Source organism: Martes martes (genome assembly GCF_963455335.1).
Source record: "Martes martes genome assembly, chromosome: 13".
Taxonomy (NCBI): domain Eukaryota; kingdom Metazoa; phylum Chordata; class Mammalia; order Carnivora; family Mustelidae; genus Martes; species Martes martes.
This window is the reverse complement of record NC_137901.1, coordinates 68,286,601-68,430,779: the sequence shown is the minus strand read 5'-3', so window position 1 is coordinate 68,430,779 and position 144,179 is coordinate 68,286,601. Positions and strand designations below refer to the sequence as shown.

General features: G+C 39.5%; 2 protein-coding genes across 2 annotated transcripts; one reads left to right on the top strand and one right to left on the bottom strand.

Moving 5' to 3' along the window:
- Positions 1 to 30,320: 30,320 nt before the first annotated feature.
- SLC5A1 (solute carrier family 5 member 1) lies at positions 30,321 to 71,835 on the top strand (the record flags this gene model as incomplete). Its single annotated transcript, XM_080821977.1, has 13 exons — positions 30,321 to 30,425; positions 31,041 to 31,100; positions 32,246 to 32,350; positions 43,107 to 43,212; positions 44,348 to 44,428; positions 45,666 to 45,886; positions 46,128 to 46,263; positions 47,705 to 47,812; positions 52,488 to 52,638; positions 55,840 to 56,008; positions 60,182 to 60,397; positions 62,340 to 62,445; positions 71,618 to 71,835. Exons 1-13 carry the CDS (start codon positions 30,405 to 30,407, stop codon positions 71,833 to 71,835), a joined length of 1,698 nt encoding a protein of 565 aa, XP_080678103.1. The 5' UTR covers positions 30,321 to 30,404.
- A 17,594-nt stretch (positions 71,836 to 89,429) lies between these two features.
- Positions 89,430 to 134,203, bottom strand: LOC308354475 (solute carrier family 5 member 4; the record flags this gene model as incomplete). Its single annotated transcript, XM_080821945.1, has 15 exons — positions 89,430 to 89,644; positions 94,838 to 94,940; positions 98,121 to 98,336; positions 99,085 to 99,253; positions 102,377 to 102,527; positions 104,878 to 104,985; positions 106,832 to 106,967; positions 109,733 to 109,953; positions 112,328 to 112,408; positions 123,560 to 123,665; positions 127,677 to 127,781; positions 129,662 to 129,721; positions 131,504 to 131,608; positions 133,275 to 133,346; positions 134,069 to 134,203. The coding sequence occupies 15 exons, from the start codon at positions 134,201 to 134,203 to the stop codon at positions 89,430 to 89,432; spliced, it is 1,983 nt and encodes a 660-aa protein (XP_080678071.1).
- Between the last annotated feature and the right edge of the window lie 9,976 nt (positions 134,204 to 144,179).

The window sequence follows — 144,179 nt, the reverse complement described above, 5'->3', positions numbered from 1 at the left end:
AGATACCAGCTTAGGGGGCTGGGGAGGAAGGGCAGGCAGCCTGGGGCCACCTCACTGATTCCCTCTCCTGCTCACTTATCCTCACTTCCTCTTTGCCTGACAGCTTTTTGGCTTTTACAGTTCTGGACCTTGACTTATCCCCTCCAGCAGTGCCCTCCTCCTCACTCCACCCTTCCGAAAGCATCTCCAATCCTACTTCCTTCATCAAATCCTTCTACATTCATACTCTACATTCATACTGATTGCAGTAACTGAATAATGGCCATCCAAATATACCAGATCCTACATGATGGAACATGTAAATGCTACCTTATTTAGAAGAAGGGTCTTTGCACATATGATTAAGTTAAGGATCTTGAAATGAAGATAGATGATCCTGAATTATTGGTGGGCCCTGAACACCGTCACAAATGTCCTTAGTGACTGAGGGAGATTTGACAGATGAGGAAGAGAAGACAATGTGAAGATAGAGTAGATGGTATGATTCTTCTTGTATAAAGGCACCTAGAATAGTCAGATTCATAGAGACAGAAAGATGAATGGTGGTTTCCAGGAGAAGGTGAGAAGTTAGTGTTTAATTGATAATGTTTCTGTTTGGGATGATGAAAAGGTCGTGGGGTATGGGTAGTAGTGATGGTAGCACAACATTGTGAATATATTAATGCCACTGGATTATGCACTTACAAAGGGTTAAGATGGGCAATCTTATGCTATGTGTATTTTACACACACACACACACACACACACACACACACACACACACACACACAGATGGAGACAGAGATTGAAGAGATGTGACCATAAGCCAAGGAATGCTGGCAGCTACCAGAAGCTGGAAGAAGCAAGGAAGGATCTTCCCCTAAAACCTGAACAATACAGCCCTGTTGACACCTCCGTTTCACTCAGTGAAATCAGTTTTGGACTTCTGTCTTCTAGAACCCCAAGAGGATACATTTCTATTGTTTTGAGCTGCCACATTTGTGGTAAATTTTTAACAGCAGCCACAGGAAGGTAAAACACTGATCAAACAGTCTGCTTCCCACAACTGAGCTTGCAACAAGGAAAAGGAAAAAGGAGAGAAAATCATAGCAGCCCTCTCAGTTCCTCATCTTTGCCTTTTTGTTGTCAATGAGGCCTCTTTGCATCTTCATCTCATTTGGACTTCATAGGTACAGAAAATAGTCTTTGTCTATGACATTTTACAAATGTTCAAATGGAGGATCATAGGTGTCAAATGAGCTATCCATGGTCTGCTGCTGGTTGATGGCTGAGCTAAGATTCAAACCAGCCATGTGGTTTCCCCTCTCCAGATAACTTCCCAAACTAATAGCCTCTGCACGTAGGCTGTTCATTTCACAGTGTGGCAAGAGTTCAGAGGCTGGCTATCACACCATGGGATTTCTTGCCACGGAGTACAGTTTGGTCAGTGAGAGGTGGACACTGAACATTTGAGGCCTGCTGGGGAAGAGCTCCTGGGCTGATAAAAGCAGGTAGGGACTCCTGTGGGACCTGGACAGATGAGTAGTGTGGAAGGGAGGCCAAGAAGAGGAAAGAGGAGAATTTCCACTCAGTGATGAGTCACTACGCTCCACATCCGGGTTTCTCCATTGTCATCTGTAGATGTTACCTTAGTAACCTCAGAGTCATTTGAATAATCTTCTTCCAACAGTCAGGTTTAGTTTTTTTTTTTTTAAGATTTTATTTATTTGACAGAGAGAGACACAGTGAGAGAGGGAACACAAGCAGGGAGAGTGGGAGAGGGAGAAGCAGGCTTCCTGCTGAGCAGGGAGCCTGATGCGGGACTGGATCCCAGAACCCTGGGATCATGATCTGAGCCGAAGGCAGACACCCAATGACTGATCCACAGGTTTAGTTTTTAATCTGTAGGCACCTGGTGTTTCAAGCTTAGGACTCCAATCTGACCTAAGTTTGTGAACCTGTGTGGACTCAGATGAGGTCAGCATCTTGCTCTTAAGTCTGTCTTTCCTCATCACCCTCATCTTCCCCACAGTCTGGCTGTTTGGCCAGCTTTTCTCTTTCCCTTGGGATTCTGGTAGTAATGTCCCTTTTTGTGACCAGATCCTGATTTGGGTTGGTACCAGTGAGGAGAGGAGAGAGGCCAAAATGATCTTTACTAATTAGCAGTGGCCCAGCAGCTCTGGGCAGCTATAGGGGGCATGTAGAACATCATATTGTATTCCCCTGGAAGCATCTGTGTAGGAGAAATAATTCTTTTCTTTAAAAATGAGGCTGTACAGCATGGTTTTTTAAAAGGTGTACAATGTGATGATTTAATATATGCACAATACATGCATCCAGCAGCTCACATAGTTACCATTTTGTGTGCTTGTGTGTGTGCATGTGTATTCATGGTGAGAACACTTAAAATCTCCCTTAGCAACTTTCAAGTATACAATACGGTATCATTTACTATAGTCATCATACTGTACATTAGATCCCAGAACTTATTCATCTTATAACTGTAAGTTTGTAACCTTTGCCCAACTTCTCCCCATTTCTCCCACCCTCTAGCCCCTGGTAACCATCATTCTACTGGTTCTATGAGTTTGACTTTTTTTAGATTGCACATATCTGTGTAGCTCATTTTATTTAGCATAATGTCCTCCAGGTTTATCCGTAGTGATGTAAAGGGCGTGATTTCCTTTTTTTCTTTTTTTTAAGATTTCATTTACTTATTTGACAGTCGGAGATCACAAGCAAGCAGAGAAGTGGGCAGAGAGAGGAGAGGAAGCAGTCTCCCCGCTGAGCAGAGAGCCTGATGCGGGGCTCGATCTCAGGACTCTGGGATCATGACCCGAGCTGAAGGCAGAGGCTTTAACCCACTGAGCCACCCAGGTGCCCCTTATTTTTTTATATAACTTATTTTTTATAACTGAATAATATTCCACCACCCACACACATACACGTATGTGATACATATACATACCACATTTCCTTTATCCATTCATCTGTTGATGGACACTTGAAGTTGTTTCCAATTTGGCTATTGTGAATAATACTTCAATGAACATGGGAGTGCTGATATCTCTTTGAGATACTGATTTCATTTCCTTTGGATATATACCCAGAAGTAGGATTCCTGGATCACATGGTAATTCTATTTTTAATTTTTTTGCAGAATCTCTGTGCTGTTTCCTTTCTTTTTTCTTTTTTTCTTTGTGCTCTTTTCTTGAATTAAATTGTCCTTTTAGAGGAGACCAGTGAGGAAGAGAAGCTGCAGAGGGACCTCAGGCATTCTGGAGATCTCCTGCCCCTGTCCTCCCCATGCACCAAGTGGGCAGGTTACTTGCTGGTGACATACTTATTTATTTATTTATTTAATTGGAGGGAGAGGGAGGGACAGAGGGAGTGGGAGACAGAGAATCTTATGCAAGCTCCACGGCCATTGTGGAGCCTGACATGGGGCTCAATTGCATAGCCCAGAGATCATAACCTGAGCCAAAATTAAGAGTTGGGTGCTTAACCAACTGAGTCACTCAGGTGCCCCTATTTATTTTTTATTTTTGCCCCCAGCTTGTCCTTTCCTGGTATATCCCTCCTTCCCACCTTACCTGGCTCACTCCTCTTTCATGACCAGAACCTTCCAGGCTTTCTCCCAACTCCACCTCATTCCCAGGTCAAAATCCTTGCTACACATTTGGAACATTAGTATGTCTCTTTCAAAGCACATATCACAATACTAAGTTTATAGGTATTTGTCTCATTTTTGATGATGGTCTGTCTCCTCCACTAGACTAGAAGACTAGTGAGGGTGAAAACCCCATGAATTTTGTGCACAGTTGTATCCCAAGCATTGGCACAAATGACCTGGTAACATAGAAGGTATTTTTCTGTTGCAGGGATGAGTGAATGAAGGAATGAAATGAATTACATTTTATGGTCTCTTCCAAGGTGCCCTTTCTTTCCTTTTTTGGCCATGTTCTCCTGTCTGAAAAAGATTAGGTGACAGCTCTCTCTCTCCTTTGAAGTCTTTTAGTACAGGTCCTTCCTCCTGCTCACTTTTCAGATTTGCTCATTGCCAGACTTCATTTTTGGAAATTAGCACAGGCTGGCTGCCTACAGCTGGGGGATCAGGGCTGGACTTTTGCTGTGGATGAGCTCACTTCCAGACCAGACTAGATGTTCCCTGAGGGCAGGGGCTCTGCTTGGTCAGAGCCATGTGAAAATGCTCTGCCAAATTTGGAAACAGATGCACGTGGATGAAAGGCAAGTTGCTCTAAACTGCGGCTGATGGCTAAGCTCAGAGTTTTGGAAGGCATCCATGTTGAAGAGTCTCTGCTTCCAGGTTCTCCAGAAGAGGAATTCCTGTATCCTGTGGCTAAGCAGTATGATGGGCCCTGGCCAATGGGTGGGGGGAAATGGGGAAGACCTACATGGATGCTGCATAAATAATGATTCTCTGACTGCAACCTCAATAGGAAGAACAAGTGCTGATGGGGGAGAAGGGAAGTGGACCTCAGATTCAGTGAGGTACAAAGGAATGAGTTGCTGGTGTTTGGGCATTGGATGGTTGTCTAGTGGTGGGCAGGGAGGGCTTGAGGCAGGACAAAGTCCTGGCAGGGCTTATGTGGTCACATATCACACCAGCACGGTTCCCCTCTCCAAAGTGACTGCTCTTTGACCTCCAGCGCCAGCTCCTGAGAGCATCTCCAACCCTTCTCTGAACTAGGCCTGCCATGGCCTAGACTGCAAGACCAGCGCTGTCACTGGCTTACTGTGTGACCTTGGGTGAGTCATGCCTCCTCTCTCAGCCATCTCTGTGTTGAGCCCTGACTTTCAGCTTAGACATGTGTCTCCAGATGGGCAGGTTGAGTTCCCCAAAAGGGTCAGCGTTTGATGAGTTCCATGGAAAGGATTCTCTAGTATCTTCCCTCCAACCTGGCTCATAAGGGCCCCAAATCACATTGCTGGGTGAGGCACAGGGCAAGGAAATAGCTCCCAGCGGGATCCCCTTTCTTCATCCTTACTAGGGGTGGGGGCGGGGTGGATAACATTGCCTCTGGGGGCTGCAGGGGAGTCAGAAAGGTGGGTAGGGGGGTGGCTGTCCCTGTGGTCAAGAGACTGCAATTGTTCTGAATGTCTTTCCAGCAATATTTGACAACTGATCTTCCCCAGAATTTTCTCCATAGAGACCAATAACTTGGCTGATTCCTAGGAACAGTCCTGCACCCATTTTACACATGGAGAAGCCTGTCCACCGAGGGCTTGGTACTGATCCAGTGACAGGTGACCTGAAGCCTTTAAGGCCCTGGCCTCAGGCAGCCTGGTTCCTCAATGAAGCCGCACCCTCTCTGCCCCCTGGCAGAGCAGGTGAAGCTGCCGGGCCAGGTGCCCGCTGCCGGAGCACAGCAGGCCTTTGTGCTAGGCGGGCACCGCCCCCTGGCCGGCCCCTCCCCACTCACCGAACAGCCCTTACCTGCCCGCCTGCCACCTTTTTGCCAACAGCTCCGTCTGCTCCTCCTTCAGCGTGGTTTGCGTCCAAGGCTGCTTCCCGACGGCGCGGTGCAGGAGCTCCAGGGCAGGGACGGGACTTCGAGGGTGCCTTCTCCCCGCCTAGCAGGGGCTGATCATTAACCCGGAGGCAGTATAAGGAGCAAGGGACCTGGGCTGGAGGAACGCATCGCTGCCGCCGCCGCCGCCGCCATGGACAGTACCACCTGGAGCCCCATGACCAACACCACTGCCGCACCCCTCGCGCCCCACGAGCGCATCCGCAATGCGGCCGACATCTCTGTCATCGTCATCTACTTTGTGGTGGTGATGGCTGTCGGGCTGTGGGTATGTGAGGGCCCTGAGACATGGGCTAAGGGGACAAGGGCCACCAGGAGGGACAAGGGCCATCAGGAGGGACAAGGGGGGAGGAGCGATGGCACCGGTGAGCTGTGAGGAGGGGGGACGATGGGCTTAAGGGTCTGTGGAGCGGGTTGAAAATAACTTGGAAGCGTTTGAGAGGGGTTCAGGGGGGCACAGTGTGAGGTGAGGGGGCAAGCAAGGATGAACAGAAAGAAGAGGGTTGCCCATGGGAGCTGGAGGGGAAGATCCAAGGAGGATACCCCTGGCCTGTGAGCAGAGAAGGAGGTGGGGAGGAATTGGAGAGGCTGCGAGCCAGTGTGAGGAACAGCTTGGGGCTGCAGGGAAGATATTTTGGCTTGGGAGATAAACCCCAAGGAGTCTAGGACTATTCTGCCCCTTCTTAGTCATACAGTTTTGATTGGAAAAGAAACAATTTAGAGCAGGAAGGACACAAACCTCTGCCAACTGCAGGGGCTGCTGTAGGGGTCCTCCTGGGAAAGGCTGACCCCCCGGTGCAGGGGCTGGAATGCGTCAGAGTTGGCAAAGTTGGGTGGAGGAGGAATAGGAGGAAGACCAGAGGGTGGCCTGGTGCTGGGGAAAGGGAAGTGTCTGTGGCTCCCCTTGGGGACTGGGGACACACCAAACCAGAGAAACTTGTTCTTAGCAGCCTTGGAAATTGGAACTTAGAAATTTCACTATGACAGACTCTGGCACACCCAGCAACTAGAAGATGAGGTGTTTTAAATGTGCACATATTCCAGGGGTGCTTGGGTGGCTCAGGCAGTTGAGCCACCGTCTCTTGGTTTTGGCTAAGGTCATGTTTCATGGGTCGTGGGATTGAGCCCCTCTTTGGACTCCAGGATCCGGGCTCTACAATCCAGGAGTCTGCCTGAGAATTCACTCCATCTGCCCCTCCTCCCACTCCTGCATGGACTCGAGCTCTCTCTCATAAATAAATTTTTTAAAAAGATTTTATTTATTTATTTGTCAGAGAGAGAGAGAGAGAGAGAGAAAACAAGGGGGGGGGCAGGCAGAGGGAGAAGCAGGCTTCCCACTGGGGAGGGAGCCAGATGTGGGACTTGATCCCAGGATCCCAGGATCATGACCTGAGCCAAAGGCAGACTCTTAACCGACTGAGCCACCCAGGCATCCTTGAATAAATAAATCATAAAAAAATATAAATGAGCACATATTCCAGACACTCTCAATGGCTTTGGTTGGGGTGTTGGGCCAGGAGGCTGCGAGGGCAACAGGTGGTTGAACTCTTGATTTAGAGGGGAGGAGGGTGGACATTAACCCTTCATGGCCACAGAGTATTGTTTCGTTTTTTTTAGGGATAAAAGGAAGTTTTTTTTTTTTTTTTTGGTTTGTTTGTTTTTTAAGTAATTATAGAAAACAGATGTGAGTAAAAACCTCTCCTAGTGTTCCAAGGGGTCAGTGTGACTGACTGTTTCCCAATAGTCTCACCTTCCCAGAAGTGTCCAACTAGGAGCCAGGATTCTCAAGTTATTTTTTTTTTAATTTTATTTTTTCAGTGTTTCAAGATTCATTGTCTATGCACCACACCCAGTGCTCCATACAATACATACCGTCCTTAATACCCACCACCGTGCTCACCTATCTCAAGTTTACTACTGGCTTTGACATGGTTCTAGCTCTATGACCCTGGGAAACCCACGTCAACCTTAGTTTACTCAGGTGTAAATAGGTACAATTTTAGCTATTCTTATGATTCCCCGAGGTTGTTTTAAAGATCTGCAGAGATGAACCTGAAAATTCTCTATGGAGAAGTCTTTTAAATACTATTAATCGGGGCACCTCGGTGGCTCAGTTGGTTGAGCAGCTGCCTTCAGCTTGGGTCATGGTCCCAGCGTCCTGGGATAGAGTCCCACATGGGGATCCTTGCTCAGTGGGGAGTCTGCTTCTCCCTCTTCCTCTGCTCCTCCCTCTGCTTGTGCTCTCTTTCTCTCTCTCAAATAAATAAAATCTTAAAAAAAATACTATTAATCATTTGCCTTTCATGATATGAGGCAAGCCCTGAATTGTTTTTGTCCTCTTAAGTAAAATGGGCAAAAATGATCAACTGGGTAGTGCATCTTCACAAAAAGCCTCAAGAAAAGGAGGGCAGGAATGCTGATCCCCATTTAGAAGAAGGAAACTGAAGACCCATGTGGTTGTGGTTTGTCCAAGGTTGCAGTACATGGAATTGTTCCTGGAACTCAGGTCTTTTGACTCTTGGTTTTCCACAGTACCAGGGGCTTTGCCACCTTGCCTGCCTTCCGCCCCACCCCTCCCCACTTTATAAGTGCTGTAGTGAAGATGTGAATCCATCATTTGCTAGCTGTGCCATACTGCCTGTTTCCCAGATAATCACTGATAATCTCTCTTTCCCTAACCAATCTTATTTTAGCCTCTGCCAATCCTGCTGATTATGGTGTTTACACTTTTCAAATATCTGTGAATCAGTATCACTTGTCCTGTTAAATGCTACTTAATGAGTCTGATGATATTTGTCTACATTTAATCTTCCCCATTAGTCAGTGCTTCTGGGCCCCGATCATTTAACGTGCTGGATTTCTTCCAGTTTACATTCCTCTTTTTTCCTACTGGATTATCAAAAGTGCCTTGGTTTAGGGATAGGCACCTTGACTCCTGCATGATCTCTGGGCTGTCCAGACAGAGCAATCCTGGCCTGTTGTGCTTCCTCATCTTAGAAAAGACACCCACAGCTAAAGTCCCTGTCACCATCCTCATCTCTTCCAACACTATTTTGTTCTGTTTTACCCTCTTCCAGGGCTGCCTCATCCAACTATATAATACAGTATTATAAACTATGGTCACCATGATGTAAGTTAGACCTCCAGAATTTATCCATATTATAATTTTACCTTTCACCTTTTAAAAAATTTTTATTTATTTGTTTTGAGAGAGAGAGAGCACAAGCATGAGTGCATGGAGTGGGGAGGGGCAGAAGGAGAGGGAGAGAGAGAATCTTGAGCAGACTCCCCACTGAGTGTGGAGCCTGACTTGGGGCTCCATCTCACCACCCTGAGATTATGACCTGAGCCAAAACCAAGAGTTGGAGGCTTAACTGACAGAGCCACTCAGGTACCCTTACCTTTTACCTGTTGATCAACATCTCTCTGTTTCCTCCACCCCCAGCCCTTGACGATGAATATGTATTTCAAAATATCACATTGTATCCCTTAAAAATAAATAATTTTTATTTGTCAATATACATTAATAAAGTTGGAAAAATTGTAATATGGTAACACAAAGTAAAAAAAATGTAGGGGCTATGAATGAGATATGGAGGAAGTTCTCTAGATGTTTACAGAAAAGAGATTATTTTTGTTTGGGATGGGGAGGAGGCCATAGGAGAGGAGGAAGTTTCTGTGGAGGAGTGTCAGGTAAAGTTTCATGGGGGAAGGTCACATTTGAGGGACCTTGAGGGATGGCTATGCAGGGTCTGGGCTTGTGGAGAGGAGGGGATGAACATTCCAGAGAAGAGAAGTCCTGGTTTAGAAACACCTCTCCTTGTCTTTTATCCGTCCCCAACATCTTTCCTGAATTATCCAGTTCCCCACTCTAGTCTCTACTATTACATTCTTCTTCTAAGCTCTTCATTTCCGAGACCAGCTTGGAAATGTTGTGTCTGGGCCCCAAATCCACTTTTTGTGTCCCTCCAATACCATGGGGCATATCCATCTGCTTTGACTTCAGAGTGACTTTCAGAATGGCCTTTCCCTGGCAAACTTCCATAGCCTGAGTCCTTGGGACATGTTTGTTGAGCCCCTAGCTACCTTCTTTGCTCCTTGGGTCTGTTAGCCCTTTTGTTATTAGAAAAACCACTACGGAATCCCTAAGAGTATGTCCTCCGGGAGGGAGGACCCTGCCAAGAATCCAGAAATATCTGAGCCATGATCTCACTGGCACTGCCTGGCACACAGGGGTGCTTGCCAATCTCTGTTGGTTGTTGGATGTATGAATGACCCTGCTTCCTAAAGGACTGAGTCCAGTCCATCTTTGGAGTCTGAGCACTCAGCAACATGCAATCTGTAGTAGACATGTTTGCTGAATAAATGGCGAGTTTTCAGTGTTTGAAATGTCACCATCTGAGGTTAATTCCTTTGGACCAGTGATGCTCTTCGGCCTCAGGGGTCATGTGTGAAAATGCAAACATCTTTAAAAAGGCTACGTTATTATCATCCATTAACATTTTCAGGAAGATTAGCAAGTGACCAGCTAAGGGAATGCCACAGACATAGATAGTGGGAGGGCTGTACTGGCTAATGGAATTCAAATAAATAAATTAGAACAAAAAGAAAGAGGGAGGAGGAAGGAGCCCATGGACAGAGACACTGTCCCAGTTTTGAGCTGGAGGACTGGGCCTGGGCCTGAGCTGCACCAGGAATAAGCTGACCATTGAGAAGGAACATTCCAAGGGTGCTGGTGGTCATTTATTGAAGATGCATGTCATTCTTCTCCTCATAAACATTCAGTGGCTTCCACATTGCCTATGGAATAAAGCCTATATTTTTTAGCCTGGCATTTGAGGGTCTGTGATCTGCTCTCACTTCTTACCCCTCTCCACATTCATATGCCTCAGCCAGGTTCACCAGGTAATACTGTTTATTCTTCCCTTCCTCCCCACATTGCTGCTGTTGTATCTCTGGGTTATTGCTCCTGCTGTTCCCACAGTCTAAAATGTTCTTTCCTTCTTTTCTCTAATAAATCCCATTCTATCTTCAAGACTTGTTGAAGTGCTGTTCCTTCTGTGAAGGTTTCCTGACACCCCAGTCAGAAGGAATCCCTGCCTTCCTCTGCATTTATAATAATCATCATTCTACAGTACTCACAATATGTTGTAAAGTAATGTTTCCAGCAAGCTCCTATTGACATCATGGAGAGGAAAGTTTTGAATTGAGTTTGAATGTTCCATCTTTAGTGTAGTTAGTATGAGCACCAAGCATTCCTATAGCATTTTTCTTTTTCTTTTTGTTTTGATAACATTATAGAGATATAGTTCACATACCGTATAGTGCTTTTAAAAAGAATGATATTTCATTAGGCACCTTGAATATGCTTGTAAAAAATGCACAAAAAGTTCCATTTCCCCCTTTTTAACAAATAGGTCTGGGTGGGGTGATTTGCTTGAAGCTGTACTGTGAACTCATTTCAGAGCTAGCACAAGGGCAAGCTGTTTAAACCTTTTGAGCTCCAGTCTTCTTGTCTATCAAATCTAGATCCCTGCTTCCTTCATCTAAGTATAGAAGAGCTCCAAGGGAGTAAGGAATGTGGAAGTATTTCAGCACATGAAGTGGATAAAAGAAAGTGCAAGTATATGTGGATGGAGAGGTGCGTCATTTTGGCTGGCAAAGTCGCTCTGTTCTAGTTTACTATTAAATTTTTGACCTTTCCTCCTCAGGCTATGTTTTCCACTAATCGTGGGACTGTTGGAGGCTTCTTCCTGGCAGGACGAAGTATGGTGTGGTGGCCGGTAAGTTTTCTCTGAAAAACCACCTGCTTAACTACAATATTCTTCATAGGAGGCCCTTTTCTTCTTGGTTTTGGGAGGCACTGATTCTTCCTTTCTGCCTTAAGTCTCCGAAAATGGGTCTTCTGCTCACCAGGTCTCCTGGGTACCCTTAATCTCTTATGGTAAGGGTAAATAAATAATGCTTGGAATCTTTCACGGTTTACATAGAGGAAGAGACTGCACAAGGTGGACAGTGTGGAGAAGCAAAAAGAGCACACAGACTGAGCTGATCTTGGGCACATCTGAGCTTCCACTTTTGTATGTATAAAACCAGGATGGTAATAGTTGCCTTCTAGGAGTGTTATGAGAAATGGATACTTTTTGTGGGGTGGAAACTCAATAAATAGCTCTCTCACTACAGTAACCTTTTTGTTACTTTATGTCTCATGATAGAGACACTTTATTTGTCCCAACTTGGGAACCTAATGTAATGCCTGATACACAAGGGAACCTCAAGAAACACTCATAGAACAGATGGAGGAGGAGCCCCCTACTGTTCTTACAGTTTTCTTCATCTCTTTGAGGATTTTGTGTTTTGTATATTTGAGAGGTATTTTTCTTGATACTTGTACATGAGCAGAACTATCTCAGTCAAAGGATATGTACATGCATGGAAGAGAAACTGGGAAGCACCTTCCATCCTATTAGCACAGAGCTCTGGCTGGCTTATCAGTTCAGTCCAATGACTATCTCAACTCAGAATTCTCACCAAAATGACTGGCTGACCAGATTGGCCAAGTTGTGCAGTTCCTTGGACATAAGATACAAGCAAGACTAGCTGGTGAAAGAGGTGGGTAATGAAGCATAGAAACAATTAGAAGAAAGCGAGTGTGAGTTGGCTGGAGGAAGAGAAGAAATTAAAAATTGTCACTGTCATATGCAGAGCATGAGAAGAGTTGCAAGGAAATCACACCACACCCTGCAGCTGGCTTTTGATTAGCTGTTTTGGGATGGACTTTATAACTGAAATCTTCACAGTTGCTTGGATTATCCCTGAAGTCATTTCTGCCTTATCCCTAAGGTGGCCAAGAATACTGGACAGATGCTGGTTTATATCATGGGTCCCTCATGGCGCTCTCTCCTGACATATTTTATCTTCTCAAGCTTTGTACTTTGGTGCTTTCCTAAAAGTTGGTGTTGAATAGGCAGCTCTGATCACAAAGTTCAAGACAAGTCTAGGGTAGTCCCTCTAGAACTGTGCTGTCCAGTATGGTAGCCACTAATCTCATGGGCTACTTAAGTTGAAATTAAAATTAAATAAAATTAAAAATTTCTTTCCTCAGTCATACTCACCATATTCCAAGTGCTTAATAGCTACATGTGTAAACCTGGCGATTCACAGACCTGTGCCCCTGGGGCTAATAATACATTATATGTTAATAAAAAAATAAAAAATTAAAAAAGTCTTAAGTTTAATAGAGAAAAAATAGCTGCATGTGGACAGTGTCTGCCATATTAGACAGTACAGATCTAGAATGTTTCTACCATCATAGAAATTTCTATTGGACAGGGTGTTGTACAGATTTCAGAGCCAAGGCTGGATGAAATCTTAGTGGATTTGAGATTTGCTGAATTAGAGAGCTGGATAGGAAGTTCGCTTTTAGTTATTTTGAAAGCAGTGCACCCCCACCCCATCTAATGCATCAGTAAACCTGCCAAGTACTCAGCTGCCCTCACTTTGCACCCAGATTTCCTTAATCTCCTCTCCTCACACTGTGACAAAAAACTCTCATATCTCTTTATATAAAATTTCTAGGGCTGATTTATTGGGGGTAAGACATCAACTTCTAATCTCTGGGTCATGGAGAAGCCAATGAGAGTGTTTGTGGGGGGCTAAGAATGGGACAGAACCATTCTTAGGAAATTTGCATTTTGGGCTTGGTCTGGCAACACATCACATCTCAACTAGCAATGATGTTTTTCTTCCTGATAGCACCTGGGAGTGGGTCTGGGCTCAGATTTGGTTGGTGAGAGGAATTAGCCCTTCCCAAAGCATGGACCGTCAATGATTCATGTGGGCTTTCCCGTAGGTGTTATTTTCCCTACTCATGTTTCATTGTTAGATTAGTCTAACTAACAGAGAAACATGGCATCATTATTCTTTTGTACAGAAATCGCTACTTCCTTGATGGGGCTGAAATTCAACTTCTTCTTCCAATAATGGTTTCCATCTAAGGCTTTGTGAGATTACATAAGTGGTTTGCAAACTTGCCCATGTATTGGAATTATCTGGGTGTGCTTACCAAAGGTACAGATTTCTAGGCTTTACTCCAGACCTATTAAAAAAAAACAAACAAACAAACCCCAAAACCAACCAAGCAAGCCAAAAAACCTTGGAAGAGAGGCCTAAGAATTTGCATTTTAAAAAAGCTTCCAGATGCTTTTTATTATCAGGCAGGTTTGATAATTACTGGTTTGGGTAGACTCTTATCTATTTGGTCAGATAGACTGAAAACATCATCTGGAAGGGATGCTGGAGAGAGGAATTCTTGGATGGAGGATCAATGACTTCTAAGTCCTTCTCAATTTTGAGAATGATTTAATTCTAAAAAATTCTATAGTAGAACATGTATGGGCTTTGAAGTCATCATATCTGATCTGCCACATTTACTAACTGTGTGCTTTGGCCAAGTCACTGACCTTCCCTGAGCTTTAATTTCTACCTCTATAAAGTAGGAGAATAGTGCCTACCAAATTTGGAGTGTTTTCGTCAGGGTTAAATGAGATAATCTGCGTACTCCATTCCACACTTGGCAAGTACTCAGTAAATGAGACTATTAAGAAATGGAAGGAAGGTTAGGAGTGTTAGGGCAACCTTCCCCTTGGCATTTGTTTGGGGGCATAGCACTTAGTAATGCCCAATAAATGAAAACTATCATTTATGTGAAGCTAGTGCTGCTGCTTCACTTAAATTTAACTTTCAGATTGACCATGTCAATAAATGAACATGATTTATATTTATATTTGTTTATACTACTATAAATCATCAATCCCAGCTACACACTGACCACATTTTGACATCTTGGAGATTGGCTTGTGTGTTATAATCCATCAGTGGCATGCGATAGCTTAAGTGGCAATGCTTTTTCTTTCTTGGTGCTACATGGTATGTCTTACAGCAGTTGGTGTCTTAGATTCAATGAAGTATGGTTATATTCTAAAATAGTGTGTTTGCAAATATGTTCACTGCAGAAATATCTCAAAGGCTGCCCTCTTCCTCTTTCCCAGCAAACTGACTTTTTTTTTTATTTTATACAAGGGGAATCTTCAAAGATTTTGTTTGAGAACAAGGTTCTGCTAATTTGTAAAATTTAAAAACTGTTAATTTATAAGATAAATAAGCATGATAATTTTTATTCTAAAATTTTAAATGGTTTTAAATTATATTGCAATACATGCTTGAAAGGAGGAGTTAAAAGAGAAGATGTGAATCTAAGGACTTTCCCCCTAAAATTGAAAAAGGATTGAAACTATATTAAACCTATACATCTAGATTTCTCTTCATATTAAAATACAAAGTCAATTCAATCCTGTCAGGCTTGGAAGTTAGGAAGTTAGTACTTGTAATATAAATTCTCAAAAGTGCAAGCCCAAGGAGAACATTACAGAAATAACAGGCTTCCAGGAGCTCACATCTCTGTCAGAAACCTACTGGGACACTTTGTCCCCTCCATCTGCCCTTAGCCATGTTGCTTTGTGCTGTAGCAGGAGTGAACAACCAGAGAAGTTTTGGGAAAAGAGTTCTTAGGTGATTTGAGGAAGGGAGGACCTGGTATTAATACACCAGAGGCCAGGAGGACTTGGGTACTCACCCACAAAAAAAAAAAAAAATGGGAGGAAATCGTACCTTGCAAAGTCTGAGAAGAGATTGAAGGAAGAGGTCCATTGGGGACATTCTTAGGGGCTTAGGAGGCTGAAGGAGAAGTTATGACCTGTAACCAGTGAATATTTAGGAGCTCTGGAAAAAGACCTTATTCCTAAAAAGTTAATAAGCCTGAGAGAGAGAAATCATTTATGCCTTGCCTTAAGAATAGAAGTGAGATTATGCTGAGTGAAATAAGTCAAGCAGAGAGAGTCAATTATCATATGGTTTCACTTATTTGTGGAGCATAACAAACAATATAGAGGACAAGGGTAGATGGAGAGAAGAAGGGAGTTGAGGGAAATTGGAAGGGGAGGTGAACCATGAGAGACTATGGACTCTGAAAAACAACATGAGGGTTTTGAAGGGGTGGGGGGTGGGAGGCTGGAGGAACCAGGTGGTGGGTATTAGGGAGGGCACGGATTGCATGGAGCACTGGGTGTGGTGCAAAAACAATGAATACTGTTACGCTGAAAATAAATAAAAAATAAAAAAAAAGAATAGAAGTGAGGGACAATTGAAGAGGAAGAGCAAGCACTCCAAGGCTGGGTTACAAGAGGAGACAGCTTACACAGTGGGCCAGGCAGGGAGGCCTCCAGAAGCCTGAGTCACACTTGAGCAAGCCAAGCCAACTGAGTAATATGAAACCATGAAGCTATACCTTTTGTAACTTTAGGCTGGTTGATGGCTCAGGATTCCCTTCTGTGGTTGGCAGCTTTTAACAAACAGTTGCCTGTATGCTATGTTGTAATGATTATTTGGGGATGTGGGAGATAGGGAAACAGGAATGTGAGCATTGAAGGGGAAATTCCCTACTCCTTGTCTAGTGGTAGCAGAAATTAATCAGAGAGGCTGGGCCTCAGATACATAGCCCAGTGGAGAATTCTTATTTTGGAGGAGGGTTTGATTATACTTACCTGAGTCAGCTCCAAGGGAGAAGTGGGTTATAATGGGGTTGAATAAACTCTTTGACAACCTCCTTCAATGCAGAAATAAGCATTCCAGAGGGAGTGGGAACCTCACAAAGAAACCAAAGGACTTGGCTTGTCCCAGCTTTGTGACATCGGGCAAATCATTAACTTCTCTGAGTCTCAGAGTTTCCACTGTAATGGGGGACAGTCAGATTGAGGATCTCAAAGTCTCCTCCAGTACTAAAAGTTTACGAGTCCACACCACAGGGAAGGAACCAAGAATGAGTGTGGGCATGTTAGCCAGTCTGTTGCCAAAGAGGATCTGGAAAACTGAATGGCTGTGGATCTCTCAATAGCCACAGTTCCTTTCCTTCTTTTATTATTAGAGAATCATCAGAAAGGAGTATACCACAGTGATGTAGGGCAAGGGTTGAAAAACATTCTCTGTAATGTGCCAGATAATAAATATTTTGGCTTTGTAGGCTATATGGTCTCTGTCACAACTATTCAACTCTGCTATTGTAGCATGAAATTAGCCATGGACAATACATAAATGGATGGCCATGACTATGTTCCTTTATTTGCAAAAAGAGGCAGAGGGCCAGGTTTGGTCTATAAGCCCTAATTTGTCGACCCCTTATTCAGGCCTAGGATCTGGAGTCAGGCTGCTAGAGTTCAAGCCTAGCTTCTGCCCCTTAGTTGTTGTGTGACCTTGCTTGAGTTACTAAGCCTCTCTGTGTCTTACATTTGCTATCTCTACAGTGACAATAATGGTACTTAAGATTGTTGCTGAAAACTTTTTAAGACTATCGTATCCCATATCTGAGTGATCCAGCAAGAATGAAGATTAACCCCATGGGTTGCCCAAGTTCATACAAGATAATTACAGAGCTAGGACCCTTTCTCTTTTTCTGGTTATTCAGCTCCTTTCTTCCTATTCTTTGGGTTGGAAATTTGTGAGATCAATAGGTATAGTCTAAAGGTTTATCTGAAAACCAAGAAATTCTTTTCTTTAGGATTGAATAGAGACCATGATGAAAATTTTCCCTCAGGAAAGAAGACAGCTCCCCCCACCCCCATTTTATTTATTTTATTTTTCAGTGTTCCAGGATTCATTGTTTATGCACCATACCCAGTGCTCCATGTAATACGTGCCCTCCATAATACCCACCACCAGGCTCACCCAACCCCCCACCCCCTCCCCTCCAAAACCCTCAGTTTGTTTCTCAGAGTCCACAGTCTCTCATGTTTTGTCTTCCCCTCCAATTTCCCCCAACTCACTTGTCCGCTCCATCTCCCAATGTCCTCTGGGTTATACCTTATGCTCCACAAGTAAGTGAAACCATATGATAATTGACTGTCTCTGCTTGACTTATTTCACTCAGCATAATCTCTTCCAATCCCATCCATGTTGAAACAAAAGTTGGGTATTCATCCTTTCTGAGGGAGGCATAATACTCCATTGTATATGGAGTACATATGGACCACATCTTCTTTATCCATTTGTATGTTGAAGGGCATCTTGTTTTTTTCCACAAGTTTGGCAACTGTGGCCATTGCTGCTATGAACATTGGGGTACAGATGGCCCTTCTTTTCACTACATCAGTATCTCTGGGGTAAATACCCAGTAGCGCACTTGCAAGATCATAGGGAAGCTCTATTTTTAATTTCTTAAGGAATCTCCACACTGTTTTCCAAAGTGGCTGCACCAACTTGCATTCCCACCAACAGTGTAAGAGGGTTCCCCTTTCTCCACATCCTCTCCAACACATGTTGTTTACTGAGAAGACAGCTTTTTATACTCACTAAACTTTCTTGAGTAAAATATATCTGATTTGATATTTAAGTCTTTAAATCCTAATGATCAAATCAAAGTTCATCTATTAAGATGCTACTGGATTGGATCTTGAAAGAGTCCAGCAGGCCTAAGACCTAGGTGGTAACTCATGAATAAGAGAGAAAGAGCATGAACTATGTGAATGGACACAGAAGAGGCAGAGAACTCACCAAGGGAACAAAGTTCAGGAAGATGTGAGACCCAGGACAGACAAGTACTTGACCTTCATAAAACTGAATAGAAGTGACCACTAAGTCCAGTTGATGCTTTCTTCCTGCTCTGATCGTTTTCTACTTGCATGTAGCTCTGTGTGCTTTTGTTTATCCCAGGGCTGAGGCTATGTTTTTCTTAATCTTTTTTTTTTCTTTTTCTAATACCTAGTCTAGGACCCTGCATCTAGTGGGCATTTGAGAAATATGTGCTGAATTAAAGAAATAGGAGGGAGGAGAAGGACATGTCCTTAGACACTCTTGCTGGATCCCCTTGTTGATGTCACCTAAGACCTTAACCTGCATTCTGCTCTCTGGCCACTGGCCACAGAGTGTAGGCTGTAAGAATTTAGGAGGTTAAGAGGGTGCTGGGTCCAAGTCAAGCCTTCGTCCAGCAGTGCTCCACATTTCTGTTTCTGTGTACAGAGAAATTTTTTTTTCCTTTGGACTTTGTCTTTTTAAGGCTCATCATAGTAAAATTGGAAAAGCAAACTGGCCCCAATCAGAGTGCCTGATTTCAGCTCTATTGGACCCCTCGGAAAAGTCCGGTATGACTATGCTTCCTTACTGTCTCAAACATTTGGTTTTTCTCAGGTTGAGTCAAGATTTTGTAAAACTTGACTGCTTTATGTAGATATGTATCCCTTTTCTGGTGAGGGTTTTTGTTTAATGTGACAGTTGCTGCCTTGCTCTTGAATAGCCTGTTCCCTCTCTTCTTTTCATCTTCTTCTACCACCAAGTCATTCTTCCCCTCTTTCTTCTCTTTCTTCCCTCACTTTCTCTCCCTGACTTTCTTCCTCTCTTTTTGATAGGGCCATTTATTTCCCTGTCACTCTTCATGGCTTAATCCCCTCTGAGGAGTTTCTCTGATTAATGCACAGCCACTCACCACCCCATGTATTCTTTGTGTTCTTAGGCATCAGTTGATGGGTGTGTAGCCAATTTCCTGTAATCTAGTTGGTGCATAAACTCCTGGTTTCTCCTTTCTCTCTGGATACCTTCCTAGCATTTTTTAACACATCAGCACTTTCCCAGACAGAGAAAGGAAAAAGTAAATTATAATCAACATTTCTAGTCGTTTCAAGTCAGAAGAGTGCTGAAACTATCAGCTAAGATGAAGACTTTGGGTTATTCATGTTAGATACATATCTGGGTTTTCCCTTTCTACCATTGGCATGGCACATTTTAGGTCACCTATGTTTCTCTTTGTTTGGGTGAATTTTATATTAGTGAGATGATTTAGAGTTTGGACTAAGACCAGGGGCCCTGGAGCCAGGCTGCTTTATTTTGAACCCTAGTTCCCCCATTTCTAGCTTTGTAGCCTTGGGTGAGTTAAACTCTCTGTGCTTCAGTTTCCTCAACTGAAAAATAGAGGATATAACACCTATCTTACAGAGTTGTTTTGAGGATTCAGTTAGTTAAAATACATTAATCTTTTACAACAGAGTATAATTAGTACTACCCAAGTTGGCTATTCTTATTCTTAATACCATCATCATCATCATCATCACCATGTTTTTAAGTAATCTATACTTAAATGTGGTTCTGAAACTCATGACCCTAAGATCAAAGTCATATACTCTACAGACTGAGCCAGACAGGTGCCCCCATCATCATCATTATTATTTTATCTCATTTCCAGACCTTCCTTCTTAAACTGCAAATTCAATCATTTATCCATTTATGCATTGTTATTATTTCATTCTATATTTACATGTTGATTACCTACTATGTGTTATGTTCTGTGTTAGGTGCTGACATATATTTGTGTGTGTGTGACACACATTCTTACAAAATATATCACAATTACAAATAGTGATAAGTGTTAAGAAGGAAGCATATTTGAATCAAGGGTGAGAGGGAAGGAAAGGGGTCTTTCTCAACCTACATAAGAGGATCAGGAAAGGCCTTTCTGAGGACAGAGTATTTAGGTTGAGACATGAAGGATCAGGAGGCAGTCATATAAAGATTGGGGAAAGAATAATCCAAGAAGAAGGAACAGAATGGTCAAAGGCCTGAGATGGGAAGGATCTTGGGATAGTTGAGGAACTGAAAGGGGACCAGAGTAGGGGAGACAATGCATATCAATTAGACCCTTTGAGTGAGGGACCCCAAGTGTTGATCCCAAGGAACAGCCCATCTGAATTGGTGAGAGGGTTGGTCTCTAGCCTCCTTGACCTATGAATGCCACCAGAAGACCTCACCTGCCTTTTGTGCCAATAACCTGTGGGAAAGTGTCAGCCTTGGCAGTGGTTTCCTGATTTCCTGCCCTTTCGGTTCTTAGGGCAAGGAGAGAGATTTGTGAAGATAATGAGTGAATGGCCACCATTGTTCATGAAGGACATAAGCTGATATAAAACAAACAGAGATTATGATGGCTCTGGAGCAAAGTGTGTGTCTAAATATTTACCAGAATCTCAAATAAAATGGTCTGAATATATGAGCCCCACCCTCTTTTCTGTCCCAGTCCAGGAATTGTGATCCTTAAGAGATGGCAAGAGTCAAAGGTTAAATCTTTCCAAACCTCTCCTATGAAAAGATATAATGGAATCAAAATACTAATTCAGATTAAAGACCATTTCCCCAGAGGATGAGGGAAGAATCTGAAATACAAGCACCATGCAGATGTATACATGTTGTTTCTAAATTTACAGTGAGATGGGTAGGGGAGTCTGACCCGACTGTGCCCCTTCAGGAATGTTCAGAAGCGAATGTCTGGGGAAGAAGGGGAAAGTATGGCCTCCCTTTCTGTCTCTTGGATGTTGGTCAGTTTGACTATGGAACCTTGGGCAAATCACTGTTTTGGTTTTCAGTCTTCTCATCCGTAAAATGAAGATGAGAATAATTCTTATCTCACAGACTATAGTGAGCAAGATGTAAGTTAAAGTGAATGAGGTGCCTGGCCCCACACTTGGCCTAGAAGAGGCACTGCGAAATTTAGTCATTTCTCTCCCTTTCTTATTCTCCCAGGACAGGCCTCTCAAAGTGTGGTACCCACAACAGCAGCATCAGCAAGACCTGGGCTCTCGTTAGAAAGGCAAAATTTCCAGCCTTAATCCAGACCCGCTGTATCAGAAAGTTGAAAGGATGGGATTCAACCATCTGTGGTTTAACAAAATTTCCAAATGACTGTGATTAGAGTTGCCAGATTTAACAAATAAAAATATAGTGGCTCATTAAATCTGAATTTCAGAGAAACAATGAATACTTTTTTAGTGTAACATGTCTCATATTTGAACATAATTTTATTAAAACTGATTTTGTTTATCTGAAATTCAGATATAACTGGGCGTTCTGTATTTTTACTTTAGATTCTGATGCATGCTCCAGTTTGAGAACAGTTGAAGGCAATCATCTAGCACAGCCCAGAGAAAGGGTGGAGAGGAAGCTCTGGGATATTTTGTTTCATTCCTTTAAAGGAAGATAGAAACTGGAGCAAAAAGCCATCTCCAGAGGCCTGGGCATTCTGGGTATTATATGGTCCATTAACAAAGAAAACAGTTTCTTGAAATTAAGTGAGTTTATTTTCCATTTGAGCTGTGAAGATCTTGCTCCCTCTAAGAGAAAGTGACCACTCTGTCTCTTTCAGGAAATTTGGGGGCACTCCATAAAAACATGGGCTGTATAAAAGCATCATCAGTATTTCTCCAGAATAGCATAGCTTTGTGGAACAAAACTTTTCTTTTTTTTAAATTAAATTTCAATTAGCCAACATATAATACATCATTAATTTTGGAAGTAGTGTTTAATGATTCATTAGTTGTATATTACACTCAGTGTTCATCACATCACATGCCCCCCTTAACTTTCTTTACTCTCTTTATTTCTTTCTTCCCCCTTCCTTCCTCCCTCCCTCCCTCCCTCTCTCTCTCCCTCTCTCTTTCTTTCTTCCTCCCTCTCTCCCTTCCGCCATTCCTCTCTCCCTCCCTCCCTCCCTTCCTTCTTTCTTCCTCTATCATATATCATCTATCATCTATCTTTCTTCTTTCTTTCTCCTTCTTTTTTCCTTCCTTTCTTTCCCCTTCTTTCTTTTCTTCTTCCTTTCTTTCCTTTCTTTTTTTATCTTGCCTGTCACTTCCCTCATACAGTGGGAAAACTTTCTTAAAGATGTATTTTATTGGGTGCCTGGGTTAAAGCCTCTGCCTTTGGCTCAGGTCATGATCCCAGGTCCTGGGATTGAGCCCTGCATCAGGCTCCCTGCTCAGCGGGGAGCCTGCTTCTTCCTCTCTTTCTGCCTGCCTCTCTGCCTGCTTGTAATCTCTGTCTGTCAAATAAATAAATAAATAAAATCTTAAAAAAAAGATGTCTCTTATTTGTCACGTCATTTAAGCCTGACAACCTCCTTGTGGAGTAAGCTAAGGGTTCTTATCCTCAGTTTATTGTGGAAGAAACTGAGGTTCAAGGCAAGGAAGTGACTGGCTCATGGTCATAAAATTTGTTTTGACAGAACCAAGATTAGAACCAGGTTGGAAGTCTCCCAGTGTTCTTGGAAGGAAGAAAAGAAAGTGGGGTCCATACCACTTATTTATACTTTCAGGCATGATTATTGATACAGGATACTTTTTGCAAATCCATTGGCTGCCTCTGATGGTGAAATAAGGAAGACAGCCATTGTCCATTGCCGTTGTCCATTGCCATAAGCAATTCTTGACTCTTGGGTGGGTGGTTTGGAGTGTCATACTATTCTACTTTCCTAAAGGTGTGAAAGTAAATATAGCATTAATGGGTAAACTTGAATCACATTCTTCCTCAGGGCTATAATTTTGTTTTCATTTGAAAATAACAAGGTTGACCTTAATTATTTCCAAGGTAATTCCAGCTCTACCATCAGATGACTGGATGTTGGCAAGTAAATAGGCTGTTCCATATAGTTCCCATTTTCTTTTTCTTGTCACACAAAACACAATTTTTAGGTAGCATTCAATGACATTTTCACGTCTTTTCTTATATTGCCCCCAACAAACATAACTTTCCTGCATGTTTTGTTCTCAGGTTCTGCAAATGAATCTGAGACAGCTCTGGAATGATTTCCCTTTATTGTTAAAGGTTTTACAAATTGTGTTCTGCTTATAAAATTACACAAACTGATTATGGAAATATTAGAAAAGTACAAAAAAAGTACAAAAACACATTCATTGTTTTCTCTTTCAAAGATAACCACTGTTAAATTTGGAAATGTATCCCTATCTCTATCACTATCTCTCTCTATAAAACTTTGTATATTATTTTTTATTTGACATTTTATCACTTTCATCTTCCCATCATAACAAATTCTTCAAAGCAATGATTTTAATGGCTGTGTAATCATCTATCACAGGTATACACCTTCATCTATCTGGTTGTCTTACTATTATGGCCTTAATGTTGTTTCCAAACTTTCCTGTATTGTAAATAACATGGCAATGAACATACTAAGAAATACTTTTATATAAATGTTTGTATTTTTGACAATTTGCATAAGGTAGAATACTAAAAGTAGTGTCATATGGTGGAGAGAGATGAAATTTTGATATGTACCAACAAACTACTTTCCAGAATTACATTTATGTCAGAAATATATGGGAGAACCTTTTTACTTAGCTGTTTGAGGGACTAACCCAGAAGGTCAGATTCCACTTGAGGTCTTGTTTCTTGTTCTTACTGACACTGATCTTACTGGTCACCATATTAACATCTCAGAGTAGTGCATAGTCCTAGCATGCCCCATGGTTCTCCTGGGTACCATCTGGGCCTGGCAGGCCAAGTTTATTGATTCTTCCTCAGGAGAGAGCCATCCTTGACATGTCTCTATGAAGAGTCCCAACTCTATGCAGACAGTGGCAATAAATACAACTCTAAGGCAATTTGTCACCATCACCCCAGGAATTGATACACCAACCCACTCACTCACTCACTCACTCACTCACTCACTTACTACTCAGCAGACTTTTATGGCATGCTTGTCATGTGCAAGAATGGTTCTATGCTAAGCAGAAGCAGAAATGCTCTTCAAGGACTAGAAGATATGGGAGGGGGGCAACACTTGTGCGGAAGCAGTGTGATGCCCAGGAGAGTGCAACAGATGAGGAGTGGGGGTTAGAGATTGGAGGAGGAAGAGATCAACTCTGAATGGTGTCAGTGGAGAGATGGGATTGGGATTCCTTTTGAAGACTGGGTCAGTGTTTTGGGGACATCAGAGTTTGATGGAGAGGAGGTTCATGCAGAGGGCAATGGCATAAATAAAAACAGAAGGTAGGAAAGCCCAGAGCATATCTAGGAAACTGAGTCAGTGTAATTTAGCTGGAGTGTAGAGGATATGAAATAGTATGGAGAGGCTTCTGGGGATGGAGAAGGAGGAGGGGGTTGGATTGCAAACAGCCTTGAAGGCCTGTAATTTCTGGTGAGATAGATTCAAGTCCATGGCCAGTGAGGAGCAGACATAGGAGAAGAGGAAGCTTAGCTTAGAGAAGATTTGAGGGTAGGCACAACCCCTTTCCTTAGATATTGGAAGAGCTAGCTTATGGGAGAGAGATTTGACATGTTCTGTATCACTCCAGAAGGCAGAAATAGCCAGATGGGTAGATTTCAGCTCAAGGTAAAGGAGAACTTTTTAACCATTAGAATTTTTCCCATATGGTTTCAGCTGCCTTGTAAAGTGGGGAGCTCTCTGTCACTAGAAGTATGCATTCAGAAACTGACCATCACTTGGAGGGTGTTGCAGAGGGAATTCAAGCCATGACATTTGTGGGTCCAATACAACTCTGGAAGACTTAACAATTCTCCAATTTCTCCATATATTTCCTCTCCTGCCAACTTTCTAGGGTACGAAGTTTAGGAAGTCAAATGAGTTTATGAATTTCCCCAAATTCAAAGGAAAACATAGTCTTTTTGCCATTTTCGTTGTCACATTATGTTATTTCCCCAATTACCTTGCTATCAAACCCTTTGAGTGTGGTCAGACCCAGCTCAACTTGCACAGTTACAGCAAAGCCATCTAAATACTTGTAATAGCTTCCAGAACCCCATCAGGGGATGAGGAAGTCTTGGAAAGAAGTTAGTCAGAAGCAAGGTCAAGCTGGGGAAATTTTAGATGAAGTCTGAAGTCCTGACCTTAGTGGGACTGTGGGAGGAAATTATAGAGAAGAACATAATTATTCATATCACTAGGTCACCCCCTGGATGGGACATGTTTCCCAAATGGGCATGAATGTCAGTGAGGGGTGTGAAAGAGTGTGTGGGAAATCAGAGTGATGAAAGCATTGTTAATGAACTTTAGTGAGAGACAGGGCAGAGTAAAAACCTGGCAGGGGAGTGGAAGCGATGAAGCAGTGGTGTCTGTTACTACTAGCCTGCTTGTACCGTCCTGACAAAATACCATACACTGGGAGGTTTAAACATGAGGAATTTATTTTTCCACACTTCTGTAAGGTTTCCACATTTTCCACATTTCTGGAGGGTTGGTTTCTGGTGAGACCTTTTTCTGGCTTGTAGATGACTGCCTTCTGTCCATGCATTCACATGGCCTCTTTTCTGAGTAGAGAATGAAAGAGAGGAAGAGAGGAATGGTGGGAGGGAGGGACACAGGGAAAGGAAGAGGGAGAGGGAGGGAGAGAGGGAGAGTGAGAGAGAGAGAGAGAGAGAGAGAGAGAGATGGTGTCTCTTTCTTATAAGGATCAGTCCTATCAGATTAGGGCCCCACCCTTATGACTTAATTTAACCTTAATTACCTCCCTAAATAACCTATCTCCTAATAAAGTCACATTAGAAGGTTAAATTTGGGGGAACACATACATTTTGGGGGAACACAATCAGTCTATAACAGTGTCCTTTGTAGGTCTTATGAATTGTCTTTGTCCTCTTGGAGGAGAGAAAGGACTCTGACTGAGTGCTGGCTAAATGTCAGTCATTATTGATTGATAATCTCATTTGACTCCTGAATAACCCTGTCATGAAAGAAGATTGAAGCTCACAGATATTATGATCACCCAGATAGTAAGAGGTCAAGAAAGTATTCAAACTGTAATTTTTAATTTCAAACTTCTCGCTGGAGGGGACTTTAACTTGAAATCTTGTTGAATTCCTAAGACTACATCTTTTTTTAAAATAGATTTTTAAAAGATGCTATTTATATATGTATTTAAGAGAGACAGAGAGAACATGAGTGGGGGAGGGAGGGCAGGAGAGGGAGAAGCAGCCTCCCCAAGGAGCAGGGAGCCAGACATGCGACACTGGATCCCAGGACCTGAGGGTTATGACCTGAGCCAAAGGCAGATGTTAATCGACTGAGCCACCCAGGCACCCTGAGGACTACATCTTTAAACCTGGAACTTCCAGAAAGACTGCCTTGGCAGGCCCATCTGGGGGTTGGGGAGGGTCTCTAAATATAGAAATGTGGTTTGATCAGAGTTGTACTTTGTGGAACCGGCCATGTGGGTAGGGGAGAGTGGAGATCATCTAGAAGCCTACTGACAGATAACCACAGCCTGTACAGGGGCAGTATAAGAAGTGCTAGATGCCTTTAACATTGTGAAGACAGAGTCAGGGTTTTGGTAAATGATTGAGTGAAGGCCAAGGGGTGAAGGGAGGAAGTCCAGAATGAAGATAGGGCAAGTGACTGGGAGAATAGTAGTGACCATGACAGAAATTAACTGACTCTGGGCAGGACATGTGGTACCCCCAAAGCTCTCCTGATCCCCATTCCATCAGATGGTGAGGAGATACCTCAGGAAAGCCTGCAACTGCTTAAAGTCCAATGTTCCTCTTTGGGGGTGTTGGAGAGGACTTCTTGAACTTAAGGTTAATCTAATGCAGTTAATCATTACTGGTAATTATGCCCTTAATAGTACAACATTATGCTTAATAATTTATCAAGTTAAAGATGATAAATAAAAGGATAATGGGCCAGGACAGGCAGAAGGGAATTCTGACTAAAAGTGGACTGTTAACTAACAGTTAACATAATTAAAAAAAAAAGAAACGATGATTAAAAAAAATTTCAGTTAATGGCAGGATCTCTTCTTTGTTCCTTAAATTGCAATTAAAATATTAATGCATACTAACAAATATTAACCTCCAAATATAAAAAATAAAAGCGGACTGTTATCCCCACCAAGCTTTGACAAGAAAGAGGTGAATGTCTCTGAACAGTTTTCCTCCCATTTCCCCTTCTTATTTAATTGCAATTAAAATATTAATGCATACTAACAAATATTAACCTCCAAATATAAAAAATAAAAGTGGACTGTTATCCCCACCAAGCTTTGACAAGAAAGAGGTGAATGTCTCTGAACAGTTTTCCTCCCATTTCCCCTTCTTCTTCTTTTTTTTTTTTTTAAAGATTCAAGTGTAATTAACATACAGTGTTATATTAATTTTAGGAGAGTAATATAATGATTCAACAATTCTATACAATTCTCAGTGCTCATCAAGATAAGTGTACTTTTAACCCCTTTTATCTATTTTACCCATCCCCTCCAACCTTCCCTCTGGCAATCCCCAACTAGTTCTCTGTATTTAAGAGTCCGTTTTTATTCCCCCTCCTTTTTTCTTTGTTTGTTTTGTTTCTTAACAAATGAATGAAATCATATGGTATTTGTCTTTCTCTGACTGACTTATTTTATTTGGTACCATACTCTCTAGGTCCATTCAAGTTGTCGCAAATGGAAAGATTTCATTCTTTTTATGGCTCAGTAATATTCCATTATATATATATATATCATATATATACATATGGTTATACATATAATAGAATACATATATATATACCCACATGTATATACAAATATATATATATACATATATATATATATGTATTCCATTATATGCATAATCATATCTTCTTTATCCACTCATCTATGGATCCATTTTTCCCCTTAATAAATGGCATCCACCTACCAAGTACTGAATCTAGGAGTTACCCTTGATTAATCTCTCCCTCATTTCCCACATCTGATCCATTAAGGGTAATTCCTAGAGTCAAGACTCCTGTCAACTTTATTTCTAAAACACACTCCAATCTCTACACTTGCCTTTGTCTTGACCGCTATTAACAGAGACCAAGCCACTGTCCTCTCATGCATATAGAGCATTAGCCTACATACAGTTTCTCTGCTTTCTCCCTTGCCCCAGCGCTACATTATCCACATGCCTGAGAACAATTTTTAAAAGCAAAATAAGTCCTGTCTTCACTGATTAAAACCCTCTAGTGGTGGGGTACCTGGGTGGTTCAGTTGGTTAGGCATCTGACTTGATTTTGGCTCAGGTCATGATCTCAGGGCTGTGCTGGGTGTGGAGGGAGCCTGCTTAAGATTCTCTCTCACCCTCTCCCTCAGCCTTCCCTACCTCCTAAAAGAATTCCAGTAGCTTCTCACACTTAGAATAAAATCCAAACCTCCTATCCTTGCCTGCTAGGAGCTACATGATGTATGCCTGCCTAACTTCCCAGCCATATCTCACAACACCTTGCTCCTTGCCTACAGTACTCCTTCTGGCCTTCTTTTTGCTTCTCAACAATAACAACCTTCCTTCTGATTTTGGGATAATGGACTTCTTTTATCACTTCAGTCTTAACTTAGAGGTCATCCACACAGAGGGATCTTTCCTGACTCTCCAGTCGTAAACAGTTAACTCTATCACATCCTCTCTACTGGCCTTTTTCTGATCTCTCTTCTTAAAAAAATTATATATATATTTCCTCTGTTAGAATATAAGCTTCTGGAGAGTAGAGATTTTGTCTGTGCGATTCACAGCAGAATCTCCAGGGTCTAGAATAGTGCTTGATACATTGAGTCAATACCAAATTAATATTCATTGAGTGAATTAATGAATGCACTTTTATACAATTATCTTATCATTCCAGAGACCTTCTGGCCTGGCCTTCAGTGAACTCCTTTTTCTCTGACTAAACTATTTGGTACTAAGCAACCATTGCCTCATATTGGGGATAAGGGCTAATATATTTAGGACAGTTTCTTGGAGTAATCTGTCTTTTGGGAAATAGCATTCTGTGTTTTGTTCCAGATTTGTTACATGTTAGGGATATTAGACAAATAATTACCAACTTTCTCCCACTGCTCAGCAAGAATGGGGGGTAATTATACTAGTTTGGTACTTATCAAATGGTGCTATGCCTCTCCTCCTGGGTATGGAAGGACTCTTGAACTTTCTAGAGTTCTCTTGGACTTTAGATGCAGCTGAGTTGATCGCACAGTATCGTGACTGGTTAGTGCAAGATCCCTCTCTTGTTTTACCAGATGTTTTCTCCTTCATCTCCCATTCACAGTCTCATTCTCCTTTTTCCTTCTAGGCTTCTAATCTTGGGTCTTTAATATATATCCTTCCTGCCTTCTAACCTATGTATTTAGATATATGTATATCCTTGAAAAATACAGTGTTTTGTGCTTGTGTCCATGGGGTCTAGGAGACCTTTGTAAAAAATAAAAAATAAAAATACTAATATTGTTTTAGAGAGTTATTATGAGTAGCATCTCATGTTACTTGGGGGCGCATGGGATCATGGAATTTTAAAAAAAATTTTATTTAAATTCCATTGACATATAATGTATTATTGGTTTCAGAGGTAGAGGCCAGTGATTCATCAGTCTTATATAATATACAGTGGGGATCATAGAATTTAATAATTAGGAATCATTCGTTCTACGCCTTGCCTTCTCTGATAAGTAAGAGGACTAAGGCCCAGAGACTTCCTTTAAATGAACCCTTTCATCAAACCTGTCTACATTTACTGAAAGTCAGTTTGGTCAGGGTCATATGTCAGAAGTGTTGAGGACACAGAGATGAATGGCACGGGGCCTGCTTCTGAGCAGACAGCCTCTTGGAAGTCTTATAAGGAGAGCTCAGTGGGTTGTGGGGTTTCCCATGTCTTCTTTGTTATTGACCATTGGGTTGACAAAGGATCCACAGATGATCTATTTTGGGGATACACACTGCTTCTTCCCCAATCCTCTCTTTTTCATCTTCACTATTACCCAAGACCCCACATCCACCTTGTGCATCAGTGGTCCCTACAGACATACAGTCAAGTTTCCAGCCTGCCTCTGCTCTTTCTTGTTCTTCTTGTGGGTGACATGCCTCTTCTTTGTTTGGTCTACCTTTGAGTGTCCTGGTGGAACATAGAGTCCTTACCAGACTTTCTCCTTGTGTTTCCAGATTGGAGCATCTCTCTTTGCCAGTAACATTGGAAGCGGCCACTTTGTGGGGCTGGCCGGGACAGGAGCTGCTGCAGGCATTGCCATGGGAGGCTTTGAATGGAATGTGAGTAACATCAGAGACACTGGGTCTTGGAGCTAGAAGGAAGTTTAGCAGTCAGCCAGTTCAATCTGTGCTTAGAGATGTTCTAAGTGTTAGGGAATCAACCAGGGCCTCCCTCTGATGTAGATGGAAAAGGGGCACAGCTTCAGGAGCTCCATGGTCCCATTCCACTTCCACCAGAGTAGCGTGAGAAAACTATATAATGATATAATGGTAATAGTATTTTTTTCTTCTCTTAAAAATCCAAGTCCTCTTGTACCCTTTCGGCCATATTGGAGGTTTTGAAATTCTTACCACCAGATTTCCATTATAATTATTATTATTATTTAAAAGTTCTCTAAGTGGTATTTTACTCCTTGTAAACCTGAGAAGAGGCCAAAGGGGCTATGATGTCAATGGGCGGCCCCCTGGGGTCCCTCTGCTATAGCCCAACTACCATTCCTGTGGGCCAATCAGGCAGCAAAGGCCTCTTTCATTTTCTGATGGCCACTTGGGGAGTTGTCCCCAAAGCCCCAAGAGAATATGCTTGGTGATTTTCCTGTAGTAATTGAGGGCAGAGAGCAGAATGGGCTAAGGTTCCTCCTGGTTTGATTCTACCTATTGTTTTGTTTGTTTCAGGCCCTGATTTGGGTGGTTGTCTTGGGCTGGGTGTTTGTTCCCATTTACATTAAGGCTGGGGTAAGTATCTGCTCTGTTATTCCATTACATGCAGTATATATATACACACAAATATATTATATTATTATAATATATAATATATAACATATTATATATAATACATAACACTATGTATTATATATAATACAAATATTATATATAATATGTATCTCACACACACACATACACACACACATATAGTATGAGCTCCATCCTCCTGAAAGACAAAGGAGACTTTATAGCATAAATGGCAGAGAACACCTGTGGCTTGGTTCTCTTTTCCAGGTTATAAAATTTTTGACCACTTTTAGGGACATTCAACAGATCCACTCAGCCATGACTTGACTGTCTAAGAAGCCCTCTAAACAACCTCATTCCATGCAGAGCCCTCTTAAGCATCATGTCCCTTCACATTGGGTGTACACTTGCAAGGCACTGCCATGCATTTGCTCATGTGTGCCTCTGCTCCTGGAAGGGAAGCAGCATGTGAAAAAGAACTGTATTTCCCTTTCAGTAGCTCTTGCAGCTGCTACTCAACTGTTGAATGCATGCTAAGTCTCTTGACTAAATATCTCTGACATTTTACACAAGACAGCTTTGGTGGCATCTGTTTAGTGAGATATAATGAGTACCTACATTAGGAGCTGAAAGCAATACAGAAAGAACACAGGACAGACTCTACATCTCTGGAGGCTCATGGACTATTGGTGACACGTGTGTGATCCCAGAAGACAGCAGGCTCAGGGTTGAGTGAGTGAGACAGAAGTATAGTCAGAATTTGCAGAAAGGAACTGGGAGAACAGTTGAGCAGGACTGCAGTGACAATCCTTGGCAAAGCCTGTGTGCAGAGCAGAAGAACCATACACCCAGCCTGGCTACTTGTTCACAGTAGGCACTCTGTGTAGGAATGTATATCTATTTCCTCTTCCTTCAGGGCAAAGATCTGCTTTCTTGGTTATGTGTTCATGTGTTCATTTAAAAAAGTGTCTATTGGGCATCTTCAGTGTCCTGGGATAATACCCTACCCTTGCAGTGGTAGGGCATATGGGATCGAGTTTGGATTGAAGAATGGGGCCATCTGGCTACCTTACAGATTTCTCTGACCCTTCTGCCCTGAGTCTTCTGGTCAATTTGGCTGATGATGACCTCTCTTACATCCCATGCAGGTGGTGACAATGCCAGAGTACCTGAAGAAACGATTTGGAGGCAAGCGGATCCAGATCTACCTCTCTATTCTGTCCCTGTTACTCTACATTTTCACCAAAATCTCAGTGAGTCTACTGCCCTGGGGACGGGCATTAGCTGTCTCAGAACCTGCCCACTCCTGTTCCTCAGCACATACTGGCCCACCAAGGCACAGCAGTATTTGTTTTATTAACTTGGTCCCTTAGGTCTTCTTGCTTCTTCAGGTAAAGTCCTATTTCATGCATCAAGAAGTCAACATAGGGAACTCCTTACACTCCATCATGTGGAAGGTTAAAAAAATAAATAGGCTTGAGTTTCAGTGAAAACTGTTCTTAATAGAACACTGAAAGAGAATTAGCAATATCTAAGGGCTAGTTCCAACCTTATAGCTAGCTGTGAGCCTTTGTGCTTGAAGGGATCAGAATCTGGCTCTAGGTGATGTTTCTAATACACTTAAACAAGGCCAGTCAGTGACAACTCTTGAAGGGACCTCAGAAATTCTCCGTCTTCTTTTAGGGACAGGGAAATGAAAATTGGGAATTGAAAGTACTTGCACAGGATCCTGAATCAAGAGTAGAACCCAAACTTCTGGCTCCACCTCACTGTCCTTTTCATTGCACGAGGCTTTTTTTTTTTTTAATCTTCTTTTTTCCTGATGTTGCTCATGCTTTTTGTGTCATTTCTAAGAATCCATTGCCAAATCCAAGGGATGAGAGAAAAGTGGCATTTTCTGAGACCACATAGGGTGTTACAAAGCACTCACTGCTCTATCAGAGGAGTTTTCTCATTGAGTATGATCAGTTTTCCTCTGTTTTCTTGTCCTTCCCTATTCCTTGTCCTTCCAAAAGTAAGACTGGATCAATCTCAGCATCTTGGAAAAGATCTGTCCCAGATGAAATTTGAGTCAGTTTGGATCTGAAATGAGCCATCTGCTCTAGCTATGTAGTGTGCTGAAAAAACAGCTGCTAGAGCTTTTATTTTCCTGGTCACTTAAAGCCAAGACAAGAGTAATATTAAATAACATTTGCAATTTTATTTATTTTGGAAAATTTCAAACATATGCACCCAGAGATAGAATAGTATAATGAACACCAATACTTATCTCTCAGCTTTAACAATGATTATCATTTTGTCATTCTTGTTCATCTATTTCTTCTACATTTTTCCTCCCAGCAGTACTTTAAGTCAAATCCCAGATATTATGTAATTTTGCTATGAATTTTTCAGAGTACAGCTTTATATTTTATAAAACATAACCATTGTACTATTATCACATAGCAAAATCCAGGGGAATTTCTTAATTTAGGTGGTTTAATACCTGGTCCATATCCAGATTTTCCTGATTATATAAAAAATGTCTTCTTACAGTTGATTTGTTTGAACCAGAATCTAAATGAAGTATATACATTGTATTTGACTATACTTTCTTTAAAGGAAATATCTATATCTTCAGCTTAACATAATTATTTTTTTTTTCTATGCCATTACCTCCCAGCCCTAGTCTGGACCTACAGGCACATACTTTTTTTTTTTTTAAATTGGATTGTTTTTATTTTTTTGTTGTTGAGTTGAAAGAATTCTTTTTTTTAAATATAATTTTTAATTTTTTATTAACATATAATGTATTATTAGCCCCAGGGGTACAGGTCTGTGAATCGCCAGGTTTACACACTTCACAGCACTCACCATAGCACATACCTTCCCCAATGTCCATAACTCCACCACCCTCTCCCTACCTGCCTCCCTGAAGCAACCCTCAGTTTGTTTTGTGAGAGTAAGAGTCTCTTATGGTTTGTCTCCCTCCTGATCCCATCTTGTTTCATTTATTCTTTTCCTACCCCCCAAACCCCACACGTTGCCTCTCAACTTTCTCATATCGGGAGATCGTGATACTTGTCTTTCTCTGGTTGACTTATTTTGCTAAGCATAATACCCTCTAGTTCCATTCACGTTGTTGCAAATGGCAAGATTTCATTTCTTTTGATGGCTGCATAGTATTCCATTGTATACATATACCACATCTTCTTTATCCATTCATCTGTTGATAGACATCTAGGTTCTTTCTATAGTTTGGCTATTGTGGACATTCCTGCTATAAACATTCGGGTGCATGTGCCCCTTCGGATCACTACATTTGGATCTTTAGGGTAAATACCCAGTAGTGCGATTGATGGGTTGTAGGGTAGTTCTATCTTCAACTTCTTGAGGAACTTCCATGCTGTTTTCCAGAGTGGTTCCACTGGCTTGCATTCCCACCAACAGTGTAGGAGGGTTCCCCTTTCTCCACATCATCGCTAGCATCTGTCATTCCCTGACTTGTTAATATTAGCCATTCTGACTGGTGTGAGGTGGTATCTCATTGTGGTTTTGATTTGTGTTTCCCTGATGCCGAGTGATGTGGAGCACTTTTTCAAGTGTCTGTTGGCCATCTGGATGTCTTCTTTGCAGAAATGTCTGTTCATGTCCTCTGCCCATTTCTTGATTGGATTATTTGTTCTTTGGGTGTTGAGACTGATAAGTTCTTTATAGATTTTGGATATTAGCTCTTTATCTGATATGTTGTTTGTAAATCTCTTCTCCCATTTTGTCAGTTGTTTTTGGTTTTGTTGATTGTTTCCTTTACTGTGCAGAAGCTTTTGATCTTGATGAAATCCCAATAGTTCATTTTTGCCCTTGCTTCCCTTGCCTTTGGCGATGTTCCTAGGAAGAAGTTGCTGTGGCTGAGGTTGAAGAGGTTGCTGCCTATGTTCTCCTCAAGGATTTTGATGGATTCCTTTCTCACATTGAGGTCCTTCATCCATTTTGAGTCTATTTTCATGTGTGGTTTAAGGAAATGGTCCAGTTTCATTTTTCTGCATGTGGCTGTCCAATTTTTCCAACACCATTTGTTGAAGAGACTGTCTTTTTTTCCATTGGACATTCCTTCCTGCTTTGTCGAAGATTAGGTGACCATAGAGTTGAGGGTCTATTTCTGGACTCCCTATTCTGTTCCATTGATCTATGTGTCTGTTTTTATGTCAGTACCATACTGTCTTGATGATGACAGCTTGTAATAGAGCTTGAAGTCTGGGATTGTGATGCCACCAACTTTGGCTTTCTTTTTCAATACTCCTCTGGCTATTTGAGGTATTTTCTGGTTCCATATAAATTTTAGGATTATTTGTTCCATTTCTTTGAAAAAAATGGATGGGATTTTGATAGGTATTGCATTAAAAGAATTCTCTATATGTTCTGGGTACTAGACCCTTATCAGATAAAGGATTTGCAAATATTCCACCCCCCCCCCCACATGCCCTGCATGCTGTGGGTTTTCTTTTCATTTTCTTTTTAAAATTTAATTAATTAATTAATTAATTTAAATTTAATTTAATTTTCTCAGTGTTCTAAGATTCATTGTTTATGTACCACACCCAGTGCTCCATGCAATTCTGTAATGTCTTTTGAGGCACAAAAGTTTTAAATCTTGATGAAGTTCATATCTGCTTTTATTTTTGTTGTTTATGCTTTTAGTGTCATTTCTAGGAATCCATTGCCAAATCCAAGATCATGAAGATTGACTCCTCTGTTTTCTCTGAAGAGTTTTATACTTTTAGCTCTTACGTTTAGGTCTTTGATCCATTTTGAGTTGATTTTTGTATATGATATGAGGCAGGGGTTCAACTTCACACATGTCCAGTTCTTTCAACACCATTTGTTGAAGAGACTATTTCCTCATTGAATGGTCTTGCACATACATTCTATACAACTCAGTGTAAACATGCTCTTGCCTATAGGGCTGATAGAACTTTGTCTTGGAGTTGGGACTGATTCCCAGAGTACTACTCCCTCCCTGCCCAGCTTTTTGACTCAAACTGCTACTGCTCTTGACTGGTGCCTATGCATTTTGCCAGCAATGTGATGATTTTACCACCTTCAGTTTCTTCTCCCCTCCTTCAGGGTTAGTTTTTAGTTATAAGATGAAGACGCTTGGCTTTTTAGTGCTACGTCATTAGATATCAATGTGCAGAGCCTAAACTCAGAAATGCTGGGAGGGGTGGAGAAATCAGGCTTCTTGAGGTAGAGAAGAGCAGATATAAGAGGAGAAAAAGGAATGTAAGCAGGGAGGAAGAGGAGGTTACTCTGGAGCTAGGTGGGGGTTGGCAAGGGAACTGCTCCTTGGTTCAGCTTGTGAGGTGGCACCTGTCTAATGAGGGTGTAGAGGAGGCTACTGGGATTCCCCTTCTTTGAGTCAAGTCTTCTCCAGGTCCACAGTTCAAGCGGGTAAAATCTGTTGACTGTAGTTGCCATGGAAAGGGCACTCTTTGTTCTTGGAGCTGGTGGGGTAGTCATATAAATAAACTAAATACCCAATCTCTCTCCTTGCCTTCCAATCACCTCATCTATTGTTCAGGTTACTGATTAAACCTTCTGTGACTTGGGAACCCCCAGATAGCTGAGGAGCAGTCTTGCTTAGCTCACGTCCTGATGGAGCTCATTCCCCATCAGTCAGCCTTTTCTGAATTTTGCTTTTGAAAAGTACTTGGTATAGGTTGCTCCTTCTCTGCATGATTTGTGGGCCTCCTTGTTGGAAGCTTTGCCCAGACTCTTACCTGCTCCACCTGCTACCCAGAGGTAGCAATCTTTTGAATAATGTGTAAGAAGGATGATAGCTGCCTTTTATTTAATGTTGGTCTCTTTGCTTAGATTCTGATAGAGGTTTTACTTATTTCATCTCCAGTTCACATGAGTACTGCCTGGTAAGGATTTCTATTTTATTTTCCACTTCATGGATGAGATAACTGAGCCTCAGAGAAGTTAGGTAGTTTGTCTCAAATCACATAGCAAGTGTGTGGCAAAACGAGGATTGGAACCCAGGTCTCTCTAGTCCCAGAGTCTGTGTTCTTCTCACAGTTCTGCTCTATGTTTGGATACAATGAAAGCACAGCATGATGGATTGGGATTGATCATCTAGTGCTATGTCCTATGCTCTCATTTTATAGCTGGAGAAACTGAGGTCCCAAGAAGGGAAGGGACTCTGTGGGGTTAAACGGTAGCAGAACTATGAACAGCAGGGTAACTGTTATTGACACAAAACCTTTGGCATTATGTGGCCCCTAACTTCTAAATTTTTCATTCCTTTATTACAGGGTCTGTTGAAATTCAAGACCTTGGGAAAAATTAAGATAGTCAGTTAAATGACCTTACAATATGAACAAGTTTCCAAGAGTATGGATTTGAGAGGACTGTGAGGAGAGAACATTGACTGCACACTGGTATATGAAGGATCTGAAGGAGGGACATTTAGGCAGGGGGAGAAGCAGGGAAGGGTTGACACGTGAGACTTTATCTTTATAAGTTTGGCTTACTTCAGGTTCATCATGAGTCATAGAACACGAAATCATTAAAATAATTACACTGATGTTGAATGTACCTCCTAGGAGCTCACATTAAGATACACATGAAATCAAAGTTCATGGACAAAAGAAAATAATTGTTAGCCAACAAAGTAAGATATGTATTTATATTGCACACAAAGGTTAATCAATCTTGTTGGGTGTATGTAGAGGCATGGACAATTTGTGATGGGCAAGAAAGAAGAAGGGTGGCCTTGTGAGATCCAAGTCTCCCAGGAAGGCTTCGGGGAGGATGTAGGGATTCAGTGTATGTGTAATTGATAGGAGAGAAAAATCATTTCAGGTGCAGGGCCCAGATATAACCCAGCCACTGAGCAGCAGTGGTGTGGAATCTTGACTATGGCCACCATCTTCTGGCTAGGTTTTGGGCTCTGAGACTCAGATTTGATTATTTCTCCATGTACTCCTCTGAATTTTATTGGCTCTCTGCTGTCCCCTTCCCGGCACCCTGCCTTATCAAGTTCTGAGATGCATTTTGCTCTATAAAATTTCCCAGTATCGTGTATCTTATTTAAGTGTGCGCAATCACTTGAGATAAGCCTCAGATTTTATGAATTACATGTGATGACCGAATGTCCCTGTTTATATTTCCTGGGGCTGTTAACATGACTGCAATAAACTTTTACAGCAACTCCACTGTCCATTTTGGATCCTTGAGTGAAAATAAGAGCTTTGGCTTTTACTTAAGGTTTGAATACTCATTACCTGAGCCATTCGCTTTCACAAATGAAAAGAGAAATTTGAGCAATGGGGCTCTCCATCTCAAATGTCGTTGCCAGGCAGGATTTATTGGGTGCTCAGATATAACTCGGACCAGAATGGGCTACAAAGCACACATATAAAATCATAGGATCTCAAAGCATCAGACAAGTAATCTATGCAAGTCTCATGGTCAGAGACTCAATTACTCTTAAGAGGTTTCCCAACTGAATCTGTAATTTTATTATTCCCATGAGTCTCATGGACATTGTTCAGCCAAATTTTCACCAAAGTGATGGGAATAAAGCCTTTGAGCTGAATCCAACTGCCTGTTTTTGTAGATAGTTTTTTTTTTTAAAAAACAGTTTATTTATTTGAGAGAGAGAGTGTGAGTGAGTGCAGAAGCAGCAGGGAGAGTCAGAGAGAGAAGGAGAAGCAGACTCTCCACTGAACAGGAAGCCCTACGTGGGGCTCGATCCCAGGACCCTGGTATCATGCCTTGAGCCAAAGGCAGATACTCAACTGACCGAGCCACCCAGGTGCCCCTGTAGATATAGTTTTATTGGAACATGGCCACACCCATTTGATGTATTATCTATGGCTGCTTTCATGCATCAACTTCAGAACTGAGCAGGTTGGACAGAGACTATGGTATATAAAACCCAAAACGTTTACTACCTGAAACTATAGAAAATGCTTGCTGAACTTGGTCTAGAATATGATAATTTCTATTTCATTTCAAGTTGGTTTTGCTTAGCAGCATTGGGGAAATTTGCTTGTTTCCTTCCTTCCTTCCTTCCTTCCTTCCTCCTTTCTTTTTTCTTTATTAAGGGCTAAGAGAAATTTAGAGAAGGAGCAATCTGGGAAGAGCTGTGAAACAAATGGTCTCATAGGATTATAGGAGAGTTCTTTACTATCATGCTGGTGGTATTTGTCCTTAATCATTCCCCTACTTGTATAAATAAAAAAATAACAAAATGCTTCAAACATACAGAAAAGTACAAAGACTAATGTAGCAAATACCACCATCCTGATTCTATAGATATTAAAAAACTCTTCATTTTTAAAAGAAAACAAATAAAATATTACAGATATGATGGAAGGCTTATTTCTACCCTTCTTTTTTTAAAAAGATTTTATTTTTTAAATTTTTAAATTTCTTTTCAGTGTTCCAGAATTCATTGTTTATGCACCACACCCAGTGCTCCATGCAGTATGTGCCCTCCATAATACCCACCAACCTCTCATCCCCCTCCTCTCCAAAACCCTCAGTTTGTTTCTCAGATTTTATTTATTTATTTGAGAGAGAGAGAGAGAGTGAGCACAAGGGGGGGAGGGGCAAAGGGAGAAGGAGAAGCAGACTCCCTGCTGAGCAGGGAGCCCGATGTGGGGCTCAATCCCAGGACCCTGGGATCTTGACTTGAGCCAAAGGCATACACTTAATTGACTGAGCCACCCAGGCTCCCCTATATCTACCCGTCTTGATCTTGTTTCCTTCTTTCTTAAAAGTTATACATGTCTTAAACTTACTGTGTTTTCCTCTGGTCTGCTTTTATATTTTTACTACCTATATATGTATATTTATATACCCATAAGGAATATAATGTGTGTTAAAATTTTTGCTCTCCCCACTTTTGAAACTGTAAGAAAAATGGGACAGTGGTATTTAAGAAAGTCTAGAGTGGAAAAGCCTCCATAATCCCATGACTCTAATACAGATATTTCATATTGTGGCTTTGCCCATATGTGTGATTTCTTTTACAGAATTGCAGTCAGAATGTGCATACCATTTGTCATCTTTCTTCCCCATCTTAACATCAAACTGTATACATTTTTCCATGTTTCCATCTTCAAAATTATTATTTTGGGGGGATGTGGAACTTAATGATTGATATATAATTTTCAGCAAGACATTTAGAAATCATCTGGTGGACCAAAAGCTCTCAATAGTGGTCACCGTTGGTCCAAGTGATGGAAGTAAGGACACTTTTACTTTTCAGTGTATAACTTTCTGTGCTGTTTTTTTTCCCCCAACTATACTTATAAGTTATTTTATTTTTAAAGTAAGTAAAAAATGTTTTTTTAAATGATAAAAGATCTTGCTCTCTGCAGAAAAATATTCCAGAAAAGAGAAATTTTACCTTTTAGTGTTGTGGGAAAGTCACTGGATTTGGACACAAAGAGCCAGATTTTAGCTATTGAGTTTGTCATTAATTTTGTCTCTCTCATCTGTAGAGTGGAGCCAATATATTTGTCCTATTACCTTGTCTTGGGGATCAAAACAATGAAATGTTTGTATCTGAATGAATGTATCTGAAAACATTTGGTAAACTAAATAAACTAAATAAATAAATAAAATTCCCTGGTTATGGGGGGAAAAAACCTAGTGAAGCAGATAAAGCTTGGGCACCTAGGATTCAAAGACTAGTATCAGAGCACCTGGGCTAATGTGAGCTTAGGTATGGCACAGCATCCCGAGGCACTCCTCCTGGCTTTTAGAGTTCTAAGGGAAGAATTTACTCCTGAGGTTAGATGTATAATCAATAAATGGGGCCCCTATAGATGAAATAACTTTTTGTGATTTTAAGGAGGCGTGGAGGGGAGGGTCCAGCATTATGAATACTTATTCCAATTCCTATGGCTCAGTGTGCAGACGCAGGACAGAGTGGCCATTTCACCTTTAGCAAAGCTGATGTGCAGCTGGTTGTCCTTTCTTCCTCTCTGGATGTAGAGGATAGGAGGGAACAGATCCAGGACCTGAGAGGGGAATGCTTTCTTTGGCTACAGGGCTTTCCCACTTCCAGCCACTGAGTATCATAAGCACTCAGAGTCAGAGCTTCTTACTTTAAAGATGAGAACACAGAGACATGGAGAGGTGAAATGTTTTATCTAAGGTCAGGCTTATAATGGCAGCACTGGTGTTACAACCCAGGTCCTCTGACCACTAACCTTTGTGTGTATGTGTGTCGTCTCTTTCTAAGTCACTATTCTCTCCTTACCTTCTGACTCTGCATCTCCTCCTCCACCAAGAAAGACAATGATATTAGGTCTCCTGGGGCTAGAGAATCTGCAGGGGAGCTAAGACGCCAGTCCTCAGGAGACCTGTCTTGGGAGAGGGAGTTGTGCATTAGCATATAAGCTTGGAGTTGGTGTGAGGCAGTCTCTCTGCCAACTAATAGAGGCAGGGAATAGGAGATGTGATTGGTGGGGAGCTGAACCATTGGAGGGCCCCAGGGAGCTTAAGGAGGTGGAGGTGGGGGAGCTAAGATTGGAGAGGAGATGCAAGGACATCATTCCCAGGGTTATGACCTGGTGGCCCTCTACACGCCCTGAAACATATTAGGTTTTATGCAACAAAACAGCTTGTTCATTGCATCTAGGGGAGGTCTATTTTCTTTCATACTTAGCAATTTGGAAATAAAAGATTTACCATGATCATCCCTTAATACTACCTGTCCTGGTAGTATTTTGGAGCTGCTATGAACATTCATTTTGGGTGATTCTGGTATTCTCTATTTGGTTTAAATTAGCAGCTCACCATCCTGTCAGGTAGAAGGTTTTTTATGGGATTATATGAGGCAGGGAGGAGAAAGAGAACTGCATCAAGAACATAACTGGTGAATTTGGGGGTGAAGAGGAAACATTTCTTTCTAAAGTTTCATGAGATAATCTAGATAAAAGCACCTAGAATCAAGCCTGTCATGTAAGATATTCTTGGTGATGTTCTTGTTGTGTTTGAGTCAAGGTGGACTCCATTTGGGCTGAGAAGATAAAACTGATATTGCTGAAGTTTCTCTCCATTCCAGAGTATGGGTGGGTTTTCCCTCTCATGGACTCTTTAGTACATGTTTTTGGGAATAGCTCTAATAAACCTTTGCACACTGAGGTGTAAATGATGGAGAATAGCTTAGATCAGCAGTCTACAAGTGGGTTAGGAGGAACCTCAAGGTGTTAATAGTTATTCCTTGGCAAACAAAGTTATATAGTTAAATAAGTTTGTGAAGGGTCATTTACCATGTTACCCTCCTGGGGATTCATAGTACATACTGTATATTAAAGGCTCAGGGAAGTTGTGTGGTGAGGAAACTGTCTTAACTTTGATTAATCCAGCATTTTACAGATCTCTGACTAGGGAATCCTTTTCTTTCCCCCATGGGATATCTATTATCATCTTGAATAAAGCCTGTTGAGAAACTTAGGAATAGAACATGGCTCTGAGGTGTTTGTGTTTTTTTTTTTTTAATTAAAAAAATTGTTTTTTTCTGGTCAGAACACTTAACATGCCATCTATTCTTTTGACAAATTTTAAGTGTAAAATACATTGTTGTTGACCATAGGTACAATGTTGTGTGGGAGATCTCTGAAACTTTATGCCTGTTGATTAATAATTCCCCATTTCCTTCTCCCCTCAGCCTCTGGTATTCACCATTCTAGTCTTTGATTATACATATTTGAGTGTTTTAGATACCTTATATATGTGGAATTGTGTAGTACTTGTCTCTCATATTCTTGTCCAGAGATAAAAATATGAACCTTTAATTGGGGGATTTAACCAAAGGGCAAGAGGGATGTGAACCAACATTGGGCCCAGAAATTACAGGCATTGACAATAATCAGGAGACATCTTCTGCTACTCCCTTCAAGTTTGCCTCTTTGTCTTTGCAGCTGAAGTGCCTCGACCAGGCTCTGGGTGTGGCCTGCAGCCAGCTGGCCTCCTTCACCCCTAACTCTGCCTCTTCTCTTCTTCTAGGCAGACATCTTTTCTGGGGCCATATTTATCAACATGGCCTTGGGTCTGGATCTGTACCTGGCCATCTTCCTCTTATTGGCAATCACTGGCCTTTACACAATCACAGGTGAGTCCATACAAATGACTCAGCCAAAGCCCAGGAAAGGAGAAGGAACTAGGAGACACAGCTTTTCCTCTTGAGGAAGAGAGTACACCCAGGAAACAGTTTTAGGATGGAGTGTTTGCTTAGTCTCAATGCTCAGACCCTAACAAGTTATATGGGGATGCCAGAAAACTCAAGTGTTGGCTGGAATAGTCAGTGTAACTTCTTCTAGGAAGTGTGACCGGGACTGGCCTTCCAGGTTGTGGCTAGAAGTTGGCTGAGTTGGGAGAATCAGAGAGGGAGTGCCAGGTGCAGGGATGGGGAGAGCAAAGGAATGGAGTCAGGAATGGGCGTGGCATGGCACTGGGGCAGGATGAGCAAGCAGGTGCATTTGGTTGGAGAAGGGTGGTCAATGGGAGGTAGCTGAGGTGTGTGTGGAGTGGTAAGTCCAGGTAGTTCAAAAGAGGTCACAGTGCAGGGAGTTTGGAAGCCAGAAGAAGGCCTTGGGTTTGATGTGATAGGCACTGGTAGGCACTGTAGGTGGGAAGGGAGGGAGTGACACACAAAAAAAGAGATTTTAGAGGAAGACTTGAGAGGTGACTAGAGAAGCTGGTGACAGGAATAGCAGTTGGGGTGTTACTCTGCTCCTGATAGTGGGCCCAGGGTCAGCAATGGAATTTACTGCCCAACTGCAGCCCCACAGCTTTGGGGACAAGAAGTTACTTAAATGGTCTGAGTAAAGAGAGAGCAGACATGTATGGACGTAGCCCTTCGAAAAGTGCTGATTCATTAACACCCTGTAGAGATGGATGCTCTTTGCTCTTCCTTGTCTTTGTGGGAGAAAGTTCTTACCAGAGCCATCTCCTTTGCACCATTTTCTGCCTTCAGTCACATCAAACTCCTCTTCCTCAAATAGGGAGAAACATTCTCCTTTTTCCAAGGTCTTCCCAGCATTTCTGTGAAAAGTAAAGGTATAGAAACATGTTGGGTAGTAGATTGCTATAACAAGACAAGGGAGGAAAGGAAAGAAAGGCAGACAGGTGACTGAGAGGTGTGCTCAGAGGATGTGCAGAGGGAGAGGGGCAGGGAGTGGGCAAAAGACAGACACAGGTGTTCCTCCTACGTGAGGTCACATGTATTATTTCCTTTGCCTGTTTAGGGGGCTTGGCGGCTGTGATTTACACGGACACTTTGCAGACAGCAATCATGCTGGTGGGGTCTTTTATCCTCACTGGGTTTGGTAAGTGGGGCTGGGGCAGGCTGAGGAGGCGGGGAGGCAGAAGCAGAGGCCTAGGGAGAAAAAAAGCAAGTGTAGCATCCCTGTTTGCTGCTGGCCCAGGCAGTGAGCTGGGTATCCTCTGCCCTCCCCAGGGGAGGGGTCAAGCCTGGATTGCCTACCATAGTGAATGTCTGGGGGCAACTTCCTCAGCCCTGGAGAGCTCAGGCTGGGCCAGGCTCAGGCAATACCTGGTCCCTGCTGCCCTCTTTAGATGAACTGAGCCAGTAGTCCCCAATGTGGACCTCTGATGTCATGGTCTGATCTCCATGGAGAAACTGGACAAAAAAGGGATATGTCTAAATATGCATCAGGTTAAATATATTCAATGTTGTGTCTTAAACCTTAGATTACATCTTGTCTATATTTGATGTTAATGTCCTTTATTTTATGAATTGATGATAGTAAGTGATCATTTTCTTGTTTATGTCCTTACTTGACAAAATTTAAACAATTAGCCAGTCTATATTGACCCCTGACCCCAACTTTGAAATTTTGTTTGTCTGTAAAAATCCTAAAGACAAGACCGGAGACCCTAGATCTAGAGATACTAATTATGGGAGAATCTAAAATGCATTTTGTTTTTTTAATAGGGCTCATACTCTCTGTGGGTCCTGTGAAGCCTCTTATCTACTCTCTATTCCCTGTTTCCAAGAGCTTCCATTTGGTTTTCCCCAGTGATGATGGTGGTGGTAGTGGGGTCTGCAGGACAGAGGCTAGAATGACTTATTCAAGGACACACAGCAAAGAGGTGGTAGAGCTCTAGACTCCTCCCCCTTTCTCTGTCTATCCTACCACACTTCTGTGACCAGGAATGGTATGGCTGAGTCTGTGGATCTCCAGGTTGCTGTGCAGGATTTTAAAGGCTGCTGCTGACAGTGAAGTGTGAGGGGAAAAACGTCTTTGAGTCTTCAAAACCAAAGTCTCTCTTTTAATAAATTCAAATACTTTCCCTTTTTGAAAAGGTTTGTGGTTGGAATACTTTCACACATTACTGCTTTAGACCCTCACGCTCAACCCCCCACCCCAGGAAGCTGGATGGGATTAATAATCCCATTCTATGGATGAGAGAGCTGAGGTCCAGAATAGGAAAGCAACTTGCCCAAGACCACACAGGGAGGATGGTTTCTCAGGCATTCATAGGAAGAAACCTGAATGAAGAGCTGAGAGTTTTAGGTTACTTGTTGCTGTTGTTTTCCAGCTTTTCACGAAGTGGGAGGGTATGATGCCTTCATGACAAAGTATATGAAAGCCATTCCAACTGTGGTTACTGCGGGAAATATCACCATCAAAGAAGAATGTTATACACCAAGAGCTGACTCCTTCCACATCTTCCGAGATCCCATCACAGGAGACCTGCCATGGCCTGGGCTCATCTTTGGATTGTCCATCCTTGCCCTGTGGTACTGGTGTACAGATCAGGTACCTATGCTGGATGTGTGGGGTGGACGGGGTGTTCCCAGGTCTCTACAGGGACTCCTATCTAAGGCTTGTGGTGTTGGATACAGTAGGGCAGGGCTCATATGGTCTGGGGTCACTGAAACTTGCGACAAGGGAATTCCAGGCCAAGAACCAAGGACATGTGGGCAGGGAGCTGAAGGTAGCCAGAGAGCAATGAGAGGTCTCTGGCCTGCACCCCTCTCTTACGGGCTTTCCCTGGCAGGTCATTGTGCAACGCTGCCTCTCAGCCAAAAACATGTCTCATGTGAAGGCCGGCTGTATCTTATGCGGGTACATGAAGCTGCTGCCCATGTTCCTCATGGTGATGCCAGGAATGATCAGCCGCATCCTGTACACAGGTGATGCCTCTTGCTGGACTCAGCAGCCACTCTCTCCCACTTTCCTCTCTCTGTGTCACTTCTAAAGCCCTGTAGCTCCCTGTTCTTTCTCTTCTACTCTCTTCATTTTTCTTGCCACAATTACCAAACATTATTGTTTCCCCTTTACACAGCAAAAACTTGAGGTCACAGAACCTGTGGGGTTGTCTTCCCTGGTTTCTAACATTGACAATTACTTTAGACCCTTTTGCAAATTCTCTGAAGTCATGATACACCTCCAGCTGCAGCTTCTTCCAACTAATATTTGCTAACTTTTTGCTCAGTCTTCCTCAGGCTCTGGTAGTGTGTACAATGTCTTTAATGTCAAAGGACCTTGGCCAGTCTCTAATTGCTTATGCTCAGAACCCCATTTCTTGCGCCATTTCTTTGAAGAACCCTGAGCCTTGTACTTTACTATCTAGGGTAATAGAGTCTTTTTGACCATTTTGTGGCTTCTCCAGCTTTGCCAGTTGCATTTTTTTGGTCAGCCATTATAGGTCCAAACTGTTTCTTGGAATATGAAATAATGGCAAAGAAGAGAGTGCCAGGGAGTACAACTTTGGTGAGCTCCCAAAATGATGACAGGACAGTCTGGGGGCACTTGCTGCCATTGGCTTCTTTTAGGTATACTCCTATACTGGCTCACCTGTCATGAGAAAAATATTCATAACTGGATAATTTATATTTGTAACTGAATAATTTATATTGTAAAAATAATATATAATTAAATTGTAAATTATATATTATATAATTTATATTGTACAACACACACAAAAACATTTGAGATAGTGCTATAATGAATCGGGGGTCTATGGAGCAGCACTAAATGATATAACTGTAGTAGGTACCTAATAAATGTTTGTTGATTTAATTCTAAAGAAGTTACTGGAATTTTCTCCAAGTCTCTAGATCATTTCCCCTTCCCATCTCAGGCTACTTTTTATCTTTCTCTACCCCAGATTTTTCACATTTTGGAAGTACTATCCAACAGCCCTCCCACTGAGGAATTCCCTCAGTCATCTGGGCGTTCAATCCTACTTGTAAAAATGCTGCTGCAAATAAACCTCAAATTAGTAGCCATGGGTCACTATGATCATCAGGAGAAACAAGACAATAGTCACTGCTATGTTGTAGGGAGGCCTAGATAATGTCTAAAGACTGTGCCCCCTCTCTATCCACCCTGAGCATTGCTTTATTTTCTCCCTCCTCTACGTAAGAACACTTTTCCCCCAGTCAGATCTTGGACATGGTCATGGGGCAGGGGCATGGCACTGTAGGGCTCAACTTGAAGTTGCACTCTCTGTGGAACCAATTCAGGGCCTTGGGCAGGAATGTCCTGTTTGAAGTCTTATTTTAAGAAAGTGAATCTTGGAAATACTTCCTTGATTTCTGCTTGCTGACATGGCTCTTCATCTTTTCCCAGAAAAAGTTGCCTGCACCGTCCCCTCGGAATGTAAGAAATATTGTGGTACTGAGGTTGGCTGTACAAATGTTGCTTACCCGACGTTGGTGGTGGAGCTCATGCCCAATGGTGAGAGTCATTTTTCTGGTAAAGTCTTTATTTGGAGGCTGATTTGGCTTCCTCTTTATGTAGATTTCTGTGGCCCTCTGGGGAAAAGCCATTTCTGAGCTTGGGAGCCCAGTAGGGAAGGCTTTCCTCTGGGTGTCCTCAGCTTTTGAACACATCTTCCCTCATTGGAAAAGAGACATATGTTTAGGTTGAGCTCTGTGAGATCTAGCATGTGTTCATCAGTCAGGTGTGGAAAAGAGGTGATCTGAAAATGCGCTAGTGAAAAACACAACTTTTCTATGCTCATCTAGAAAATCTTTCAGAACTCTCCAACAGACATTAACATGGAAGCTTGAACTAAGTGGAATTTTTCCTTGGAAATGCTTTAATATTCCAAGGAAAAACCTGGAGGGAAGGGCAAAACAGTTTTAACTATAGAATGAGGAAGTTTTAAAAACTTCCCGGAGAGGGGCGCCTGAGTGGCTCAGTGGGTTAAAGCCTCTGCCTTTGGCTCGGGTCATGATCCCAGGTCCTGGGATGGAGCCCCGAGTCGGGCTTTCTGCTCAGCAGGGAGCCTGCCTCCTCCTCTCTCTCTGCCTGCCTCTCCGCCTACGTGTGATCTCTGCCTGTCAAATAAATAAATAAAATCTTAAAAAAAAACCCCAAAACTTCCCAAAGAGGCAACTTACGGAATGGGTGAAGATTTTATTTGTAAGTGACACTACATAGAAGGGGCTGGTATTCAAGATCTATAAAGAACTTCTCCAACTCAAGACACAAAAAACAAAGAATCAAGTCAAAAAATGGGCAGAAGACATGAACAGACACTTCTCCAAATAAGACATACAGATGGCTAACAGACACATGAAAAAGATGTTCGGCGTCATTAGCCATCAGGAAAATTCAAATCAAAACCACATTGAGATACCACCTTATAAACATTTAGAATGGCAAAAATGAACAAGGCAAGAAACAGCAAATGTTGGAGAGGTTGTAGAGAAAGGGGAACCCTCTTACACTGTTGGTCGAATGCAAGTTGGTGCAGCCACTTTGGAAAACAGTGTGGAGGTTCCTCAAAAAGTTAAAAATAGAGCTACCCTTTGACCCAGCAACTGCACTACTTGGTATTTACCCCAAAGATGCAGATGTAGTGAAAAGAAGTGAAAAGACATGCACCCAATGTTCATAGCAGCAATGTCCAGAATAGCCAAACTGTGAAAGGAGACTAGATGCCCTTCAACAGATGAATGGATAAAGAAGATGTGGTCCATATAAATACTGGAATATTACTCAGCCATCAGAAAGGATGAATACCCAACATTTGCATCAACATGGATGGAACTGGAGACTACACTAAGTGAAATAAGCAAAAGAAGACAATTATTATATGGTTTCACTTATTTGTGGAAAATAAGGAATAGCATGGAGGACATTAGGAGAAGGAAGGGAAAAATAAAGGGGAGGGTAACCAGAGGGGTAGATGAACCATGAGAGACTATGGACTCCGGGAAACAAACTGAGGGTTTTAGAGGGGAACGGGGGGGGGGGAATGGGTTATTCCAGCGGTGAATATTAAGGAGGACACATACTGCAATGAGCACTGGGTGTTACACACAAACAGTGAATCACAGAACACTACGTCAAAAAATAATGATGTACTGTATGGTGACTTACATAACATAATAAGAATTAATAAAGAGATAAAATAAACAACAACAACAACAACAACAAAAAAGGATGAGGAAGTTTGAGGCAGTAGATGGATGGGCCTCAAGGGGGCTACAGAACATGTGTTATCCTTGGAGTCCAGAATAGTTAGAGTTTTGGGGTAGACCTGTAGGGTTACTGTTCATATTTCATGTTGAAGAAAAAATCTAATTCTGGATCAAGGGATGTAAACCTCATTAGGTTAAGGGGCCTCAGGAGACTAAAAATTCAAAGGTACTGAACAGGAAAATTTGCAATAAACTTACAAAATTTTATCATTGAGAAGAAACCTAGAGACTAGTCAAACCTCTCCATTTTATAGTTAGGGGGAAACTGAGACCTACAGAAGGAAAATGATTTTTTCCAAGACCACACAGCAACTCAGTATCTGGCTTGCTTAACTGTGCTCAAGGCTGGAATCGAAGAATTTGTTTTTTAAACTGCAAACTGGATGTGTGACCTTGTGCAAACCATTTGCATTCAAATTCTATAAAAATGGGGGTAATCGTTAACAATTCCACTGAACCAGGCTGCTTATTAATTAAGGTTGCAATAAGAAGAGTCACATGGCTGGTTCTTTTAGAGTTCTGGTTTGGATTACACTGTAATTTATTTATGTTATTTATGTTATTTTTCTTTCTCTCTTTTTTTTAAGATTTAAAAATTTTTTGGAATGATTTACTTATATTTATTTATTTATTTATTTTAAAAAGATTTTGTTTATTTATTTGTCAGAGAGAGAAAGCACAAGCAGGGGGAATGGCAGGCAGAGGGAGAAACAGGTTCCCTGCTGAGGGACCCTGATGTGGGACTCAATGCCAAGACCCCAGGATCATGACCTGAGTCAAAGGCAGGTGCTTAATGGACTGAGCCACCCAAGTGTCCCTACTTAGTTATTTTAGAGAGAGAGCATGAGTGAATGGGGGAGGGGCAGTGGGAGAGAGAGAGAGACCCTTGAAGCAAACTCTGCTCAGCGCAGAGCCCCACATGGGGGTCAGTCCTAGGACCCTGAGATCATGACATGAGGCAAAACCAAGGAATCAAATGACAGAGCCACCCAAGTTCCCCTAAAAATTTTTTTTAAAGTAGGGGTGCCTGGGTGGCTCAGTGGGTTAAATCCTCTGCCTTCTGCTCAGGTCATGATCTCAGGGTCCTGGGATGGAGCCGCACATTGGGCTCTCTGCTCAGCGAGAGTTGAATTGTGTGCCTTAAGTAATGAATTATATGTATGTGAATTATAGCTCAGTAAAATTTTCAATGGAGAAAAAAAAAAAAAGACAAGGTTGTATTCCCAGCTCTGACCCTAAGCAAGTTATGCCTCTGGGCCTCACTTCTTGGTGTGTTGAATGGGGATAATACTACCCTTCCCAAATCAGAATAAGGGATTGTTCTTTTAAAATTTCTCCCAATCATGGCCAACATGGTTTACTATAATCTCTATTACTACATCCATACCAAGGAGAACATAAATGTGTCCCTGCTAGGGAATTTTTGTTAGTATATTCAGAGGTGTGCAACCATAACCATAATTTTAGAAAACTTTTATCACCTCCAAAAAATCCTGTACCCATTAACAATCACGCCATATTTTACCCCATCCCCTAGGCAACCGTTGATCTACTCCCTCTCTAGGGATTTGCTTATTTTGAGCACTTAACATAAACAGAGTTATACAATAGTTGTTCTTTGTGTCTGGCTTATTTCACTTAGAAGAATGCAAGGTTTATCTACATTATAGCATGCATTAGTACTTCACCCTTTTATATTGATAAATAATATTCCATTGCATGGATATATCACACTTTGTTTATCATCAGTTGATGAACATTGTCTTGTTTCTACTTTTTAGCTATTATAAATAATACTACTATGAACATTCATATTTGAGTTTTTTAAAAGATTTATTTATTTATTTTAGAGGGAGAGAGAGTTGGGGGCACAGAGGAAGAAGGAGAGAGAAAATCCTAAGTAGATTCTCCACTGAGCATGGAGCTCAATGAGGGGCTCAGTCTCATGACTCTGAGATCATGACCTGAGCCAAAATCAAGAGTCAGACACTCAGCCGACTGAGTCATGTTCATGTCCAGGTTTTTATGTGAACATGTGTTTTTATTTCTTTTGAACAGACACCTAGGAGTAAAATTAATGGGTCATATGGTAACTGCATGTTTGATTTGAGAAACTGCTAGAGTATTTGCAACAGTGGCTGTGTCCTTTTACATTACTGCCATCAATGTATGAGGGTTCCTATTTCTCCACATCTTCACCCACACTTGTTGTTATTTGTCTTTCTTTTTTTTTTCTTAAATTATAGCCACCCTAGTGGGTACAAAGTAGTATTTTATTGTGGTTTTTGGTTTGAATTTCCTTGATGTTGAGCATCTTTTCATGTGATTATTAGCCACTTGTTTATCTTCTTTGGAGAAGCTTCTATTCAAGTTCTTTGTCTATTTTTAATTGGATTATTTGTCTTTTTTATTATTTAGTTATATGTGTCTTTTTTATATTCTGCACACTAGACCCTTATTAGACATATGAATTGCTAGTATTTCTTTCCATTCTATGGAGATTTCACTTTATTGAAAACATCATCTTTTGAATCATAGTTTGAATCTTTCTGCTATACCATGAATTTTTAAAATAAAAGACCTTATAATCTCCTCTTAGATGGAATCACACATATATCATCAGCACCATCACCATTAACCACTATCACCCCATCACCACCACCACCACCATCATCATCATCATTCAGTTGCGAAGTATTTACTCATATATATTTTATCCTTATCTCTTTGTTGACTGCTTTGGGCTTACGGTATAATTTAAAGCCACAATTCATTCCTTGAAATACCTAGTCTTTCTGGAGAGACAAGTTGGAGAACATGGCATGGTTTTCGAAGGCAAACAAACCTTGAGTTCTCACAATTTCCAAGTACAAAAGAGCTGAGTTGCCGTGTGTGCCACTCAGATCCTCCTTCTCTTTCAGGACTGAGAGGCCTGATGCTGTCAGTCATGTTGGCCTCTCTCATGAGCTCCTTAACCTCCATCTTCAATAGTGCTAGCACCCTCTTCACCATGGACATTTATACCAAGATCCGGAAGGGAGCATCTGAGAAAGAGCTCATGATTGCAGGAAGGTAAGTGCAGCATCTTCTTGCCACCCACCATGAAAGTTTGAATGATCTGTAATATCCCTCAAGGTAGAGAAGACTGGTACATCCTTGGGTAGAATGGGAGTAACCTCTGTCATTAGTTATATTTACACATTAGTGGCATTTAACTTTAAATTGAGGATCATCAGGGTGCCTGGGTGGCAGATGGTTAAGCCTTTGCCCTTGGCTCAATGTCATTTCTCCAGGTCTTGGGATCGAGCCCCATGTTGGGCTCCCAGCTTGGTGGGGACTCTGCTTCTCCCTCTCCCTCTGCTTCTCCCCCTGCTCGTGCTCTCTTTGTCTCTGTCTCTGTATCTCTCTCAAACAAATAAATAAATAAAAAAAAGAGTCTGGAGTAAGATATGACATCAGAAATCATCCAATCTAACCCTCAGTTTATCAACAAACAAAAGGAGGCTTGTCTTGCCTAAATCTACGTAGTCTGGACAGTGGTAGAAACAGTACTGGAATTCAGGCCAACTGAGCCCTTGTTCAAGGCCCTTTATGCTGCCCCATGTGGCCCTCCTCAGCCCTCTACACTGTAGGTCTTCACATGGGCCATCTTCAAGGCCCAGATGCCTCTGATGCCTTGACCATTTGCTGCAACATTTTGCATTACTACTGTGAGGGTCAAGTGATACTGTGCTTGGGAACATGCTCTGTAAACTCTAAAACACCACGCTATATGTACATTTGTTATTGCAAATGAGATAGTGGACACAACAGAATACTGAAAGACAGAAGGGTTGATACATGGGTCAGAGGTACGCATAATCTTGACTATCCATTGAGCAGATGCTTGGAGAGAGGACTAACTAAAGCTCTGCTGTGTCTCTTTCTGGGGCTCTGGCAGGTCAACTTCCTTGGAGCAGAGGAATAAAGTCCCTGTGAGGTCAGTGAAGGAAAAGTTCCATAGCGAGTGGGAGGGGTATAGGCTACCACCTCATAGGTCTCATCAATAAGATTAGGGCAAAGGAAGGAAAGGGGACAGGCCACTGTCGGGTGTAGAGACACCTGGCACTCAGGGAAGATCTAACCAGGCCTGAGTCTACTCCTTTGCTTCACAGAAATCAGAACCATCACCCTGACTGCTTTTCCCTTAGAAAGGACTTTACTGTTTCCTGTTTCTCCCCTCCTCCCTTTTATCTATAAGATGCAACATGAGAAGAGAACCATTTTGTTGCTTTGCTTGGGGATGGCCCTCTTGCCTCTGAGATTGTTGGGGCCCACACTTTCGTACATCCCATGACTGATGCCCTGGATTTTATCCCTCCCTAGATGAGCTTATAGAAAACAATTCCAGACTTTGTTATGGTGACTGTAAGAGCAATCAAGGGCTCAAAGAAGGAAGAGGTGAACATGGCATGCAGTAGTTGGGGAAAGCTCCTGGAAGAGGGAGGCTTAATCTGAGGCCAAAATGGTGGGTAGGATTTGGGTATATGGAAGGGGATTCCAGAAGGAGAAATATATGAGTGAAAACACTACTTTGTAAAGGTTAGTTTAAGATTCTTTTGCCTTATATTCATGTAAGGTAAAGGAATCATAGCCATCTTTCTTTTTTTTTTTTTTTTTTAATTTTTTATTTATTTTCAGCGTAACAGTATTCATTGTTTTTTCACCACACCCAGTGCTCCATGCAATCTGTGCCCTCCCTAATACCCACCACCTGGTTCCCCCACCCTCCCACCCCCGCCCCTTCAAAACCCTCAGGTTGTTTTTCAGAGTCCATAGTCTCTCATGGTTCACCTCCCCTTCCAATTTCCCTCAACTCCCTTCTCCTCTCCATCTACCCTTGTCCTCTATATTATTTGTTATGCTCCACCAATACGTGAAACCATATGATACTTGACTTTCTCTGTTTGACTTATTTCACTCAGCATAATCTCTTCCAGTCCTGTCCATGTTGCTACAAAAGTTGGGTATTCGTCCTTTCTGATGGAGGCATAATACTCCATAGTGTATATGGACCACATCTTCCTTATCCATTCATCCGTTGAAGGGCATCTTGGTTCTTTCCACAGTTTGGCGACCGTGGCCATTGCTGCTATAAACATTGGGGTACAGATGGCCCTTCTTTTCACTCCATCTGTATCTTTGGGGTAAATACCCAGCAGTGCAATTGCAGGGTCATAGGGAAGATCTATTTTTAATTTCCTGAGGAATCTCCACACTGTTCTCCAAAGTGGCTGCACCAGTTTGCATTCCCACCAACAGTGTAAGAGGGTTCCCCTTTCTCCACATCCTCTCCAACACACGTTGTTTCCTGTCTTGCTAATTTTGGCCATTCTAACTGGTGTAAGGTGGTATCTCAATGTGGTTTTGATTTGAATCTCCCTGATGCATAGCCATCTTTCTAATTAAATCAAAAGCACAAGTAAGGAGAGCTTGTAAGGGAACCCTCCAATCTCTTCATGACTTGAAGTGAAATTCAAGAGGAGAGCTGGAAATACTTGGTAGTGTCCCTTTCTTTCTAGACTGTTCCTTTATAAACTCTTCTTTGTTGTGGTCTTCACTTTATTATGAAGAAGAGGAGGAGAAGGGGAAGGAGGAGAAGGAGAAGAAAATAAAAATTATGGCCTTTACTATTTATTGAGTACTACTGTTTGCTAGGTGTTTTACTATAGCTGATTCTTATTCTAGAGTTGCAAGGTCAGTCATATTATTCCCAATTCACAGACAGAGAAGTTGAGATTCAGAGAGGTTAAGCAAGGTGTCCTATGTCACACATAGAAAAGAAAAATTTGAGTCCAGGACCCTTGTTCCTACATTCTACTACTTGTCAAAGTGTGATTCTCTTATGGCAGTTACTGGTTTAGGTTTGTCAAGTGCATTTCATTTATTCACAGGCACAGATGACTTTCTCATAGAGGCAGAATACAGATGGACAAAAAGCCTCAAGAATGAATTTGCTAATTATTTTTCCTTGCCTATGGTAATATTACACACACACACATATAATATGTATATGTAATATACAATAAATGAAATGATACACACACATATAAATATATATATTTATGTGTATATATATTTGCTATATATATTATATATATATATACACATCTGACATATAGTAATCATACACATATGATACATATATATCAATCATACATCTGACACATAGTAATAAGTATTTATTCATATAGAGCCATTTATTGACGTTGTATTGGGGGGTTTTGATTTCAGGTTGTTCATCCTGGTGCTGATAGGTATCAGCATTGCCTGGGTACCTATTGTGCAGTCAGCACAAAGTGGGCAGCTCTTCGATTACATCCAGTCCATTACCAGTTACTTGGGACCACCTATTGCAGCTGTCTTCTTGCTTGCTATTTTCTGGAAGAGAGTCAATGAGCCGGTAGGTTTCATTTTTGCATGTCCTGAAAAGCCACTCTGACACAGAAATTCCCACCTGGAGCGCCATATTCTGTATGGGAGGGATTCTATTTCCCAGAGATCTCAAGCAGAAATAGATGAGCTGCTGAAGGTTTTTATGGCAAAGCCTTCAGGGACTCTCCTGAGTATACATTCTTTTGGATTCACCTCTCCTCCTTGCTGCAGGTTCCAAACTCATTCCCAACTAATGATATACATGTTCCATCCAATCTGAGTGACTTTGGCCTGTTAACATGGCACTAGCCGGGAAGTTTGTATCCCGGGCGAGCAGCTCCAGAGGAAGTCCTAGCACAGGCTCCCTCTAGTGGTTCCTTTAAAAAAAATTTCCTTTTTAAAAAAAGTTATATTCAGCCACTGTATGGTGCATCATTAGTTTTTGATGTAGTGTTCAGTGATTCATTAGTTGCATGTAACACCCAGTGCTCATCACAACATGTGCCCTCCTTAATACTCATCACCCTGTTACCCCATCCTTTCACCCACTTCTCCTTTGTAACTGTCAATTTGTTTCCCAGGGTCTGTAGTCTCTCATGGTTCATCTCCCTCTCTGATTTCTCTCCCTTCTGATTCCCCCCCCTTCCCTTATGATCCTCTGTGCTATTGTTTACATTCCACATATGAACAAAGCTATACGATAATTGTCTTTCTCTCCTTGACTTATTTCACTTGACATAATCTCCTCCAGTTCCACCCATGTTGATGCAAATGGTGAGTATTCATCCTTTCTGATGGCTGAGTAATATTCCATTGTATATATGTACCTCTAGTGGTTCTACAGTGAGCTTGGCTTTCCAGCCAGCACCTCTCAAGGCCCAGTGAAAAATGATGTCCTGGTGGTCAAGCAATTTATATGCAAAACAACATAAGGTAGATAATAATTGAGGGATAAAACATAGCATAGAATATGAGAAGGATTCACAGAAAGACTATATTAGCATGGGCTGAACTAGAGGGAAGAGAGGGTATGAAAAGCAGAGAGAGAACAGCACCAGAACTTGGAGGCAGAAGTGCAAGGATAAGCATGAGGATGAGGAGTTTGAAAGGCATTTCACATGACTTGAGAAGGAGTTTGTGTGTATGGGTTAATGGAAGAAATGCTAGACAAGAATGTTGAAGTTAAATTAGGAATGGCTCCTTTGAAAGCCAGGCCAGAGAGTTTGGATTTTCATTGGAGTGCTGTTACAGGTTTTGAAGCACCATGAAAAGGATGCCTTTGGATATGGCTTCTGACTGGGGTTTTGCTCACTTGTCTTTGTATTAAACCATCTGCACACTCAGGGAAGGCTGGGATCAAGTGGGGGTAATAACTGTGTAGGCTATTTTCTGAAGCAGTATCAATGATGACATATTTTTGGTTAGAGATAACCCCTTTCTCCCAATAGGACAGAAACAAATATACATTTGGGAAATACCTCACTGGAATGACCCAGCTTTGAAGTGTAAAATTATGTATGCTTCTCTTCACTCAACATTTGACATTAGGAACGTAGTCCAGATTTGCTGGCAACACAAAATTGCATGCACAGATAAATACCCTTGAGAGATCAGAATTAAACCTGCAAGTGATCATGACTGGTTTGAAAAATAGGCACACTCTTAAGATTTATTTCAATAGGGATTGGCAGAAGCTGAGAGATTTCTAAAATACAAGTTAGTATAGTGTAGCTAGAAGCCCAACTGGGTATTGCTGTGGACTAAAAACATTCAGTTCAACAAAGGACTGTGGCAGTCAAAAAATAAGGCTAAAAATTGGGATAGAGTGTAGTGGTTCTCAACTGGGGGAGATTTTGCCCTTCCCCAAGGGAACTTTTGGCGAAGTCTGGCAACATTTTTGATTGGCTTTGATTCAGAAAATGCTACTAGTATCTATTGTGTGGAGGCCAATACACAAGACAGCTCCCCCCATGCTCACCCCCCAGTCCCAAAAGAATTATCCAGCCCAAATGTCACAGGTCTGAGGGTGAGAAGCCATTGCTAGAGTCTCTGGAGAGCAGCACATAGAGACTACAAAATGATTCTCAGGACTGGTCAGGGATTGTGTTTAATGAGGGGTGACTCTAATGAGTCTTGAGGAAAATGTCAAAATTTCCCAGATTTTTCAAGAGCCTCTTGAGAATAAAATTAAAGGAACAGGAAGATACTAATTGCCAAAAGAGAAGGACTGTATGTTGGCTAATTCAATTAAATAATTAATTGAAATTAAATGAAAATTGAAATTAAATTTAAAAATGTTTTATTTATTTATTTGTCAGAGAGAGAGAGAGAGAGAGAGAGGGAGAGCGCGCGCACGCACAAGCAGGGGGAGAGCCAGGTAGAGAAGGCAAAGGGAAAAACAGGCTTCCGGTGAGTAAGGGACCCAATGTGGGACTCAATTCCAGGACCCTGGGATCATGACCTGAGCCAAAGGTAGACACTAACCAACTGACCCAGGCATCTTGCTAATTGAATTTAAATAAAAAGAAAAAAAAGCAAAAAATCAAAAGAGAAGGAAAACTTTATAGCAGATTTTATCAATACTATTCACACAAACTAAAGTAAAAAAATGATTTTTTGAATGAATATGTGTGTGGGGAATGAATGGGGGACATCTTTTTCCTTATCTATCTATCTATCTATCTATCTATCTATCTATCATCTATCTATCTATCATCTATCTATCTGTCTATCTATCTATCATCTATCCTTTACCATCTACCATCATCTACCTACCTAGCAGATACTTCCAGATGTCAGACAGAGAGTTGTCTGACAACACAAAGGGAATAAATCTTGGTTCCTTCCCTGGGCAAATTCCCAGTTCAGATGGGGAGTGAGAGAAGTGATTGAGAGATTCCACAGAAGTGGAATTGGTGCTAGAATTGGAGGTGAGTCTATAGTGCAGTCACAGCACGGAGGATGGGCCCACCCAATTCTGTCTTAGCAGAAGAGGGGACATTTAAGCTAGAACAAGGTTACTAGGAAGGGAGGAGCTTGTGTTCTCCCAGATAAAGAATGACCTGTACAAAGACGTAGGACATGAATACACTGATAATGGAACACGCCTGGGATATAAAGTGCAGGGGTACCCATGGCTAGGAAAGTTCAAGGATCAACATTTGACATGAAAGATCTTTTTTACCACCCTTCTATGAGCTCACAGTACTTTGTCACTGATCCTTTTAAAATGTGGCCTCTAGATTCAGACCGGGTTCTCTAGGTGAGGACTGACCGAAAAGGAAGCAAGAAGGAAATAAGGAAGGAAGGGAAGGTGGGAAGGGGTTAAAAAAACCCTGAAAAATTGTACCCCGGTATTTTTAGTCTCTTAAAGGATTTCCATATTTCTAATATGCAAACCCAAAACTTAATGTAAAGACACATAATATAATCTTGTGTTTTCAAATTAAAAACAGTGACTTTGGATCTATAAAAGGGGCTAATGAAGAAAGTAGTATTTATTTATTATTTTTTTTAATAAAGATTTTATTTCTTTATTTGACAGACATAGATCACAAGTAGGCAGAGAGGCAGGCAGAGAGAGAGAGGGGAGGAAGCAGGCTCCCGGCTGAGCAGAGAGCCCGATGTGGGGCTCAATCCCAGGACCCTGGGATCATGACCTGAGCCGAAGGCAGAGGCTTTAACCCACTGAGCCACCCAGGCGCCCCAGAAAGTAGTATTTATATTTTGATGGAAACATTCCTTTCTCTTCCATCCCTCAAAGACCCAATTTGTTTTTCAAAGACTTCAAGGAAAACAAATTATTTCACAAGTAATTACATTACCATTGAATGTGCTTAAATCTGGAGGTTGATGGTGATAGTAGCTACAGGAACCAGAGTCAAATTATTTTTAAAATTAAAAATTAATTTTTGGAATTAAGGCTTTGGGTTGACACTAGACACAAGTTATTAGACACTGTTACCCCATTATATTATGAATCTTGTTTTATGACCCAAGTAAAATCATGTCACTGAAACATGATAAACACACTTTCAGGCTTGGCCGGACACTCTTAGCCATATTCTGGATGCCAGCATTCTGGCTTCAGAAGGCCTGAAGCTATCATTTGCCTCATTTTTGTTCCTTTTCCTCTGTCTCCCAGGAATGCCCTGATGTTTTGTGTGTTTGGTGTTAATTAACCCAAGGTTTTCTTTCACAGGGAGCCTTTTGGGGACTGGTCATAGGATTTCTGGTTGGGGTGTCCCGTATGGTGACTGAATTCGCCTATGGAACTGGGAGCTGCATGCAGCCCAGCAACTGTCCCACGATTATCTGTGGTGTGCACTACCTGTACTTTGCCATCATCCTCTTTGTCCTATCTGTCATCGTCATCGTGGTTGTCTCTCTCTTCACCAAACCAATTCCAGATGTGCATGTGAGTATCCATTTTGGGGAATGTGTCCTGCCCTTGTTTCGTGCTCATGCTACAACACCCACCTTGTTGCCCTTTCCCCAATTAAACATCTCACACTCACGTGACTAAAACAGTCCTTGCTTACCATTGGTTTTACATAAAAAGACACAAGCCAGAAAACACGGTGTGCTAGCAAGGTGGTGTCAAGTGTGTGTCTTCTGTAGGAGTCCTCACCACAGTTATTTCAGTCCAGGGGCTAATCTCTGGATCCTGCTCACCAAGTGACAGCACAAGTGCAAGGGAATGAGATCACATGGCTGAATACAGGAGCTAGCCTGGGTTAGATGCTCATGTCTCAAATAGAAACTTATATTTCTTCTAGTAGACCCATGGCATAACTTTCAGGGGTCTTAGCAAGGGACATAGTTACAAAAAAACCATACTCAGGGAAATCTGAAATATGATATACCCTTATTTTTTCCCCCAATTAACCCCCCAAACAATTATCCATATAATTTGAGGAATTTCAAACATCAAAGTCCAATTGATTCAAGACTCCAAAATGGCAAATATTCTTCTTTAATTCTAGATGTCACCCTTGGTTTAGGATTTATTCATAGCTTTCCCAATGCAGATGAAAATTTCCAATTATAGGTCACTTTTACCATAAACAATATAATCTGGGCATCCAACACAGCTAATACTTTACCTTTTTCAGGTTTCCAAGAACAGAGCTAGAGTTAACCCAAGATCATGTTAGTCCATAGAGAAAGAGAAGGTTTTTTTTTTTTTTTAAACTTTTTACTCATGCATATACAAATACAGGAACTTATGGAATCCCTAAGAGACCTTCGACCTCCTTGCCAAATTTTCAAAACTGTGCCTAATCTTAATGTCAAACAAAGACTGCTTTTATAGAAGAAGAATCACCATTATGTTTATTGGCTGAATCTGTCAATAGGCTTTCTTTGTGTTGTGTTAACTGCTTCCTGACATTTCAGTGTTTGCAAGTATTGCAGCCCTAAACACATTTAGCCCCAGGATTCCTCTTTTTTTTTTTTTCCTTAAAGATGTTATTTATTTATTTGACAGAGAGAAACACAGAAGGAGAGGGAACACAAGCAGGGGGAGTGGGAGAGGGAGAAGCAGGGTTCCTGCTGAGCAGGGAGCCTGATGCAAGGCTCCAACCTAGGACCCTGGAATCATGACCTGAGCTGAAGGCAGACAGCCAGGCGCCCCATCTGTGATTCCCCTTGAAGTAGAGAAAGCAACGTAGTCACCGAAGAGGGCATAGCTGGCATGAATACATTTCATTGACTTTCAGACTTCTTCAAGTTTCTGGTTTCACGTTCATAGAAACTGTCTCCAGTGCTATTCAATTCTAATATTGTTCATGATTCTACAGATTATGTTCTTATCATGTGACAAACACATGGTGCAAACTCTGCTCTTACACTTCTGGTCTGGAGAAATGGGTTTTTGGTCTTCTTTCTTAGCACCAATGCTAAAAGGAACAAATTTAGTCATCATATACAAGAAGAGTGCATTCATTCAAGACAGACATTTCTTTATTCAAGGCAATCTCTTAGTCTTTGAATATTATAATAAGGGTTTGTATATTCATGTGTATAATTTACATTGAAGTGCTCAACTTATTTAGAGATAATGTAGATAGAAACTGTTATCTATGTTTTGGTCAGTACTGAGAGACCACAGTACCTTTTTGTTGTTGTAGTTTGCATTTTTTAATGAGTTTCATTCAGCAAACACTGACCAAATCAATGTTTTAAAAGGGGCATCTCCAATATCCTGTGTGTTCTACAGCAATAACTAATCATCCACTGACACCTTTAGGAAATGATGCACCTTTTCTTTTCTTGAGCACATCTCTTTTTTTCTCTCAACTTCTTGGCACAAGACACTGTTTGGGTCTTTTTGCCAACCTGTTTTGTTTTTTCCACAGCTCTACCGCCTGTGTTGGAGCCTGCGCAACAGCAAAGAGGAGCGTATTGACTTGGATGCAGGAGAGGAGGACTTTCAAGAAACCCCAGAAGAGACCATTGAAATAGGTGATTTGTGATTTAGAGCCTATCCCAAGCCTAAATGTTACTCCTCCAACAGAAAGACTACCTTACTGAAGTCTTTACAAAATGCGTACATCAAAGCTCAGATCTCTCTTTATAAGTGAGTGAGGTGGGGGATGAGATAGATAAATGGATTTTGGGACGTTCACTCTGAGGCCTGGTCAAGAGGAATAGAGAGGTGCAGAATCACCTCAGCCTCCTTATACCTCATAGTTCACAGTGCTCTGTAAGTATGAGTGGTGTATTTTCTACCCTGACTTGACTGGAGCATGACATGGAAGAAGGAAAGAGTCAGAGCCTGTGAACCGAAAGCAGATGGAATCTAAGCTATGGTCAGTCTAGTGACACGAGGAGGATGGGTGAGAGGCTCGTTGGTGTCTTATATCCACATAAGATTTAGAAAATTAAATTTCTCTGAAGTCCAGTAAGATAATGCTTAGCCAGTGTTCAGAGATTTATCCTGATCATGGAGGAAAGTTTTCCTCAGCTTATGTATTGGAACTTTTTCTCTTTACTTGGGACTGGTGCACACATGGAGGATGGTTGTGGAGATGTGTGATGTGCCAAGGTGTGGGAGCACAAGGTCATATATAGGTGCTTTATCTGCTGGACTAGAGGTCTCATCACTCCATATGAAGGAAAGTACAGGTACAGAAGAATAAATTCTAAATATGGTCATCAGAAATATCAGAGAATCCTAGCTTTGGAAAGGGCCCTAAAGATCATTTATTCTTATGGCCCTATTTTACAGATACGTAAATTGAGGTCCAGGAAGGGAGAGGCTTTGCCTATTATCCCAACTCTGATATAATCTGCTCTTGACCAAGACATTTTAGTTCTGAAACCTGCAACTCTGCATGTACTGGGAGGAAACTGGAGCCATAGGCAGTTGACCAGGTTGTTGAAAAAGATAGACCTGTTCTGCTTCCTTGGAGCAGGGAGGCATCAATATGCTGCCTGCTTCTCCAACTTCCAAAAGTGTCTCCACACTGAGGGAGAATATAACAGATTTGAAAGACTGACTTATTTCATTTAGCATTATACACCATCCATGTTATTGCAAATGACAAAATTTTATTCTTTTTTATGGCTGAGTAATATTCCATGGCATCTATCATCTATCTATTATATATATATATATATATATATAATGATATACATATCACATCTTCTTTATCCATTCATCTATCAATGGACTTGGGCTGCTTCCATAAATTGGCTATTGTAAATAATGCTTCAATAAACATATGAATAAGTTATTCATATGTTTTGGATACTAACCTTTTATTAGATATGTCATTTACAAATATCTTCTCACATTCAGTAGGCTGTCTTTTAGTTTTGTTGATTGTTTGCTGTGCAGAAGCTTTTTATTTTGATGTACTCCCAATAGTTTATTTTTGCTTTTGTTTCCCTTGCCTCAGGAGACATATCTAGAAAAATATTGCTATGGCTGATATCAGAGAAATAATTGCCTGTGCTCTCCTCAAGCATTTTTAGAGTTAAGGTCTCACAGTTAGGTCCTTAATTCATTTTGAGTTTATTTTTGCGTATGGTGTAAGAAAGTGGTCTAGTTTCATTCTTTTGCACGTAGCTGTCCAGTTTTCTCAACACCGGTCGTTGAAGAGACTCTTTTTCCCATTGCATATTTTTGCCTCCTTTGTTGAAGGTTAATTGTCCATATAATTGTGAGTTTATTTCTGAACTTTCTATTCCATTCAGTTGATCTATATGTCTGTTCCTGTGTCAATACCATATGTTTTGATTACTACAGCTTTGTACTATATCTTAAAGTACAGAATTGTGGTACCTTCAAGTTTGTTTGTGATCCTTTCAGTTTTTTTCTTCTTTTTCAAGTTTGCTTTGATTATGTGAGGTTTTTTGTGGTTCTATACAAATTTTAAGATTATTTGTTCTAGTTCTGTGAAAAATGCTGTTGGTATTTTGATAGAGGTTGCTTTGAGTAATATGGACATTTTAACAATATTTATTCTCCCAATCCATGAGCACGGAATATTTTTCCATTTCTTTGTGTTGTCTTCAATTTCTTTCACCAGTGCTTTATAGTTTTGAGAGTACAGAACTTTGATTTCCTTGATTAAGTTTATTCCTAGGTATTTTATCATTTTTGGTGAAATTGGAATGTTTTCTTGATTTCTCTTTTTGCTACTTCATTTTTAGTATATGGAAATGCAATAGATTTCTGTATATTGATTTTGTATCCTACAACTTTACTGAACTCATTTATCAGTTCTAGTAGTTTTTTGGTGGAGTCCTTAAGATTTTCTACACACAGTACCATGTCATCTACACATAGGGAAAGTTTAAATTCTTCCTTACCAATTGGATTCTTTTTATATCTTTTTATATATATAATTGCTGTGGCTAGGACTTTGAATACTACGTTGAATAAAAGTGGTGAGAGTGGGCATCTTTGTCTTTTTCCTGACTTTAAGAGAAAGGTTCTCAATTTTTCTCTATTGACTGTAATACTTGTAGGTTTTTAATATATGGCCTTTATTATGTTGATACGTTCCCTCTAAACTTGCCTTGTTGAGGGTTTAATCATGAATGGATGTTGCACTTTGCCAAATGTTTTCTCTGTTTCTTTGAAATGGTCATATGGTTTTTATTCTTTCTCTTATTGATGTACTATGTTGATTGATTTGTGATAAATGAACCACCCTTGCATCCCAGTAATAAATTCCACTTAATCATGGTAATGATTTTTAAAAAATGTGGTACTGGATTTGGTTTGCTAATATTTTGTTGAAGATTTTTTCATCTAGGTTCATAAGCATTATTGACCTGTAGTTCTCCTTTTTTGTGGTATTGTTATCTGGTTTTGGTGTCAGGATGACACTGGTCTCATAGAATGAGTTTGAAAGCTTTATTTCCTCTTTTGTTTTTTGGAACAGTTTGAGAAGACTGGGTGTTGACTCTTTTTTAAAATGTTTGGTAAAATTTACCTGTGAAGCTCTCGGTCCTTAACTTTTGTTTTTTGGGAGTTTTTTGATTACTGATTCAATTTTGTTGCTTGTAATTGGTCTATTCAGATTTTCTTTTTCTCCCTGATTCAGTTTTGGGAGTTCTATGTTTCTATGGAGGTTTATCCATTTCTTCTAGATTGTTCAATTTTTTGGCATATAATTTTTCATAATATTCTCTTATAACCCTTTGTATTTCTGTGGTGTGGGTTGTTATTTCCCCTCTTTCATTTTTGATTTTGTAGTCTTGAATTCTCTCTCTGTCTTTATCTCTTCTTTGATGAGTCTGGCTAAGGTATATTAAGTTTGTTGGTCTTTTCAGCAAACTTGGTTTCAACAAACCTGACTCTCGTTTCATTGATCTGTTCTATTGTGTGTGTGTGTGTGTGTGTGTGTGTGTGTGTGTGTGTGTGTTTTAGTTTCTATTTTGTTTATTTCTGATCTAATCTTTATTATTTCCTTCCTTCTACTGGTTTTGGGTTCTGTTTGTTCTTCTTTTTCTAGCTCCTTTAGGTGTAAGATTAGGTTGCTTATTTGAGGTTTTTTCTTGCTTCTTGAGATAGGCCTGTATTGCTATAAACTTCCCTCCTAGAACAGCACTTGCTGCTTCCCAAAGATTTTGGACTGTTGTGTTTTTAGTTTCATCTGTCTCCATGTAGTTTTTTATTTCCCCTTTGATTTCTTGGTTGACCCATTCATTGTTTATAGCATGTTATTTAAGTTTATTCCTAGGTATTTTATCATTTGTGTTTGTGTTTTTTTCTGGATTTTTTTCTTGTGGTTGATTTCTAGTTTCATAGCATTGTGTTAAAATGGATGTATGATATGAACTTTTTTGTTGTTTTTGTTGCTGTTGGGGCTTATTTTGTGGTTTAATATGTAATCTATTCTCGAGAATGTTCCATGTGCACTTGAGAAGAGTGTGTATCCTGCTATTTTAGGATAAATGTTTTGAATATGTCTGTTAGATTCACTTGGTCCATGTGTCATTTAAAGCCACCATTTCCTTGTTGATTTTCTGTTTGGGTGATCTGCCCATTAATGTAAGTGGGGTGTTAAAGTCCTCTACTATTATTGTATTGCCACCAATTACTTCTTTTATGTTTGTTATTAGCTGCTTTGTGTATTTGGGTGCTCCCAGGTTGGGTTCATAATTATTTGCAATTGTTATATCTCTTGTTGGATTGTTCCCTTTATGATTATATAGTGCCCTTCTTTGTCTCTTTTAATATCCTTTGTTTTAAAGTTAGTTTTTTCCAATGTAAGTACTACTACTCTGGCTTTCTTTTCACTTCCATTTGCAAGATGAAATCTTTTCCATCCCTTCACTTTCAATCTGCCTGTGTCTTTCAGTCTGAAATGAGTCTCTTGTAGCAGCGTACAGATGGGTCTTGCTTTTTTATCCATTCTGCCACCCCATGTCTTTTGATTGGAGCACTTAGTCCATTTACAGTCAAAGTAATTATTGATAGGTATGCACTTATTTCCATTTTGTTCCTTGTTTTATGGTTGTTTTTGTAGTTCTTCTCTGTTTCTTTCTTCTCTTGTTCTCTTCTCTCATGGTTTGTTGGCTTTCTTTAGCAATATAGTTGGAATCCTTTTTCTTTATTTTTTGCATACCTATTACTGGTTTTTGAATCATGGTTACTGTTAGGTTTGTATATTACATTTTATGCATATACAGTCTACATTAAATAATGGTTGCTTAAACTTGAACCCAGTCTTTATTCCTCTCCACCATGTTTTAAGTATATGGTGTCATATCCTTATATTTTGTGAATCTCTTGACTGATTTTTATAAATATACTTATTTTTATTGTTTTTTGTGTTTCTTATTTTTCTTACTCCTACTTTCTTTTCCACTCAAAGAGTGCCCTTTAACATTTCTGGTTTTGTGGTCATGAATTCCTTTAACTTTTGATTGTCTGGGAAACCCTTTATCAATTCTGAATGATGGTCCTGCTTAATAGAATAGTCTTATCTGTAAGTTTTTTTTCCCTCTCAGCACTTTGGGGATATCATGTCACTCCCTTTCAGCCTGAAAGTTTCTGCTGAAAAATTAGCTGATAGCCTTATGGGGTTTCCCTTGTGCGTAGCTGTTTTGTTTTATTCATTATTACTATTATTATTATTTTGCTGCTTTAAAAATTATCTCTTGACCGTGGACTCTGAGAAACAAACTGAGGGTTTGGAGGGGAGGGGTTTCAGGGGGTTAGGTGAGCCTGATGGTAAGTACTAAGGAGGGCATGTATTGCATGGAGCACTGGGTGTGGTGTATAAACAATGAATCTTGGAACACAGAAAAAATAAAATTAAATTAAAAAAAATTATCTCTTTACCTCTACTTTTTGCCATTTTATTTATTTATTTTATTTTCAATTGTATTTATTTATTTTTTAGATTTAATTTTATTTTTTCAGTGTTCCAAGATTCATTGATTATGCACCACACCCAGTGCTCCATGCAATACGTGTGCTTCTTAATACCCACCACCAGGCTCACCCATTGCTCCACCCCCACCCTTCCAAAACCCCCAATTTGTTTCTCAGAGTCCACAGTCTCTCACCAAACTGTGGAAAGAGCCAAGATGCCCTTCAATAGACGAATGGATAAAGAGGATACGGTTCATATATACAAGGGAATATTATGCCTCCATCAGAAAGGATGAATATCCAAACTTCATATGAAAATGGACAGGATTGGAGAAGATTATGCTGAGTGAAATAAGTCAAGCAGAGAAAGTCAATTATTTATTTTTAAATTTTTTGTTTAAATTCAATTTAATTAACATACATATATTCCTATGTATTATTAGTTTCAGGGGTATAATTTAGTATCATTTGCATATAACACTCAGTGCTCATTACATCATTACCCAGTTTCCCCATCCCCCCCCACCTCCTCTCCAGCAACCCTCAGTTTGTTTCCTATGATTAAGAGTCTCTTATGGTTTGTATGTCTTTGGAGAAATGTCTGTTCATGTCTTCTGCCCATTTCTTGACTGGATTTTTTTTTGGGGGGGGTGGATGGGTGTTGAGCTTGTTAAGTAATTTATAGATTTTAGATACCAGTTTTTTAAAAAAAATATTTTATTTATTTATTTGACAGAGATCACAAGTAGGCAGAGAGGCAGGCAGAGAGAGAGGAGGAAGCAGGCTCCCTGCAGAGCAGAGAGCCTGATGTGGGGCTTGATCCCAGGACTCCGGGACCATGACCTGAGCCGAAGGCAGAGGCTTTAACCCACTGAGCCACCCAGGCGCCCCTAGATACCAATTCTTAATCTGATAAATCACTTGCAAATATCTTCTCCCGTTCTCTGGGTTACCTTTTAGTTTTTTTCACTGTTTCCTTTGCTGTGCAAAAGATTTTCATCCGGATGAAGTCCTAATAGTTCTCTTTGCTCAAAAGACCCCCTTTAATATTTCTTGCAGGATTGACTTTGTGTTCACAAATTCCTTTAGTTTTTGTTTGTCCTGGAAACTCTTTATCTCTCTGTCTATTCTGAATGATAGCCTTGCTGGATAAAGTATTCTTGGCTGTGTATTTTTCCCATTAACACATTGGATATGTCATGCCAGTCCTTCTTGGCTTGCCAGATCTCTATGGACACAAATGCTGCCAACCTTATGTGCCTACCCTTGTAGGTTAAGGACCTTTTGTCCTGAGCTGCTTTCAGGATATTCTCTTTATCTTTGTAATTTGCAAACTTGACTATAATATGTCGAGGTGTTGATATATTTTTGTTGATTTTGGGGGTGATCTCTATGCCTCCTGGACTTGAATGCCTCATTCCTTCCCCAGATTAAGAAAGTTCTCAGCTGTAGTTTGTTCAAATAAACCTCCTGCCCCTTTCCTCTGCCCCTTATCTTCTGGGACTCCTATAATATGAATAATATTTCACTTTATGGAATCGTTGAGTTCCCTCAGTCTGCCTTTGTGCTCTAGTAGGTTTCTTACCCTCTTCTTTTCAGCTTCCTTATTTTCCATCATGTTATCTTCTGTATCACTGATTCTCTCTTCTGCTTCTTTCATCTTCATTTTTATGGCTTCCACTTGGGACTGCATCTTGGTAATAGCATTTTAAATTTTGGCCTGACTAGATTTTAGTTCTCTTTATCTTTACAATAAGGGATTCTCTAGTGTCTTTTATGCCTTTTTCAAGCCCAGTTAATATTTTTATAATCATTGTTTTAAATTCTAGTTCAGAATTTACTTATATATGTTACTTATATATGTATTGATTAAATCTCTGGCAGTGAGTACTCCCTCCTCTTCTCTCTTTTGGGGTGATTTTTCTCCATCTTGTCATTTTGTCCAGAAAACAAAGGAAGAAAGAAAGAGAAAACAACCAAAACAACAGTAAGCAGCAGTAGAACAACAACAACAACACTCTACTCACTCCTTGTGCAAATGATTCCATTTTTTTCTAAAGCTTAGGTTCTTAATATAAAAGCATTCTAAATGATAGCCTATACCTTATAGCACTGTTGGGAATATTGAAAGAGATAATGCTTCTTTATAAGAATTGGTTATAATTATTACCATTACGATTGCTACTAAGGAAGAATTTTCTGAGTTGATTTGAAAAGGGTGAGCAGCAAGTGTACATCTATCAGAGATTCCATAAAGGAGATTCCTGCTGGCTAGAAAATTGGCTTAGTGACTTCTGAGGTTCATGACAACTCTTGAATTCTGTTGTTTCTTGGTCAACTCATGGTGAAAACAGATGGAAGGTCCTGGCTCATTAAAGTAAAATAAATTAAGATCTCTTGAGGGTTTTTTATAGATAATGGATGTCACCATCTCCATTATCTGAGAAGCAGGAGCGAGAAGCTATATCTTCAACCCTATATTGTTATCATCACTGTCATTGTCATCATGATTGATTATGATATGATCATGACATATTTTAATTATGAATACCTTACTCTAGTGATTAATTTTAGCACCATATCTTACTTTTAAGGTAGATAACACAAATATAATTCTTCCAACTTTACAGATGGGGAAAATGAGATATAAAGACTTTCTCAAGGCCACTCAGATAACCACTCATTTCTCCCTTGGGCTGGTCAGTGAGTCCAACAACTGTTATTCCTTCTCCATGATTCTATTTTGGTGGGATGGCCAAAGTGGAGGGGTACATGGAGACTTACCTCTCTTTTTTATGTGCATGAGAGAAAAGAGAATAGAAGGACATTATTACTTCTTGACATCTATTACACACTGGGCATTCTCTCATAAAATCTTATAATGAAGAAGGTATTATTTATCCACATTTTACCTGAACTTGAAGATAAGACAGGTGAATTAACAAAACCATAAACCTGAGTTTTGATTCTAGTATATGTATGTGCTTAATTACTAAGGTTATTTGCAATTCTAAAAGTCTGTGACTCTTAAAAATGGGAGAGTATAGATCAGTAGTCTTTGACTACAGTGTTGAAAACACAGTGGGCTTGATTTCATATCTAGTGAGCTGTAGACCTGGGATTCCATTAATGCCAAACCTTGGCTCAGAGTAGAGAATAAGTTCCCTTGGTTGGCACCCACTTTGAATGGCAGGATCAGTTAGGTGGTCTGATTCAGCAATATTGTTATGCAACATCAGATCTTAAGCTCTAGAATTGTTCATTGTTGCTAGCCTGTATCAGGGAGTATTCAGACCAATCATTACCACATGGCTGGATCTGTTGTAAAGATTTGGAACTTTCAGGTATAGCTAATATGCTCCTGAGTCATACAAGTCTCACTGCTTTCCAGTGATGTGGTAAACAGATATATTTTTATGTGATTCAGAGGTATATTTTCCATGTTGTTCTATGTCATAGTTTCCCAGCCCATTGTTAACATTTCTTCTCATAGACTATAATTTCCTGGTTGATTCTGACTTTCTCTAAGTCAAAATTTATTGCATTGGTATTTGCATTGGTCTGGTAGAGATAGGCTTAATTTAGTTAATCATAAAGATGTAGAATCCATCTATTGCCATCGTCTTATAATTAAGTTCATTCAAACATTTTGTACCATTTCCATCCTTGCAAATAAGAAAATTGGGAAATGTCTGCAGACTGCAGATGTTTCCCTTTTGTGGTGTCTTTCCTGAAACCTTTCCTTGTACCTCCTTCTTCTGTATCTAACCATCCTTTTTTACCTTTTCCCTGACACAGAAGTTCCTGAGGAGAAAAAAGGATGCTTCAGGCAGGCTTATGACCTATTTTGTGGCTTGGACCAGCAGACAGGCCCCAAGATGACAAAGGAAGAAGAGGAAGCTATGAAGCTAAAGATGACAGACACCTCTGAGAAGCCTTTGTGGCGAACAGTAGTGAACATCAATGGCATCATCCTGCTGTCTGTGGCTGTTTTCTGCCATGCATTTTTTGCCTGAGCCTTGCCTTCTGTGGCAGGTTGTGTTCAGGAAGGCCAGAAATTTTACTCTGCCTCCTTTAGTTCTATTCTGTGGTGTTAAGCTGGTGGTAAGCCAGTCAGTTGTAAATTTTGCCTTGTTGATAAGTGTGTACAGCTGTAATTACTAGGCTAACTAAAGAAAATCATTAATTTGCTGTTAACTTATGTGTTTGATATCATCAGCTGTACATATTAGAGCTGCATAAGGAAAGCCCAACTCAGTCATGTCCAGGAAAATGAGCACCAAGAAAGAAGCCCTGCCATGTGTGATGTAAGTTTTTCTCAGGTAGATTCAGAATGTCAGTGTTGTTTGTGATTATTGAATATTATTTTAACATTGTGGTCTCCCTGGCTCATGCTCTTTTCCCTTCATGACCTTCTGCCCATCTTTTCTTAAGAAAAATATTTACCCTCTCATCATATCCTTGCCAAGTTTTTCCTGGCACAAGAAAAATCAATCTGATAAACATGAAATGCATTGAAGCTGAAGGTGGGAACTTGATAGGGTCCCTGTCCTGGGTGCTTTGCTCTTTGAAGGGAAAGCTTGAGGATGGCAGAACTTACCCCAAATGGAGGAACCCAGGCACCAGCCTTAGGCCAGTATGGAAAGTGGATAATCTTGAGTCAAGGGGATTTTCTGGCTTTCTTTAAAATGTCTGTGGTGAGTTCTTTATGTTTGCGATTTCACTTGTCATTTGCTGTGTGTAGAATGTCTTGGGCACTCAGCAATGCTTATGGACCAAAGGTATGATTTGGGCACTTACTTATAAATACTTGCTTTATTTTTATGTAAGCCTGGGCCTTGGTTAATCTATGTGTGTGTGTGTGTGTGTGTGTGTGTGTGTGTGTGTTTCTGCACAAAGTACCGAGTACACATTCTGATGAATTTCATCAATTGGAAGGCATTTTCTAGAGGCCACTCTTCCCCACAGCATGGATGTTGACAAATGAGCTTACTGATCTATCTCACATAATAGAACAAATGTACCTCTTAGGGCATCTGTCTTCTCAAAGCAGCCACACTCTCCTGTAACACGGTAACAATTATCCCAAGATTCTTCTCTCCATGAGTTCATGTGACCACAGCCTTTCCTTTTTGGGGTGTCTTAAGTGGTGATCATCTATTGACCAAAGTTAGGGTAGGTGGTCTCTGTTCTGAGTGGTAACATTGAACACTTTCAGTTGACAGAAGTATATTTGTTCAACCTAGGGAGACGTTTTAAAATATAATTGTAATTAATTAATTAAATTCTTTTAGTCCCACCTATGAAATCTCAATTATGTTGTAATATAAACTTTGAAATTAAGAAAAATTTACAACATTAGTGTTGACCGACTTCAAGCTAGTTTAGGAAAGAGCTGGAATATGAGATTCTGTGTTGCTGAGAGTGCTTTCTAGGCATATACATGATTCAACAGACAAAGGGATGGCTTGTTCTTTTAGAAGGTAGGACACTATTTGATACACCCTCCATATTGCCCTTAAGTGAGGCACAGAAGAGGCAAACATGGAGAATTTCATGTGGCTGGCATTACTCAGCAGACTCAGTTTCATGTGAAGTTTGTGGTATTTTTGAGCTTTGAGAAGATAAAGGGAAAGGATTGAAAGCAGGTGGATGAAATGAGCACAAAGTAGATTGTCCTGGATTAAGTTTCTGGCATTGCCAATGATTCATGTGTATACTGTGGTAAATTATTTTGTCTCAACTGTGTATTTTTCTCTTTGAAAAATGGGGACCTTGGTGCTTATAGCATCTACCTACCTCCTCTGGATGTGACTATATCACTTTGTAAAGGGTATGAAAGATACATAGCTGAAAGATGCGAAACAGATGTTATATTAAGCTTCATTTAGTCCCATAAATTAAAATGCATTACTTTAATACTAATAAAAAATTAAAAAATGTAATATCTGGGTATCTTGTTTTCTAGATATTCTAAGTACTGACCATACATGTGGTAAGCTTTAGTTGGCACAAGATGTGGATTAGGAAATAGGAGCCAAAAAAGATGAGAATGGAGTCTGGCAAATTGAATAAAAGGTAGCAAAGGAGATGATGTCAACCTCAAGATCTCTAGTAAATATGAGGTAATTCTACTTTCAATGCATAATGTCTTTTTAGGACAGACTAAGTCATTTGGGTGACCAGGGGCCAGTAAGGAGTACAGAGGAAGTATAAAGGAGTACAAAGAAGAGCTATTTTTTTTCCCCTGAAATGGAAGATGGGTATAGAACTGAAAAATTGACAAATCCAACAGGAGATCAAAGAGAAGAAGAGCAGCAATTCTAGAAACAGAAAATCAACCACTTTCCGAAAGGTAGAATGTGCGGAGAAGTGAATCCAAAGCGACAGGAAGATAGACTGTGGGGGGAGGGGCTGGCTGCCAGCAAGCAGTGGAGCAATGGAGCACAAAATCAGAAGTTTTAAAAGTCTGCTACACTGAGGGACATTGCTCCAGAGACTAAGCAGGGGTGGAGCTCTTGCGGGGACAGCATGGTCTTAGGTCCTGTGGGGTCACAGAAGGATTGGGCATGTCTGAGTGTAGCAGAACTCACAGGTATTAGAGAGGGGAAGCTGACTATAGAGATGGAGCTGAGGAGTGAGCTCTCAGCTTGGAGTTACCTTAAACTGTGATCTGTGGCACAGTCAGGCCACTGCTCTTTGTGGCAGATCTGGGGAGAGCTCCCTGGAAGAGCAGAGCAGCAGAAATCTGCAGAGTTTGGAGACTCCAAACAGGGCTGTTTGCCAGAGACAGAAACGTTTGGTCACAGGCTGGGTGAGTTTGGAGTGTGGCCAGAGACCTGGGAGACAGGAGTGATTGAGTGCTTTTCTCTGAGAGTGCGCTGAGGAGTGAGGCCCTAGCTCTTGGCTCCTCTTGGCCAGAGATTGGGAGGCCATCATTTTCATTCCCGTCCTCCAGAGCTCTACAGAAAGCATTCAGGGAACAAAAGCTCCCGAGAGTGAACCCAAGCAGATTACTTAGCCCAGTCCCTGGCAAGGGCAGTACAATTCTGCCTTGGGCAAAGACACTTGATAATCACTACAACAGGCCCCTCCCCCAGGAGATCAGCAAGAACATTCAGCCAAGACAAAGATCACTGTTCAAGGACAAGAGTGGAATTCCAGAGGAGGGGAGAACAAAGCATGGAATGCATGGCTTTCTCCCCATGATTCTTTAGTCTTGCAAAGTAAATTAAATTTTTTAATTTTATTTTTTTATTCTTTTAATTTTTATTTTTAAAAATTAAAAAAATTTTTTGAATTAAAATTTTTTTCTTATTCTAATTTTTTAAAACTTCCACTCTATCCTCTTTTAACTTTTAAAAACTAGCTTATCTTAATAGTAACTTTCTTAAAAATCTTTTTGAAACTTCATTGTATCTAACTGTATCTAAACTTTACTGTATCTAACTTTCTTTTTGTATACATGTAGGGTTTTTCTTCTAAAAAATTTTGGGATACAACTTCTTCTAATAGATCAAAATATACCCTAAATCTAGCATAGGACTTTGTTCTAGTGTTCAGCCTGAGAAAATTCTCTCCACTTTTTTTTCCCAACCAACTTATCAACTCCTTTTTTAGAATTTTTAAAAATTTTCATCTTTACAGTCATATTCCATCCCTTCGTCATGTTTACCCTTATTTTTTTTTGTGTATATATATATATGTATATATATATATATATAAATAAATTTTGGGAGTTTCTTCTAAGAGCAAAATACACCCAAAATCAAGTGGGCGGCTCTGTTCTATTCACCAGTCTAATATATATATATATACATATATATATATATATATATTTTTAAATTTAAAAAAAATTTGAACTTATTTTTACCCCCTTTCTTCTCCCCACAGTTTAGGGTCTCTTCTGATTTGGTTAACACATTTTTCTGGGGTCGTTGCTACCCATTCAGTATTTCATTCTCTCGTTCATATATTCTTATCTGCATAAAATGACAAGGCTGAAAAACTCACCACAAAAAAAAGAACAAGAGGCAATACCAAAGTCTAGGGACCTAATCAATATGGCCATTGTCAATATGGCAGATCTAGAGTTCAGAATGACAATTCTCAAGGTGCTAGCTGGGCTTGAAAAAGGCATGGAAGATATTAGAGAAATCCTGTCTGGAGAAATAAAATCCCTTTCTGGAGAAATGAAAGGACTAAAATCTAACTAAGTTGAAATTAAAAAAAAAGGTATTAATGGGGTACAATAGAAAATGAAGGCTCTTACTGCTAGGATAAATGAGGCAAAAGAGAGAATTAGTGATATAGAAGACAAAATGACAGAGAATAAAGAAGCTGAGCAAAACAGAGACGAACAACTACTGGACCACAAGGGGAGAATTCGAGAGATAAGTGATACCATAAGATGAAACAACATTAGAATAATGGGGATTCTGGAAGAAGAAGAGGTGGGGTGCAGAAGGTATATTGGAGAGAATTATTGTAGAGAATTTCCCTAATATGGCAAAGGGAACAAGCATCAAATTCCAGGAGGTGCAAAGAAACCCCTCAAAATCAATAAGAATAGGTCCACACCCCATCATCTAATGGTAAAATTTACAGTCTTAGCGACAAAGATAAAATCCTGAAAGCAGCCCGGGACAAGAAGTCTGTAACATACAAGGGTAAAAACATTAGATTGGCAGCAGACTTGTCCACAGAGACCTGGCAGGTCAGAAAGAACTGGCATGATATATTCAGAGCACTAAATGAGAAAAACATGCAGCCAAGAATACTATATCCAGTTAGCCTATCATTGAAAATAGAAGGAGAGATAAAAAGCTTCCAGGACAAACAAAAACTAAAAGAATTTGTAAACACCAAACCAGCTCTACAGGAAATATTGAAAGGGGTCCTCTAAACAAAGAGAGACCCTAAAAGTAGTAGATCAGAAAGAAACAGAGACAATGTACAGTGACAATCACCTTATAGGCAATACAATGGCACTAAATTTGTATCTTTCAATAGTTACCCTGAATGCAGGGTATCAGAATGGATAAAAAGACAAAACCCATGAATATGCGGTCTACAAGAAACTCATTTTAGACCCAAAGACACCTCCAGACTTAAAGTGAAGGGGTGGAAAACAGTTTATCATGCTAATGGCCATCAAAAGAAAGCTGGGGTGGCAATCCTTCTATCAGATAAATTAGATCTTAAGCCAAAGACTATAATAAGAGATGAGAAGGGCCACTATATTATACTCAAAGGGTCTGTCCAACAAGAAGACCTAACAATTTTGATTATCTATGTTCCTAATGTGAGAGCAGCCAACTATATAAACCAATTAATAACAAAATCAAAGAAACACATCCACAATAATACAATAATAGTAGAGGACTTTAACACTCCCCTCACTGAAATGGATAGATCATCCAAGCAAAACATCAAACAAGGACATAAAGGTCTTAAATGACACACTGGACCAGATGGACATCACAGATTTATTCAGAACATTCCATCCCAAAGCAACAGAATACACATTCTTCTCTAGTGCACGTGGAACGTTCTCCAGAATAGATCACATCCTGGGTCATCAATCAGGTGTCAACCGGTATCAGAAGACTGGGATCATTCCCTGCATATTTTCAGACCACAATGCTCTAAAGCTAGAAGTCAATCACAAGAGGAAATTTGGAAAGAACCCAAGTACATGGAGACTAAAGAGCATCCTCCTAAAGAATGAATGGGTCAACCAGGAAATTAAAGAAGAATTGAAAAAATTCATAGAAACAAATGATAATGAAAACACAACTGTTCAAAATCTGTGGGACACAGCAAAGGCAGTCCTGAGAGGGAAACATATAGTGATACAAGCCTTTCTCAAGAAACAAGAAGGGTCTCAAATACACAACCTAACCCTACACCTAAAGGAGCTGGAGAAAGAACACCAAATAAAACCTAAACCCAGCAGGAGAAGAGAAATCGTAAAGATCAGAGCAGAGATCAATGAAATAGAAACAAACAAAGGAAAAAAAACCCCACAGTAGAACAAATCAATGAAACTAGGAGCTGGTTCTTTGAAAGAATTAATGACTGATAAAATCCTGGCCAGACTTATCAAAAAGAAAAGAGAAAAGACCCAAATTAATAAAATCATGAATGAAAGAGGAGAGATCACAACCAACACCAAAGAAATATAAACAATTATAAGAACATATTATGAGCAACTATATGCCAGCAAATTTGACAATCTGGAAGAAATGGATGCACTCCTAGAGACGTATAAACTACCACAACTGAACCAGGAAGAAATAGAAAACCTGAACAGACCCATAACCAGTAAGGAGGTTGAAGCAGTCATCAAAAATACCCCAAAAATAAGACCCCAGGGCCAGACGGCTTCCCAGGGTAATCCTACCAAACATTTAAGGAAGAATTAATTCCTATTCCCCTGAAACTGTTCCAAAAAATAGAAATGGAAGGAAAACTTCCAAACTCATTTTATGAGGCCAGCATTACCTTGATCCCAAAGCCAGCAAAGACCCCCTCAAAAAAGAGAATTACAGACCAATATCCTTGATGAACACAGATGTGAAAATTCTCACCAAAGTACTGGCCAATAGGATCCAACAGTACATTAAAAGGATTATTCACCACGACCAAGTGGGATTTAATCCAGGGCTGCAAGATTGGTTCAACATCTGCAAATAAATCAATGTGATACAATACATTAATAAAAGAAAGAGCAAGAACCACATGGTACTCTCAATAGATGCTGAAAAAGCATTTGACAAAGTACAGCATCCTTTCTTGATCAAAACTCTTCAAAGTGTAGGGATAGAGGGTACATACCTCAATATCATCAAAGCCATCTATGAAAAACCCACAGCGAATATCTTTCTCAATGGAGAAAAACTTAGAGTTTTTCTGCTAAGGTCAAGAACACAGCAGGAATGTCCATTATCACCACTGCTATTCACCACAGTACTAGAAGTCCTAGCCTCAGCAATCAGACAACAAAAAGAAATTAATAGCATCCAAATCAGCAAAGAAGAAGTCAAACTATCACTCTTTGCAGATGATATGATACTATATGTGGAAAACCCAAAAGACTCCACTCCAAAACTGCTAGAACTTGTATAGGAATTCAGTAAAGTGTCAGGATATAAAATCAATGCACAGAGATCAGTTGCATTTCTTTATACCAACAAGACAGAAGAAAGCAAAATTAAGGAGTCAATCCCATTTACAATTGCACCCAAAACCATAAGATACCTAGGAATAAACCTAACCAAAGAGGCAAAGAATCCATACTCAGAAAACTATAAGGTACTCATGAAAGAAATTGAGGAAGACACAAAGAAATGGAAAAATGTTCCATGCTCCTGGATTGGAAGAACAAATATTGTGAAAATGTCTATGCTACCTAAAGCAATCTACATGTTTAATGCAATCCCTATCAAAATCCCATCCATTTTTTCAAAGAAATGGAACAAATAATCCTAAAATTTATATGGAACCAGAAAAGACCTCGAATAGCCAGAGGAATGTTGAAAAAGAAAGCCAAAGTTGGTGGCATCACAATTCCAGACTTCAAGCTCTATTACAAAGCTGTCATCATCAAGAAAGTATGGTACTGGCACAAATACAGACACATGGATCAGTGGAACAGAATAGAGAGCCCAGAAATAGACCCTCAACTCTATGGTCACCTAATCTTCAACAAAGCAGGAAAGAATGTCCAGTGGAAACAAGACGGTCTCTTCAACAAATGGTGTTGGGAAAATTGGACAGCCACATGCAGAAAAATGAAACTGGATCATTTCCTTACACCACACATGAAAATAGACTCAAAATGGATGAAGGACCTCAATGTGAGAAAGGAATCCATCAAAATCCTTGAGGAGAACTCAGGCAGCAACCTCTTTGACATTGGGGAAGGTTTGTGCTATGGTGAGTGCTGTGAAGTGTGTAAACCTGGCGATTCACAGACCTGTACCCCTGGGGCTAATAATACATTATATGTTAATAAAAAATTATTAAAAAAAACCTTCCAACAAAGAAATGTTCAGAATCAAATGGCTTCTCGGGTGAATTCTACCAAACATTTAAAGAAAAATTAATGCCAATTCTTCTCAAACTTTTACAAGAAATTGAAAAGGAGGGAACACTCCTACTTATAAAGCCAGCATCACCCTGTTGCCAAAGCTAAATGAAGATACTATGAGAAATGAAGACTACAGGCCAACATCCCTGATGAATATAGGTGCAAATATTGTCAGCAACATACTAGTAAACTGACTTCAATAGTGCATTAAAAGGATGGTGTCCATGGTCAAGTTGGATTTATCCCTGGGTGCTAGGATAGTTCAACATACCTGACAAATAAATGCGATATATTACATTAATGGGATGAAGAGAAAATCATATGATCATCTCAATATATACATAAAATGCATTTAACAACATTCAACATTCCTTCATGATAAAATCTCTCAGTAAATTAGGTATCAAGGACCATATATGAAAAACTCACAGGTAACATCATACTGCTCAATGGTGAAAGTCTGAAGCTTTTCCTTTAAGATCAAGGAGAAAATAAGTGTTCCTATTCTCACCACTCACATAGTACTGGAAGTCTTAGGCAGAGCATTTAGGTGAGAAAAAGAAATAAAAGTCATGCAGATTGGAAAGGAAGAGGTAAACATATCTTTGTTACTGGTAACATGATTTTTGTATACAGAAAATTTGAAAGACTCTGAAACACTCCTAGGCCTAATAAAAAAATCTAGTAAAAGTTTAAAGATAGAACAATCAAGATACAAAAATCAGTTGTATTTGTACATACTAACAGTAAACTACCTGAAAAAGAAAAAGAAAATAATATCATTTATAATAACATCAAAACAATAAAATACTTAGGAATAAATTTAACCAAGGAAATGAAAGATCTATACACCAAAAACTGTAAGACACTGATGAAAGAAACTGAAGAAGATACAAATAAATGGAAAGATAGCTTATGCTCATGGATCAGAAGAATTTATATTTTACTAAAAATTTTACCCAAAATATTATACTCCCCAAAGTAATTGACAGTTTCACTTCATTTCTATCAAAGTTCCAATGACCTTTTTCACATAAATAAAATAAATAATGCTAAAATTCATATGCAAACACAAAAGATTCTGAACAGGCAAAAAAATTATGAGGATGAAGAACAAAGTTAGTGGCATCACACTTCTTGATTTCAAGCTATTATAAAGCTACAATAGTGAGAACAGTATGGCACTAGTATAAACACAGACAGGGAAATCAATAGAACCCGGCTTGAGAGTCCAGAGAGTCAAGAAGGAGCCAAGAATATTCAATTGGGGAAAAATAGTCTTTCAATAAAAGATGTGGGGAAAATTGGATATCCACATGCCAAAAAGTGAAATTTGACCTGTATCTTACACCATTCACAAAAATTAACTCAAAATGGATTATGGACTTAAATATAAGGCCCGAAACATAAAAATCCTAGATGAATACAGGGCAAACATTCTTGACACTGGTCTTGGCAACAATTTTTTTCATATGACATAAGCGACAAAAGCAAAAACCAAGTGGGACCACATTAAACTAAAATTTTTTAGTTTTTTTTTTTCACTTTAGACTTTTTAATATTTCATACAGCGATTATGGTGCATTCAGGAACCCAACCCCCAGCTCTCCCACAGTATTTTGTGCAATGAAGCCCCGCTCCCAGCCTTTCCAAGGCAGGGACACAGCCCCTATTTGGAACCTTGGAACCTATCACTAGACCCTGGGGTCAGCTAAGGGAAAGCATGCCTTGACCAAACTTCTTTAGTTTTGCACAGCATAAGAAACAATAAACAAAATGAGAAGATAGCCCATGGAATGAGAGAAAATTTTGTAAATCATATATCTGATTAGGGGTTAATACCCAAAATATAAGAAGAACTTATACCACTCACTAGCAAAAAACCAAACAATTCAATTTAAAAAATGGCAGACTACTTGAGGACACTTTTGAAAGGAGATAGACACATGACCAACAAGTACATGAAAAGGTGCTTAACACAGTAATCATGAAGGAAATGCAAGTCAAAATCACAACAGCCTGGTGGTGGGTATTAAGGAGGGTATGTATTGCATGGAGCACTGTGTATGGTGCATAAACAGTGAATTTTGGAACACTGAAAATAAAATAAAATAAAATAAAATAAAATAAAATAAAATAAATGCAGAAAAAATAACAATGAGGTATTGCTCAAGCCTGTTAGAATAGCTATTATAAAAGAGACAAGATATAAATTCTGGTGAGGATGTGGGGCAAATGGAACCCTTGTGTACTCTTGGTGGGAATGTAAATTGGTATGGCCACAGCATAAAATATATGGAGGTTCCCCAAAAAATTGAAAATAGAATTACCATATGACCCAACAATCCCTCTTCTGAGTATATGCTCAAAGGAGACGAAATCACTATCTTGAAGAAATATCTGCACTCCTATTTCCATTGCACAATTTTTTGGTTGACGTGGGAACAAACTAAGTGTCCCTTGATAGATGAATGGATAAAGAAAATGTTACACACACACAAACAGAGGAATATTATTCAATCCTATAAAGAAGTAAATCTTATCTTTTGTGACAACATAGATAGATCTTGAGGGCGTTATGCTAAGTGAAAAATGTCAGACAGAAAAAGATGACCTTACTTATATGTGGAATCTGAAAACATCAAACTCATAGAAACAGTGAGTTTATTGGTGACTGCCCAGGGAAAGGCATAGGGAAAGTGGGGAGATAGTTGTCCAAGGATACAAACTTCCAGTTATAAGACAAATAAGTTCCAGAAAATCTAATCTACAGAATGGTGATTGTAATTAACAATATTATATTATATACTTGAATTTGTTATGAGACTAGAGCTTTAATGTTTTTGCCATAACAACAGATCCAAAATGGTAATTATCTGAGGTGAAGAAAGTGTTAATTAATGTTATTGTGGCAAACATTTCTGAAAGCGTGTGTGTATAAAATGAAAACACTTTACACCTTAAACTTATACAGTATTACATGTTATTTTTATCTTAATAAAGCTGGAAAAATAGTTATCAATTTTGATGTTGTCTGAGGTATCATTTTTTCTCTTATTCTTAGTATTTTTTTTTATTTATTAAATTTTTTATTTATTTTCAGCGTAACAGTATTCATTGTTTTTTCACCACACCCAGTGCTCCATGCAATCTGTGCCCTCCCTAATACCCACCACCTGGTTCCCCCACCCTCCCACCCCGCCCCTTCAAAACCCTCAGGTTGTTTTTCAGAGTCCATAGTCTCTCATGGTTCACCTCCCCTTCCAATTTCCCTCAACTCCCTTCTCCTCTCCATCTACCCTTGTCCTCTATATTATTTGTTATGCTCCACCAATAAGTGAAACCATATGATACTTGACTTTCTCTGTTTGACTTATTTCACTCAGCATAATCTCTTCCAGTCCTGTCCATGTTGCTACAAAAGTTGGGTATTCGTCCTTTCTGATGGAGGCATAATACTCCATAGTGTATATGGACCACATCTTCCTTATCCATTCATCCGTTGAAGGGCATCTTGGTTCTTTCCACAGTTTGGCGACCGTGGCCATTGCTGCTATAAACACTGGGGTACAGATGGCCCTTCTTTTCACTACATCTGTATCTTTGGGGTAAATACCCAGCAGTGCAATTGCAGGGTCATAGGGAAGACCTATTTTTAATTTCCTGAGGAATCTCCACACTGTTCTCCAAAGTGGCTGCACGAGTTTGCATTCCCACCAACAGTGTAAGAGGGCTCCCCTTTCTCCACATCCTCTCCAACACACGTTGTTTCCTGTCTTGCTAATTTTGGCCATTCTAACTGGTGTAAGTTGGTATCTCAATGTGGTTTTGATTTGAATCTCCCTGATGGCTAGTGATGATGAACATTTTTTCATGTGTCTGGTAGCCATTTGTATGTCTTCATTGGAGAAGTGTCTGTTCATATCTTCTGCCCATTTTTTAATATGATTATCTGTTTTGTGTGTGTTGAGTTTGAGGAGTTCTTTATAGAACCTGGATATCAACCTTTTATCTGTACTGTCATTTGCAAATATCTTCTCCCATTCCGTGGGTTGCCTCTTTGTTTTGATGACTGTTTCTTTTGCTATGCAGAAGCTTTTTTTTTTTTTTTTTTTTTTTTTAATTTTTTATTTATTTTCAGCGTAACAGTATTCATTGTTTTTTCACCACACCCAGTGCTCCATGCAATCTGTGCCCTCCCTAATACCCACCACCTGGTTCCCCCACCCTCCCACCCCGCCCCTTCAAAACCCTCAGGTTGTTTTTCAGAGTCCATAGTCTCTCATGGTTCACCTCCCCTTCCAATTTCCCTCAACTCCCTTCTCCTCTCCATCTACCCTTGTCCTCTATATTATTTGATATGCTCCACCAATAAGTGAAACCATATGATACTTGACTTTCTCTGTTTGACTTATTTCACTCAGCATAATCTCTTCCAGTCCTGTCCATGTTGCTACAAAAGTTGGGTATTCGTCCTTTCTGATGGAGGCATAATACTCCATAGTGTATATGGACCACATCTTCCTTATCCATTCATCCGTTGAAGGGCATCTTGGTTCTTTCCACAGTTTGGCGACCGTGGCCATTGCTGCTATAAACATTGGGGTACAGATGGCCCTTCTTTTCACTACATCTGTATCTTTGGGGTAAATACCCAGCAGTGCAATTGCAGGGTCATAGGGAAGCTCTATTTTTAATTTCCTGAGGAATCTCCACACTGTTCTCCAAAGTGGCTGCACCAGTTTGCATTCCCACCAACAGTGTAAGAGGGTTCCCCTTTCTCCACATCCTCTCCAACACACGTTGTTTCCTGTCTTGCTAATTTTGGCCATTCTAACTGGTGTAAGGTGGTATCTCAATGTGGTTTTGATTTGAATCTCCCTGATGGCTAGTGATGATGAACATTTTTTCATGTGTCTGGTAGCCATTTGTATGTCTTCATTGGAGAAGTGTCTGTTCATATCTTCTGCCCATTTTTTAATATGATTATCTGTTTTGTGTGTGTTGAGTTTGAGGAGTTCTTTATAGATCCTGGATATCAACCTTTTATCTGTACTTTCATTTGCAAATATCTTCTCCCATTCCGTGGGTTGCCTCTTTGTTTTGATGACTGTTTCTTTTGCTGTGCAGAAGCTTTTTATCTTGATGAAGTCCCAGAAGTTCATCTTTGCCTTTGTTTCCTTCGCCTTTGGAGACATATCTTGAAAGAAGTTGCTGTGGCTGATATCAAAGAGGTTACTGCCTATGTTCTCCTCGAGGATTCTGATGGATTCCCGTCTCACGTTGAGGTCTTTTATCCATTTCGAGTTTATCTTTGTGTATGGTGTAAGAGAATGGTCGAGTTTCATTTTTCTACATATAGCTGTCCAGTTTTCCCAGCACCATTTATTGAAGAGACTGTCTTTTTTCCACTGGATATTTTTTCCTGTTTTGTCAAAGATTATTTGACCATAGAGTTGAGGGTCCATATCTGGGCTCTCTACTCTGTTCCACTGGTCCATGTGTCTGTTTTTATGCCAGTACCATGCTGTCTTGGTGATCACAGCTTTGTAGTAAAGCTTGAAATCAGGTAACGTGATGCCACCAGTTTTATTTTTGTTTTTCAACATTTCCTTAGCAATTCGGGGTCTCTTCTGATTCCATACAAATTTTAGTATTATTTGCTCCAGCTCTTTGAAAAATACTGGTGGAATTTTGATTGGAATGGCATTAAAAGTATAGATTGCTCTGGGCAGTATAGACATTTTAACGATGTTTATTCTTCCGATCCAAGAGCATGGAATGGTCTTCCATCTTTTTGTGTCTTCTTCAATTTCTTTTAGGAGTGTTCTGTAGTTCCTCGAGTACAGATCTTTAACCTCTTTGGTTAGGTTTATTCCGAGGTATCTTATGGTTTTTGGTGCTATAGTAAATGGAATCGATTCTCTAATTCGCCTTTCTGTATTTTCATTGTTAGTGTATAAGAAAGCCACTGATTTCTGGACATTGACTTTGTATCCTGCTACATTACTGAATTGCTGTATGAGTTCTAGTAGTTTGGGGGTGGAGTCTTTCGGGTTTTCCATATAAAGAATCATGTCATCTGCGAAGAGAGAGAGTTTGACTTCTTCCTTGCCAATTTGGATACCTTTTATTTCTCTTTGTTGTCTGATTGCTGTTGCTAGGACTTTTAATACTATGTTGAACAAGAGTGGTGAGAGTGGGCATCCTTGTCGTGTTCCTGATCTCAATGGGAAGGCTGCAAGCTTTTTCCCATTGAGGATGATATTTGCTGTGGGTTTTTCATAGATAGATTTGATGAAGTTCAGGAATGTTCCCTCTATCCCTATACTTTGAAGCGTTTTAATCAGGAACGGATGCTGGATTTTGTCAAAAGCTTTTTCTGCATCAATGGAGAGGATCATGTGGTTCTTCTCTCTTCTCTTATTGATTTGTTCTATCACATTGATTGATTTGCGAATGTTGAACCATCCTTGTAACCCAGGGATGAATCCCACCTGGTCATGGTGGATAATCTTTTTAATGTGCTGTTGGATCCTGTTTGCTAGGATCTTGTTGAGAATCTTAGCATCCATATTCATCAGTGATATCGGTCTGAAATTCTCCTTTTTGGTAGGGTCTTTGCCTGGTTTGGGGATCAGGGTAATGCTGGCTTCATAAAAAGAGTCTGGAAGTTTTCCTTCTGCTTCAATTTTTTGAAACAGCTTTAGGAGAATAGGTATTATTTCTTCTTTGAAAGTTTGATAGAATTCCCCAGGGAATCCGTCAGGTCCTGGGCTCTTGTTTTTTGGGAGGTTTTTGATCACTGCTTCAATCTCGTTACTGGATATTGGTCTATTCAGTGTGTCAATTTCTTCCTGGTTCAATTTTGGGAGTTTATAGTTTTCCAGGAATGCATCCATTTCATCTAGGTTGCTTAGCTTATTGGCATATAACTGTTGATAATAGCTTCTGATGATCATTTCTACTTCCTTGGTGTTAGTTGTGATCTCTCCCTTTTCATTCATAATTTTATTAATTTGGGCTTTCTCTCTTTTCTTTTGGATTAGTGTGTATTCTTAGTATTTTTAATGTTCTTTCTACAAAGACATTGTCTATTCCAAGGATATAAAGATAATCTTTCATAATTTTTCTAGATTTCTTCTGGTTTTAGCTTTTATAGTTAGGAATGTGATTTGAATGAAATATCTTTTTGCATGTAATATGCAGCAGTGGTCAAGGTTCTTATTTCCAGACAGTAATTCAATGACTCTTTTAAAGAAAGAAAACACATTATTAACTCAATATCAGCCACAGCAACTTCTTTCAAGATATGTCTCCAAAGGCAAAGGAAACAAAAGCAAAAATGAACTTTTGGGACTTCATCAAGATCAAAAGCTTCTGCACAGCAAAGGAAACAGTCAATGAAACAAAGAGGCAACCCACAGAATGGGAGAAGATATTTGCAAATGACAGTACAGACAAAAGGCTGATATCCAGGTTCTATAAAGAACTTCTCAAACTCAACACACACAAAACAGATAATCATGTCAAAAAATGGGCAGAAGACATGAACAGACACTTCTCCAATGAAGACTTACAAATGGTTATCAGATACATGAAAAAATGTTCATCATCACTAGCCATCAGGGAGATTCAAATTAAAACCACATTGAGATGCCACCTTACACCAGTTAGAATGGCCAAAATTAGCAAGACAGGAAACAAGGTGTGTTGGAGAGGATGTGGAGAAAGGGGAACCCTCTTCCACTGTTGGTGGGAATGCAAGTTGGTGCAGCCACTTTGGAGAACAGTGTGGAGATTCCTTAAGAAATTGAAAATAGAGCTTCCCTATGACCCTGCAATCGCACTACTGGGTATTTACCCCAAAGATACAGATGTGGTGAAAAGAAGGGCCATGAATCAATGTTCATAGCAGCAACAATGGCCATGGTCACCAAACTGTGGAAAGAACCAAGATGCCCTTCAACGGACGAATGGATAAGGAAGTTGTGGTCCATATGCACTATGGAGTATTATGCCTCCATCAGAAAGGATGAATACCCAACTTTTGTAGCAACATGGACGGGACTGGAAGAGATGATGCTGAGTGAAATAAGCAGAGAGAGTCAATTATCATATGGTTTCACTTATTTGTGGAGCATAAGAAATAACACAGAGGACATGGGGAGATGGAGAGGAGAAGGGAGTTGAGGGAAACTGGAGGAGGAGATGAACCACGAGGGACTATGGACTCTGAAAAACAATCTGAGGGTTTTGAAGGGGCGGGCAGTGCGAGGTTGGGGGAGCCAGGTGGTGGGTATTACGGAGGGCACGTATTGCATGGAGCACTGGGTGTGGTGCATAAACAATGAAATCTGTTACACTGAAAAGAAATTAAATAAAAAATAAATTGAAGTAGAAGGAAAAATAATTTATTTATTTATTTGAGAGAGAGTAAGAGAGTGGGGGAAGGGACAGAGAGAGAAGGAGAGGCAGAGACTCTCCAGCAGACTCTGAGCTGAGCTCAAAGCCCAGTGTGGAATTTGGTCTCATGACCATGAGATCATGGTCTGAGCTGTAACAAACAGTCCAACACTTAACCAACTAAGCCATTCAGGTTCCCCTTATTCACTTATTTTAGAGACAGAGAGAAAGCATGCAACTTGGGGAGGGGCAGAGGGAGAGGGAGGGGGGAAAGGAGAGAAGCAGACTCTATGCTAAGGGTGGAGCTGGACCCCACAACCCTGAGATCATGACCTGAGTTGAAGCTGAGTCAAACGCTCGACCATCTGAGGCACCCTGGAGTCCCACTGAATTGTAAACTTTAATTAGATGCATTTTATGATATGTGAATTAATTTTATAAAGTAGTTTATCAAATCAATGACTTAATATGCTAACATTTATTGGAAGATGGCTTTAAGACATAAGCTAATAATTTCCAGTAAATTCAAAAAAATATTGACAGTTTCCAGTAAATTCACAAAAATATTCAAAAAATATTTAAAATATTATTTAAGACATAAGCTAATAATTTCCAGTAAATTCACAAAAATATTTACAGCAGACATTTGTGGTTCTCTTCCCCTCAACCATTAGGAAATATTTCTATTTTCCTTGAGGTCAGTAAAGTGAGGTTGGGAGGTCACTGTTTTATAGATGAGGAGGTCACTACGTGAGGCAGAATTGGAAGAGGCATTCCTTCTAAGTGATAATATCTGGAAACAGAAAGCAAGAATAAGGTAGGGCAATCTACTAGGTGAACTATAAAAATTTTTTTTAGACCAAATCCTCCTAGTTTACACACACATATAGAGTCAGCTCCCTGGCTTTCGAAATAGACTGTTTCTTTATTGACACAAAGGAATAACAAAAGCTAAAAATCAGGTCTGTAGTCATCTCATATGATAAAATTACCAATTTCTTTCTCCCTTTTGAAATTACCTCCCTTTTGAAACATAACAAACTCAAAAAGTGAAAAAAAATCAATAAAATTATCCTTTGCTTAATAAATATTTAGTGGCTCAGATAGAGTTCAGGCAAAATAGCCATGGACAAAGACAGCCACTGCCAGGAGGAGAATGGCATTGACATTCACTATAGTTTTCCATAAAGGCTTCTCAGATGTGTCTCTCAGCTTCTTTTTCTGGGCTTCTTCCTCCTCTTTGGTCAGTTTGTGGCCTGTCTTCTGCAAACCACAGAATAAGTCAAAAGCTTTCCTGAGGCATCCACGGGGTTCCTCAGGATTATCTGAAACAAAAAAAAAGGACAAGCAAATGATCACAGAACATGGGAAATAAAACCTCTGTAAATGTAGTATAGATGACTGTAATGAATGATTACAGCCACTTTGAAGTATTGGAAGAATCCTTGAGAAAAACATAGATAACTTTGATTATATAAAAAGAGAAAACTTTTGCATTGTATAAATTTCAATAAATAAAGTAAAAACAAGTGACAAAGTGGAGAAAAACATTTGCATCTTATACCACGAGGGGTTTAATATTCTTAATATATAATGGACTTTAAAAATAAAGAAGGCTTCCATTAACTCCATGTAGACACATGCATACATAGATAAACTGTTATTAAATTCACTCAAAAAAGAGAAATTTGAAAGGATAAAGATGTGACTATATCTATCTATCTATCATTTATCTATCTATCTATAGAGATATATATAAAATGCAATATTACTCAACCATCAAAAAGAATGAAATCTTGCCTTTTGCAATGACTTGGATGGAGCTACAGTGTATTATGCTAAGTGAAATAAGTCAGTCAGAGAAATAGAAATATGACATGATTTCACTCAGATGTGGAATTTAAGAAACAAGACAGATGAACATGGGGGAGAGGAAAAAAAAGAGAAGGAGGCAAACTATAAGAGGCTCAACCATAGAGAACAAACTGAAGGTTGTTGGAGGGGTGGTGGGTAGGGGATAGCCTGAATGGGCGATGAGAATTAAGGAGGGCACTTGTTATGTTGAGCACTGAGTGTTATATGTAAGTGATGAGTCACTAAATTCTACACCAGAAACCAATATTACACTGTATGTTGACTAACTAGAATTTATTAATTTTTAAATTAATAAATTTATTTTTAATTTATATAATAAACACACTCTCTTAAATAAACAAATAAACAAAATAAATAAGTAAATAAAAAATCACACTCTTTAAAATAAACAATTATTTATTAATAATTTATATAATAAATTTATTTATTATTAAAGACTTTTTTTAAAAGATTTTATTTATTTATTTGACAGAGATCACAAGTAGGCAGAGAGGCAGGCAGAGAGAGAGGTGGGGAGCAGGCTCCCCGCGGAGCAGAGAGCCAGACGTGGGGCTCGATCCCAGGACTCTGGGATCATGACCTGAGCCGAAGGCAGAGGCTTTAACCCACTGAGCCACCCAGGCGCCCCTATTATTAAAGATCTTATTTATGCATTTGACAGAAAGAGAGAACACAAGCAGGAAGAACAGCAGGCAGAGGGAGGGGGAGAAGCAGACTTCCCATTGAGCAAAGAGCCTGATGTGGGGCTCTACCCTAGGACCCTGAGATCATCACCTAAGCCAAAGGCAGATGCTTTACTGACTGAGCCACCCAAGTGCCCTAGAATTTATTAATTTCTAAAAAAGATTTTATTTAATTATTTTAAAAAGAGAGAAAGCGCAAGTGGGAAGGGCAGAGGGAGAGAGAGAGAATTTTAAGCAGATGCTGCACTGAGCACAGAGCTCCACACCGGGCTCAATCTCATAACACTGAGATCATGACCTGAGTCAAAATCAAGAGTTGAACAATTAACTGACTGTACCACCCATCCACCCTAACTAGGACTTAAATAAAAACGTGAAACAACAAAAAAATAGAACTTTGAAATAAAATGATACTGAGATACCACTACTCATCTGTCAGTGACAAAAATTAAAAAATTTCACAATATACTATATTAGTTTGTGTGGAAGCAGGTACTCCCACACACTGGTGCTAGGAAACCATGACTCAACTCTCATGGATGTGAATTTGGCAGTGTACAGCAAAATTGCTTAGTTATTAACCCTTTGACCCAAAACTTAAACTTCTCAAAATTTATCCCAAAGGTAAACTGATAAAAATACAAAAAGCTCTAAGTACAAGGTTTTTTGTTCCTGCATTAGAAAATTTAGGGTGTGGTGAAAAAACAATGAATACTGTTACGCTGAAAATAAATAAAAAATTAAAAAAAATAACACTTGCCAGGATTCAGTGTTAGTTTGCTACTCTGTTTACAATGAATGTATTTGTTTTGATGTAAATTAAATCATTTCTTTAAAATAAAAAAAAAAGAATTATTATTACTTTTTGCTTGTTATAGAAAAAGGAGCAAGCTAACTAAAGGCAGACTTTAGGCTGCATTATAGAAATGTTTCAAAAATTATGGGTTGTATTTGTTGGTTTAAATGTCAACTGTGGGAAAATACTGGTTTTCCCACAATAAAGGGTTTGGGCACTGCTTTGAAGGCCTTTTTTTTTTTTTTCCAGAGACATTGCTAGCAAACATAGCAGAAAGCGGGCCTACTTATGAATTCCATCTAACCAGACAAGAAATAGTATCATTGTTTATTGCAACTGGAAGAGTTTCTACAAGTTTGAAAGAAATGGAAAACTTTAGGAACTTGATGCAAAATATTCGTTAAAGAAAAAAGTTGAGGGGAGCCTGGGTGGCTCAGTCCCTTAAGTATCTGCCCTCAGCTCAGGTCATGATCTCCATGACCTGGGATCCAGCTGAACCTGCATCAGGCTTCCTGCTCAATGGGGATTCTGCTTTTCTCTTTCCCTTGCCCCTCCCCACCCCTTGTACTCTGTCCTTTTCTCTCTCTGTCTCTCTCTCAAATAAATAAATAAAATCTTAAAAAAAATTTAGAACATAATTCTAAATTCAAATGTCTTTGAAAAACCATAATGAAGGTAAGACTATTCTTGTAAACAAATGGTAAAGAAAATTCTACAAATTAAAAACTGTGAAATGTAGCAAAGCATTACTTTGAGGAAAATGCCTAGCTTTACTTACTCACATTATAAAAGAAGGGAGCCTGAAAATTAATTAAGTAATATTAAATTTAAATTAGAAAAAATAGGGACACCTGGGTACTCAGTTGGTTAAGTATCTACCTTCCATTCAGGTCATAATCTCAGGGTCTTGGGATCAAGGCCTGCATCAGCATCAGGCTCTCTCAGCAGGAAATCTGCTTCTCCTTCTCCCTTTGCCCCATTCCCCACTCGTGCTCTCTCTCTCAGATGCTCTTTTTCTCTCTCTCAAATAAATAAATACAATCTTAAAAAATAAATTAGAAAAAAATAACAACAGAACAAACCTAAATAATGTAAATGGAAGGGTATGCAAAAGAGAAAAGAGGGTAATAAAATAGAAAAGAAGGATAACAATAGAGAATAATAACAAAACCCAAAATTAGTTCTTTAAGAAAAGTAAAATAAGGAGAACTGAGTGGCTCAGTCAGTTAAGAGTCCAACTCTTGATTGTGGCTCAGGTCATGATCTCAGGGTCGTGAGATCAAGCCCTACATAAGTCTCCCTGCTCAGTTGGGAGTCTGCTTGTCTCCCTCTTCCTTTGCCCCTCCCCCTGCTCACACACTCTCTCTTAAATAAACAATTTTTTTATTTTAAAGATTTTATTTATTTATTGGACAGATAGAGATCACAAGTAGGCAGAGAGACAAGCAGAGAGAGAGAGGAGGAAACAGGCTCACTGCTGAGCAGAGAGCCCCATGCGGGGCTCGATCCTAGGACCCTGGGACCACGACCCGAGCCAAAGGCAGAGGCTTTAATCCACTGAGCCACCCAGGCGCCCCAACAGTTTTTTAAAAGAAATGTAATGATGTATGGTGTATACATGGTGACTAACATAATATAATAAAAAAAGTAAAAGAAAAGTAAAATAGACAATTCTTTAGTAAGATTTATCAAGAAAAAAGAGAAATCACAAAAAATTATATTAGGAGTCAAAAGGAAATAGCTACAGAGGTAGTAGAAATGGAAAAGCCAATAAATATTATGAACAACTTTATGTCAATATATTTAAAATGTGTACTAAATGGACACAATCCTAGAAAATATAATTTTCTCAAACTGATTAACCAAGAAATGAAACCTCTAAATACCTCTATAGCCTCTCCTTTTCTCTCTTACACACACACACACACACATATGCACACATTCACTAGGCCCTAATGCCTAATGGTATAATTAGCAAAATACCAAAATTTCAATGCAGAAATCATTTCAATCTTATTGAAATATTTCTAATTCATTCTATAGAACACTATGATTTTAATACCAAAATCAGAAAAAGTATAAAGAAGGAAAACTATATAAGACAGTCTTACTCAGGAACACTGATATAAAAATCTAAAAGGAGTAGAATAACATTTATCCTCCCCTAGATTTGAGGAATCTAAGCCAAACCAAATGAAACAATTATGTATAGTTCCAGACAACATTTCCTGAAGTGCTAAACTTTGTCAATGGTTTTAAAAATACCAGGTATATGGCGATTCACAGACCTGTACCCCTGGGGATAAAAATACATTATATGTTTATTAAAATAAAAAAAAATTAACAAAAAAAATACCAGGTATATCTTCCACTCTGATTTGTTTCTTACTGAAACAAAACAGGATTTTCTAGAACATATCTCAAGCTAACTGAATGTAGCAATAATAATAAAAAGAAACAAATTCACTTTACAACAAAGGTGCCTCACTTCCAGCACCAGATTAATACAATGGTTGTCATTCTAACCACACAATCAAAATAAAAATACCAAAGCAGACTTTCAAAAAAAAACAACAAACAAACAGGTAAACAAGGATCCACAGGGATGTTTGTTGAAGTTTCCTTGAAGGAAATGAGATTAGAACCTAGTTTCAAAGGATAACTTTTTTCTCTTAGAGAGGAGAGGTAAAAATATTCTAAAGAGCTTGGTATATGTGGGGAAAAAGTGAAGAAATCTGCTTGGCTGGAATGGAGGGTATATTGAAGAGAATAGTGAGAAACAAGTTTGGATAAAAAGGTGGGACTAGATGCTAGGTACACCTAATCACGATCAATCAAGTTTGATTTGTTGAACATTTAATATGTTACCAGGAACAGGAGAGACTGGAATTGATTTTCACCTCAGAGCTGGAACACAGATCCATGGATGGATGATGGATGAATCGACAGACAGACTGATGGATAGGCAGATGAATGGGGATATTTTATTTGTAAAGAGTTGTCTTGTCTTGTTTTGGGGAGGTAAGATTTTAAAGTTTCAGTTTGCGATAAATCTAATAGCTTTTTCAGAAACTGAATTTACTGGCATTAAAAAATAAAGCAAACAGAAGTAATTCAGGCACATAGAGTTTCCACATGAAAACCAAATGTAAACCAGGTATTACATTCATCACCATCACCATCAGCTTCTTCACGTCTTATCTCTTCTGGATCTAAATCAATTCGTTCCTCTGTACTGTTCCGAAGAGCCCAGCATAGGCGATACAGCTGCACAGAGACCAAAGACAAGCACATTAGTGATGGGAAAATCTTTACAATAATATGATGGTACATTTGTTTATTGTGTAGTGCAAAAAAATCAAATGGCACTTAACAGTGTATGTAACAAAAAAAGGTCTTCTACCCCACTAATTCATAAAAACACACTAACCATTTAAAATTATTTGTTTTTAACTCTTCTAGTAGTTCTTAAACACTTTTAAGTAATATGCTTAAAACTCTTACTTCTGGATTTATAATGTTATAAAAGTCAAAGGTTTATCTAACTTACATATACCCCTGCTTCACTCATTGTCCTTATCATTCAGCTATTATTAGCTGCATCATTACTTTCAGTTTGTCTAGTGGTTACTCTTGTAACTTGTAAAATATCTTCTTTTTTTTAAAGAAAGATTTTATTTATTTATCTGAGGAGAGAGAGAGAGAGCATGGGCAGGTATAAGGACAGAGAGAGAAGCAGACTCCCTGGCCAGCACAGAGCAGACTTGGGGTTCAATTCCAGGACTTTGAGATCATGACCTGAGCGAAGTCAGATGCTTAACTGATTGAGCCACTCAGGTGTCCCTAAAATAGCTTCTTAAGCTTCATTTTTAGATTTATCATGTTTAGGTAGTATCTATGTACTGCTATTAAGTTCTGATAACAATTTATGCTCTTACACATCCATTTCCCAGCCAACCTCCAAACTTGTCAACTGTGTCATTATTTTAAAGCTGTTATAAGCTTAATAGAATTTTAATTATTTTCTGCAAATGTGATTAATACTTCTATGCTTTATATGTTGATTAGAATTTGAAAATAAATAGCTATTTATATTATTATATAACTTTTTCAGTGCTGTATATTCAAGACATGTGCTTGGACACAATGAATAAATATCAGCTCTAAGTCATTCCGAGGAAATGGTTCCAAATGTCAAATGGGTTTCAAAATTATAACCTATCATATGTTCTAAGTTATGCTTCATTTTAATTGGCTTCATATTTAGCTCATGACTTCCTTGTACAGATTTACCAGATTTTGTAATTGGATTTTTTGTTTGTTGTTGGCATAGCAGGCACATGCACCTTAACACTAAGATTCCTAAATATAGCTTCATAAGATTTTTAATCTTAGCACTTTTAAACAATATCTACTCTCTTTACTGAAACTCTCTTATTGAATTTTTAACTTGGACAAGGTAATTTGTAGTCTTCCCTAGGTAAAAAAATTATCATTCTGAGATTTCTCTTTCTGTTAGGTTAGGTCTACAACACTCCTCATGACTTCCTCTGAAATGACTATTGATTTTTATCAGTTGATTTTGAAAATTCAAACCACACAGTGTATTTATGAAACTGAAACATAAATTAGATAAAGGATCTCAATGAACCTTCAGACACATATTTTCTAAAAATCATAATAAATTGTAGTTATTTTTACTGCCATAAAAGAGCTTAATATTTATATATATTTGAAAACTAGCATGTTTTTTAGTGTCTTTTTCACTCAATTCCCAATATTCAACATAAATATTTAGTTATGACTTCTGGTGACATGTCTTTGGTAAAGTAGTTTGAGCCATTCTGTACTTCAGGTTTCCCTTCCACAAATAATATTTACTACTTTCCAAGGAAATATGCAAATAAATATTGTTTCAAAGATTGATTAATGCAAAATAAATGTAATAAATTAAAAAATATTAGTATATAAGCAATATATCTTTTAAAATGAATATTTTTTATTTTTTTACCTTTTTAAAATTTTTTATTTATTCTTTTAAATTTCTTTTCAGGGGGCACCTGGGTGGCTCAGTGGGTTAAACCTCTGCCTTCGGCTCGGGTCATGATCTCAGGGTCCTGGGATCAAGCCCCACATCAGGTTCTCTGCTCAGTGGGGAGTCTGCTTACCCCTCTCTCTCTGCCTGCCTCTCTGCCTACTTGTGATCTCTATCTGATAAATAAATAAATAAATAAAATCTTAAAAAAAAAAAAAAGGGAATCTCCACACTTTTCCAAAGTGGCTGCACCAACTTGCATTCCCACCAACAGTGGAAGAGGGTTCCCCTTTCTCCACATCCTCTCCAACATACGTTGTTTCCTGTCTTGCTAATTTTGGCCATTCTAACTGGTGTAAGGTGGCATCTCAATGTGGTTTTGATTGAATCTCCCTGATGGCTAGTGATGATGAACAGTTTTTCATGTGTCTGTTAGCCATTTGTATGCAAAACAGATAATCATGTCAAAAAATGGGCAGAAGACATGAACAGACATTTCTCCAAAAAAAAAAAAAAAGACTAATATTTGCTTGTCTTCTATAGTGCCTTCGCCAAAGATACCTTTTACTGAGAATTTCTGGTGTATATGTTTTAAGGTATTTTGTCTATTCTTAGACAAACATATATATGTGTATTTTGTTTTCAAAAAGTGGTATTATATAATAGTATATATTTCTGCAAGTGTTTTTCCCCCTTAACCATATTGTGGGCATTTAAAAAAGCAAATAATAGAGCTTCTCAAGTTCTTGAACAGCTGCATAATATTCAGTGTTCTATTGTGTATCCATTCCACTAGTGAGAGAAATTCGAGTTGTCTTCATCTTTTTTCTACCAAAAACCTTTGGTAGAGAAAATCATTATACATATATTCTTCCTGCTTGTGCAAGTATTTCTACACATAAGCTCCTAGAAATGTGGTTGTTGGCTCACAGGGTATGAGCATTTTAATTGATAAATACTGCCCAATTACCTTCCTACAAATTATAAAATTCGTACATTCACCAACAATTTTGGAGAGTGGACACTTCCCAACATCCTTACCAAAACTTGACATATTAATATTAAACATTTATGCTAATTTGAAAGGCATCTCATTGTTCTATTTTTCTTTTTCCTGACAACTGGTACCTGCTTTTTTTAAAATAAAAAATCTGTGTCAGTGTTTGTGTTGCGTATGAAATTCTACTTGCCACTAAATAGTACCAGCTCAGATGAGAGCTCTGCTTTGAAGACTTTTTCAATTTCTTAGGCAACACTAATTACTCTCTTCTTGGTATCCTAAAACGAAGATGAAGATTTACCTCCTAAATGCATTGTGAAGTTTTTTTGAGGTTGAAGCCCATTTCCCAATCCCCTGGAAGGCAAAGAACTCTTATTTTAAAATGAGCATGTATCTACTACTCATTACTCACATGTACATCAGGAATGGGTTTTGTTAGCAGGGAAACTCCCAGGATGACCAGCACAGAAACAAAAAAGAGAATGATGGCAAAGTACAGATAGTGCACTTCACAGATGATCTTGGGACAGTCACTGGTAGCCAAACAACTACTTGTTCCATAGACAAATTCTGCAATCATGCGAATGAGGCCAATCACAAGTCCAGTGACTAGACCCCAGAAGGCCCCCTGCAAAGAAAATAGGAATAAAATCAGAATATTTGGAAAAGATGAGAAGCTCATTTGAATAGATCATATTTATCATCCTACCTGCTTTCTCCACTAAGAATCAATAATGATCCAGCAATTGCACTACTGGGCATTTACCCCAAAGGTACAGATGTAGTAAAAAGAATGGCTACATGCACCTCAATGTTAATAGTAACAAGGTCTACAAGAGCCAAACTGAAAAGAGCTGAGATGCCCTTCAACAGACAAATGGATAAAGAAGATATGGTCCATACATATAGTGGAATATTACTCAGCCATCAGAAAGGATGAATACCCAACATTTGCATCAACATGGATGGAACTGGAGCACTTCACATTAAAAAAATCTCTTTTAATCCTCACAACAATTCTATCAGTTAGGCACTATGATTATCTTCGTTCTACCCAGAAACAAATTGTTTGCTTAAGATCACAATGATATAAAATGGTAGAGCCAAGATTGGGTCCTGTCAGTCTTACTCCAAAATTTGTGTTCCTCATCATCATGGCCTGTATATATAATATTTTGTGAGAAATGTAAAGACTATACTATAAGTATGCCCTGCATATTTATGCACTTGAGTGAGAATGAGGAATTGTAACTGACTACAATTATAATTGAGATGGGCTTTGAGTTGTATAAACAGGGTGGAAAGGATGCATTTTTCTCCAGTGAAAGAAATAATTTTCTCACTCTAGTTTGAAAGAAGTTTTCTGATTTACTTACTTGTTCATTAACTCTTTTACAGAAGATGGCAAGCAGGAAGACAGCTGCAATAGGAGGCCCGAGGTAGCTAGAAATTGCTTCTATATAATGGAACAGTTGTCCATTTTGAGATACCTGCACTAATGGGACCCACAAAATGCTGATGACAATTAATAGAATGATAAATAGTCTGGGGAGAAAACAAAATGATTTAAATATTAAACAAAAGTATTATTGGTACTTCGATTGTGCTTTTGTTCTTGAATTCATTCTTGTGGTCATTCACTGATTTTCCAAATAAAATCAAACTCCCAGGGGCACCTGGGTGGCTCAGTCATTATGTGTCTACTCAGGTCATGATCCCAGGGTGCTGGGATTGAGCCCCACATCGGGCTCCCTGCTCAGCGGGGAGGCTGCTTTTTCCTTTTCTACTCTCCCTGCTTGTGTTCCCTCTCTTACTGTGTCTCTCTCTGTCAAATAAATAAAAATCTTTAAAAAATCAAACTCCTTGACCTCACATGAAGCCATGCCATGTTTAATGACCATTGGTTAGCAAAATGCCAATAAAAAATTGCTTGTCTATAATTAGTAACAGCAGCTTCAACTATAAGGTTAAACATCCATTCATTACAGTTCAAATGTCACCAACTTGTTAATAATTCTCTAACGCGATTTATGTAATATATCAATTAGAAAAAAAATCACACTATTTCTATGAGTAAGTACTTATTGGTATGATAAAGAAAGCGAGTCCCATTTTAATCTTTTTTCCTAGCTTGAGGAAAACTAAATCAGGCTTCCCAGGTTAATTAAAATATCCTTTATTCCAAAATTCTGAGTGAATTGGCCAGAAATGTTAATTTGTGTGTTTTACTACTTGAGTACCTTGGCAGGTAGAAAGAATTGGTTAAAATATTGCTAAAAACTGCTTAGAGGTTACTGGGGTCCAGGGAGAATGACTAAGGCTAAACTCCAAAATATTCTGTGCTTATTGTATAAATAAATGAACAATTTATTGGACTTTCATTACTTCTCTGTGTTCACCTGAAATAGAGCTGTGGGGGAGACATGGGGGACAAGCGTTTGGGCAAGAGACTGAAGCACAATTGTCTCACTGAAGCTTTGCAAAACTTCTGCAACCTTGCAGTAATTAAATGTGATAAACCATGGAAAGTCTGAGCATGATTCCTAGATAATAAAGTTTAATGAACAAATAATGCCCACTACCCTTGTTCTCCTTGTTATCATCATTGGGAAGCAAATAATGTACCTACCTTGCTCTCTTATCTTCAGTTGTTTTCCATCATATGCGGAATAAAATCCAAAGTCTTGTTATAGCTTATATGGTCCTACATAATTTCACCTCTAGTTACCTTTTAGACCTTGGTTCTTATCACGCTTCCACTTGCTCATCATGTGCCAACCTCACCCCTGCTGTCCTTAAATACACTGCACACATGACTGTAGTAAGAATTCAGCACTTACTATTCCATTCCCAAAAAGCCACTGGGTTTACTCCCACACTTCCCTCAGGGCTTCCGTCAAATGCCACCTCCTCAGGGAAGACACCCTGAACAGCTATCTTGAGTGGTTAATCCTGCTTTAATTTTTTCCCTAGCACTCTCTGTCATTAGACATAGAATATGTTTATTAGTTGTCTATCTTCCCAACAAAGGCAAAAATTCTACAAAGCAGGAAATTATTTTTCATGTATATGTCCTTTTTCATATTTGTATTCTGGGACCTAGGAGGCATTTAATAAGAGAGAGAGAAAAAAATTCATTAATTTATTATTGAGACTTAAAAGGTATTCATACCCAAGATCATATGCCTATTAGTGGACTTCTCCTTCTTGGGCTTACTGAATTCAGGTCTTAATGCTTTCTCTACCAAAAAACATAGATCCCTTACTGTTCTCCTTCTAAAGTATTTTTCCAGAGTCAAAATCTGGACCAAGTGAGTCCTTGGAATTTTCCCTGGAAGTGCTTAATTTACTAAGCAATTTTTACTGTCTTCAGTAAACTACTATCTTTTATGTATGTAGTCAGTTTCTCTTGATGCCCCATTTCTTTATTTTTTAACATCTTAATTTTTTTTTCAGTGTTCTAAGATTGTTTATGCACCACACCCAGTGCTCCATGAAATACATGCCCTCTTTAATACCCACCACCAGGCTCACCCCCCCAAAACCCTCAGTTTGTTTCTCAGAGTCCACAGTCTCTCATGCTTCATCACCATCTCCAATTTCTCCCAATTCACTTTTCCTTTCCTTCTCCTAATATCCTCCATGTTATTCCTTATGCTCCACAAGTAAGTGAAACCATATGATAATTGACTTTCTCTGCTTGACTTATTTCACTCAGCATAATCTCCTCCAGTCCTGTCCATGTTGATTCAAAAGGTGGGTATTCATCCTTTCTGATGGCTGCATAATGTTCCATTGTATATATGGACGATATCTTCTTTATCTATTTGTCTGTTGAAGGGCATCTTGGCTCTTTCCACATTTTAGCAATCATGGCCATTGCTGCTATGAAACTGGGGTACATATGACCCTTCTTTTCAGTACATCTGTATCTTTGGGTGGCAAAAATTTAACAAGACAGGAAACAACAAGTGTTGGAGAGGAGTGGAGAAAGGGGAACATTCTTACACTGTCGGTGGGAATGCAAGTTGGTGCAGACACTTTGGAAAATAGTGTGTAGATTCCTTAAAAGGGGGTGGGAGGTTGGGTGAGCCTGGTGGTGTGTATTATGGAGGCCACATATTGTATGGAGCCCTGGGTGTGGTGCATAAACAATGAATTCTGGAACACTGAAAAGGAATTAAAAAAAAGGAAAAAATTAAAAATAAAGCTACCCTATAACAACCCATTTCTTAATGAATACAGTTGATAAACCACCCTGTAGTAGTGTGTGGATGACTTAATTTGGACTGCTTCATGAGATGTACATGGAAACTTCTAGAGACAATGTATTAGCCTATGGGAGTAGGTGGGGAAATTTATACCCCATGAAAAATGCTAGAGTTTCATGAAGATGTAAGTGGAAGAGAGTTTAATGAGAGGAAGAAATAAGAGACAATCAGAGAGGCATTTGAAGGTCTGAAAAAGCAACTATTTCATTTAAAAGTATGGTCCCAAGTTTTGTATCTGGAAAGAGATAAAGTTGGGTTAAACGTCCTCTTAATGTCCCTTCCCCATTCTAGAATTCTATGATTTATTTCACTGAACCCAAAGATGAGAAGGCTCTAGTTCACTTTTATTTCTGCACTTTTCCAGAGAAATTTTAGAGAAAAATCAGGATGCTCTCACCGTCCTGCTATAAGAAGCTCTTTCTCTGATGCCTGTTTCCTAATCTTGGTGTAGAGGTCCATGGTAAAGAGGGTGCTGGCACTGTGGAAGATGGAGGTCAGGGAGCTCATGAGAGAGGCCAACATGACTGACATCATCAGACCTCGCAGTCCTAGGGCCAGATGAGAGTGCAAACATTAGCTAGAAATTAGACTCCATGATTTATGAGGACCTTGCCAAACCAGAGAGTTGTTGAAAAGTGTCACCTGGAACATTTACTAACTGATGCTCCTGTCAAGATATATCGTCATGTGGCATTTCCTGCATATTTCCTGGTGATTTTAGAATAATCCAGTATATAATTTTAATTATAAATATAAATAGAGATAATTTGCTGGAACTTAAATTTTGGAGAGAGGAAACAGTGTTGGGCCATCTTTCTTTGGGCAAGAACCTCTTGGTTTCCTGAAGACTTAGGGAACTGGAGAGGGAATACAATAGTAGGTAGTTCTGTTGAAGTTTTTGGTGGGAAAAGCAAGTAATTTTGAGATATTATGGTCACTTCATCCTCCAATTCTTTCTGCTTATTAGTAATGCCCCTAAAACTCCTAGGACCAAGTTGGAATGAGGTGGATGGGTGATGTCATTTGTGGGTGGTGCTCCCTTCCTCCTGACAATGCTAATGTGTGTCAGGAAGGAGAAAGATCACAGAAGTGTTAGCTGACTTTTGATGGACCTAAGGTACAAGAGCATCTGGTTGTTGCTGAGCTCCATATTCTGCTTTGCTTCTGACCAACACAGATCACCTTCTAGTATCATAGTAATTTTCTTCCTTTTCACATGTGTAATTTATTTTCTATTTCATGAAGCTACAATGCAAGTTCCAACATATATTGGATTTTGTGCCTATTTCACTGATGTTTTCTAACCATCAGGGTACTATCTGGCACATAGTAGGCACTAAATAAATAGTTGTAAATTGCATAGGTTGGGGTCTATTATTAGGGTATAATTGGTCTAAAGAAAGCAGGATAAATAGTTAACTTCTAGTTTTCTGAATTTATAAGTTTATGTCTATGCAACTCCTTTTTAAAAAGATTTTATTTATTTATTTGAAAAAGAGAGTGAGAGGGAGTGAGTGAGAGACAGTGCAGACTCCCTGCTGATCCTTGGACTTCAGGAACATGACCTGAGCCAAAGGCAGACACTTAACCGACTACACCGCCCAGGCATCAAAGATGAGAAGGCTTTAGTTGCAACACTTTTATTGACAAATCCATCACTTAAATTCTCTTGATTGCCTTGGAAGACATCTTAAATACAAAGGAGTAAAATTCTTCTAATAGGAATTATATCTGATTCATCTCTGTATTCCCCAGGGTCAGCACAGGGCTGATAACCTATGTAAAGTGCTCAAGAAATGTCTGATGAAGACAATTGAATTAATGGAAGTTAGAATTATTGAGGGTTATACCATAATCTTTCCTCATGGCCCATCTATAGACCAGGTCTGTGAGGAAGTCCCAGCATTAACATTTTTCTTTTTTTTTCAGCTTTATTGAGGCATGATTGACAAATAATTGCATATGGTTAAGGTGTATAATGTGATGTTTATGTACACTGTACACTGTGATATGATTACTACAATCAAGCTAATTAACATATCCATCCCCTCACATAGTTATGGTTTTCTTGTTTTGTGGTGAGAATACTTGAGATCTATTCTCTTAGCAAATTTTAAGCATACATTTTTGTTAACTATAATTTCCCTGCTTTCCACTGGTTCTCCAGAAATTATTCATCTTATAACTGAAAGTTTGTATCTTTTGACAAACATCTTCCCATTTCCCCTACCCCCCCAGCCCCAGCAACCACCATTCTACTCTATTGCATGAGTTCCACTTCTTTAGATTCCACATATAAGTGACATTATGTGGTATTTGTCTTTCGGTAACTGGTTTATATCACTTAGCATAATGTCCTCTAGGTCCATCTATGCTGTTGTAAATGGCAGGTTTTCATTTTCATTTCTACACTCCTATCTACCATCTATCTATCTATCTAATCTATCATTTATCTTTTTAAAAATTCTGTTAGTAACCATACAGTACATCATTATTTTTTAATGTAACATTCCATGATTCATTGTTCGTGTATAACACCCAGCGCTCCACACAACATGGGCCCTTCTTAATACCTGTCATTGGGTAACCCATGCCTCAACTCCCCTCCCCTCTAAAACCATTAGTTTGTTTCCTGGGGTCCATAGTCTCTCATGGTTCATCTCCCCTTCAGATTCCTCCCTCCTTCATTTTTCCCTTCCTTCTCCTAATATCTTCTATGCCATTCCTTATGTTCCACAAATTAGTGAAATCATTCTATCATCTATCATCTATCTATCTATTATCTATCTATCTATCATCACCATCTATCTATTATCTATCTATCATCTATCTATCTCTATCATTTATCTAACTATCATTACATTTTCTCCATTCATTTGAGCATGGACATTTTCTTACCATCAGGCATCAGTTCCAGCACCATCATTGGGTAGGCATAGTTACTGCAGCCAACTTCAACGCCACAGTGTTTCACACATTCAGAAGGCACAACACAGGCCACTTTCTCTGAGGAGGGATTCAGATAAGTATGTTCAGTGAGTGCGGCCCAAACAGGTAAGATATGCAACCATTGAACATAGAGACAAGTTGTACATTATGGGTGAGAGGAAAGACATTTACTGGGAACATTTAGCTCCCTTTGCACTGACCTAAGGAGCGGGGTTCCTCTTTGGGTTGTGGCCCAGCTAGAACATGAGAGCAAACAGGGGGAACTGATTCCATCCTCCAGAGAAGTTGCAAAAGCATAAATCCTCCCAGAGGCACAGAACTCCAGAGATAAAATAACCACAACAGCCAAACAATACTCAGGAAGTTAGTTCAGTGTCCAGTCATTTAGCCCAGTGCTTTCCACCTGCATCTAAGAAGAGGTGTCACTTGTGATTTTTCTCAGGGATGATTGCTCATGTGGGATGAGGTCTCCCTTCACTGTGGCAGTTTTACAACACCTTGGCAATTTTTTTTTTTTTTTTGCTTAAACAATATTATGACAACAGATAGCAAAAAATGACTTAAAAGAATCTCTGAGAACAAACTGAGGGTTTGGGGGGGAGGAGGTTGGAGAGCTTGGGTGAACCTGGTGGTGGATAAAGGAAGGCATGTATTGCATGGAGCACTGGGTCTGGTGCATAAACAATGAATCTTGGAACACTGAAAAAAATTTTAAAAATAAAATAAATAAAATGTAATTTTAATAGGGAAAAGAAGAAATTAAAAATAGAGCTACCCTATGACCCTGCAATTGCACTGCTGGGTATTTACCCCAAAGATACAGATGTATTGAAAAGAAGGGTCATCTGTACCCCAATGTTCATAGCAGTAATGGCCACAATCACCAAACTGTGAAAAAAGCCAAGATGCCCTTCAAAAGATGAATGGGTAAAGAAGATATGGTCCATATATATAAAAAAATCTCCCAGAATACTAACACCATAACACATTAGCTGCTTTTAGTTTTTTAATTCTTTTTAAAAAAGATTTTATTTATTTATCTGAGAGAGAGAGAGAATGAAAGAGGGAGAGCATGAAAAGGGGAGGGTCAGAGGGAGAAGCAGACTCCCTGCTGATCAGGGAGCCTGATGTGGGGCTCTATCCTGGGGCCCTGGGGTCATGGTCTGAGCTGAAGGCAGATAATTGACTGAGCCACTCAGGCACCTCTTTGCCTTTTCTTTTAATTCTTTTGTAATCTTTTCCCACAGAGAAATGTTTCTTTTGCAAAACTGTAGTAATTGTTGAGATCATATTTTGTAGTTTGTTTTTTTAATTAGCAATAATCGCGCCTCGGATAAACCTCATTGGCTATGATACTGCCACTGCGCAAAGCTGTAGTTTGCTTTTAAAAAAAAAAAATTATTTATTTATTTGACAGAGATCACAAGTAGGCAGAGAGGCAGGCAGAGAGAGAGAGAAAGGAAGGGAAGCAGGCTCCCTGCTGAGCAGAGAGCCTGATGCAGGGCTTGATCCCAGGACCCTGAGATCATGACCTGAGCCGAAGGCAGAGGCCTTAACCCACTGAGCCACCCAGGTGCCCCTTGTAGTTTGCTTTTTACACTTAAACATAATAACCAATTTTACTAAGTTTTGAGAAAGTTTTTGGTCTCTTGTGTGTAATTTTCTATAAAGGGGGTATACAATAATTTTGTTGACTGTTCCCTACTAATTGGATATATAGGTGTCAAATATGCCAGAGTTTCCTGCTTCGGAGCCCCTGCAAAAACTGTTCTTACCACCTGGAATTGTGTTTTTATTTCCATTCATAATGGGTTTTCTATCTTATCAAGGTTTTAATACATCTTAAAACCACTACTCAGAGTTCAAGCATAAAAGAAAGAGGATTTATGAATCAATGACTTGCCTGTGTATAAGATGCGGCTGATCATTCCTGGCATCACCATGAGGAACATGGGCAGCAGTTTCAGGTACCCACACATGATGCAGGCGGCCTTCACATGAGACATGTTCTTACCTGTTAGGCAGCGCTGCACAATTACCTGCCAGGAAATCATGACATAGTCATCAAACAACTTGAGGATGATGTAAAAGAAGGTGAGTGCTTCTTTTCAGGGATTAATGTTACAATAAGATATGAGGCCATGAAAAACGGAAAATAATGAACTTCAGAGTGAAATCAGAACTCGAATCTCTGCTCTACTTATTTGAGTATTTGGCCTTGTTAGATGCAGATTTTTCATCTCTAAAAAGGTTATCTTCAATTGGACATAATAAAAAATAAATTAAAAAATGGAAAAAAGAATTAATGATAACTTTAACTTAGAGAAGGATATAAATGGGTCAATTGAAATGTCAATAATTACTAACTTCTGGAAGTATTTGTAAACTTGTGATTGCATTACACAATTCACATTTTATATGCAACTAATGAATTGTTGAACACTACATCAAAAACTAATGATATACTGTATGTTGGCTAATTGAACATAATAAAAAAAACTTGTTATAACAAATAAATAAAAGGGTTATTTCTTGCAGGACAGTTGAATATTTGGTATAATGTTTGTAAGACTCTTGATACATAGGAGTCAATACACATCAGTACTATTAAAATGTTTACAGATCCTAGGCTGCATTGCAACCATGGCCATGTGCTCCTCCAAGTACAAGGCTGTCACTACTGGTTTTTGCCACCAACTGTGGCAAAACTGTGGCAAAACTAAAAACTGTGCTTTTAGTGTTGTAAGCACCAAATAAGCCACATACTGATCAGTATCTCTTCACCATTAGAAAAGAATTGTCCCCTTGGGAAATCAAACTCATTGGCATAGAAACATCAGAGTCAGGCAGCCATCAGAAGAGAACCCTGAGACACTAATCTCTAGATTTCTTCAGAATATTCTGAGGACCTCATTGAGTTATGGAGCAAAAATAGTGGTCCTGGGAAATTCAATGTGTATAATTTCACCATTCCACTTAAGTTGTGTAATCCCTTAACTAAGAATTTTCTAGTAAAGCAGGATTTCTACCTATAATGCCATAACTTCTTGATATTTTTCTTCTCAAGGAATGTCAGAGTATAGGGATGGCTTTTAATGTTTCATTCTCTTTGGAGAGACAGATCTGTTAAGGATAGCAACAGTGTCACTCAGTGCTGGGGGAGCAGGTGCCATCTTTAGACAGAGGGCTTGAAACAGAAAGTTGGAAGAACAACACAAAGGTGAGGAGGGGAGGCCTGTCAGCAGACAAGCAGGGTCAGATATAAAATCTAAGGGTGAATGTGAGGCCATTTACAGGAGATAAATCAGATGGTCAGGGGCAAATGTAAATAATAAAGATAGTTGCAGAAATCAATGAAAGGATGCATTCTTTGGTAGAGAGGTTGAGAAAATCAGTTTATTATATATAGAAAAGAAAACTGATTCCTCACTGACAAAAATGACCACTGGCCCAAGATGGGTTAAAATTGCGAAATTATAGGTTTGAGTTGACAGAGACTATAGATGGTGATGAAAATTTCATTCAAATTTTAGTATATGTGCTGCTGAAGCGAGCACGGTGATGAAAACTTCAAATCAAAAAACAAAAACAAACTCAAGTGCTATGAAAAGGAACATCCAAAAAACAAAAAAATAATATCTTGAGAGTTATAAATACAAAGGCAGGAAATTGGAGGATAATATTGAGGAAATTTAGAAAGTAGAGCAAAAAGACCAAGAGATGAAAGATGGGGGATGAAAGATAAGAACACTAGAAAACCAGTTGTGGAAGACCAACATCCAAAAGTGGAGGGTTTCCAAAGGAAAACACAAAATTCCATAGAGAAAAGACAGGTTACATCCAAAGGATCAAGAATAACTTCAGGCTTCTCACCAGTAATGGTGGAAGCCAGAAGACAATGAATTTAAGTCTTTGGGAAAATTATTTCCAACTTAGAAATGTGTACATGGCCAGAGGATCAATTTAAGAAAAGTTGAAATGAAGACATTTTCAAACATGAAGACAAATCCACAATAAATTTATCTCCTGTTTTCCTGAGGAACTTGCTGGAGAATTCAATTATTGGAAGACAATATAAAAATCTGAAAACTGGAAAACCAAAAGGGAACAATGCAAGAATTTATTTAAATCACCTAGGGATCAAATTTACAAGTAAATTCTGATTCAGTGGGTCTGGGTAACATCCGAGAGCATTTATTTCTAATGTGCTCCAAGGTGGTGACACTCCAATGGTTCACCAACCATGCTGATTTGCCTGTGGACGAAGTCCTGCAGCTGGTTCAGGCCTTCCAGTACATGAATGAGCATGGGGAAGTCTGTCCTGCTGGCTGGAAGCCAGACAGTGACACCATCAAGCCTAACGTGGACGACAGCAAGGAATACTTTTCCAAACACAACTAGACTGCAGACAGGTGGGAAGCCTGGGCAGTTGGCCTCCACCTGTGCCTCTACCCGGATACCCCATTGTTGACCCAGGAAAGGCCAGACTTGCCCCTTTAAACTCCATAGTCCATGACCCTGGAGGTTTGTACAACCATGCTGTACAAAGATTTAGAGAAGAGAATACAATCCAAAATACTTAACTGAAGGAGCCAAAAATGTTTGCTTTTGGGAGACAAATAGAACAGAGAGCAGGACAACAGACATTTATTTTTCATAATAACACTTGTAGAAGTGTTTGGCTGTTTAAACAATGTGTGTGATGCATGTGTGTTTATGTGTGTACAAAATAGAAACTAGATGATTTTCTATGAGTAGAAAAAGAGTAACATAAACATATTTGTACACCACACACATACTTTACCTGATCTGTGCACCAGTACCACAGAGCTACTATGGTCATTCCGAATATTGTTCCTGGCCAAGGAAGATCCCCTGTGACAGCATTTCGGAAAATGTGGAAGGAGTCAGCCTGAGGAGTGTAGCACTTGGAGCTGATTGTCAGGTTGTCCCCCTCAACTATGGTTGGGATGGCGTTCATGTACTTTTCTGTAAAACTCTCATAGCCTCCCACTTCGGTAAATGCTGCAAAGGTATTGGATAACATGAAATATTTAATAGAAATCTAATTATATTAAATCTAATTTAATAGAACTAAATCTATTATTAAATATAATTTAATAGGAATCTGTTCATAGTTATTCCTTTGTGGTGGAGGTATCCAAGTATCTCCAATCAGCCTAGTCAAATCTTCAGTGTTCTCAGAAGATCCATGTTTTTCTAGCACTTTCACTGGCATTGGCAATTCTATCATGCTTTCACAATGTAGACAAAGCAAATCACCCTTTAACCTTTCTCCTTATGTCACTTTTGAAAAAAATTTTTAGTGCCTACGTTTATGGTAAAAATAAAACTGTTATGCAACAGACTGATATTGATGTCTTATAACCATACAGAACAGAAATAAGCCTGAAGGTGAGGTAGCAGAGTGAGACTAGCAGAATTAGCCATGAGAAAGCCCCAACTCCTCTGAAAGGACCAGGAGCAATGGTCTCCCTTGCTGACACAAAGTCTGGCTATTCTGACCTTATGCACAGTCTGGTTTTTCTGATGCAATACTGTATTCTACTCATCCTAGAATAAAAGATGAGAAGATAAGGAACAGATATTGGAGGCAGCAGATTATGTGTGGTGAGGTGAAATGGTGAGAGCCTACTGGGGGTCTGGAAAGGCAAGAGAAGTGTAGGAAAGAACAATAATGGATAGAAACCCTAGAAAGAAGGATGAGCCCAGGCATCTGGGCCCACCTAGGATAAGTTAAAGTAGTACAAAATTCATCAGAGTGTCATACATCCTTGTGTTGTGGTTGTCATTAATTAACTTCTTCATTACTTATTTCATTTAGCACCAAAGTGTTTGTATGTGCCAAGCATTGTGCTAGGATTATGTGCAAAATAAATGTGCAAGACAGGAATTCAATCCAATGGAGGATACAGAACATACAAAGAAATTGTTCTGCTAAGGGGAATATGGTTTTTAACAGCAATACAGGAAAGATGCTAGGAGATGAGAACCTCCTCTCTTCATCCTAAGGTTAGGAGAAGGTGATTCCAGAGGTACATCACCAAAACTAGACAAAAAGAACCATAACTAAGAATAGCATAGAAGTTTGCTAAATAGAAAGTTTGCAAGGAATTGGGTACTAACAGTTGTCTCTAGAGCTGCTCTCAATAGAACTTTCTGCTATGATAGAACAGTTCTATATCTGTGCTGCCCATATGAAAACTACTAGCCATATATTGAGCACTTGAAATATGGCTAGGCAGGGGCACCTGGGTGGCTCAGTGGGTTAAAGCCTCTGCCTTCAGATCAGGGCATGGTCTCAGGGTCCTGGGATTGAGCCCTGCACTGGGCTCTCTGCTCAGCAGGGAGCCTGTTTCCCCCTCTCTCTCTGCCTGCTTCTCTGTCTGCTTGTGATCTCTCTCTCTCTGTCAAATAAATAAATGAAATAAAAAAAGAAATATGGCTAGGCAAAGGAGAAAATGAATTTTAATTTTGATTAATTCAAATTTAAATAGCCATATGTGACTAATGGTATCCATGTTGTGTCAAAATCACCAACTCTCTTTGTGGATTTGTTGTCTTTACAGTTTTATCAGTTTTTCCTTCACATTATCTTCAAGCTCTGTAATTGGTACCTGCATATTTAGAATTGTATTCAGTGTGGCTTGTGATTAGGTGCATGCATATTCAGAATTGTATTCAGTGCAGCTTGAGTGGTTGGAACATGGTGGCTGCAGGACAGGGGAGGAATGAAAAGACACTTATTTTCATCTTATATCCTTTTGATCATGCACATGGATTTCCTGGGCAAAGGTAAACAGATACCAAAATTAAAGAAAACAAAAATAGGCAAACTGTAAATTAAATTCATTAATAGTGCTTGCTGCATGAATTAAAAGAATGAACTGATACTAATTAAGTGAGAGTCATAAAGGAAAATCCAACCTCTCCTTGTGTATTCCAGCAGCAGAGGGAGTAACATACTTTAATAATTTCCATGGCATCAGTCATAATGAAGTTAATAGTCAGTTATCATTATCTTAAACCATTCTTATATTTAATCCTTCATTTTATGAAGGTTTTATATAAATCGTTTCTGTGCCTTGAATCCAGTGCACTAATATTTTTGCAAAAAACCGACTCAGTGAAACTGATTTTGTTGATTCCAAACACAAACATATTAAGATTAAACCTGAGCAAGAATTTTTTTTTAAAGAAAGGGAAGTTCTTCCCTCATGCTGAGATGGTATAGCATGAAAGAAGTTAGGCAGATGTTTCAATGATGTAAATTATATAAGTGGTCAGAAAGTGTGACCATGTAGAACAGGGAGACAGCAGTAAAGAGCAGTCTCACCATTTCCAGCCCCAGGGCACTGCACATACCATCATCACTTACCATACCCCATGAGAATAAAAGAACCTATCAGCATGATGATGGTCTGGAGGGTGTCTGTGTAGATAACTGAGGCCAACCCCCCTGTGGAGAGAAAGAAAAGAACCAGGACATTTTATCTTTGTCCCCTCATCTCTTTGCCTTCACCTTTAGGTTCTCCTAAAACCAAGCCCTAGAAACTCAGCAAAGAACATATGAAAAGCTCTTGGCTTGGCCACAAGCTTCTCTTGGCATCATTATCTCTTTAATTATGTGTTTCATTGATCTTCCTGTCTCCCTTGCCTGGCCTCAACTCAAATTTTCTATGAATCATAGTGAAATTCCACACTCATGTGAGTTTCTGAATATTAAGTAGTAGAAAAAGCAAAAGTTTATTATCATGAAATTTTCCCTTAACAATCCTTTAATTCACTCCATGTAATACTCTATGTATACTGTTTCTCAAAAATTTGGGCACAGCCATTTTTACTCTAGTGTTGGAACATATCATTGGTTCATAAGTTGAATGCCAGTTATATAGTCCATCATTGACTTGTGTTTTGCTTCAGTGTTGTACAAACAACAACTTCTTTTTCAACTCTAGACTTGCTAGGATCTCAGTGAACAAGATATTTCCTTATGAGAGTGTCGTTGGACAACAAGACTTAGTGTAAAGGGAATACTCAAGTCTTCATCTTTTACTTATTTTTGAAACATAAGCTAAATGTATGAAAACGGCTCTAGAGCTATCTTGACTGTTCTAGCTGTTATTTTTCTCTATTTTTTCCAACTGAGCTGGTCTAGTTTCATTTTCATAGGTAGGGACTGGACACTAGGGGAGTGGATGTGGTCCATGGGAGCCTGCTTGGACTGTTGTCACATACTTTTTCTCTACAATACACTGCTCCAGTTCTCCCCTCCTGATTCTGCCATTCAGAACTCAGGCAACCTGCATTCATTTGCATCCTGCCTTGAATTTGCCAGTCTCATGTCTGAGCTGCTATTTCATTCTGACTTTCCATGTGTATGATATGATGGATTCCAAAAGTCAGTCTGAGTACTGAACACATAGCTGAGCCAAATCACCATTTCTCCACTTCAACTACTACATGATTACCTTCAGTCAAGGTACTCACACCTAATACTGAAGATTTTTTTATTTTGGAAATGGAAATGTTCTGGATGTGCAGTCAAATTCTTCCTTCCTCAATTAGTATAAAAACATTTTAATTCCAATATTAGTTAACATGCAGTATTATATTACTTTCAGTTGTACAATATATTGACTCCACAATTCCATACATTGCCCAGTGCTCATTACAAAAAGTGCCTTAAGCCCCATCACATATTTCATCTATCCCCCAACCTACCTCCCTCTGGTAACCATCCGTTTTTTTCTCTACAGTTAAGAGGCTGTTTCTTTTTTTTTTTTCCAATTTTTTTAAATTCAATTTTTAAATTTTTTAATAAATGTATAATGTATTTTTATCCCCAGAGGTACAGGTCTGTGAATCGCCAGGTTTACACATTTCACAGCAAGAGGCTGTTTCTTTGTTTCTCTCTCTTTCTCTTTTCTTTTCCATTGCTCTGTTTTATTTCTTAAATTCCACATGAGTGAAATAATATCGTATTTGTCTTTCTCCAACTGACTTATTTTGCTTAGCTCCATTCATATTTCTGCAAATGGCAAAATATCATTCTTTTTTATTGCTGAATAATATTCCATTATATATATGTATATATAATGGAATGTTATATATATGACATATGTATATATAGATATGTAGATATATAGATATATATCACATCTTCTTTATCCATTCATCTATTGATGGACACTTGGGCTACCTACAAAATTTGGCTATCGTAAATAAAGCTGCTATAAACATAGAGGTTCATATATCCCTCTGAATTAGTGTTTTGCATTTTTTGGGTAAATACCCAGTAGTATGATTACTGGACCATAAGGTAGTCCTAGTTTTAACTTTTTAAATGTTTTTAAAAAAATTTATAATTTTTTAAAATAAACATATAATGTATTATTAGCCCCAGGGATACAGGTCTGTGAATTGCCAGGTTTACACACCTCACAGCACTCATCATAGCACATACCTTCCCCAATGTCCATAACCCCACCACCCTCTCCCTCCCCCCTCTTCCCCTGGCAACCCTCAGTTTGTCTTGTGAGATTAAGAGTCTCTTATGGTTTGTCTCCCTCCCAATCCAATCTTGTTTCATTTATTCTTTTCCTACCCCCCACAGTCCCCACATTGCATCTCCACTTCCTCATATCACGGAGATCATATGATAATTGTCTTTTTCCGATTGACTTATTTCGCTAAGCATAATAGCCCCTAGTTCCATCCACGTCATCGCTAATGGCAAGACGTCATTTCTTTTGGTGGCTGCATAGTATTCCATTGTGTATGTGTATATATATATATATATATATATATATATATATATATACACCACATTTTCTTTATCCATACATCTGTTGATGGACATCTAGGTTCTTTCTATAGTTGGGCTATTGTGGACATTGCTGCTATAAACATTCAGGTGCATGTGCCCCTTCAGATCACTACATTTGGATCTTTAGGGTAAATACACAGTAGTGCAACTGCTGGGTCGTAGGGTAACTCTATCTTCAACTTCTTGAGGAACCTCCATGCTGTTTTCCAGAGTGGTTGCACCAGCTTGCATTCCCACCAACAGTGTAGGAGGGTTCCCCTTTCTCCGCATCCTTGCCAGCATCTGTCATTTCCTGACTTGTTAATTTGACTGGTGTGAGGTGGTATCTCATTGTGGTTTTGATTTGTGTTTCCCTGATGCCGAGTGATGTGGACCACTTTTTCATGTGTCTGTTGGCCATCTGGATGTCTTCTTTGCAGGATTGTCTGTTTACGTCCTCTGCCCATTTCTTGATTGGATTATTTGTTCCTTGGGTGTTAAGTTTGATAAGCTCTTTATAGATTTTGGATACTATCCCTTTATCTGATATGTCATTTACAAATATTTTCTCCCATTCTGTCAGTTGTCTTTTGGTTTTGTTAACTTTTTTCTTTGCTGTGCAAAAGCTTTTGATCTTGATGAAGTCCCAATAGTTCATTTTTGCCCTTGCTTCCCTTGCCTTTGGCAATGTTCCTAGGAAGAAGTTGTTGCGGCTGAGGTCAAAGAAGTTGCTGCCTGCATTCTCCTCAAGGATTTTGATGGATTCCTTTCTCACATTGAGGTCCTTCATCCATTTTAAGTCTGTTTTTGTGTGGGGTGTAAGGAACTGGTCCAGTTTCATTTTTCTGCATGTGGCTGTCCAATTTTTCCAACACCATTTGCTGAAGAGGCTGTCCTTTTTCCATTGACATTCTTTCCTGCTTTGTCGAAGATTAGGTGACCATAGAGTTGAGGGTCTATTTCTGGACTCTCTAATCTGTTCTGTTGATCTATGTGTCTGTTTTTATGCCAGTACCATACTGTCTTGATGATGACAGCTTTGTAATAGAGCTTGAAGTCTGGAATTGTGATGCCACCAACTTTGGCTTTCTTTTTCAACATTCCTCTGGCTATTCAAGGTCTTTTCTGGTTCCATATAAATTTTAGGATTATTTGTTCCATTTCCTTGAAAAAAATGGATGAGATTTTGATAGGGATTGCATTAAACATGTAGATTGCTTTAGGTAGCATAGACATTTTCACAATATTTGTTCTTCCAATCCAGGAGCATGGAACATTTTTCCATTTCTTTGTGTCTTCCTCAATTTCTTTCATGAGTACCTTATAGTTTTCTGAGTATAGATTCTTTGCCTCTTTGGTTAGGTTTATTCCTAGATATCTTATGGTTTTGGGTGCAATTGTAAATGGGATTGACTCCTTAATTTTGCTTTCTTCTGTCTTGTTGGTGTAAAGAAATGCAACTGATTTCTGTACATTAACTTTATATCTTGACACTTTACTGAATTCCTATACAAGTTCTAGCAGTTTTGGAGTGGAGTCTTTTGGGTTTTCCACATATAGTACCATATCATCTGCGAAGAGTGATAGTTTGACTTCTTCTTTGCCGATTTGGATGCCCTTAATTTCTTTTTGTTGTCTCATTGCTGAGGCTAGGACTTCTAGTACTATGTTGAATAGCAGTGGTGATAATGGACATCCCTGCCGTGTTCCTGACCTTAGCAGAAAAACTCTCAGTTTTTCTCCATTGAGAATGATATTTGTGGTAGGTTTTTCATAGATGGCTTTGATGATATTGAGGTGTGTTCCCTCTATCTCTACACTTTGAAGAGTTTTGATCAGGAAGGGATGCTGTACTTTGTCAAATGCTTTTTCAGCATCTATTGAGAATATCATGTGGTTCTTTTTTTTTTTTTTTTAAATATTTTATTTATTTATTTGACAGACAGAGATCACAAGCAGGCAGAGAGGCAGGCAGAGAGAGAGGAGGAAGCAGGCTCCCTGCTGAGCAGAGAGCCCGGTGTGGGGCTCGATCCCAGGACCCTGAGATCATGACCTGAGCCGAAGGCAGAGGCTTTAACCCACTGAGCCACCCAGGCGCCCTATCATGTGGTTCTTGCTCTTTCTTTTATTAATGTATTGTATCACATTGATTTATTTGCAGATGTTGAACCAATCTTGCAGCCCTGGATTAAATCCCACTTGGTTGTGGTGAATAATCCTTTTAATGTACTGTTGGATCCTATCAGCCAGTACTTTGGTGAGAATTTTCACATCTGTGTTCATCAAGGATATTGGTCTGTAATTCTCTTTTTTGAGGGGGTCTTTGCTGGTTTTGGGATCAAAGTAATGCTGGCCTCATAAAATAAGTTTGGAAGTTTTCCTTCCATTTCTATTTTTTGGAACAGTTTCAGGGGAATAGGAATTAATTCTTTCTTAAATGTTTGGTAGAATTCCCCTGGGAAGCCGTCTGGCCCTGGGGTCTTATTTTTGATGACTGCTTCAACCTCCTTACTGGTTATGGGTCTGTTCAGGTTTTCTATTTCTTCCTGGTTCAGTTTTGGTAGTTTATACGTCTCTAGGAATGCATCCATTTCTTCCAGATTGTCAAATTTGCTGGCATATAGTTGCTCATAATATGTTCTTATAATTGTTTATATTTCTTTGGTGTTGGTTGTGATCTCTCCTCTTTCATTCATGATTTTATTAATTTGGGTCTTTTCTTTTTTCTTTTTGATAAGTCTGGCCAGGGGTTTATCAGTCATTAATTCTTTCAAAGAACCACCTCCTAGTTTCATTGATTTGTTCTACTGTTTTTTTTTTTTTTTGGTTTCTATTTCATTGATCTCTGCTCTGATCTTTACGATTTCTCTTCTCCTGCTGGGTTTAGGTTTTATTTGTTGTTCTTTCTCCAGCTCCTTTAGGTGTAGGGTTAGGTTGTGTATTTGAGACCCTTCTTGGTTTTTGAGAAAGGCTTGTATCACTATATGTTTTCCTCTCAGGACTGCCTTTGCTGTGTCCCACAGATTTTGAACAGTTGTGTTTTCATTATCATTTGTTTCTATGAATTTTTTCAATTCTTCTTTAATTTCCTGGTTGACCCACTCATTCTTTAGGAGGATGCTCTTTAGTCTCCATGTACTTGGGTTCTTTCCAAATTTCCTCTTGTGATTGACTTCTAGCTTTAGAGCATTGTGGTCTGAAAATATGCAGGGAATGATCCCAGTCTTCTGATACCGGTTGAGACCTGATTGATGACCCAGGATGTGATCTATTCTGGAGAATGTTCCACGTGCACTAGAGAAGAATGTGTATTCTGTTGCTTTGGGATGGAATGTTCTGAATATATCTGTGATGTCCATCTGGTCCAGTGTGTCATTTAAGGCCTTTATATCCTTGTTGATCTTTTGCTTGGATGATCTGTCCATTTCAGTGAGGGGAGTGTTAAAGTCCTCTACCATTATTGTATTATTGTGGATGTGTTTCTTTGATTTTGTTATTAATTGTTTTATATAGTTGGCTGCTCCCACATTAGGGGCATAGATATTTAAAATTGTTAGGTCTTCTTATTGGACAAACCCTTTGAGTATGATATAGTGTCCCTTCTCGTCTCTATTATAGTCTTTGGCTTAAGATCTAATTTATCTGATAGAAGGATTGCCACCCCAGCTTTCTTTTGATGGCCATTAGCATGATAAATTTTTTCCATCCCCTCACTTTAAATCTGGAGCTGTCTTTGGTCTTAAATGAGTTTCTTGTAGATAGTATATTGAGGAGTTTTGTTTTTTTATCCATTCTGACATCCCTGTGTCTTTTGATTGGGACATTTGGCCCATGTACATTCAGGGTAACTATTGAGAGATATGAATTTAGTGCCATTGTATTACCTGTAAGGTGACTGTTACTGTATATTGTCTCTGTTCCTTTCTGATCTACTACTTTTAGGCTCTCTTGTTGCTTAGAGGACCCCTTTCAGTATTTCCTGTAGGGCTGGTTTGGTGTTTACAAGTTCTTTTAGTTTTTGTTTATCCTGGAAGCTTTTTATCTCCTTCTATTTTCAATGATAGGCTAGCTGGATATAGTATTCTTGGCTGCATGTTTTTCTCATTTAGTGCTCTGAATATATCATGCCAGTTCTTTCTGACCTGCCAGGTCTCTGTGGACAAGTCTGCTGGCAATCTAATATTTTTACCATTGAATGTTACAGACTTCTTGTCCCGGGCTGCTTTCAGGATATTCTCTTTGTCGCTAAGACTGTAAATTTTACCATTAGATGATGGGGTGTGGACCTATTCTTATTGATTTTGAGGGGGTTTCTCTGCACTTCCTAGAATTTTTTTTTAAATTTTTTATTTCTTTTCAGTGTAATGGTATTCATTGTTTTTTCACCACACCCAGTGCTCCATGCAATCCGTGCCCTCCCTAATACCCACCACCTGGTTCCCCCTACCTCCCACCCCCCACCCCTTCAAAACCCTCAGGTTGTTTTTCACTTCCTAGAATTTGATACTTGTTCCCTTTGCCATATTAGGGAAATTCTCTACAATGATTCTCTCCAATATAACTTCTGCTCCCCTCTCTCTTTTTTCTTCTTCTGGAATCCCAATTATTCTAATGTTTCTTCTTATGGTATCACTTATCTCTCAAATTTCCCCCTCATGGTCCAGTAGTTGTTTCTCTTTTTTGCTCATCTTCTTTATTCTCTGTCATTTGGTCCTCTATATCACTAATTCTCTCTTCTGCCTCATTTATCCTAGCAGTAAGAGTCTCCATTTTTAATTGCACCTCATTAATAGCTTTTTTGATTTCAACTTGGTTAGGTTTTAGTCCTTTTATTTCTCCAGAAAGGGTTTCTCTAATATCTTCCATGCCTTTTTCAAGCCCAGCTATCACCTTGAGAATTGTCATTCTGAACTCTAGATTTTACATATTACCAATGTCCATATTGATTAGTTCCCTAGCCTTCGGTACTGCCCCTTGTTCTTTTTTTTTTTTTTTTTGTGGTGAGTTTTTCTGCCTTGTCATTTTGTCCAGATATGAATATATGAAGGAGCAAATAAAATACTAAAAGGGTGGCAAAGACCACAGGAAAATGTGCTTTAACCAAATCAGAAGATACCCCAAATTGTGGGGGGGAAGAAAAGGGGGTAAAAAGAAGTTCAGGGGTGCCTGGGTGGCTCAGTGGGTTAAAGCCTCTGCCTTCAGCTCAGTCATGATCCTGGGGTCCTGAGATCGAGACCCACATCAGGCTCCCTGCTCAGCAGGGATCTGTTTCCTCCTCTCTCTCTCTGCCTGCCTCTCTGCCTACTTGTGATCTCTGTCTGTCAAATAAATAAATAAAATCTTTAAAAAAAAGATCAGAAAAAAAAGTAAAAAAGAAAACAAATAAAGAAAAAAAAATATATTAGACTGGTGAATAGAACAGGGTCACCCACTTAACTTTGGGAGTATTTTGGTCTCTTAGAAGAAACAAGCTCCCAAAATTTTAAGGAATGGAAAACGTATATAAGGGTAAACACAATGAAGGGATGGAATATGACTATAAAGATGAAAAATTTTTAAAAAATTTCTAAAAAAGGAGTTGATAATATAAGTTGGTTGGGAGAATAAAGAAAAAGAATGTGGAGAGAATTTACTCATGCTGGAGACTAGAACAAAGCCTTGTGCTAGATTTAAGGTATATTTTGATCTATTAGAAGAAGATTTACCCCCAATTTTTTTAGAAGAAAAAATATGTGTATACAAAAAAAAGTTAGATACAATGAAGGATAAAATATGACTATAATAAGAAGGTTCAAAAATCAGTACAGGGTATTTACCCCAGAGACACAGATGTAGTGAAAAGAAGGGCCATTTGTGGGGCTCCTGGGTGACTCATTGGGTTAAAGCCTCTGCCTTTGGCTCGGGTCGTGATCTCAGCGTCCTGGGATTGAGCCCCATATCAGGCTCTCTGCTCAGCAGGGAGCCTGCTTCCTCCTCTCTCTCTCTCTGCCTGCCTCTCTGCCTACTTGTGATCTCTGTCTGTAAATAAATAAATAAATAAATAAATAAAAATCTTTAAAAAAAAAAAGAAGGGCCATTTTTACCCCAATGTTCAGAGCAGCAATGGCCACAATCGCCAAACTGTAGAAGGAGCCAAAATGCCCTTCAACAGACGAATGGATAAAGAAGATATAGTTCATATGTACAATCGAATATTGTGCCTCCTTCAGAGAAGATGAATACCCAACTTCTGTATCAACATGGATGGGACTGGAGGAGATTATACTGAGTGAAATAAGTCAAGAGAGAAAGTCAACTATCATACGGTTTCACTTACTTCAGGAGCATAAAGATTAACATGAAAGACATTAGGGGAAGAATAGGAAAAGTGAATTGGGGGAAATTGGAGGGGGAGGCAAACCATAAGAGACTGTGGACTCTGAGAAATGACTGAGGGTTTTGGAGGAGAGGGATGTGGGGGGATGGGTGAGCCTGGTGGTGGGTAATAAGGGGGGCACATATTGCTTGGAGCACTGGGTGTGGTGTATAAACAATGAATCTTGGAACACTGGAAAAATAAAATAAAAAAATAAGCTATACTGAAAAAAAAAAGAAATGCAACAGATTTCTGTACATTGATTTTGTGTCCTGTGACTTTACTGAATTCAGTTCTAGTATTTTTTTGGTGGATTCTTTAGGGGTTTCCATGTATAATATCATGTCGCCTGCAAATAGTGAAAGTTTTATGTCTTCCTTATTGATTTAGATACATTTCATATCTTTTCATTGTCTTGTTGCTGTGGCTAGAACTTCCAGTACTTTGTTGAATGAAAGTGATGGGAGCGGACATTCTTCTTTTATTCCTGATCTTAGGGGGAAAGGTCTCAGTTTTTCTCCATTGAGTGTGATGCTTGCTGTGGATTTTTTCTACATATAGCCTTTATTATGTTTAGGTATGTGCCCTCTAAATATACTTTGTTGAGGGTTTTTTTTAATGGATATTGTACTTTGTCAAATGATTTTTCTTCATCTATTGTAATGGTCATTTAAAAAAATCTTTTCTCTTATTGATGTGATGTATCATGTTGATTGTTTTGTGAATATTGAGCCACACTTGCAGCCCAGGAATAAATCCCACTTGACTGTGTTGAATGATTTTTAAAAAATGTATTATTGAAATTGGTTTGTTAGTATTTTGTTGAGGATTTTTATATTTATGTTAATCAGAGACATTGGCCTACAATTCTTTTTTTTTTTTTTTGGAGTATTTTTTCTGGTTTTGGTGTCTCATTGATACTTGTCTCATAGCATGAATTTGGAAGTTTTCCTTCTTTTCTTTTTTTATTTTTTTTGGAATAGTTTGAAAAGTACAGTTATTAACTCTTCTTTAAATGTTTCATAGAGTTTGCTTGTGAAGCTATCTGGTCCTGGACTTTTGTTTTTTTTTTTTTTTTGATTACTGACTCAATTTCATTTCTGGTAATCAGTCTGTTTCAATTTTCTGTTTCTTCCTGTTCAGTTTTGGTAGTTTATATGTTTCTAGGAATTTATCCATTTCTTCTAGGTTGACTAATTTGACAGCGTGTAGTATTTCATAATGTTCTCTTGCAAAGTTTTGTTTATTTGAATGCTCCCTTTCTTTCTCTTTTGATGACTATCTAGACGTTTATCAATTTTATTGATTTTTTTAAAAGAACCAGATCTTGGTTTTATTGATATGTTCTATAATTTCTTGGGCTTTTGTTTTTGTTTTTGTTTTTATATCATTTATTTCTGCTGTAATTTTTATCATTTCCTTCCTTCTGCTGGTTTTGGGTTTTGCTTGTTGTTCTTTTTCTAGCTCATGTAGGTGTAAGGTTAAGTTGTTTATTTGATATTTTTCTTGCTTCTTGAGATAGGCTATATTGCTGTAAATTTCCCTCTTAGAACCACTTTTGCTGCATCCCAATTGTGTTCTCATTTTGTTTGTTTCCTGTACTTTCTGATTTCTTGGTTGACCCATTTATTGTTTAGTAGCACATTATTTAACCTCCATGTATTTGAATTTTTTCCAGGTTTTTTCTTGTGGTTGATTTCTAGTTTCTTAGCTTTGTGGTCAGAAAAGATGCATGGTATGACTGAAATTTTTGAATTTGTTGATGCTTGTTTTGTGGACTGATATGTGATTTGTTCTGTAGAACATTCCATTTGCACATGAAAAGAATGTGTATTCTGCTATTTTAGGATGTTTTAGTTCTGAATATATCTGTTAAATCCTTCTCATCCACTGTTTCCTTGTTGTTTTCTGTTTGAATGATTTGTCCATCAATGTAAGTGGGGTGTTAAAGTCCCCTACTATTATTGTTTTACAATTGATTAGTTAGTTCCTTTGTGTTTTTTATTACCTATTTTAGGTGGTTGGGTGCGTAAATATTTACAATTGTTTTATCTTCTTGTTGGTTTGTGCCCTTTATTATTATACAGTGTCTTTTAAAATTTCTTTTTACAGTCTTTGTTTTAAAGTTTATTTTGTCCAATATAAGTATTGCTACTCTGGCTTTCTTTTGACATCATTTGCATGATAAATGTTTCTTCATCTCCTCACTTTCAATCTGAGTCTCTTGCAGGCTACGTAGAGATGAGTCTTGTTTTTTTAGTCACCCTGTCATCCTATAATACTGAGGATTCTGTTTGCTTTGTTCTAGTTGTGTTTCTGGGCCTGTGCCTGACTCTCATAGTGGTAACAAATTGATAACCATAAGCTTGGTGGTGACAAGGCTGAAATTGCTAATTGAAGATTGGTGTGAGGTCAGCAGAACTGAGCTAAACAGGCAAAAAACTTACCAGTGATTGTGTAAATAGCAGTGACAGCCAAGAGGATGAAGATCGCCAGGTAAAGGTCCAATCCCAAGGCCAGCTTGATGAATATGGCTCCGGAAAATATATCTGACTAAAAAGGGAACAGTCAGAATGGGAAAGACACATGAATTGCATCACTTAGTTCTTCATTGATGACTTCCCACTGGTATTTGCTGTACCTATACATGGCATCTCTGCAATCCAGACATGAACTCTTTGGAAGCCAGATCTCATCCTCAGAGGATTAGTTATTGGACAGGCCATAAAAAGGAACAATGAGTGAGTGAACAGAAAATAAGAAACGTCTACACTATAGCTTGCATAGACTACTCTTTCATGATTGTCTGCAGAGAAACAATGATTAAAACTAGAATATTAGATATAAAAGACACAGTAAAGCAATGGTTTTTAAGGAGGATACTTGAGCACATTTGAGGTAGTAGAAAATAAAAAGAAAACATGATAGAGGGGTAATTATGAAGCAAATTTCAGAAACCTTGAGAAGAGATGGGATGAAGAGTAGGCACAGGTTGAGGGGTTGGTCTTTGACAAAAAGAAGACTCTTTGTCTTCAGACTGGTGGAAAGAATGAGGCAAATATAGATTAAGTGGGGGATGAATGTTTCATGCTTAAATTTTCTAGATAAAATGTGAGATGAGGGTTTTAGATAAGAGGCAGAGGTCTAGTAGGTAAAAAAATTGTGGATCATTTAGAATAGTTATTTAGAGGACCAGAGAAAATAATAAACACAGATAAAAAGATTGTTGGTTGAGGCTTAGAGGACAGCAGGGTCTCCTGAAGAGATCATGGCCACCCTGCACTACCTGATGCTTGTGCCTGTAAAGTGTGCTTACAGGCTTCTTGGATCTTTCTTCAACACAAACTTGGGCTGGCCCCACTTGGATCCACCCTATCAATGCTGATCCTCCCAGGTTCCATATCAAAACCCTAAACCAAACCAAAACCCTCAACACATCACATAAGAATGATAGTTGGAAATACAGAAGTAAAATCCCTGGGTGAATGCACAGAGTAAGTGGGAAGCTGTATTCAACCAGTTTTGGAGTTCTTCTTGGGGAGTTCAGTGAAAGGAAAGATAGACAAAGAAACTGAGACAGAAGGGTGATTATAAGGATGGATCATGAAATCTAAGAAAAAGGTAAGCATGAGTGAGGTGATGGAAAGGATAAGATGTCAGGATTCAAAATGGAAGAATTAAAGTTAAATTTCTTTGTAGAACTTGAATTTGGAAGGGGTTTCACAGGGTATGGTTAACTTTCCCCCCTAATTTGAAATAAAACCTGATGTTTTATCATCCCACTAGACATTTGTGTTGGTGAAAATCCTGTTCTTGATTATTTGAACTTAGAACCTGATTCTGAGTTACACACAAAGTGCTTTCTGCAACTTTATCACTGGGTTTTCAAGGAATTAAACTGCTGTGTAAGTTGAGGCAAGATTTAACTTTTTACAAAATTGGATATTTGCAAAAAAGTTATTTACCATTTCAAAAAAGATATCACTGAGATGCTGCTCATTGTATTTGAGTTGCCATAATACATACCTGCATCTGCCTGGATTTATAGCTGTCACATTCATACTGCTTTACACAGTGGGGGTAGTTATTTAACCACAGCATTAGGCCTTGTATATTCATACTGAATAACTTATATGTTAAACGCACATTATCATATTATGAATTTCTTGACTTTAGTTTATCTTATATAGGACAGTTAAAACATTAAATTGATAGTTTTGACATATACAAGCCTCTATTACCAGTGATTTTTTTTGTGGTAAAATAAATAACATGCAACTTGCAATTTTAGTATGTACAATTCAGTGGGATTAATTAAATTTACAATGATTATAAAGTATTTATTGTGAAAAAAAGGAATATTTCTCATGAAAAAAACCCAGCTTTTTTTTTTTTTTTTTTTTTTGCTGTTAAAAGATATTGTTAATGGGACACCTGGGTGCCTCAGTGGGTTAAAGCTTCTGCCTTTGGCTAAGGTCATGATCCCAGGGTCCTGGGATTGAGCCCAACATCTGGCTCTCTGCTCAGCAGGGAGCCTGCTTCCCCTCCTCTCTCTCTGCCTGCCTCTCTGCCTACTTGTGATCTCTGTCAAATAAATAAATAAAATCTTTAAAAAAAGATATTATTAGGACAATTGTCATATCTGAATAAGGTCTATAGGTTACATATTAGTTTGTATAAAGATTAAGTTTCTGATTTTAAAATTTGCAGTGCAATTTCTAAAAGGATATCAGTGTGTTTAAGACATGCAGACTGAAATATTTAGGGCTCAAGGTGCATCATGTCTGCAATGATTCTCAATATAGGTATTACTGGAGGTTGAAAACCAGTGAATAAGATGATGTCTTTCAAACCTGGGACAGGGGAGACTGAAAACAGCACTGTCCTAACTCCTCATAATGATCTGTTTAAGGAATAACTAAAATAACTCTGTTATCAAAGGGTAATAATACACAAAATGTCGTATGTAAGATTAATCACAATTAATATCACTTTAAATAGAACCTTGTAGGTAAGAATGGACCCTTGCCCATTGTGTCTTTCCAGCCAACCACAGACCTTGCATAGTTATACCCAGGCTCTTGGCCTTTCCTGCTCGCCCATCCAGCTCCTTAAGAATCCATGCCCTCCCTACCACCAGGAACCTTCCACTTCCAGAAGTGCATCCCTCAGGTCCCTTTGGTCACTGTCATTTTGCTCCAGCACCTTATTCATGTTCTTTAAAACTAGAAACTGTAGATGTTAGAGCCAGAGAAGAAGAGGGAGATCACTGAATCCCACCCATTTGTGCAACATACAGGCCCCTCTGCTTCTCTTGCCCTCTCTTAAATTTCCCATCCTGAGGATTTGTTTAAGCAACCCCTGCTTCCACCATGAGGGTGATGTCCAATTCCACCCAGCTGGGATCACCCCTTTCCCTGGATGTCCGTAGCATGTCTCCTATACTTGTCCACAAAATCTATTCCAGCTCATATCTTAATATACTTTCATATATTGTCATAAAGTGCTTATGATTTCATGAGTAAAATTTTTATATCCTTAACTGTATCGTGAACTCCTAATGCACAGGAATCTTTATTATCTTTAGCACAGATACTCAGCAATATACAGTGAGTGTTGGAAAATGCTCATGTTGCATTAGGAAGCTCATGTCATCTAATCTGAGCAGTTGTTGTTTACTTACAACAAGGACTCAACAGAAGAGCAAATATGAGGGTCAGCTTCTTTCATGAACTTCCTAGACCATAAACTTGGAGGAAATGATTTTATTAGTCACCAAACATGAGGAGCAAATGTTACTCTTTGTTTTCTTTTCTTTTTCTTTTTCTTTATTTTCTTTTTTATTATGTTCAGTTAACCACCGTATAGTACATAATTAGTCCTTGATGCAGTGTTCAATGATTAAGTATAACATGTTAAGTTTTGTTTTCTACATGTTTTGCTGAATCTTGAAATTCCTTTCTTTCTCCTCAATGATTATCTCCAAGGAATTTAGCTTTCCAAAAGCTTTAGAATTCTTCTAAGACTTATTTGTGACATCTGTATACTAAGGGTAGTCTTAGAAAATAACATAGAAGAAATGTAAGAAGTCAGTTTAATAATATGAAGCATTTTCCTTCTGGTTCATGTGCCAGATAATCAAGCTGAAAATGAAAATATAAGCCCAGACTGGTTCCAACTAAGAGAATAAAGAGGTTATTTTGCAGTGGAAAGGCAGGGGACTAGAGAATCCTCCTCCTTTCTACTACTAAATGTGTTTCTTGAATGAGACACTTTGTTTCTTCTGTACATCTGTTTTTTTTTTTCATATACTTAATGAATAGGTGGGTTTACACTCTGGAGTCTCCCATGACTTGTAATTATTTTATTCATGCATGCAGGATTTCTAAAGCTCCCTTTTCCCCCATAAAAACTTGGTAGAAAGATCCTAGGTAGTTTAAGACATCCATATGACCAGACATGTAAAGGCTAGTGATAGTCTCTACACCCATTTCTCCGATTATATCATTCTAGCCCCACCAAAATAATCTTAAGAATCAAAAATACCAGGAGCACTGAACTTACTGAGATTCTCAAAACCACACAGATGAAGAGGGAGAGGACAGAGAGATAGATCTGTAGTCGCTTCCCACCAAACCTCTTCCTCAGATATTCTGGCATAGTCATCACCTGCAGAGACAGACATCAACGATTCACCTTCAGAGCCCAGCACATTCACATTATTCAACACTTACTAAGCACTTGTATACCTGCACATGATTACTGTGCATGGTACCTTAGGAATGCAAAGGTTAGAAAAACAGTCCCTTGGGAGAACAGTGAGCCTGGAATAAACACAGACATTGAAATCTTAGGATCTAGATAGGACATTTACTAGAAATGAGACCTTTGAAAGACTAGGGACTCTGAAAAACAACCTGAGGGTTTTGAAGGTTGGGGGGTGGGAGTTTGGGGGAACCAGGTGGTGGGTATTAGGGAGGGCACGTATTGCATGGAGGACTGGGTGTGGTGCAAAAACAATGAATACTGTTACCCTGAAAATTTAAAGAAAAAGGAAAAAAAAAAAAAAGAAATGTGACCTTTGGCAATCGACAATCTCTCTGAACCTCCATTTTTTTCATCTGTAAAGTGGGAGTTTAATATGAAAGTAGATGTAAAATACCCACAACAACACCTAATGCATGGTGAATGCTCAACAAATACTTTTCATTATTTTCACTAAAATAATGTTGCTATCTAGTAAAAGCATTATTTATAAATAATGAACCACAATGAATGGTTATAATAAATTGATAATTAAACAAATTGCAAATATATACTTGGGTATATATTTATGTGATTATCTTTTTAAAATTATTGTTATGTTCAGTTAGCCAGCATATAGTATATCATTGGTTTTTTATGTAATGTTCAATGATTCATTAGTTGCATATAACACCCAGTGCTCATCACATCACATGCCCTCCTTAATACACATCTATGTGATTATCTTTATTGAAAAGAAGAGATTAGGGGTGACTGGGTGGCTCAGTTGGTTAGGCATCTGTCTTCAGACTGGGTCATGATTTCCAAGTCTTTGGATCTAGCCCCATGTAGGGCTTCCTGCTCAGCAGTGAGCCTACTTCTCCCTCTCCCACTCTCCCTGTTGTGCTCTTGCTCTCTCTCTCTGCCAAAGAGATGAATTCTTAAAAAAAAAAAGATGAGAATTACATTAAATCTCTACTGAGAGAAAAGTCTGAGGTTATCATTACTGAAATATGGGATTAACTATGTGATGTGTAAGTAGTACAAGGAACAGCTTTCTTCAGAGCAGGTTAAGCTCATGAGTTAATCTCCCTCAGTATAAAAGAATACATATTTACATAATATCAAAAGCAAAAAAGGGAACACTTGGTGGCTCAGAAACTCTGTGGAACCCCCTCAAACATGGCAAGCCACATCCAAAAATACATGCATGAGTTCTGTGGCATTTGTTCTTGCACCAAGGAGAGCACACTTAAACAGAAATTGTTCAGACCTGGTACTAGAAAGGACCCAAGATGAGCAAAGAGACAATATATGGTGACCTGCAGAGGTACAAGCCAGAAGGCTTATCTACTGAGCACCCTCATCTCAGGAATTATTCTAGGTTATAGCACCTCATGGTATCAGCACAAGCAGCAGAAGAATAAATGTGGGAAGTAGGATCAGAGAAGCACGGAAGTGGTTGGCAACACCAGCTCTGAAGAGGAGCTAGCATAGCTGTGGTATTTCCTACACTTAATTTAAAAAAGAAACTACTTTAGAAATCTCAGAATGGCAAAAATTAGAGTGAAGAAAATTACCATGTGTTGGTGAGGATATGGGGAAATGGAAACCCTCACAATAGTGATCAGCAAAGGACAGGTGACTGCAGCCATTTTCAAGAGCAATCTGATAGAGTTTAGTGGATTTATGTAAGCCTAGAGATCCTGGAACAAGTGTTATTACCCAGGTTTCATGACTAAGCAGAAAGAATGAGTGATTAAATGAATGCTGACAGATGCATGAGAACACTTGGAGATACTCACGTCTGCCTTAATGTATATAGGGACAAAGACCCAAGCTAGAACCAGCAACAACAGCAAAGCCTGCAAAAAAAAATTCAGAAAAGAGTACAAAGTTCAAGAGGCTTGGCTTGTGGGACTTATCACTTCAATAGTTCTGAGTCTGAAAATAAAATAAGTTTGCATGGATCTTGTCCCACTCAACCAATTATGAGCCCAAGACAACTGTGGATTCCTTTCCTCTATTTCCATGATTCATATACTACACCTTCCTGGGGCTTAAGGTGGGACGAAAGATGTTTGATATAAGGTGGACAGAAAATAAGACATCCAAAAACACAAGTGGACCCCTGAAAGGTCATACAATCTTTGCTAAAAGGACTAATTCTTGAATGGAAGGAATTATACAGAGAGTGACAAAGCAATGAGAAAACAACTTGGTTATAGACTATTCCCACTGTCCCGCAAGTCTTGCCACATATAGTAATGATAATAGTATAATCTTGTATTAACATTACTATTTACAAAGAATGCTCACATGTATCACTCATGCTGCCCTCACAACAATCAGTGGGGCAGATATGATAAGCAGTTATTCCTGTTTAATGGAAGGGGAACCTGAGCCTCACAGAGATTAAAGAAGTCCAAGGTCACAGGCTAAAAGAGCCAGGCTCTTGGCAACCTGAAAATCACACACACTGGGGCCATAGGGCATGTTGTTCACATCTCTGGAAGCTGGCTCCATCCTGGAGTTTATGGCACTATCAAAACAAAACTTGGGCCATAGGGCATGTCTGGAGACTTGGTCCGGTCTGGAGTCCCCAAAACTAATAAATCAAAGCTAGGGGCAAAATCTTCAACAAGGGAGAGGTACAAGAATTTTGATGACTCAAGGTCATTTTCTAAGCTCATCCATGCATGATCTGCTTACATGTTCACTGTGATCTGACTTTTTCCCACATAAACATCTCTTTCTGACTGGAATGCACACACATGTGTATGCAAACCAGAAAGGATACAAGAACAGAAAAAGCTCAGGCAACTCAAGAATTATTAATGCATGTGCCCAGCCAAGTGTTAGATGACAGGGTGATATGCATGACATGAGAGGAGATGGTCTCTTCCTAAAAGGATTTAGTGTCTAATTAAGGGGGCACAGCTTCTACTGGCAAAAAAGTAATAGAGCAATTAGGAACTCAATCACAAAGCCTCGAAGATTCTACTTACTATATCTAAATCATTCATTCCTTACTCTGCTGTCACTTCCTTATCCAGGTCCTACTTGGTCAGTTTCTGTCCATCTATCTGGTACCAGCTCCAGGAGGATTCTTTGATATGTGCCAAGTCTCACCAATCATCTGAGATGGATGCCCCTCCTGTGTGAGTTCTCTCAACATTCCATGCATACTTCTTTCCTTGTACTTTCTGCACCATAGTGAGCACGCTTCTGTCTCTCCCACTGGGATGTAAGCTTCCCAAAAGAAGGGACCATTGCTTTTTATGTTTTTCTATTCTCTGCGTCTAATTCAGAGCTGGACACATAGGGTATTAGCTTAGGGAGGAAATAAAAAAGAGATAAAATGATCAAGAAAGTCAAGTGAAAGTGGGGATTAAATCATATAGAAATGACATTCCTGGTGGGAATACTGCTTGAGCAAAATCTCAGAGGTGGGGAGTAATGGCACTGGACTGGCTCAGGTAGGCAGAATGAGACCACACAGGGCAGGCCCTGAGTTTCAAACAATGGGGAGGTTACAATGAAAAATAGAAATCAAATCAAAGAGGAGCTTATCCTATACAGACTCCCAGAAAAACATACCTGGACAGAGTTTGGATTTAAAGGAAAAAGCCTATGATGTCACTTACATTCCATTCAAATGCTGCAGTGGCAATTCCTGAAGTTGCTCCTGTCCCAGCCAGCCCCACAAAGTGGCCACTGCCAATGTTACTAGCAAAGAGAGAGGCCCCCATCTGGAATCCAAGAGAACAGATGAATATGAGTTAAGAGATACAAATCAAATACCTTGACAACAGGCAAGTGAGATGTTTCCATCATGCCTCCTTAGGGCAGGAGTTCTGTGGGCTGAATCCAACCATTCACCAGTTTTTGTGTGGTTGATAAACTAAAAATGTTTTATTTATTTATTTTTTTTACATTTTTGAATGGTTTAAAAAAACCAATGAAGACTCATATTTTGTGAAATGTGAAATTATATGAAATTCAAGTTTCAATGTTCATCAATAGTTTTATAGGGACACAGCTGGGCTTGTTGGTTTTACATATTCACTCTGGCTGTTTCTGTCCTACAACAGCAGAAACAGCATTGTGTGACTGCAATGGACTGTATGGCTCAAAACTCTAAAATATTTACAGTCTGGCACTTTACAGAAAACATTACAGAGAACTTTGCAGGGAAACATTAATTTATCCACCCAGATACTCTGGGTTGAGACTGTTCTTGGACAAGAACTGCCAGACCTCCTGTTGGCCCCCTCACTCATCCTCAAGGACTGCAAAGGTAGATAGGAGGAAGTTTTTCTTCATTCTCCCAGCCCTAAGGACTCTCTTCTCACCTGCTTCTTCTTCCATCACAATGTCTACTGTGTTTAAGTATCAAAGATAAAGAGAAATCTTGTGAGTAGGCAGGGGCAAGCACTAGTCTTGACAAAACAGAACTGGAGTATGGGACTGTTGCAATGCTCATTCTCCCATTCCCATCTTTCCAACCCTTTGTAAAACCACTTTTTCTATTCAGACATTTGGATCCAGGGGATGAGATTGAGCTCATTGGTGGCTCTGGGATTGATTGAGACTTGAATGTTTCATTAACAGTCTTAAGAAGGCAATGTCTGATTGGACGCTTTAGTAAGAGTCATCTCAAGCTTGCAGTTGGTCTGCTTCAACCACTCTGGCCAAGTCACTTCCCACTCTCCACTTTCATTCCTACAACCTAATCAGCAGATCCATGAAGGAAGAGTGTACTGTGCACCCACTGTCTTACCCAACCCTCTGCTGACACTGTATGGATTCAGAAAAGAAGATGGACCTTCTGGTGCAATGGGACTCTTGTCAAGGAGGTCAGACATTAAAAACCCAGCAAGGAAAAGATCAACTGGGCAAGAGTCAAAGAGGCATCATGATTTACAACATCACAGGGAACACACAACCACTATCATAACTGCATGGATCATAAGGACTAGACAGTCAGGCCAGAATGCAGACTGAGACATCTCAAATGAGGCAGGGCTGGAGCTGAACATTGAAGGAGGAGAGCAGAAAGGGGGATGCTCATCCAAACAAGAGAGGCAGCCCTGGTTCAGGATTGGGAACAAAGAAGGAATGCATTGGGATGCTAAGGAGCCAAGGCAGAAGATTCTTGATGAGGACCAGGGGGAAAAATATGACACAGAGCTGAACTGAATATTCTCAAATGCCACATTACACTTGCTCTCATGATGGGTGACACACTATCATTTACTGGAATGATAGGGCAGTACCTTGGGGTCAGGGGTTTAGGAAAAGACAGCAGCAAATAAACAAATGCACATAAGAAACTCAGCATTTCCAGTGTTTTATTTATTCACTCTAAAACATGCACACAGGAAATTTGTCTCTGGGAAACTCTGACCCACTTACCGGCCACCAGGCTATATCTCCACCAGCCAAGAAGAAACCTCCAATGGTGCCCCGGTTGGTCTTCAGCATTGCCTAAGCAGAAGGGAAGACATGTGAGGGTCAAACCACCACAGGATCACCCACAGTGCTACAGATGCTCTGGCTACAGTGTTCATAGTGGTCACTCTTCCAGCACTCTTGAAGATAAACGTTTTCCTAGAAACTGTGATAAAGCATCAATTTTTAAATTTTTTAAACACAGTAGACAAAATCATAGTTTCATAGAAATAGAAGGACTTTAAAAAATCATCTTCCCCAACTCTGTCCCAATTGCTCTGTTTCTTTTCATTTATGAAAGCAATGAGAGGTGTACTTTATATCCAAGCTGTGCTTGGATATAAATTTCAGCCTTACACATATTACTAAAAATTAAGAATGAACATAAATTAATTAAGCACCCAACTGACTCATTTAGAAAGTGAGCAAAAGAAAAAAAGAAAATAAAGGAAGTGAGATAATAAAAATAACATCTTTATTCATTATACCAGGAGTTGGAGATGCTGAACTGAGTAAGTCCAAACTTCTCACTGCTGGCTTTGTTCAAATGATGGGTTTGGTAGGAGAATATATTAACTGAATAAACATTATTTATGTCACACAAAAGACAATGATTCTGAGCAAAGAATAATGAAATCTGACAGCTGTTAATGTTTCCTTAGCTTTGTCATATTGTCACACCACACCCCTCCCTCCCTCAGACATTTTAACCCTAAGCTTGGTGCCTACCCTGAATACCCCATTGGACTCCTACATACCCACAGCCCGACAGCCATCACCACCATGAAATAGATGACAATGACAGAAATGTCAGCAGCATTTCGGATGCGCTCTGACATCTCAGGAGGACCCGGGGTCCCAGTCACAGTGCTGGGGCTTAATGTGCTGGCCATGGCTGCAGGTGATACTTTCCCATCCCAGGGATGGCCCTTTCCTTATATAAGCTCTGGGTTAATAATCAGCCTTGAGCAGGTGGGGCACACTATCAGAGCCAGCTCCTGGATATTTGAACCTTTAAACATTTTCTTTGAAGCTCTGAGACCCTGGTTCTCCAGCAGTCAGTGTTGAATTAAGCAGATTGTGGGAATGAGCAGTGAAAGATAAGAAACAGGATAAGAATTGCAGGTAAAGAGTGGGGAGTTCACTAAGTGGAAAGATGGGTTTTTAAGATTGACCAGGTTTTATGAAGATTAGGGAGAGATCATGGGGACAAAGAAGGAAGAAGGACAGAGTGAAGGGGCAAGAAAAGAGCCAAGAGGGACAGGGGTGAGGGTCCTTCATGGGACAGATAATATTTTTCACAGATGATTATATCTCTTGAAGGTGAGGCTAATTGTGCATTTCATGGGTTCCAAAGTCTCATATTTCTCTGGAACAAGTAATCTAAGTGGGTTTTATATGACACATTAGGACTGTGGTGGCCCATGCAGGAAAGGGAAATGGCTCTACAAGCAGGGCTGTTGTGGGACTGAAACAGAGGTTTTGACAATGAGTGAATCAACCTAAAAGCATGTAATAATGATTATTTGATTTGTACTTCTAATGCATCCCTTTTCAAAGCTGAAAAGAAGGGCCATCTGTACCCCATTGTTCATAGCAGCAATGGCCACAGTTATCAAACTGTGGAAAGAACCAAGATGCCCTTCAACGGACGAGTGGATAAAGAAGATGTGGTCCATATATATTATGGAGTATTATGCCTCCATCAGAAAGGATGAATGCCCAACTTTTGTATCAACGTGGACAGGACTGGAAGAGATTATGCTGAGTGAAATAAGTCAAGCAGAGAGACTCAATTATCATATGGTTTCACTTATTTGTGAAGCACAAGGAATAACACAGAGGACATGGGGAGATGGAGAGGAGAATTGAGTTGGGGGAAATTAGAGGGAGAGATGAACCATGAGAAACTGTGGACTCTGAGAAACAAACTGAGGGTTTTGGAAGGGGGGGTGTGGGAGGTTGGGTGAGCCTGGTGGTGGGTATTAGGAAGGGTATGTATTGCATGGAGCACTGGATGTGGTGCATAAACAATGAATTCTGGAACACTGGAAAGAAATTTTAAAATAATATAAAAAAATTTTAAAAAATTAAAAAAAAATTTTTTTAAAAAAGCTGAAGAATAATATACCATTGCATGTGTATAATACATTTTGTTTATCTGGGGACCCAGGACCCCACCAGCTCATTAAAATTAAAAGTAAAACCTTACCTTTTTTCTTCCCCCCATATTTTTTGGTAAAATAATGTGGTAAAGTTTATATAACATCAAATTTGCCATAGATGGCATTTTTTAAAGTAAGCTCTACACCCAACGTGGGGCTTGAATTTATGACCCCAAGATCAAGATCACATGCTTCACTGACTGAGCTACCAGGCACCCCCATTGTCATATTTTAAGTCTATAATTCAGTGGCATTAAGAACATTTTCAATATTGTGCAACTGTTACCATGATCCATTTTCAGAACTTTGTCATCATCCCTAACAGAAGTTCTCTCCCTAATAAACGATAATTCTGTGTTCCTTCCTCTTCCCAGCGTTTGATAACCTCTATTCTACTTTCTGTCCCTCTGAATAAGCCTGTTCTAGGTACCTCAAATAGGTGGAATCATATAATATTTGTCCTTATGGGTCCAATTTTTTTTCACTTAGTGTGATGTTTTCGAGATTCATTCATGTCATAGCATATATCCGCATTGCATTCTTTTTCAAATTGAGTAATATTCCATTGCATGGATATATCACATTTTGTTTATCCATTTATCTGCTCATGAACATTTAGGTTATTTGTATCTTTTAGCTTTTATGAATAACACAGCTATGAACATGGCAGACAAGTACCTGTTTGAGTGCCTGCATCTAATTTTTTGAGTACCCACCCAGAAACAGAATTGCTAGTTTTTATGATAATTTTATATTGAACATTTTAAGGAACCACCACATTGTTTTCAACAGTAACTGCATCATTTCGCTTTACTACCAGCAATGCACAAAGTTTCCAATTTCTCCATGTACTCACCAACATGTGTTATTTTCAGTTTTTTAAAATTATAACCACCCTTGTAGGTGTGAACTATCTCATTGTGATTTTGATTTGTACTTTTTTTTTCTATTTTTTCTTAGAGAGAGAGAGAGAAAGAGTGTATATGTATGTAGAGGGGAGGGGCAGAGGGAGAGAGAGAATCTTTTTTTAAATTTTTTTATTTTTTTATTTTTTATTTTATTTATTTATTTTTTAAAGATTTTATTTATTTGACAGAGATCACAAGTAGGCAGAGAGGCAGGCAGAGAGAGAGCAAGGGAAGCAGGCTCCCCGCTGAGCAGAGAGCCCGATGCGGGGCTCAATCCCAGGACCCTGAGATCATGACCTGAGCCGAAGGCAGAGGCGTTAACCCACTGAGCCACCCAGGCGCCCCAGAGAGAGAATCTTAAACTAGCTCCATGTTCAGCATGGAGTCTGTAGCTCGGCTCAGTCTCACAACCCTGAGATCATGACCTAAGCAGAAATCAAGAGTTGGATTTTTAACCAACTGAGCCACCCAGGTGCCCCTTCAGATGATTTTCTGTTTTTTTTTCTCCCTATTTTTTATTTTTTTTTATCTCTGATCTAGTCTTTAATATTCCTTACAGTGTAAAATTTAGTTATTGGATTTGAGATCTTTTTTTTTTTCCCCCAGAAACCTGATTTATTTGTGAATTTGCCCAACACCATCACACAAGCTGGATTTGACCCTAAAGTTGTGTGGGGTTTTTAGGCAGACATATTAGCTTGGCTTGTAAGAACACATCTGGGGTTCACTCACAGAACAGGAAGGGGAAAATCATGAAGGAAGAAGGCTACTATCAGACAGGATCTGCAGTCAAAACCAGCCCATTACATATGCACAGACCATGTTCCCAGTGCTTGTGTCCAAATAAATTCACCTTTAAGGCAACCAGGTAAGGCTCTTTTCACCTCAGAATGAGCTGGTCTGAAAGCTAAAGCATTGCATGCAAGGTTCTGGAGGGCTGGTGGCAGCATCCAGGACCCATCCCTTATGCAGACCTCCATTCAGATGATAGCCAAGTGCCATTTTTTAAAAAAGATTTTATTTATTTATTTGTCAGAGAGAGAGAGTATATGCAAGCAGGCAGAGAGGCAGGCAGAGGCAGTGAGAGAAGCAGGCTCCCTGCTGAACAAGGAGCCCAATGTTGGATTCAATCCCAGGACCCTGGAATCATGACCTGAGCCAAAGGCAGCGACTTAACCAACTGAGCCACCCAGGCATCCCCCAAGTGCCATTTTGAAAACAAGATGGCACTTGGCCATTTTGACTGGAAAGAGGGGCAAGATGGCAGAGAAGTAGGAGACCCTGTTTCAAATGGTCCCTGAAGTGAGCTAAATGTCTGCAAGAACACTCTGAACACCCATGAAATCAGCCTGAGATATAAGATTATATACTTTTGGATCTCTACAAGGCCAGGAGATCATCTGTGGAGAGGTAAAATGGAGTGCTTGGACTGATATCAGAGGATAAACAGAAGGGGAGGAGGCACCAGAAGTGACTCATTGGAAAGTAATAACCCAATATGAAAGTGCCCTGTGCTTGGTGACCAGCATTAACTTAGAGTCTGGTTAAAAGCACTCAAAAAGAGCAAAAGGTCTTAAGGGGCAGCTGGTGGAATTGGGTGGCCAAACCCATGGTCCCAGAATGGTCATAGCCAGTGACCACCTATGCCTGAGAGAATCTGGCAGGGGCTCCAAAGCCCAGGCTGCAGCTTTCCCCTGCTTGCACCCCGCTTGGGCTGGGCGCACCCCCGCCTGTCCCTGAGAAAGCCTGGTGTGGGTGCCAGTCAGTGGTCTCTGAACCTGCAGCTTTCTGTGACCTATACTGCTGCTGGGTCATGGACATGGACCCCAGGCAGCAGTCCCAACAGTCACCAGAATCGGGCTTCCCTGGACCAATATTGTTTGCAGTTTTAGTGGCACGGGAGTGCATAGACAAGCGGGGGCCTTGGGCAACCACTGAAATGGTGGCTGGGAATGTGCACCACCTGTGGGAAGTCGCAGTGTTTAGCAGAGATTGTGGAGGGTGAGTCTGTGTGTTCTGGATCATCTGGGGGGAGCAGACTGAGGCTTCTCTCTGAGGCCAAGGACTGGATGCAGACAGCTTACTTTTTGCGCTAGCCCTCTGAAAAGCTTCAAAAAGCTGCCCTAGAACAAATGCCTCCAGAGAACAAAAACCTGAAAAACCAGTTCCACAGAGTCCAGCCCCTTGCTAGGGGGCAGAGCAGCTCAGCCCAAGCAAGATTGACTGGAAAACAATGTTGCAGGCTCCTCCCCAAGAAGACAAGCCCAAAGAACAAGAGGACAATAACCGCAGGGTCCACATAAAACTGTAAATCCCCATGCAATACGTGCCCTCCTTAATACCCACCACCAGGGCATGTATTGCATGGAGCACTTGAGTGTGGTGCATAAACAATGAATCTTGGAACACTGAAAAAATAAAATAAAGTTGAAAAAAAAATGCTGTAAGACCCCAACATCAGGGGAAAACAATATATTGCCCCCAAACCTGTGTATTTCAGAGATACAACTTTTTTTTAAAAATAGCTCTCACAATTCTTCTTTTATTTTTTAACCTACTTGCCATTACAACTAGATATTTAATAAAACATATTACATAATAACTATTTAACTTGAACTGTTTTCATACATATACCTACGTTTCTTTTTCTTTCTTCTTCTTTTTTAATATATAGATGTAAACATCAAGGAAATCCTTTTCACTATTCAATACTACCCCTATATATAAGGCAGGTTTAATTTCCCTGTATCTCTAGAAAGTTGAGTCCTTTAACAAAGATGACAAGATACACCCAGGAAGTACTGAAATAACCGTCCTTACCCACATCAAGGGTTTATAACCACCTTCCCCTCTTATTCTTCTGTCAGTGTTTCTGTGTATTTGTTTTTATTTTCATACTACATAAATCTTATTCTTGGGGTTCATTTTGACTGGGTTTTCCCTTTTTTTCCCTAATCTTTTACTTTTGCCAGTCTTTTTGTTTGTTCATTTTTGGTTTACATGCCTTATAAATCTTATTTTTGGAACTCATGATTGGCTCAGTTTTTTATTTTTCTCTCTCTCTCCCTCTTCCTTTCTTTCTTTCCTTTTTCTCCTTTGGTGGTGACTTCTGATTGCTCTGAAACTTTCCAAGGGGCACCTTGACTGGACTGAGGTTGATATATTAAGCTATACATCCCCTCAACCAACTCTCACCAAAATGACTAGGAGGAGGAACACACAACAGAGGAAAAATTCAGAGACTGTGACCTCTGTCACAGAACTGTTGGATATGGACATAAACAATATGTCGGAAATGGAATTCAGGGTAAAAATTGTCCAGGCAATATCTAGATGGGAGAAGACCAACATAGAATCTCTATGGGCAAAAGTGAAAGTGGATTTGGCAGAAGTAAAAAATGCTATTAATGGGATCCAATCTAATCTAAATACTCTAGCAGCTAGGGTAACCAAGGCAGAATATCAAATTAGTGATCTAGAAGACAAACTGATAGAAAAGCAGGACCAGGAGGAGGTCTGGAACAAACAACTTAGAAGCCATGAAAACAGAATTAGGGAAATAAATGACATCATGAAAAGTTCCAGTGTCAGAATTATTGGGATCCCTGAGGTGGTGGAGAAAGAGAGAAGACTAGAAGATATAGATGAACAAATACTGGATGAAAATTTCCGTAATCTGGAAATCTGGACACCCTCCCCCCAAGATCAACAAGTCTAGAAAGACATCCAGACACTTGTGAAATTCACAAATCATAATTTCAGACAAGAGATCCTAAGGGCAGCTAGGAGGAAAAGATTCCTTATGTACAGAGGAAGGACCATCAGAATAATGTCAGACCTGTCCACAGAAACCTAGCAAGCCAGAAAGGGCTGGCAAGACATAATCAGGGCACTGAATTAGAGAAACATGCAGGCAAGAATATTTTATCCAGAAAGGATGACATTCAAAATGGATGGAGAGATAAAGAGTTTCCATAACTGGCAAGGTCTAAAAAATTATGTGACCACCAAGCTGGTGCTACAAGAAATACTAAGGGTGGGGGTAGTTTCTATAAAAGAAGAAAGAACCCAAGAGTGACATAGAACAGAAAGTTAGAGACAATGTAGAGAAACAAGGACTTCACAGTCAACATAATGTCAATAAAAACTTATCTTTCCGGGGGAGACAAGATGGCGGGGAAGTAGGAGGAGGCGCCTTTTCAACCTGTACCCTAAAGTGAGCTGATTACCTACCAAAGAACTCCGATTACCCATGAAATCAGCCTGAGATCAGAATTATACACGTCTGGATCTCTACAGGGGGCGGAAGACGCCAGTGGGCAGGTAAAGTGGAGTGGGAACATCGGACTGATATCGGAAGATAAACAAAGGGGGAGGGAACCACCAGAGGTGACCGATTGGAAAATAATACCCCAATACGAGAGTGCCCTGCATCTGGGGACCAGCATTAACTTGGAGTCTGGTTGAAAGCACTCAAAAGAGCAAAGGATCACGGGGAGAAATTGTGGGAATCGGGGCGGCTAGGGACAGGGGCTTAAGTCCCCAGACCCAGGACAGCCTCCCCTGGCGCTGAGCCAGAGAGAGTGCAGCAGAAAAACTTGGTCTTTGTCCCTGAGCTGCCAGTGCACCTGAGAACGGGTGGAGTCCGGCTCCCGTGAGGGGCTGGGAGCCACACCAGACGGCAGAACGTGCACCTTGCTGGAGATGCGCGCGTGCCTCACCCTCCCCTGAGAGAGGTGCACGGACGCCCAGCCTGGTGTTCTGGGACCCACGCGGCGATAGAGCCGATAGAGCCGATAGAGCCGGAGACGCCGCGCCCCAAACCCTCCCCTGGGAGAGGTGCACGCAAGCCCGGCGCTCTTAGCCCCGGCCAGCGGGAAAATCTCAGTGTGCGATCGCTGCTTGGAACCTCTCTGGCAGACTGGAGCTGCCCAGACAGCCGCCGCTGCCGTGGTTTTGCGTACAAGCAGGAGATCCTGCGTCCCCAGGGACCGCGACTCAGAACCTGCTCTGCCAGCGGCCCAGCGGCTGCAGCACCTGCAGGGGAGCAGACTGAGGCTTCTCTCTGAGAGGGAGGTCGGGGTGCAGTTTTCTTTCCTCTAAACCTCCAAAAACCATCAAAAGCTGTCAAGGCGAGAGAAAAGAAGTGAACAAACATAAAAACCTCCAGAGAACAAAAGCCTGAAAAAACTGATTTTCTCAGAGCCCACCCCCTTGAGGGGGGCGGGAGGACTTAACTCAGGGAACATCATTGACTGAAAACCCACGTGGCAGCCCCCTCCCCCAGAAAACAAATCAGGAAAGAAAAGAAAAAAAAAAAGACTACAAGAGAACAACCACCACTACTTCAGATACAACTTTTATTTTTAATTCATTCCCACTATTCTACTTCATTTTTTTTCTTTTTTAATATAGATAATTTTTTAACCTATTTACCATCACAGTGAGATGTCCAGTACATCAAATTCCATAATAAACTTCTAACCTGAATTTTTTGATACATACACATGTGTTTTTCTTTGCTTTTCTATTTTTTTAATTTTTAAAAAAATTTTAGTTTAGTTTACTCCAGTTTATTCCTTTTTTATTTTTATATTCTAATATTCATATAGAGTTAAACATCAAGGTAACCCCCTTTCTCCAAGCAATGCTACCCCTATAGGTGAACCAATTTTTAATCTCCCTTTATCTTAGGAAAGTTGAGTCCTTTAACAAAGATATCAAGACACATCCAGGAAGAATCAAAATAAACTTCCTCACCCACACTGAGAATCTATAACCATGCTCCCATCTTTTTCTTCTGCCAGTGTCTCTGTGTATTTATGTTTGTCCTGATAGTATATAAATCTTATACTTGGGGTTCTTCTTGACGAGGCTCCTCCTTTTTTTGCTTATATATATATATTCTCTCGTCATATACTTTTATCAGTCTTTTTGTTTGTCTGTTTTTGTTTGTATACGTCATAAATCTTACCCTGGGGCCCATTTGGGCTGAACCTTCTCTTTTATCTTCCTTTTTTTCCCTCTCTCTCTCTCTTTTTTCTTTTTCTTTTCTTTTTTCTCTCATTTGGGTGGGGAATCCTGAGTGCTCAGAAGCGTTCCAGGGTGCACCTTGACGGCACCACAGTTGATACATCCAGCTACATCTGTCCAGTCATCTCTCACCAAAATGACTAGGAGGAAGAATCCCCAACAGAAGAAAAATAGAGGATGGGCCTTCTGCAACAGAGCTAACGGCTAACAACATAGACAATATGTCAGAAAGAGAATTCAGGCTAACAATTATCCAGGCAATAGCTAGGTTGGAGAAAGCCATGGATGACCAAACGGAATTGATTAGGGCAGAATTGAAAGCGACCAGGGATGATGTTCAAAATGTTAGGGCAGAGCTGAAGGCCACCAGGGATGAGGTTCACAATGCTCTCAATGAGTTCCAATCTAATCTAAATTCTCTAAAAGCTAGGGTAACTGAGACAGAAGATACAATTAGTGGTCTGGAGGACAAACAGATAGAGAGAAAAGATCAGGAGGAATCCTGGAACAAACAGCTTAGAAGCCATGAAAACAGAATCAGGGAAATAAATGATGCCATGAAACATTCCAACATCAGAATTATTGGAATCCCTGAAGGGGAGGAGAAAGAAAGAAGTCTAGAAGATATAGTGGAACAAGTTCTTCATGAAAATTTTCCAAATCTTGCGAATGGAACAAGTGTTCATGTACTAGAGGCAGAACGGTCTCCCCCCCAAGATTATAGATTCCAAAAAAACATCCAGACACCTCATAGTAAAATTGAGGAATCATAATTGTAGATACAATCTCTTGAAAGCCGCTAGGACAAAGAAGCTCCTTACGTACAGAGGAAAGCCCATCAGAATAACGTCAGACCTGTCCACAGAGACCTGGCAAGCCAGAAAGGGCTGGCAAGATATATTCAGGGCACGAAATGAGAAGAACATGCAGCCAAGAATACTTTATCCAGCAAGACTGACATTCAAAATGGATGGAGAGATAAAGAGTTTCCAAGACCGGCAAGGCTTAAAAGACTATGCAACCACCAAGCCGACACTGCAGGAAATATTAAGGGGGGTTCTATAAAAGAGGAAAAATCCTAAGAATAGCATTGAACAGAAATATAGAGACAATCGACAGAAAGAAAGACTTCAAAGGTAACACGGTGTCAATAAAAACGTATCTATCAATAATCATTCTCAATGTGAATGGCCTAAATGTGCCCATAAAATGACACAGGGTTGCAGATTGGATAAAACGACAGGACCCATCCATATGTTGTCTAAAAGAGACCCATTTTGAACCTAAAGATACACCCAGACTGAAAGAGAAGGGATGGAGAAGCATTTTTCATGCCAATGGGCCTCAAAAGAAGGCTGGGGTAGCGATTCTCATATCAGATAAATTAGATTTTAAACTAAAGACGGTAGTCAGAGATACAGAAGGACACTACATCATTCTTAAAGGGACTATCCACAAAGATGATCTAACAATTGTAAATATCTATGCCCCCAATATGGGAGCAGCCAAATACATAAGAAAACTATTAATCAAGATAAAGAGTCATATGGATATGAATACATTAATAGTAGGAGATCTTAACACGCCTCTCTCAGAAATAGACAGATCATCGAAGCAGAAAATCAATAAAGAAATAAGAGCATTGAATGACACATTGGACCAGATGGACCTCATAGATATATACAGAACATTCCACCCTAAAACAACAGAATCCTCATTCTTCTCAAGTGCACATGGAACCTTCTCCAGAATAGACCACATAC